Source organism: Anabrus simplex, chromosome 13, assembly GCF_040414725.1.
Source record: "Anabrus simplex isolate iqAnaSimp1 chromosome 13, ASM4041472v1, whole genome shotgun sequence".
Classification (NCBI taxonomy): Eukaryota; Metazoa; Arthropoda; class Insecta; order Orthoptera; family Tettigoniidae; genus Anabrus; species Anabrus simplex.
In genome coordinates, this window is record NC_090277.1 from 29,869,560 (window position 1) to 30,013,738 (window position 144,179).

Consider the following 144,179-nt stretch of genomic DNA (forward strand, 5'->3'; position numbering starts at 1 on the left):
ACTGATGTTAGCGATGCAGGACGGCTGATGGCAGCTGTCAGAAAAGCACGTAGCTTTGTTTACCAATTCAAATCTCGCGCTAGTGAGGTTAAGTTGGCAGCACTGAGGTTACGCCCATTCAACATAGCAGCAGTAAGGTTGGCGATGCGTTGTTGTCGATGCTAGCTGTCAAAAAGCACGTGGCTTTGTTTACCAATTCAAATCTCGCACCAAAATACAAATTTCCCGCGGGAGGAGGAAAAGGCCCCTGAGAAGGCCCCCCAGGTGGTGGCGGTGGAGGAGGCCCCTGGGAGCCGGCGTTGGCGGTGGCCACCGAACCATCCATTATATCTACTTGTATGGCCATCAGTATTCACCACTTCTTTATTAACTAAATTTCTTATCTTACTTGCTCCGGATTACGTTGTACCAGATTTTAACCCACTTCATACTACCACCATCCCTCAATTTTCCGTATTAGTGTCAACTATTAATTTTAACGAACTCGAGTCGGCCCTGCATACGAATAATGACTCTTCCCCTCGGCCCCGATTACATCCCTATGTAATGATTCGGCGCTTTCCACTACGTGCCAAACAGGAGCTTTTGGCTTTGTAAAATCATATTTTGCAAACTACACTCACTCCTCCTCACGGAACGAATTTTTCATACTTTCCATTCTCAAACATCGTCACCTTGCTACTGATCCTTGTATCTTTCATGGAATCGTTTTGGGATCGTGCCTTCGGAAATCATTTTTAAAAATCCTTTTACAGCGATTTACGTGGGCGTTTGAGTGTTATGATCTAATACTGAAAAATCAATACACGTTTTTAAAGGCCGTAGTGCTCATGACGCTGTAAACAATCTTATTACTGATATTTTATTAGCCAAATACCGTAAGCATAGTACCCTCGCGTTCGTTTTAGATATAAAAGGAGCTTATGATTCGGTTCCTCTTAACCTCCTTTGCAACACCCTTGCACTAAATGGTCTACCGGTTTTTTACGTACTTTGCGAAACCTAATGGTGCATCGTACCCTTATCCTTAAATCAGCTCAATAGTCCATTCCTTCTCGTCAAACAGCACATGGGCTTCCCCAGGGCGACATTCTAAGTAGCTTACCATTTGCACTCTACTTGAGCGATTTTGAGCAATTAGTTACTCGTTCGGATCGCCTCCTTGCTTTTGAGGAAGGTTTCGTACTTTATTATTCCCATGAAGACGTTGATAGGTGCCGAGATCACCTACCCCACCTCATGGGTACCTTACTCACGTGGCTTCACCCACATGGCCTATAACTATCTATTCCAGAATGTTCTGCCATGATGTTTACTCATAAACGTCGTTATAATGCAGATCCGATTGCTTTTTCTACGTACGAAATGCCCCTTTGTACCCATCACAAATATCTCGGAGCAATTTTGGATCATAAATTGACTTGGAAACAGCATATCTTCCGACTTTGTACAAAAGCTGACGTTCATATTAAAGTCTTATAAACGGCAACTCGTCGGAATTGGGGCGCTTATCCAGTCACTGCCAAGTTGTTTTATATGGCCACCATTCGCTCGTACATGGACTACTGTGCGCACGTTATGGATACCGCACCTTTGGCTACCGTAACCCACCTCAACACAATTCAATTTACGGCTCTGCGAATTTGCTTCGGAGCTCTTACAACCACGCCTACCAATGCTCTTCTTCTCGAGACTGGCGAAACTGAGTTATTAATCTGATGACATTTACTTGCAACCAAATATTTTAAAAAAAAGATTTGCCATAGCGAATCATTCGTTGATCCCAAAACTGCAATTACTATATGAATACTATCAACTCCCTACTACTCGACGATGTCGTAAGCCGGCGTTATATTTTGCTTATCAAACCCTCCATACTTCTTGCGATTCGATATTGAGAAGTATCCCTGCCCCTCCTTATTCATTTTCTTTGCTAGTCTATATTTCCTTTCTTGTATCATCATACCAACCGCAACCCGCTTTCATTGGCCTGCCTCCGGTCACCCGGCTATTGAACCGTCCGTGAAGAAAATTCGCATATCTCTCGGTGACCAAGGCATAGATATGTTTATGGATGGCTCTAAAAATCTCGATGGGGTTGGAGCAGCTTTCTTTATAGCTAATACACAAGTAGCTAAACAATATAATTACCGAATGATTTCTCTATTTATTCCGCAGAACTGTTTGCAATATGACAAGCCCTTCTTTATATCCGGCAACATACAATTCATCAAGCTACGATCTATACAGACCTCTTAGTGCGCTACAATCGCTCTCCTCTCGTCCTTTCTCATTCTTGTCTTGTCTTGTCTACATTATTTAATGGGCTTCGCTTGAGAGCGGTATACCCAGTCACGTAATCGAACAAAGAAACCAAAGTATGGAGGAGGTGGACAAATAGCGTCAAAAGTGTAACAAGAGTGGGAAATTAAGGAATGAAACAACACGACTACACAGGAAAAACACAAGGACACAAGGGGACTAAACTTCACGCCAAAGCGACCGATACTTGGCGACATTCTACTAATCACAAACAGACCGGGTCAACACCGAGGGGACAAAGAAAGGTATCGAAACTACTAGACCGGGTGGGAGAGAGAAAAGAAATGGATAAGGTAACTACGGTTAGATATCGAGAATCAAACACGTCTATATTGTGGTACCGCGAAATTGGGAATGAATAGTATATGAGGTAGATAGACAACCATTATCAGAGGGAATACGTGTTATTTGGTTACATTACTACCGGCATTCCTGGTAGACCTATTCTGTGAAGCAATAGAAGATTCGAGGTTGCGTAAAAGAGCCACAGCGTCCTCCTGTAGAGTAAGAAGCCTTTTTGACCATGTGGCATCGTGCTCAGCTGCCTTAGCATACGCCCCAAGTTTATCGGAAATAGCTGGAATGAATTTCGAAACCGGGTTCGAAGCCCGGGATGTTTCTGGCTTTACGATCGCAGGCGACACAGCCTGCTGGGAAGGAGAGGGAGCGCTCGTCCCGGATACAGAGGCAGTGGAAGAAATGGCAGTCGTAGCCGAGGGAGGTATTTTGAGGAGTTCCCGATATCCCTGGACATCATACCCTGGGGACCTATCCAGACTCGGAGTGGGGGATGAGACAACCGCCGTAAATTTACGTTTTCTGGGCTGCTGATGCTGTAGAACCGGCGCAGATTTCTGGAGTGGAGGAAATTGTTGTAGGGTCAAAAGGGGGCTGAATCTATTGGACACTGGGGTAAAAAAGGACTCGGAGGATAAAGGAGAAACTTCCAAAGCCTGCTGTTTTTTCATAGCCTGTTGTCGTTTATGTTCTGGGCATTGTAGAGATCCCACAGAATGCTCCCCGGAACAATTGAGACAAAGTCTGGTAGGATTCTTACATACTGTAGTTTCATGATCTTGTGCGCAATTGGCACAGCGAGGAAGTTGAGCCCTACAGTTTTTTCTGGTATGGCCATATCGTTGGCATCGCCGACAGATAGTCGGTTGAAAGACAAACGGGTCGACCTGGGTTCGAACCCGATAAATGGAGACGAAGGCAGGTAAAGTCTGGCTACGAAATGTGAGTTTAATGGTGCCAGTTGGAATATAACTGACCCGGCCATCCTGAACGGAGCGGCGGTTCATTCTCTGAGCTCCAACGATAGGGGCGGTCGATTCAGCAACCTGACAAATATCCTCTACGGACAAATCTTTATCAACCCCTCGAATAACTCCGATCTTATACAGTGACGCTGAAGGAATAAACGCTTTAAGTTTTTTTTCCTTTAAGATAGGATTGGTGAGAAAGTTATTAGCTTTTGTGCTTGTCTGAAACTCAATTTGGATCCTATGGCGACCTCACCGAGCAATTTGAGTAACACCTGAAAATTGACGGTCATAAAAAAGTTTTCCCAAAGCCATGGGATGTATACTGCCCAATTTCTTACTTACATCAATAGCCTCCACAAATACTAGATAGGGGCCTTTATGGGTAGCATCGTATGTCTGCGTTTCAGGTTTAAGAGCATACACATCAACCTTAGTAGAGGAAGCACGGTTACGATCCGATGGGGTTGGGTCATTTAACACAAGTGTATTGTCCATAGAGTACTCACGAGTATCAACTTCTACAGACTCCTCCTCCATACTCTGACCCCCACTCGACTCCGCCATGATGTGGGGAGTGAGTTAGAATTTAATACATGTAATACAAAACCTCGTACCGCTCCCAAGGAAGCTAAGTAAGACGAAACACTGAACACCCGAACCTACTCGCACCACACGGAGTAATATACTAGCACCGATAGTCACACGTCCACTCTCCAACGTGCACCACAGGCAACTGCTTTCTCATTCAACTGGTACCGATATAATGTTAAACACCTCCTCTTTACTCTCCACCAATCAGGTGTCTCCCTCACATTGGTCTGGGTCCTCAGTCATATCGGTATATAAGGTAATGAACAAGCAGACTTTTTTGCCAAACAAGCTACTCGCTTAGCAACACCTGACTTCGAATGACTCTGGTCGCTACTCTGGCAGAAACACCTCATCACATATATCTACTCCCAGAATTTTTTTTCGGCCGGGCAGCCTTCACCTTTAATCGCAGCTCAGCCGACCGCAACAAAGCATAAACAGGCAGACGCCTCGTTGGCTGTCGCCTCCCCCATCCACCATGCCCTACGTATTCATCCCAGGAATAGACCTTACAATCTCAGAAAGTGACATTTACCAAGAGCTCAATGCAGCAGACCCTCAGGTGGTTAATGTATTCTGACCAGACGATTACCGCACCAGGATGCCTACAGCGCACATCATAATACAAACCAGTGGAGAAGAAGCAGAGCGCCGCCTGTTCACCTCCGGAGCAACATTCCGAGGCAAGAACTATTCTGTGATACCACCTCCCCAATCAATACTGAACCAGCTACAGAAAGATCCTGGCCTCATACCCCTCCTCCATGAGCCCCCACCCCCGACAACAACAACCACTACCACCACCACAATTACTACCTCTCCCTGCAATCTGGCATCAACCGTGATCACTACCAGCGTAACCTGCCACCCCTCCCCAGTCATGTCATCATCTCCCCGAATCCCACGTCACGCTCACCCCTGCAACCCCCCATCACTCCGCAGGAACTACCTCCGCCATCGCCGTCAGTCAACACTTCGAACATTCTAACATCGATCCAACAGTCACCATCGCCCCAGCCCAGGCCCAGCTGCGTGCTACGTGGAATCTCTCCGAATATCGCCGAGCCGGAAATACTCCACGAACTCCGAACTGCAGGCATCCCAGCACAACGGGCCATAAGGATACGCAACAACCACGGACCCACTTACATGGTCCGACTACAGCTGCCATCCGAACTACACGTCCAGCAACTCATCAGCTCAGGAGCTCAAGTATTTGGCCAACATCATAGAGTAGAACCTTCCTATTCCCCGCCCAACCGCCGTACCCCTGACCACGCACACCCCCGTACCCGACCACCTCCCACTCCAATCCCAGCATATCCAACAGTCTACCTCACCCCTCCCAACATAGCATACATCACCCCGCGACATTCCACACCTGACCTTCGCATCCTCATCATCTCTCTCCAACAATGCACAACTACTCTCCACCTCCTAACCTCATACCTAATTCCAGGCATATCAACCCATCTATGCTAGAGTAACTGCACCTACCCATCCCCGCTCCATTTCAGCAACATATAACCCTCCTAATCTATATGAATGTAAAATAGCTTTAAGATAACATCAATGTAAACACTCAAACTATGATATAATAAAGCACCTCGCCATCTCTCCTACACATTCACATCCTTTACCCACCTCCTTCTTCCGTCACATCTCCCCAACCTGCCCGCATCTCTTGGCCAGAGAGAGGGCGACACCCTCTAGGTGGCCCGCCCCACCCCTTCAGGGTGGGGAATGAAAGCATTTGATAGATAGATAGACTTCGAATATCCGTTCCTCCCCCGGATTACTATCCTGGCTCGTATACCCGCCGTCACATCAGCAATACTATTCTTTTACGTTTCAACCATGCGGTAACACTCCAATACAAATACAGATTTCGTCCTACCAACCTACCTACATGTATAAGCGGCGCACGAGAGGGGGATGCCAATCACTTATTTCAATGCCCTTCATATGCTTCTGCTCGCCTACTTTTTTACGTCGTCTCATAAGTTTAGTCTCCACTTCAAACCAGTGTCTCCTCTTTACAACACAATCCCACTCCAGCCGTAAGTACGGTTATTAATAAATTCCTGGATGATGCTAAGATTGTTTTATAAGCTTTAGTGTTCTGTTCTCGGTCCTAGGTCATATGCTCCTACTTTCACTGGTGTTTTTGTCTTTCACTATTCCATCCTTTCCTGAAGGTGAGTTGTGTTCTTTTGAATATGAGATTAGATACGTGCGGAGCGACGTTTTGTTTGTGAACATTTTGCGTGTGTCCGCCTACTTCAAGATTAGTGAGTGTGTGAAATAAACATGCCAATTACTTTTCCCCTAGAGAGGAAGAAGACTTATGACTTTTATCCATGTAGGGCCTACAGCAGTTAGCTGGAGATAAGTGAATCATATCGGGAGTGTGTGTATACAGTCGAGGAACAACACACTGGTTATGAAGGTTTTTAGGAGCCGTATACCCTATATCTGGTTTACTTTCGAAGTGGTTGGCTTGTTGTTATTTAATATCCTAGTTAATTTTTTATCTATTGTGCATCTCAGACATATTGCGGCAGCTTGTGCAGGTTTTTTCTGTGGATTGTCCTGTTTCTTTTAAGATTTTCTTCATCAGGTAATTGCAGTTTCTAACGTTTTACACTGTGTTCAAATCTTTGAACATACTGCTAATAAAGTTGGAGTCTCAGTCTTCTACATCTTCATAAGGAACTTAGGATCTTACGGTACGTGATAGCAAGTAAGGTAAGCTCTATTGTTCTGTTCGTATTTAAACACAAAAGAACAGCGGCAGATAATTCTGTTTTTCAGCCGAATGTAGGCTGTACTTCGCCACATATTACTGTACTAACCCTTCGTAAATTTGACTACTCCAATTTATAATTGTTATATTTTGTACGTAACAGCTTACATTTAGAGTTCCTATAGTGTCGTAAACTTAACATGAATCAAAACACATAGATATTAAGTCATTTTATGTGATTTCTTAATATAGAAAACTTGACACACAAAACTATTAAATGAACGTGTTAAAGCAAGAAAATAAATGAAATTAATATAAATGTAAAAAAGGCATGAAGACACATTATGCGTTCAGCTGCAAGATTTTATCTGTAGTTCTAATTTGTATACATGCCTCTGAAAATACATCTTTTATACAACCCGGGCATGCACTGGAAAACAATATATAGCCTAAGATACTATAAATATTCACTACAGTAATGAATTTACTTTCAAGTTCTTTCTTCTCCTTGTTTCTCTCAGACGCGAACAACACACTTTTACTATAGCTTAGCTTTCATCAACAGAGGTAGCTTAACACAAGACATGGCTCGATGTTCGGCACACATTGCTTTATGACAATGACTGCAATAAGATGTCGTCCTCCTCTTCGATGAAGGGCAGAGGTGACAGGTCTTCTTCTTTCCCTGTACTCGTGGAGTCTGGACAAGATTTTCATGGATCATTTGGCACAATGATCGTTGCAGTGATGGATTGTTTAGATGGCTCCTCATGTGCGGGGCGACAAGATCATCACTCAGGGACTTCATGAACTCTTTCCGACTGACTGGTTTTCCCTTTCTTGTGAGTGTATTCAATCGATAGATGATGTATGCGTTCACAAAAGCAATGTTCATCATACTGAAAAAATACAAAGTGGCCAACGTTTCATCTTTTGGCTGCTTGTAATTGTGCGACACATTTGGTCATGGTGTCTACAGCACATTTCGTGTAGTTATACATATGAATCATTTTCGGCTTTTTTTGTTCGTGGGTCTAGCTCTATTGTTTCATGAGTAGTTGATAACAAACAAACAACTTTGTTTTGTTTGGCTTTATAGGAAACTAACACGTTTTCTTTGTCAAAGCAGTATATGGAAGAACCCACTTGTCTGGGACGTGTATTGAGCAACTCTTGAGGAATTTCCCATTTGTTTTGACGTTGTTTTAACAGTTGTCAGATCGTATGGTGCCTTTAGTAGATCATCTGCCAGCTTAACAGTAGAGAACCAATTGTCTGTTGTAACGTTCCTATAGCTACCGTGGATAGGACTCGTCAGATCTTTCACTTAATAATCCCCTGTGTTGGTATTCTTTCCCAAGTAAGGGATTTCATTCGTCATGTAGTTCGTGCTTACGTCGCATACCATCACAATCTTCAAACCGTATTTGGCTGGTTTGTTAGGTATAAACATATGGAATTTGCACTTGCCTCTAAAACCTAGGAATTGCTCATCTACCGTTACGAATACACCTGGCGCGTACTTAGTTCGGCAGTTTTGAACAAAATTGTCCTACAGTTCTCTCACTGCTTCAAATTTATCTGTTTCCCTCCTTTCCTCACGTGTTTCTTTGTTGTCAAAACGTAGACAGCTCATAGCGAACTGAAATCTCTCAGCACTCATTGTTGATTTTCATTTCGTGCCACAGAGTGTAATGTTGAATAGTTCTCTCACACTAAGATCATTGTTCTTCATTACAGCTGTGAGTGCAAGAAGTCCCAAGAGAGCATGCATTTGAACTTTACTGGTGTGAGATGTAAACTTTTTATCCTTGTAGTGAATTCTTACTGGATCCATTTGTTCGTTAGTATGAAGTACGATTTTGGCGATCATTTCTTCGTCGAAAAAAGCTCAAGGCATTCCCTTGGAGTAGTTGCATCTCTAGCATTATTTGCAGGTACACACTTGAAGAACGAAACTTTATTTTTGGCAGGAAAACGAACAGAACGACATTTTGGTTTTGTTGACCAAGGGTGACTATTTCTTCCTCTAACGATTCGTTTCTTGATAAATATTATATTGCGATCAAAATCAGAATAATCCGGTTCATCTTATTCAGAGGAATCAGATGTAATTGGGATCTGTTGAGTGCCTGAAGATGTAAACAGATGAAATGATGTACCGCTAACGCCAAATGCGTTTCCTCTTTCTGGACTTAGATGCCCATTCTCATCTTCATAATTGAAACATTCCTTACTATCACTGGTATCATGAACACTATCATCTTGCACAAAGTCCTCTTCTTCAGTCTCTTTCTCCGATTCGTATAATAATCGGTTTATTTCGTCTTCCAATTATTTTCTATGGTATTCTGGTAGCCATTTGATCTTCAGATTGCTCTCCTGCAGTGCGCTATTATAACAGACAAAGGGTAGATAGTGACTTAAAACTATACGTGTATACTTAAGAAACGGTAAGGGACTGTTTAAATCGTTATAATAACGTACGCACCTTTAAATCAGTTGAAAACAGAGTTGTTGTGTGAACCCAAGAATTCACACTTTCACTAACCGTTCGTCAGTATGACTACACCCGCCCAATTATTACAAGAATGAGCAAAGATATCAACAAACGCACATGCCACAGTCAATAACTGCTCGAAAAAAATTTGCCACACAAAATGGCGGCAGGCACGCTGGCGCGGAAGGCAATAAACTATACGTTTCTGCTACCTACCGTCGTAAAATATATGAAGGGTTAGTGTTCTAGGGTTAAATATTACCTAGCTGCCATTCTCAGTGATAATGCATGCATGTTTGTTTTAATATGGTACCAGATTGATTGTGAATGGCATGCTTATGCGCAGTAGTATACGTGCTGTTCGAGCAGAAATTCAGAACTGGTTCTGAACTGTGAGTCCTGAATTCATGCTGTTCTAACTACATTCAGGACCATTTTGTAGCCAAGTAGCCAGCAGTTCTCATTCAATACAAGGGACTGCGTGTTCTATACATGCACGTTTAATTCGACGCGTACGTGGTGCAACAACAAAGTATTATCTGCGCACCTTTTCTGGATAGATTTACACCCTAGTGCTGAATTGGTCGACCTCGGCAATCTTCGAGATACGTACTGGCAACCTTTGAAACACAAACTGTGAATCGCTTATGCATCGCTGTGCGACATCTGGCGTACACTTTACGTACTAGTACTGTTGTTATTTACACAGGAAAGCCAAACTATAGAATTCACTCTAGGAATAAGATTCGCATCGAGAAATGTTATATAATGTTATATAATGTGTGTGTGACATAGTTGTTGGCTTAAGATAACAAAGGTTTAGCAAAATTTATATCGATCGATCATATTATCGATTCAATTCAGATTTCATTTCCATTCAGTTGGCAGTACTACTGAAACCGGAATTGCTCCCTCCTTACTCCTCAAACCCGTACACAATTATCTTACGGGCTTATTGTATTAAGTTTATGAATTTGTGCTTTAATGGTCACGGCGAGAGAATCGATCTATTGTGTTCAGTTTTATAATCAATTATTTCAAGTTTATCTATCGATAAAAAGCACGCAGATAATACTTCACATTGGAATGGTGATGTCCTCTATCATCCATTAAATGTTTTGTAACAATACGTAGATGGCGTTGATACAGTTCACATTTGCCATTTAATAATTCCAACAAACCATTATTAACAATCAGTTCTGGAAGCATTCTGCTTTGTGTATGCTCATTAAAATAATTTTAATAGAGTACATAGCCAGTTCAAACTGTTTGTTGTAACAAAATACTTTGCAGCCAGTTTTGGAACTGTTTGTTGTAACAAAATACTTTGCAGCCAGTTTGAAAATGTTTATTGTAACAAAGTAGTTTATAGCCAGTTTGGATCGGATTGTTTTAATGAAGGAGCTCATAACCAGTTCGGAACAGTTTGTTGTAACAAAATAGTTCATAGCCAGTTTGGAACTGTTTATTGTAACAAAGTAATTAATAGCCAGTTTGGATTGGTGTGTTTTAATAAAGGAGCTTATAACCAGTTTGAATCTCTCTGTTATAACAAAGGAGTCCATAGCCAATTGAAAACTATTTGTTTTAATGAAGGAGCTCATAGTGACAAACATAACTTATAGTATGTATTGAAACATAATCAGTAAAGATTGTAAATTTTGGTAAAAATTGCCAATGGGTACCTGCCTATCCTTTATCAAATAATTGTTTCATCAATAAGGAATCTGGCTAAACTGCTACTGAATTCAACATAGCTCTTAAAGGGGCTGCTAGCCCAGGTGAGGTATGTGCATTGAGAGAAGAACTATGCCTATATCTGTGTAAGAAACGGGCTTATTAAAATACGTAAGGCACAGGGCTTAGAAACAATTGCTATTAACATCCAGGATGATTTACATAATTTATAAATGTGATGAAAACTGCCGGGCTCTTCATTTAAAACAAAACTGGATGAACTACATCAGAACATTCCTAGTAGTGACTTTCAAAATTATATTGTAACTGAATCACCACTGGACTCTCATGTAAATACAGTACAGTATGTACATAGCCAATAGACTTAGTGGATGAACAGGGTGGGGAGGTTTTGTCTTTACATTGGTTAAATGCAGATCATTTGCCATTCAGGTTGTGCTAGAAAATGAATAGTTTTGAAGTTTTGGTTGTAAAATATTTTTACAAATGTCTTTACATCGCACAAACACAGATGTGACTTATGGTAATGGTGGGATACGAAAAGGGCTGGGAGTGGGAAGTAAGCGGCCTGGCAGCCCTAAAGACAGTTTTCCGTGCTTTTCCATTTTCACACCAGGCGAATGCTGGGACTGTTTGTTACTCAAGGCCATTGTCACTTCCCTCCTACTCCTAGCCATAACACCATAAGTGTCCATGTGGTGTAAAACAAATTATTAAACAAAGATAAGTTGTAGTATAGAGGACAAAATTTAATTAATAAATTAGAGTGCATTTAGAGTGTAGCGCAGGATAGGGTTGTATGGGGGGATACATCAAACCAGTCATTATTCCCCCATTGCAGTGGGCGATATGCAAGTTGCATACTCACAGGCTTTTCACAAGGTGTGTGCAAATCAATCCCAATCTGTGAATGTGTGATGTTCTTTCAGTGAAAAATGTTTACCCTTGAGGTTCAGTTTCCAGGTAAAAATGGAGGTCCAGTGGCTATGAGCACAATATCAATAGTCATCTAGAAATACAGGCTTGACTGACAAAAAAAACTGTGTTTTTTGCTCATGTTTCAGTGCAAGGTCTGTGGAAGTAATCTACATCCCAAAACTATCTAAACCTTCACGCGCTATTTAAAATGGACTTCGAAGTAAAGATCAAAGAGGAACCAGTCTCCTTTGAGGAAACATCAAATTCTTCATGCGTAAGTATCATTCCAGATAACTTTATAGAAATTGCACGTAAAGCCTTAGCACTCGTCTGAGTTTGACTGGTTACATAACTCTACTTTTATCAGTTGTTCAGGTGATATATGTGTATCTTGCTGTCTCTTCTTAAGGCACACACATGTATATGTTGGGCCCTTTCGACCAGAGCAATTGTGGTGATGAGCCTCTTCCAACACCTGCCACAGCTAGCTGAGAATGAACATAACTTTCCACCACGTAGATTCTCTTCTCAGGGTGTTGGACTGTCCGATGATTCCTCGTACAGGGCTGGTATTGGGGTGTCATGAATTAACTACAGGGTCAAGCAAACTACTAAATAATGTAACTCTAAGACTGAATAAAATTAAATTAAGCAAACTTTATTAATCAAAGCAAATAAAAATGAAGTTGAATTTAAATAAAATTGCTAATGAAAGAAAATTAAATTGAAGTTAAATAAAAGTGAAATTAAATAAAGTAGCAGAAAATTCTAACATAATAACATGACATTAACATAAATCACAATCAGAAAGTCAAGATAAACAGTTAACAAACAACAGCATCCTCTGACTGAATTCCAAAAGAATTTATGACTCAAGACTAACTAAAATTACATAATGTTGTTAAGAGTGAAACTATAAATTTTATTTGTCACAGCATTATTAATTAATGACTCCAAACAGTCAAATATTATACTCACACAATATGAAACACAACTATGAACACGCTTTTTCATTAATTTCACTTCAGTTCAATGGAGTCTTACACATCTATTGATTATTCAGTGGATGCATATTGCGTCATGGCTGTCTTAACATTTACCATAAATGAAATATTAAAAACACAATTATCAGCCATGATAATATTAAATATTATTCCCCTGTGGACTTATCGGACCAATACTAACAAAATTAACAAAATAATTATATGCAGTGGGTCAGTAGTCAACTTAGCCTCCTCTCCTATTTAGAATTATTATCATTTGCTGCAGCTTACATAAACACACCCATTCATTTACACTGCATTATACATCATTGACACTATACCTCTAATAAGTAAAGTTGGCGTCTGACACCTAGGTTTAGCAGGAAGAGCATTACATGTGCCATTTCATATTTTTTCCACATTCCAGCATTCCTTTCTCTTACCCCTCACTTCCAGCTCACTTGTTCCCTCATTCATTCTGACCGCTGTGATCTGTTGTAGACTACCTGGCCCGTCGGTGTTGTCACTCTTTTGATCACTCTTAACTGTGGCATACAAACTGTGAGGGAGTTCCTTACTGAAGGACTGGTACAGGAAGACATCCTTCAAGTAACTGGCGAAACTGGGATTCTTACGAATCATATGTGAAAACTCATTAAATTACTTATATTTACCATATGAGACTGATGTGTTTGTATTGTCTAACCGGCACCACCCTCTAGGACCCCGGTAACATCCTAGCGGTGATGAGGTCAATAACCTTACCCACCAGCTGAGGGAAAAAAGGAAGAGAAAAAAAATAGAGAGAGAGAGAGAAGGAGAGAGGAAGGGAGATAGAGAGAGACTGGTGAGAAGGTTGCTATTGTGTCCGCCCCAAATGGGTAGATTAAGCGAACACAAGAGAGAACAAGGGGGAAGGTGGAACAACAAGTCACAGTACGTCAAAAAATTCAAGGGTAAAAACAACACCAGCAAACCACATGATACTAAAATTACCCAAAAGGAAGAAAAGAGAGACACTTACCCAAAACGTGAAGGAAAAGCGACTTAAGGTCCGAGGACACCCAAACAAAGAAATATTTGCAGCGCTGCACCAAATGTGGTAAATGAAAACCAACTTTTAAGTGATATGAAAGAAGACTTTAATAGACATTTAAATGAAAGGTAACATTTCAAAAGATAATATCTGGAGTGGACCTAGGTTCATTATTAAGTCAGATAATACCTTGAACCATATTGTTTAAAAGAAAGTAAATACTCGATTAACAATAATTGCATTAACTTGCAAGAAATTAATATGATTAGTAAATAAATACCCAATGAGGCAACTTTAAATAAGAAAATGCAGACTTCATTTAACAAATAATAAAGGAACTAAATCGTAAAAATCAACAAGAAAAGAAAACAACAGTGACCTCCATACCTCAAACAAGATAATTAAATATTGATTTAAATGTGATCGATCACGCGTTTAAGAGAAAAACAAATACCATGCTTAGTAAACAAACGTAGTTCCATGACCTTTAGGCCGGTTGCCTTTTAACTTTACCACAATTCGTTACAATTTCTACCAAGGGCAATTTCCAAGGGCACACGAAAATAAAGGTAGAAGTTACACTTTTCGCCCAACCAAAGAACGGGACGAAACGACAAAGAGGTAGGCCGAAATAAATCACATTATATGAAAAGAAAAGCCAACGATACCAGGCAACAAAAATATATTCATCCCAGCAGCACACACGAACCAACAACAATGCCCGTTAAAAACAAAAGCCCACAACAATTCCCCAAACACACGTTGCCATAGTAACGGACAAGCCAAGCACCGACTACAAATGAGAAATAAAACCAACGGTTTTAAATTAAAAATAAAACAGAGATCCCAGAAACAATGCAAAAAGATCAAAAAAGAGAAAAAAAATCCCAGAAGGCAAGGAACCCGAAGGAAAGCTAACCCCGCTACCTTGGAAACTGCGCCTTGGTTCACACCTTATGGTACAATCAAGTGCAAAAAAATTTTTACTGAATTTTAAGATAAACATACTAATTTTTTCCACCGTGCGAACAGCATTCTAAAATGATTAATCGCCGAAACCGTTTCCTATGGTTCATAGACGCACACGATATCCAGCACAAATTTCGAAAAGGAAGTCTTAATCCAAATATTATTATTATTATCATTACAGTTATCTTGAAGTACGCCGAAACACATAAATCTTCTTGCTTCCCCAGAATTACTTTAATCCAAAACAGTTACATACCTTTAAGTCCAGAAAAATTGAGAAGTTCAAACCTTGGCCATTGTTATTGAAGACCGGCAACGACGAGGCCGTGAACTAAAGTTGTTCACCAAGGATCCTGGAGGATTATCGTAGCAAAAACATAGTCCAATGAAACAGTAGGAGGCCAGCAACTAATGGAATAAGGGATAATCCCTCTTAAGTTGGATTTCACGGGGGTTTCAGCACAACCACCCGCCGCATAGCGGAACACACACATTCACGTCCATCCATGGCGGCTACAGGACGCCGACTCGCTCGGAAGTAGTTGCTAGGAGTCAACAGTAGACTCGCCTCACCACTCGCGCACGCACGCGCAGTAGGCGCGGACCAATACTCCGTTCAACAGCGCGCGGCATATCATAACAAAGGGGATATTGGCGAAAGCCGATTGACATAGAATTTCCAAATGGCAACACACATGCGAGGTCGAAAAGGTTATGGGGGGGTCTCAAACTACTTAATACTGTCTCAGTCCTCCCGCCCCGAAAGACGACAAATCTGAAGCATAACACGATGATGATGTGGTGGTCACATATATACTAAATTTGGGCGAAGTAGTCCAACAGGAAACGACCACTAAGATTAACTAATTTTAGTTAGGAGTTCACATGACCAGGTTAATAATCCAAGACACAGTTCCATATCACATAGTTTTTAGAAATAATTGACGGGGTGCGATCAACATCAGTGTCCAGAAACGTTAACCGAGCACTCGGAGTTCACCAGAGTAATGTTTGTCATCAAATAGAGAGCACAATGACCAGAGTTCACCAAATATTCAGGTTCACCCAATACACATTGGTTCAATGCATCACACAATGATATAGTTTTTGACACATTAACAAGTTCACCTTTGAGGTTTGGCAACTCTCACACTAATCACAGATATACTGACAAAAATCAAACGAAAACCACATGATTATTAGTCCACGCATCCAGGTTATTTTCTCAAGCACGGTGGTAAATTAATTTTAATGCACGAATACCTTTACAAGTCTCCTTTGATATTAAGGAAATGCATGATCTCGTGTTGCAAAAAGATGACAACAGGGGAATGAAACGCACCGGAAAACCCGAATGGGGGGCGAAACCACAAGAAGAGGGAGGAAAAAAAAACCAGACCAGGAAATTTAAAGTAAGTGAGTATTCAGTTACAGGATCCATAGATCCGCCAATTAACTTTACATTAAACTAGTTACCAACAAACTAGCTGAAGCCCAGAGCTTTCCACTTGGTCCGATATAGCGCCGAAGGAAAAGAAGGGTCCATTCAACGACAATTAAGAAATCAAAGGGAAACTACATAAAATATACCCTGTTACTCTGCCACGAAGGACACTTAGCCATGACACGTAGAGAAAGAATTGACAAGAACACATAGAAACATAGGGTACAATCCAACACATAATACCAACTAGGACAAAGACAGATATCCCGAAGGATCATGAACATAACGGAAGGGAAAGCAGTAATATTCCTCAAGCACAAATCACCCACAAGAAAAATATATAAATAAAGGTACAGGACCACTCCAACGAATAGTCGTCCTTGGAACATATGGTTTAGAATAGCAAGGGTTAAACTAAGAGGACACATGAATGACCTATCAAATTACACTTTAGATATTGGAATGACACACACACAACCACAGAGTGGTGAACTCGTCAATCGGTCCAAGGGTCAAGAACGAGGGGTTGAGCAAAATACAAACCACACTGGGATCGGCAACTTATTCTAGTTCACCAACAAAACACAGGTGAGGACTCAAGCATAGAAAACTAATTTTTGAACAGACCAACGGAAAACCATCAGAGAGAAGGGACGCAGAAACCACTCGAGTTACAGAGAGGTAGGACAGCCAACAGTAGCATCGATGGGCAAACAGGAGACTCCTATAGGTTACCAGATGGAAAAATCGCGATCAGTCAGTCATCCATAACGGCCACATCAAAGTACAACTACAAGAGAAATGCACAGGGCAACGTGGTACAGAATAGTAGCCACAAACCTAATTCTGCGTGAGGAAGAACAAGTCGAAAATCCCAGAGCCAACAGATAACTAAGAATTGCCCACCCGAAGGTGTACTTCCTCGGAGTAGTGGATACCAAACCAACAGCCAAATCTACCGTGACACAGAGGTAAATTAAAGGACAAATCACATCCCAACCAAGGTGTCTTGACAGCAAACAACGTAATCCCAAACACGATTACCTACATAATGACAAGCTAGCAACACGGGTTATTCATAGAGAGATAAAGGATAACTATCCTCAACGCGTGTTCACAGACCACAACCAAACAGCACAATACAAAGCAGAAATTACGACAGCAAACCCGGTACAGATTAAGGACTAGGTCCATCCCACAGAAGCACAAAAGGAGAAATATCCTCAGGAAGGAAGTCCGACCGTACCACCAAAAACTCCACACGCCAACCGGTAGATAAGGAAAATTACACTACGTTGCTAACGGTCCACAATTCAAAATAATCCTAACAGCTTACAACAACATTACCAAGTTACAACACCGGAGATACAACCATAATGCTGGCAGGAGTGCACCAACCGAACGCCCACAGAAAAAAAAAGGAGACAGATTTTCTACATAACCCCAAAACGACCCCCAAAATCAAAAGGTTAGGAAGATAGATTCAGCCCAAAAACCCATTACAGGAAAAATAATATAAATGGTTCAGGCATAGGAAACCACTTTTAGAACAGCCGCGAAGAGTGCCCAAAAGGAGGAGTGTCAGATCACTCAATCATGGATGAATACAAACATCAGTATCCGGAAAAGAAACACCTTTAAGACACGCGGTCCATGCAGAAGGCAAGCAGGGGACATTTCCGACACCAATAGATCGAAACACACCACAATCAGAAATCGTACAATACTAAAATGGCACAAATAGCAACCCAATCTTGACTAAGCACCACGCATCTTCAGACACGCGCACACAATGAAAGGATGACAAAATGGTAAACACTCAGGCACCAGACACACTCCCGTACATTCCATCCCAAGCACACCATAGCTCAGCAATGATTAAGTCACAAGATGATTGAAGGGTTCAGCGGAAGGAATCCGATGCGGAGCCACAGAAGAAATAAGTCTTTGAAATTACATACTAAAAGCCTAGAGAAAACAGAGGGACAACCAAAGCGCAAATTAAGTTAGATGTCATTAGATTTCCCTAATGGAACTTCGGTAGCGCACCACATAAGCATAAGGTTAGATAACGAGGATATCTATTCCAAGGTATTAATACCACCATCACAAGACAATTAAGGAAAGACAATTTCTAACTACAAGGATCCACACCTAGAAACGTAACATACAAGGAGTACTAAATTAGAGTCACCAACACGAGGCACAGAAAGGACCAGATTGGCTCGCTCGCCATCCCACAGTATGTGTGCTAAATTCACTAACGATACAGGTCAGTTACCAAAGGTGCATCCATCCAGCGGAAGATGCGGTACAATTTGCCAGATCAACCAGGTTTAATTTGAGAAACATGAACGCGCCTAATTCGTTTTGCTACAGGGTCACTTACCAAAATTGAAACGGGAGACAAGAACTCCAACACAGTGCACGGGCCTTGGTACCTAGGGGCAAGTTTTGCCGAAAACTTATTCACAGCCTTACTCATCGGGTAGCACTTAACATACACGAGATCACCAACATTAAATTTTGACGGTTTCCTACCTTTATCGTACTGCCTTTTGACCTTTTCGTATGACACAGCTAGATTCCTTTTTGCTTCATTCCAGATCTTTTGAACATCAATAGGCCTAGATAGGTCTGGGAGAAGATCCTCAATACATAGCAGGTTAGACATAGGAGAGTACGGAGTATAGCCAAACATTAAAGACATAGGCGTCTTACCATGGGACTCATGAGTAGCGGAATTAAAAGCATGAGCCAACCAATGCAGACAGGAGTCCCATTTGGACTGGTTGTCATGATGATACGCTATCAACGCAGAATTTAAGTTCCGATTCAACCTCTCTGCATAAGAAGGATTTGGATAGTATGGAATAGTGGTGACATGTGAAATGCCCAACTCAAACAGATACCTTTTGAAGGAGTTACTGGTGAAAGAACTAGCATTGTCAGATACTAAGAACTTAGGTGGACCAAATGATGCAAAAATGGAATTAAGACAGGAGATAGAAGTACGTGAATTAGTGGACCTGGTGGGAAAGATCCAACAGAACCGGGAGAAGGCATCTATACAGACAAAAATGTGGGTGTTTCCCAAGGAAGATCGGGGGAGGGGTCCTACGAAATCTATGAACAGTCGTTCCATGGGGCGCGAAGCTTGTGATGAAGACAATAATCCCACCCGATTATTCAAATTAGGTTTGCTGATGGCGCAAGATTTACAAGATTTGACCATGTTCCTGATATCACTATCCATTTTCTTCCAAACAAAGAATTGCCTGATTTTCAAACGAGTTTTGAAATTTCCTAGATGACCGCCAAGGGGTGAACAGTGGTAATACTTGAAAATGACAGGTACCAGAACTTTAGGAACGACAATTTTGGAATTATGGTCCTTGCGACCCTTACAACAGAGAACACCCTTAGATAAGGAGTAAGGTTTTACTTCAATCCCGCTACTGATCATGTCAATGATCCTTTTCAGATCCGGATCAGTTTTTTGATGATCTCCAATTTGTTGATACAGCAATGGGGAATCGGTGAGGATGGCACTAACTCCAACCGTATTGACAGCAAGCTCATCGACACATGGGTTGGCTTCCACACAAGGATTACCTTCAAACATCCTGCTCAAGCCATCGGCAATGACGTTCTCAGACCCACGAATGTGGCGAACATTGAAATTAAAGGATGAGATCCGTAATGCCCATCTAGTTATCCTACCGGTCCTTTTGGGTCGGTTCAACACCCAAGAAAGAGCCTGATTATCGGTCTCCAGATCAAAGTTGACGTGTTCAATGAAAGATCGAAATTTCTCCAGAGCAAACAGCACAGCTAGACACTCTAGTTCATAAATGGAGTACTTAGACTCCAGATCATTGAGGACCCTGGATACGTAGGCCACGGGCCTACGCCCATCTTCATGTTCTTGTAACAGAACGCCAGCAATAGCACGCCCGGAGGCATCAGTTTGGACAATGAAACGTTTCTCGAAATCAGGAATAGCTAACAAAGGTGCATTAGTCTGTGCGACCTTCAATGAATTGAAAGCTTCCTCCTGGGCTTTACCCCAAGTGAATTTTACATTCTTTCTCCTAAGGTCGTTCAACGGGGCAGCCACTTCAGCAAAGTTAGGGATGAATTTTCTAAAGAAATTGACCATACCAATGAATCGAGCAACGCCCTTGACGTCTTTGGGAGGTGAAAAATCCCTAATGGCTTGAGTTCTGGAATGATCTATGGAAACGCCCTCAGAAGAAACTACATGTCCCAAGAAAGACATGCTGGGTCTGGCGAAAGCTACCTTTGATAACTTCACTGTAAGGCCGGCTTTCCTTAACCGTAGCAATACTTCCCTAACGTGCACCATATGTTCCTCGAAGGTATTCGAATAAATTACTAAATCGTCCAGGTAATTAAAGACATAGCTGAACTTAATGTCAGAGAGAATGGAATTTAACAACCTCGACAACACGGCCGCTCCACAGCTGAGCCCGAACGGAAGTCTGAGGAACTCATACAAGTTCCAGTCGGTGATGAAAGCAGTGAGGGGAATTGATCTCTTCGATAAAGGCACTTGGTAATAAGCCTGGTTCAAATCCAGGACAGTGAAAAATTTCGCACCTGAGAACCATCCAAAACAAGTATGAAGGTCGGGTAGAGGAATGGATTGGAGTACAATCTTACTATTTAGGGCCCTATAGTCAATCACAGCACGATAACCACCAGAAGGTTTGGGTACCAAGAACACAGGGGACGCATACGGGGAAGTCGAAGGTCTGATCCCTCCGTCTCTCTCCATTTGCTCAATGATTTTCTTTAGTTCCAACATACGGGGTGGGGAAAGGCGATAAGGAGGGGATCGAACAGGCTGCAGGTCAGACAACTCAATGTCATACTCGAGTACGTCGGTCAAGCCTAACTTGCTAGTGAACACATCGGGAAATTCCTTGCAAAGATCACGAACTTGCCGTGCTTCGGCATCTCCTAAATGATTCAGGTCAAGCCGATCAATGTCACTAGACTCATCTGACTCAGGATAACCCGCACACAAAACTTTAGGCATTTTCAAGGGAACGTTAATCAATTCAAATTTCAGGTCAGGAGAAAATTTAAAAAAGAAATTTCGACACTGAGGATCCAAAACAACACCGGCCCAAGATAGAAAATTGGTACCCAGAATAATGTTACATGATAAATTGGATGTCACCAAGCACTTGATCTTCCAAGTGAAATTCCCAATCCTCAACTTGACCTTCACAGTCCCCAAAATATTTAAAAACTGACAATTAGCCGAAACGCATCTTAGATTAGTGGGTTTTATTTCCGGAAGTTTACACGAGGATTTCTTTTGACAATACCAGGCATAATTCATCAAGCATACTACGCTTCCAGTATCAAGAAGGGCATCTACGGCTTTCATTGTTGACCTCGACAAATGTGCACGTGCCAGAGGAGGGGGCATGAGCAGAAATACTATTGCACCTTGGGGGACACACCGTTCTTTTACGAGATTCAGGGTTTACAAACTTAGTATTGGCAGACCTTGCCCTTTCCCTTTCTAGTCATTGAGTACCATTTCTGTTTACCAAGGGGCAATTTCTTTTAACATGCTGCCTAGAGCCACAGGAATAGCAAGCGCCTGGACCACGTCTAACGTCAGGGCAGGAATTTCTTAGATGATTTCGGGACCCACAGTTGTAACATTTACGGGCATTCACTACTTTAGGTGTTGACGGAAGGACGGGACAATTGGTAGTAGTAGGGGGAGGGAAATTCACAGGTCTGGAGGCATCCCCATGTTTGACATCTTCAGCAAAGGAACAAGCCTCTTCCAATTCTTGAAAGGTAGTAGGGCAACGGGTTCAGGAAAGATAGGAGCGGTACGCAGGAGATATTCCTTTTAAAATTCTAGAGACCATTTCACATTCTGGCACAGAAATTCTAAAAACCTTGCAAAAGAATCGCAGATCCAGCACATAAGTTAGCAAGTTCTCATGCAGGAACTGGGTCCGGAAACAGTGTTGGGGCACAAGACTTTGGAGAGCAAGAGAGGGAATAAATTTGGAAAGGACAAGTTCATGAAAGGTGCTAATCGATAAATTTTTAGAGATAGCTTCAGAAATTTCTCTCTTTAGAATCCCTTCACAATGAGGGAAGAGGGCGCGGAAAATCCCCAAATCATCGACTGAGTACACATTACCAGTCTCGGTCAACTCCACCAGAAACCGTAAGAATCGAATACACTCATCGATAGAATTTACAGAAAAGGACTTCACTCCCCGAAAAACTTCCTTTAAACAGTTAGGCGATGACGTCGAATTTAGCTTAGAGACTAAGGTTTCCAGTAAAGGAGCAGTCACACAACACTGACCTTGGGCATGGGTCGAGGACGCAATTTGGTGGGAAGTGACGCTCAGGGTAGGTACAGTAGGGTTAAGTGCAGTAGAAATAGAACAATTCTCCATATCTCTGTTAATTAACAGCAAATCTAAATCAGAGGTGATGCCAGAAACCACCGTTAACAATCTAGCACATTCTGACACAAAAACAGAATCAGGCTTAATAGATAATATATCCTAAATTCGGCCCGAGTAGTGGTCAGCTCTGGCCCTCAGCCGGTTTACTTGGGCTTTGGACGGAGGCAATTCAATAAATTCTTCACGAATAATGTTAATTTCGTTAAGATTGTCACAGATTAGGTTAAGGTACTCACCCACTCGACTCCTGTCAATAGAAAATACATTAATGGGGACCTGGGAGTTGGCTGATAGCAAGGCAGCGCACTCAGCGACAGTACGGTCAGGTTCAAGGCCACGAATGGATAACTCGTACTCCAGTTCGGCACGACGCAGGAAAGAGGGGTTCGTAACGGCACGCGCCATGGTAGCAAACATGGAACAAAATAATTTAAAAAAATTACACAAGATCCTTGCACTCCCTTTCACAATAGTTATTGACAATAACACTTTTAGCTTCTTAATTTTTGATTTCCGTCCACCTACATTCGCCACAGCACTGCACCAAGCAAGGGTAGGAGGGGAGGAAAGTTAGGCTGCACAAGGCAGAAACAACTGAGATTAGGCAGCAGAGCAACAACAACAACAACAACAACAGGTCTGCTACCACTCAAATCAGGTTCAGAACAACAGTGGAACAACAAACAACCACCGCTCTGATACCACTCTAACCGGCACCACCCTCTAGGACCCCGGTAACATCCTAGCGGTGATGAGGTCAATAACCTTACCCACCAGCTGAGGGAAAAAAGGAAGAGAAAAAAAAGAGAGAGAGAAGGAGAGAGGAAGGGAGATAGAGAGAGACTGGTGAGAAGGTTGCTATTGTGTCCGCCCCAAATGGGTAGATTAAGCGAACACAAGAGAGAACAAGGCGGAAGGTGGAACAACAAGTCACAGTACGTCAAAAAATTCAAGGGTAAAAACAACACCAGCAAACCACATGATACTAAAATTACCCAAAAGGAAGAAAAGAGAGACACTTACCCAAAACGTGAAGGAAAAGCGACTTAAGGTCCGAGGACACCCAAACAAAGAAATAGTTGCAGCGCTGCACCAAATGTGGTAAATGAAAACCAACTTTTAAGTGATATGAAAGAAAACTTTAATAGACATTTAAATGAAAGGTAACATTTCAAAAGATAATATCTGGAGTGGACCTAGGTTCATTATTAAGTCAGATAATACCTTGAACCATATTGTTTAAAAGAAAGTAAATACTCGATTAACAATAATTGCATTAACTTGCAAGAAATTAATATGATTAGTAAATAAATACCCAATGAGGCAACTTTAAATAAGAAAATGCAGACTTCATTTAACAAATAATAAAGGAACTAAATCGTAAAAATCAACAAGAAAAAAACAACAGTGACCTCCATACCTCAAACAAGATAATTAAATATTGATTTAAATGTGATCAATCACGCGTTTAAGAGAAAAACAAATACCATGCTTAGTAAACAAACGTAGTTCCATGACCTTTAGGCCGGTTGCCTTTTAACTTTACCACAATTCGTTCCAATTTCTACCAAGGGCAGTTTCCAAGGGCACACGAAAATAAAGGTAGAAGTTACACTTTTCGCCCAACCAAAGAACGGGACGAAACGACAAAGAGGTAGGCCGAAATAAATCACATTATATGAAAAGAAAAGCCAACGATACCAGGCAACAAAAATATATTCATCCCAGCAGCACACACGAACCAACAACAATGCCCGTTAAAAACAAAAGCCCACAACAATTCCCCAAACACACGTTGCCATAGTAACGGACAAGCCAAGCACCGACTACAAATGAGAAATAAAACCAACGGTTTTAAATTAAAAATAAAACAGAGATCCCAGAAACAATGCAAAAAGATCAAAAAGGAGAAAAAAATCCCAGAAGGCAAGGAACCCGAAGGAAAGCTAACCCCACTACCTTGGAAACTGCGCCTTGGTTCACACCTTATGGTACAATCAAGTGCAAAAAAAATTTTTACTGAATTTTAAGATAAACATACTAAATTTTTCCACCGTGCGAACAGCATTCTAAAATGATTAATCGCCGAAACCGTTTCCTATGGTTCATAGACGCACACGATATCCAGCACAAATTTCGAAAAGGAAGTCTTAATCCAAATATTATTATTATTATCATTACAGTTATCTTGAAGTACGCCGAAACACATAAATCTTCTTGCTTCCCCAGAATTACTTTAATCCAAAACAGTTACATACCTTTAAGTCCAGAAAAATTGAGAAGTTCAAACCTTGGCCATTGTTATTGAAGACCGGCAACCACGAGGCCGTGAACTAAAGTTGTTCACCAAGGATCCTGGAGGATTATCGTAGCAAAAACATAGTCCAATGAAACAGTAGGAGGCCAGCAACTAATGGAATAAGGGATAATCCCTCTTAAGTTGGATTTCACGGGGGTTTCAGCACAACCACCCGCCGCATAGCGGAACACACACATTCACGTCCATCCATGGCGGCTACAGGACGCCGACTCGCTCGGAAGTAGTTGCTAGGAGTCAACAGTAGACTCGCCTCACCACTCGCGCACGCACGCGCAGTAGGCGCGGACCAATACTCCGTTCAACAGCGCGCGGCATATCATAACAAAGGGGATATTGGCGAAAGCCGATTGACATAGAATTTCCAAATGGCAACACACATGCCAGGTCGAAAAGGTTATGGGGGGGGGGTCTCAAACTACTTAATACTGTCTCAATTGGAACTGACAGAGAATAAAGAGGACTCAAATAAACCTTTTATTTAGAGTTACCAGATGGTTGTGGGTGTAAAGATAGTTAAATGAGTTTTATGAATTAGGACAAAAGGTAGGAGTATAAAAACCATTGAATTTTACACTTTCCAAATTCAAAACAAAGGATTTTGCTGTAACACTTAACTTCTTTGACACAGTGCTACCCTTCTTCAAGCAATTGTAGCTCACCTCATACTTAACAGTTAACTTACACTTTCTTATACAAAAGTGGACAATATTAATATAAAATTAATGCTTACGTAATGCTGAAGCTGTTCAAATATTCATACTGAGATGTTAAGTAAGCAGCTGCTGAAAATATAATTAGCCTACTTTCCTCTATCTGTATGTATGTCTACCCCTCAGTCTCGTTTCTTGATACCGGGTCGGGATGAGATGAGATTAATTTATTCAGCATGTTTCTATGCCCGGATGCCCTTCCTGGCACCAACCTCAGTTGAGGAGCTAATGGAGACAAAATGTGTTATGGTGAATGAAATTGGGTAAGGGGTGCGAGGACTCAGCTCTGGCCTGCGGATATGAATTGTACCAGCATTTGCCTGCAAGTGAAAATATTAAACCACAGAAAACTATTCTGAGAACAGCCGATGGTGGGATTCGAACTCACGCGTTTCCCATATGCAGAGCTTGGCTCCATAGCCATAGCACATTACAACATGCGGCCATTCGGCCTACTTACACCTATATAAAAAAAATTATAATTTTTGTCCGTACGCTTGGATTAGATGTACAAGTTTCCAGAACTTAATGTTAAGAAAATGATTAGATTAAAATAAGTTGAAAAAATGATAATTGTGTAATGATAGCACAAAAAGATTATATTGCTTTGGAAAATAGTGTGTTTGAATCCCATTGTCGGTAGCCCTGAAGATGGTTTTCCTTGGTTTCCTATTTTCACAACAAGGAAATGCTGGGGCTGTACCTTAATTAAGCCACGGCTGTTTCCTTCCCACTCCAAGCCCGTTCCTATCCCATTGTCGCCATAAGACCAATCTGTGTTGCTGCAATGTAAATCCAGCAGTAAAATAAACCCATGTCACCAAACATCCCTGACTTTTCCATAAATTTCTGTAAGAGTATCCATTACATAAAGCTTAAGTCTTGCCTTTCTTCGTCTAATTGACCTGCATGTCAAAAGTAAGCATGCAGAAAGCACAACAACAAAAGCTATGTCTATTTAGTATTAAAAACTTCATTTTTTGTCCGTATTGACTCAAGATTTTACAATGCTTAGTAAAGCTAAAGGTTCCACCTATTCAATACGTTATCGTAATGGTCTATTTAGAACATTACATATTTATTGAACTTATCATAAAACACATCTTTGGGACCGGTTTCGGCAATCCACTATGCCATCATCAGCCATTGAGTTTTTTATAGCAAGGAACATTCAAAATTTAAAAATATGCAATAGCAAGTCCTATTCTTACATGAAAAACATTAGAAATATAGCTAAATAGCATAGGCCCATTGTACTATACAAATAACATGTCTTTTTTGAAAAATACAATATTATTTAGTGCATCTAAAATTATTTTTTGTATAATTGGCAAAGTCTATGATTTGGTGTAGCTTATGTACAATAGAATCATGTAAAATTGATAAAAGAATCTACTTTTGCCATTTTAACCACAGTTTTAAAACAACAAGTCGTATTTTACATGGAAAATATTAAAACTTGGCTAGTTAGTATTAATCTTTTTTTTTAATACAAGTAATATGTCTTGTTAAAAAATATAGTATTATTTGTGCGTCTAGGTGCTTAAAAAGACTATGGTTTTGATATAGTTGATACACAGGAAATTTTCTATAAAATTGATGAATGTTTCTATAAAAACCTCTGTCATTTTTTTAAACACAGTTTCTTAGTTCCTCATAATATGCGACTTGTATTGTTTTAGATAATAAATACAGGTTCTTCTTCCTTAACACTTATTGACACAACAGTCTGTTTGACTATGTAAGGAGTAGCAGATTCTGATGTGTTTTTTTCCTTGTTTGAGTATTTGAATCTTGCTTCTAGTATTTTCCAATGCAAATAACTGTGTGGCTGAGGCCGAAACTATGGTTAAGATCTTGAATATTATTTTATGTGCCAGATGGAAATGGGCCGTAAATAGTGTTAATCTCGAACCAGTACGGACCTCAGGTTGAATGTAACAGCGTGCAGGGAGAGTGAGGAACAACTGTTGGATGTCAAACGCCAACCAGCCGGCTATGTCAACGATGGATGTCTTCAGCTGGAATAATTACAGTATGTTAAAAAGTATAGACGAATATTGTCTCAAAAAATGTTTAAGAGAGAGGGTACGGGTTGGGAGAAAACTTATCACTTAGTTGTCCCCTTGCTGCATTGATGTTGGAAAACCCTGACAGGCTGCTGATAATTTGACAGTGATCGCAAATAGAATGCCACTCACACTGAACTGCATTTGACAAGATATGACTCAGAAGTGAAGTGAGAGATTTGGCAACTCCCAGCAAGACGAGCTGGCCAGAAGATTTATCTCCATGGCGACCGCAGTCACCCCACTCTCGTTTCCATGGCAACCATACCCCCACTCCCTCTATCCCGCCACGGCAGGCAGTAAACGGACCTCCCTCTAAGAAATATCAGACACCAACTTTCGTTATTAGGGGTATAGCAAATATGTTTCACACTCATACCTAAGTGTGGGGCGTTTACTTTTATATACACATGACCAGTCGGTTTGTTGACCTGACCTTAAGTTTATTATTTCACTAAGTTCATTGTGACATTTAAATTACATAGGTTCTGTGTTATCGTTCTAGGGAGTAAAGTTAAAGCTGCCATTATTTCTGACTGAGACTAACTGGCTGTCCATTCTACCTTACTCTATCATCTGTTTGAATATAAAACTACAAGAAAAATGAATATTTACAACATGATAATCCAACACTAACAACGTAGTGTTCCAGAAATAGGACATGACTCAAAACACCTCAATTTATCTACAATCTATTATTTACAAAACTTAATATTCACGACCTTCCAAGCTTATTTCAATAATCATCAAACCCTTGATTTAAATTGTTACCAGTGACGCAAATGTCTGCAAAAATGTATGATAATTTACATCCCGTAGTTTACTCACGATTGTTATTAAAGACGAACAATTCGTGTAAAGAGTTTTAATGTTTACCAAATCAATTATTTTTACTCGTGAGTTACCACGGTTAATCACAAGCAAACATCCATTTTGAGCATACAGTGTTTCTCTACAGTTATAATATTCAGTGTTGCAACATTTATCAATTTTAGTTACCATTGTCGGCAATCAGTTCACATTACAAAGCATCATCTATCTTATCATTTGTCATCAGATGTTTTTACCCTTTCATAAGCAACACTTAGATGATATTCATCGCTACCTCACTTATAAGCTGATCTCATATGGGTCCGTTATATTCAATTTTTTTTCTTACTATCCCTGTTCATCGTTTGCATCTTTAATATTTATTCATCTCATATATCATCATAGATTTGCTTCTATCCATAGAGCTATTAATATTCTTCCTTATTCGTCCTTTACCCTAGAAGACTATTTTACTCATTCGTCATGACGCATATGTGTGCAGCCGTCTTTGGCTCACTTCTATTTTCAATTATAATAACTTCAGTAGTCCTTTACATTAAAAACAAAATTTACTTCTCACATTTTCAGGGATATCATACATTCAACACTTATCAGCTTCTCTAGCTTTCAGTCGGACCTGTATCTAATTTATTTCTGTATTTTGCGAGTTAACAATGATTCATTGACACAGCCTCTATCATGGCCATCTATCCGCACATGAAATGTGAAATGTCGTATGGCTTTTAGTGCCGGGATATCCCAGAACGGGTTCGGCTCGCCAGGTGCAGGTCTTTCTATTTACTCCCGTAGGCGACCTGCCCCATCGTGATGAGGATGAAATTATGATGAAGACAACACATACACCCAGCCCCCGTGCCATTGGAATTAACCAATTATGGTTAAAATGCCTGACCCAGCCGGGAATCAAACCCGGGACCCTTTGAACTGAAGGCCAGTATGCTGACTGTTCAGCCAACGAGTATCTATCAGCACATATGATTGCCTTTACAATGATACACTATTCGTCAACTAAAATTTACGTGTACTGCTTTAATTTAATCCAATTTAAATTCCGAACAGTCATTATTATTATTGTCATAGTTTAAGTTCAACAACTGCATTACACTGCGTTATTTGACAATCAACACGCTATCTTATCTCCACTTACCCATGTTTGAAAAATACAGTAGAATAATCATTATTATTCTATGAAACTGATTATGCTTTGAAGTGGCCTCGAAACTATGATCACGATTAATATAGTAAAATACACACCTTTTCACAAGACCCGAATATATTGACAAACCAATATTCGATGCTAACTTTCATTATTATTGTTATTATTATTATTATTATTATTATTATTATTATTATTATTATTATTATTATTATTATTCATCTGAACGTGGCGTTAGATTTCTGTAGCCTCAAATTTTCATTGATTATTATTTATAAACACCCACTTTTCATTCGAATTAGGATGATCTGACAAAACAATTATTTGTTGTTTATACTCTGAATCCCCTGAAAACCATGTGACCTTGCCGCGGTGGAGAGGCTTGCGTGTCCCAATGAAGCAGATAGCCGAGCCGCAGGTGCAATCATATCGGATGGGTATCTGTTGAGAGACCAGACTAAGGAATGGTTCATCAAAAGGGGAGTAGCAGCCTTTCGGAAGTTGCATGGGCGGCAGTCTGGATGATTGACTGATATGGCCTTGTAATAATACTCAACATGGCTTAGCTGTGTTGATACCACTACACGGCTGAAAGCGATGGTAAGCTACAGCCGTAACTAACTCCCGAGGACATGCAGCTCTCTCTGTATGAATGATGTACTGATGATGGCTTCCTCCTGGGTAAAATATTCCGGAGGTAAACTAGTCCCCCATTCAGATCTCCGGGTGGGGACTACACGAGAGGGGACGATCATCAGGAAGCTGGATACTGACATTCTGCGAGTCGGGGCATGGAATGTTAGAAATTTGAATCGTTGTGGTAGATTAGAGAATCTGAAAATGGAGATGGATAGACTAAAGGTAGATGTAGTTCGTATAAGTGAAGTACGTTGGCAGGAAGAACAGGATTTTTGGTCAGGTGACTACCGACTTATCAACACAAAATCAAACAGGAAATGCAGGGGTTGGTTTAATAATGAATAAGAAAATAGGGCAGAGGGTAAGCTACAATGACCAGCATAGTGGAAGAATTATTGTCGTCAAGATAGACACCAAACCAGTGCCCAGCACAATAGTGCAGGTCTATATGCCTACTAGTTCAGCGGATGATGATGAAATCGAAAGGACATATGAAGAGATAGAAAATTTAATACAGTGTGTGAAAGGTGATGGGAGACTGGTATACAGTGGTAGGCCAAGGAAGAAAAGGTAATACAGTAGGAGAATTCGGATTGGGACGAAGCAACGAAAGAGAAAGTTGGCTGGTTGAATTCTGCACTGATCATAATTTAGTCCTTGACAATACTTGGTTCAAACACCAAAAGCAACGGCTTTATACATGGACTAGACATGGAGACACTGGAAGGTATCAAATAGACTTCATTATGATTAGGCAGAGATTCAGAAACCAGGTGTTGGATTGCAAAACTTTTCCAGGAGCAGACGTGGACTCTGACCACAACTTGTTGGTCATGAAATGCCATCTGAAGCTAAAGAAATTGAAGAAAGGAAAGAATGCAAAAAGATGGGATCTAGACAAGTTGAAAGAAAAGAGTGTGAGGGATTGTTTCAAGGAACATGTTGCAAAAGGACTAAATGAAAAGGTTGAAGGAAACACAATAGAGGAAGAGTGGAGAGTCATGGAAAATGAAGTCAGCAGGGCTGCTGAAGAAATGTTAGGAAGGAAGAAAAGATCAACTAAGAATTAGTGGATAACTCAGGAGATATTAGACCTGATTGATGAACGTCGAAATTACAAGAATGCTAGAAATGAAGAGGGCAGAAAAGAATACAGGTGATTAAAGAATGAAGTGGATAGAAAGTGCAAGGTAGCTGAGGAAGACTGGCCGAAGGAGGAGTGTAAGGATGTCGAAGGTTGTATGGTCTTAGGAAAGATAGATGCTGCATACAGGAAAATCAAGGAAACTTTTGGAGAAAGGAAATCTAGGTGTATGAATAGTAAGAGCACAGATGGAAAGCCACTTCTAGGGAAAGAAGACAAAACAGAAGGATGCCAGGAACATATCCAACAGTTGTATCAAGGTAAAGATGTAGATAATGTGGTTCTGGAACAAGAAGAGGGCATTGATGCTGATGAAATGGGAGACCCAATTTTAAGGTCAAAGTTTGATAGAGCTGTGAGTGACCTCAATAGGAACAAGGCACCTGGAATTGATGACATTCCCTCTGAATTACTGACTGCCTTAGGAGAAACCAGCATGGCAAGGTTATTCCATTTAGTGTGTAAGATGTACGAGACAGGAGAAGTCCCATCTGATTTTTGGCAGAATGTAGTTATACCTATTCCCAAGAAAGCCGGTGCTGACTGGTGTGAAAACTATTGCACCATTAGTTTAGTAACTCAAGCCTGCAAAATTTTAACACATATTGTTTACAGAAGAATGGAAAAACAAGTTGAAGCTGAGTTGGGAGAAGATCAATTTGGCTTCAGAAGAAATGTAGGAACACGTGAAGCAATCCTGACTTTACGTCTGACCTTAGAGGATAGAATCAAGAACGAAACGCCCACGTACATGGCATTTGTAGATCTAGTTAAGGTATTCGATAATGTTGATTTGACCAAGCTATTTAAGATTCTGAAGGTGATTGGGATCAGATACCGAGAATGAAGAATAATCTACAATCAGTATAAAGTCAGTCTGCAGTGATAAGAATCGAGGGCTTTGAAAAAGAAGCAGCAATACAGAAAGGAGTGGGGCTGGGCTGCAGTAACGATGGAAGAAGTAAGGAGGACATAAAATGCAGATTAGCACAAGCAAGGAAGAGCTTTCTTAAGAAAAGGAATTTGCTCACTTCAAACATTGATATAGGAATTAGAAAGTTGTTTTTAAAGACTTTCGTGTGGAGCGTGGCATTGTATGGAAGTGAAACATGGACGATAACTAGCTCAGAAAGAAAGAGAATAGAATCTTTTGAAATGTGGTTTTACAGAAGAATGCTGAAGGTGAGATGGATAGATCGAATAACAAATGAAGAGATACTGAATCGAATTGGCGAGAGGAGATCGATTTGGCTAAATTTGACGAGAAGAAGAGATAGAATGATAGGACACATCTTAAGACATCCAGGATTTGTTCAGTTAGTTTTTGAAGGAAGTGTAGGTGGTAAGAACGGTAGGGGTAGACCAAGGTATGAATATGACATGCAGATTGGAGCAAATGTAGGATGCTGTAGTTACATAGAAATAAAAAGATTAGCACAGAATAGGGTGGCATGGAGGGCTGCATCAAATCAGTCTATGGACTGATGACTCAAACAATTATTGTTATTATTAATATGTTTATTAGGGTGGTAACTCGACAGTAAACAAAATCAAATATTACGATTCAGACATATGTAAGTAACTAATTCCATGTTTGTTCTGTATTGAAATAACTATAAGTAAGATTCTATTAGAATAAAATTTATTGTAGCCACCTATTAAATACAATTCACCATTTGTGGTGATTAAATTCTAAGTGATTTGTACACACTGCATAGGTATGTGTTTCGCCTTGTTTTTGGTGTCTTCAGCCTATTGCCAGTCTTAAGGTCAAGACCCATGTCTTATCTGAGTTAAACATTTGGAACCAATATATACAAATATGACCTTATCCTAAGAATTTTCCAATTTCTTTTACAAACAAAGGGGGGGCCTTACTTACTTACTTACTTACTTTCCAACAAGCTGGTTTGTGCTTCTCAACTTCATCAGGAGGGTGGGCATCAGCACTCAATGAAGGGCCACCTTCACATTTCTTCAGTCTTGATGCAGGAAATGTAGGATTAGAGGAAAAGCAGATGAATACAAGGAAAGGGAAGAAACATAAGATAAAGATAAAATATAGTTGGTTAAAAGTAAGGAATTCAAGAAAGCATTCAAGAAGTAAGCACTTGTTAAACAGGGTCATCCAGAAGTTGTGTACTTATTTCAGTATGTTGTCATCCATACCACCTGGTGCGGACTTTTATAGTACCTCTACCTCATATATCGCAAGACTGTTTCCATCTGTGTAGCTCAAGTTGTTACTTGATATTACTTTTTGTGATCTATTGTTGTTCATCCTGGGTTGATTGACTCAGTTTCGATCCTGGCCCAGTCCAGTGGTATTTGAAGGCGCCAGCCTCGTGCCAGTAGATTTGCTACATCTTTTAATTTTTTATTTTGATGCATTGACCTGTTTTCTCAATACATCTATCTCTGGCAACCATCTAGGAGCAAGACATTTCCTTGGCAGTAAGGGCAGAAAACAGGCATAGTTAATTTTTCAACTTCACGGTAAGAAGATATCACTGATTTATCATGTTTTTCCTTCATTTATTAGTTCTGCACAGTGTCATCCTTTATGCTGAAGTATTATTTTGCACTTCCCGAGCACTACAGGCTATGTTACCCCTTACTGCTTCTGTGTGTGAACAGCATATTTAGAGGTAGCATAAGCAGAACAAGTAAAACAGAGCTCATCAAAACATAAAAAATTCATCACCACATGATAAGCATAAAAAACAAGAAAACTCACAAGTACAAGGAACATCATTTAACAAACCTACCTTTTGAAGGCATCCCAACTCAAAGATACCCAACTGAAGTAATGCTGAAGACAGGCCCATTCCCTGGAGAACAATAAAGTGGGTGTAAATGAGAATACAAAATGAATTGTAATATGTTTTGTACCCTTGCCTGAATGGAAGATATGAGAACACCCATTACCATTAACAATGGATTTTATAAATTAAAACAACTTGAATAGTGCAATTGAAATGGTAAAACATTATTAATGATACGTTGGTAAGTAGGATGAAAGTAATGAATTTCCTTTAAATTAAAAGCTGCCTCTGTGGATCAGCGGTAGAGTGTCGGCCTCTGGATCCCAAGATAGCTGGTTCAAACACGGCAGAGGTAGTCGCATTTTTGAAGGGCTGAAAAAAGTCCATTCGATACTCCATGTCGTACAATGTCGACATGTAGAAGATCTCTGGTGACACATTTGGTGTTTACCCGACAAAATTCATTAAATCTCAGCCATAGACGCCCAAGAGAGTTTCGGTTTACTCGCTCTGCCATCTACTCGGGGCCTAGAGTAAAACGGAACGTCGAAATTGACGAGCAGACAGCCAGATGGCGTCAAATTGAAATGTCTGCACACGTAGCTGAGGCCATACGATTATTATTATTATTATTATTATTATTATTATTTTAAATTAAAATAATGATTAGGGATCCCTTAATAAAATATAGTTTAAGGCAGTTGAATTTAAACATAATTCACAACTCACGGTTAGAATGATGAATATTAAAATGTAGAATCCTTAATAAGTTCCCAAGTCATTGAAACCAAGAATAAGGCTGAAATATATAATATAAATACTGTCATTTAGAATAAAAGTAATTATAATTGAATAATATCACCAAGAGAAGCTCACAAAAATCTAAATAAATCGATGTGCACCATCACAGGCATATCACTTCCAATCAACAATATATCCATTGAAAGAGCTTCTGTGCGTTCTTGACAACCATACTTCAATATTTTCAATTATATTCAATATATTTACTGTATTCAATAAAGCTACAAATACCAATGTAATAAAGTGCAAGGTGAACGAAAATCTCACTGAACGGCAAGGATGACAACAACGCACCGCAAACGAAAGTAACAAACCTTCACCAACATGCAACAGTGATGTAGAAGATAAGAAACTTGCAAAACAATTGTGCAGTGTGACAAAATCAAGAATTAAGGAATTCCCTCGCCACCCACTGGTGTAAGGTTAATAAAAAGTTGCCTTGATACGAATATAAGTAACCCATTAAACATGAAATCAGAAAATAAAAGAAGGAAACAATGAGAATAATGACAAAAAAACAAGTAACTCAAAAATAGCATGTGGCATACAATTACACATATGGTTTTGTAATCCCAAACATTCCTTGAAGAAATATTAGAAACTAGCTAATGTACCCATGCTTTGCTACAATATTCTACTTATTGTACATATTTCTATGTAAATTACTATACACGCAGTGATAAATGTTATATTAAATTGTGCGTCCCTTACCGCTATTCGAGAAACAAAACGCATAGGATCCCGTACATGGTTTCCAATGTAAGGTAGCTGTTGGGGAGTTTTGATATTGGCAGGCCACATTTCCTACCACCATTCAAAACAGAGTTCAAGAGTTTGCACCATAATGGTAAACTCACAAGTCAGTTGCCATTAACAATAGAGATGGGGAGTTTTCAGTATAAAGACAGACCACTTTTCCTAATGCTAGTCAAAATCGAGTTGGAGAAATTTTAAAATATCGGGAATAGAACCAGCTTTTGGATGGTTAGACCATGTGCGTTTGCAGAGTTTTGCCCAGGTGTGCTATTTGGGCTCATCAGTTGAATTGGCATGCCCCTGAAGACTCTGCTTAGCAGTGGCAGACAAAATGCATGGTCCTGCCATGTTAGCAAATAGGAATTGCTAACCCGATAAATGTATGTATGTTCAGTCCATCAGCGATGCCGCTGGTGGGATCCTCAACAGCTCTGCCATCAGCTGTCTTAGATGGCCTAGGCATCACTGAAGAGGCATACGAGGGAAATGAGGAGTGAGGTAGTTTCCCGTTGCTTTCCTCACCGAGCCAGAGTTGCTATTACATATCAGTCTGCCAAGCCCACTGAAATGCATATACCAACCGACTCCATGAGCAACATTTTCACACCATTCATAGCAGGGACTGGCTGTATAAGGATTGGCATTACTATCATCGCTCATACCTCAGTCACTTTCATATTGTCAAAGCCAAGGATAAGACAGAGACAGATCTATGAAAGTAACAAAATTGCTCTAGCCTACACCATAAGACACAGTGCACTGTAAACACTAGGTCCTGCCAGCATATGCGGAACCTGCTAAAGGGGAAGTGAAATTCTCCATTTTCAAAAATATGTACACCCCGTGGAGATGTAATTCCAAAAATGGCTCTCAATGCCGCAGATCTTAAAATATTGGAAACAGATCCAGCTTTTGGGTGGTTAGGCTGGCTGTGTTTGGAGAGTTTCGCCCAGACGTGCCATTTTGTCTTATCAGTTTGATTGGCACGCCCCTCGAAAATTCTGCTTAACAGTGGCAGATCAACTGCATGGTCCCACAGTGTTAGTAGATAGGGATTGCTAACCTGCTAAAGGAGAAGTGAATTCTCTGTTTTCAAAAAAAGTACCGTTCCACTAACAGTCAGTTCCTGGCAGTGCATGTGGGATGTTTTTAATAAAAGCCCTGTCCCTGTGATTTGATCTCCATGGAAGACTAGAGGCTGTGTGGCTGTGAAAAAGATATTTCTCACTTCATTGGTCAATAAACTATGACCCTGATGATGATGATGACGATGATGATGATGATGATAATAATAATATTATATATTTCCAGTTCATTTTATTTTTAGTAAAAATTCAGTGGGAGTAATTTTTGGCTCATTTTCATATAAGGACTTCTCTTGCAGTGTGAAATGGACCAGAGAATAGAGATCAAGGAGGAAACTTTCTGTCTTGAAGGCACGGCAAGTCCATTCTACATAAGTATAGCGATTGGAATTTAATTTATATTGAAAACATTTTCAGAGTTGTAAGTTACAAGGTATTTAATCTGGAATAATGTTCGGTGCATAACAAGAGGCTTTAACTCTCCAACTTTTAAAAGGTACTTTGTCAAGGTGTTTCATTTTTTTCTAATTTCATAGCATGACATATCTGGGTGGAAGTCTATGATGTGTGATGTTTATTGTAGCTGTCAATGGCCATCAATGAGTGGTGATGGCATGTAGGATATCATCCATTCTAATTAAATTAGTGGATAGTTGTTGACACTGGGACCTTGTGTGCATTATTTTTCCTAGGGATAGTTTAATGATTGGTTACATAACACTAATAATTTTCAATGTAAATTAACTGAGCAGGCCATATTATTTAGAGAATGAGCACCTTCATCTTACCTACAGAACCCTCTTAAGATCAAGTGAGTTTGAGAAATCAGTATCTGAAATTTAGTGGTGATTTGGCATCCTATCATTGCTATGGACTTTTTCTTCATTTGGTAAAACTGCTATAGTGACATTTAGGTTACTGTTAATTACAAAATCAGTCATTGTGTCTGGTCAGGTCATTTTTGCCTACAGTCATGAGTCGATTTAGTCCATCATTGCAGTATTAATAATTCTATATTATCCTCTTTGGCACCGACAGATTTATATTGATGTGTGTATGGGTAGTTTGCTAATTATTGATTTTTAGTCATGCAGGGACATTTTTGTTGTGATTTTTTTTCAAATTTTTAGTTGTTTTTGAACAATTTCTCATGTTTTGTTCCCTCTGCTTCCATTTAATTTATATTACCTTTTTTATTGATATCAATAATATCTTTGTGAATTTGTTTACTTCCTGATTTTAAAGTCATTTCTTATGTCAGAGCTACATTAACCTTCCTATGAACCATTCTGTTGAGTATTGTGAATTATATTCTTTAAAAACAAGGATAACATCTTGGAAGCCACTGAAAAACAATGTTAAGAGAGAGCTATGTGAGTGTGATGGATTATTATTTATACTCCTCTACTTGAACAAGTGCTCAGGATGGCACGGCTTGTTAGCAATGCTGACAGCACTCCTGGATGGAGCAGTTTGTGAAATTACTCTCCTTGCAATTTAAGTACCCAGTAGTGGTACTTAAAGAATGCTTTAAAATTGTCCACCCAACAAAAAAATGATGCAACCTAGAAGGAGATGTGAACTCCAGCTGGTCCTCAGTACTGACTCCAATCCAGCGGCTGAGAGTTACTCATCCAGGTAGCAATACAACTTCTATTCTTCAATAAAATGGAGTCCCAACCTGTTGGAAATTCGAAATTACCAGAATTATATCTACAACAGCAATGCTTCAAGGTATAACATGACTGTTGCAATACTCTTAAGGCTTCCTACACCTTTGCTTTTGAGTTTGCACAGATAGATAAATCTCCAGGATTACTATTCTTATTCCCTGTTGAACCCTTGAACTTACCGTTCCATCGTCGGTTGTCTGTCTCGGGTACTTCGGTGGAACAATATTGATTCTTAGATCTAGGGTCGTGTAGGATTCTTTTCAGTCACTTCATTGACAGTGTTCAGAGGCGAGCACAACTACTTCAAATGAGGAACAAAATTGTACTTACTGAACATTTGTTCAGTGCAATCATGATAATCATGTTTTAATGAATTCGAAAAAATCAGTTATATTTGTCGCAACATGTTATAACGCAGTCACAATCCATAACGTGAATGGTGAAAGGATCTAGACATTATTTACATTAGTGTCTTTCAACATGTGAAAATGCAATGCAAGGTTTTTGGACAGCAAAACCAGAAAAAGAATAGAAACCCTGAAAATCGGGCAACATTGACCCACACGATCCGTGTAAAAAATCTGGCCTTCAACAAGTAGAATTCCAGATTTGCATTTAATTAAGGTTATCCACCAGTCGACTATCCTCTTGGATACCGTAACATCCCCCGAACGGATCGTTGATCGAATCAAATTAAATATCATTTGCTTTGAATAGGTTGGGAAATATTATTTGAAAGCATGGTTTTTATTACAAGTAAACGGCAATTATCACAATCTGAAATAAAATTCTACCGTGTGTTGTCATCTAAGGACACCCTTAAGTTATAGATGAGTCCCAATACTGAAACATGCAACATCCCAAATAGATGTTCAGAATGAACCAACACCGGGCGAGTTGGTCGTGCGCGTAGAGGCGCGCGGCTGTGAGCTTGCATCCGGGAGACAGGTGGGTTCGAATCCCACTGTCGGCAGCCCTGAAGATGGTTTTCCGTGGTTTCCCATTTTCACGCCAGGCAAATGCTGGGGCTGTACCTTAATTAAGGCCACGGCCGCTTCCTTCCAACTCCTAGACCTATCCTATCCCATCGTCGCCATAAGACCCATCTGTGTCGGCGCGACGTAAAGCCCCTAGCAAAAAAAAAAAGAATGAACCAACAACACTTGATCTGAGGGATCTTATGTTACATCATTCTGAAGGAACAAAACTGCGAAATGCAGGGCAATGTTGATTCACTACCATTTAGAAGAAACACTAAACACTGAAGTTAAATGAAAGTGATAAATCACTGGAGAAGTCTTCTTATTAAACCAACTTTCAGGTTATGAACTCTTTGAGTACCAAGGGATGATTTTTTTATTCCTCTGTGAACTCGCCAAAAGTGCCAGGAATGATATATCATCCCTCATGTAGATTTGTTTAGAGACCGCCGTAGTTCTCTCTTTTCCATTAGATGGTAGCACATATCAGTATATTCTTAACAAGGACTGTGTGTAGTCCCCAAATTTACCACTAGGAGTTGGATGAAATTATTTGTTTTCGTGCGACGAATATTTAAAAACGTGAAGGTCGTGTCCGCACATTTTGTGCACATGTCGACAGGACGACCTATTTACACAGGGCGATGATCTGATTACATCCATTGTTTGGAGAATGACGATGATTATGTCGAGTTAGAAAGTGAACTGGACTTCATAGCAGTATTGAAAACACTTCTAGTGAGGTTGTAGTCAGTGAGAGTGATTCTGAAAACTATTTATTAAGTAGAACACCACCAATTACCATGGTTAGAGATAATGAGGAATGTAATGAAGATTTCCACAGTAATATTTGTATTAACAATATCACACATTGCCAATATTCAGGTGAAGTACCCCTGATGGTGATTTACTATACCAACCATTTACCCCTTTCCTCAAGCTACCAAAACATGGCCCTCTTCGTGATGCTGAACCTATAGCTTATATTTTGATTTTATGACATATTACCACTCCAAATAACATAATTTTATCCGAAACAACAGTCAAGAGGCTGTACTACATGAAATATGAACAGTTAATGTCTCATACTTATTTTTAGAATCACATATTTGCCTTAAAATATCGATTTTCATTAATTCGATATTACGTTTTTAAATTCGTGATTTATTGTAATTATAAATATAAATGTATTAAAGTATAAAGTGCAATTAACTCAAAGGAACATTCCTTTTGTATAATAGAAAAAAGTTTCACTGAGATTGGGTATAAATTGAGAGAGTGATGAATTTTTTCTAGAGAGTTGCAAAACGGACAAAAGGTTGGTGGCACTCTGTACTACTACCTAACAAATGCGCACGGCACTGACAGTGTGAAACCATTACGTTGTTAAATTCGTTAAAGATACAAGTCCACTGTTCAAAATGAACAGCATGAAATCTTTCCAATTCTACATAACCACAACTACAATTACAAATCTGTCTACCTACACTTGTCCCCTTAAACTAAACTATAAGTGATCGGTAGATCAACGTCTCACCTAAGTAATGTGAATAACGGAAAATAAAAATAAAATATTATAACAGCTGACGAATGAATCGGCTTTCGTAGTTATGAATCAACTGTCAACACACTGCACTGCCGTAACATACTATACACTCGAACAGTAAATCTCAAAGTAAAGGAAAAGAAACAATGTCAAATGGAAAACGAAAGTTCATCGAACATGAACACACGCGGCTAATTAGTAGGGACCAGTCTCCATTAGCCAGATTTTCATGTGGGACAACGCTTACATTTAAGCCACTATTAATGCGATGCTTTTATGGGAGCACCTTCCATCTATTAAAGGTTATGCTGAATCATGGCCTAAATAGTACCTGTTAATATCTTCTGAACCTGTATCTATCACTCCAGACACTACCATCGTTCAGTTCGATTTGTAAAAATGCCTAACCTATGACTTGGCTATGTACAAACAGTGCCCTGATCCTATCGTAGACCAACAATACAGTGTCTACACACCTGTAACAATAATTATATACATGCAGCATCCCAAACCTATCGTTGAGCCAACACTAAAGTATATATACATCACTGACACTGTAGGGCGAAATCGTTAATTTAAAACGACGTCTGGATATTTAAATTTAATTCTCCTTGAAATTCAAACACATGAAGTAAAATCCGCAATTTTACAACCATATCTTTTAAACTCCAAGAACAGTAGCTGAGTGTACAAATGTAAATGGGACTTAAATACGAGAGTTGATGAATTGACCAACAAGCAAGATACGAATGTTCATGTACACGAAATGTTTTTTATATATTGTATTTTATCCTGTATATATATATATATATATAAGTTAGTTTAAGTGAAGATATGTTTTATACACTAATTTTAGGACCTCAACATAATATTTTAGACATACAGTTGCAACATTGTACAAACTGACATATATGCCAATTCACGATAAGACATGCCCCATTTGTATGTGACTAAATGCACATCATCATATAACATTCCTTTGACAATGCAATTTAATCAAAGCTTCATCATATAAAATGTATTCATGGTTCAGCTGAAGATGACCTTGTATATGGTATCGAAACCGGTCCTGTAGCTTAATATAAGCAATCAAAAAACAAGTATTGATTGGTGGAAATTCTTTCCTGTTTTTAATTGTTTAATACTGTAGTAGAAATCAATATCTTCTTGATAACTCCACATAATCCAGTAAATCTAGTATTCCCATGCAGACATTGTCTTGCAAAAAACTTGAAGGTGAATGTTGGTTGAGATCTTCAGGCTTCTCAGGCAAGCAGGTAAGGGGACTGGAATGAACCACTGGTTCACACTTGCACAGTAGTGTCGTCATCTCTTCTTAGCACAGTGAAGCTCTCCTGAGGACACATCTCAGAATTATTTTTGCTACCCGAATCAGACGTTGACACCAACCACCCCACCAGCCTGCTGTGGGAGGATTAATCATCCACTGTATTCGATGCTTTGTGTGCTCTCTTTCTGTGTGGTTTTAGTCAACAGTTCGCAACACATTATCTGTACCGGTGAATTGTTCCATTGTCATTGTAGACAGCTTTCGGTCTTCCTCATCGAGCGATGAGCCGTCGAACAGTGAGTAAAAATGCATACCTTAAGAAACTGCTGACCTGTTCCAAGTTGCCTGCTCTATTCATGGCAAATGTAAAGGGGACATTCCACCCTTCTCCTCCTGCTATCAGTATCAAGGGTCCAGCAAGGTCTACACTTGTCTCCTCAAATGCCACAGCATCTTATATTCTGTTTTCCGATAGAGTTCCAGGATTAGCATCAGGCTTCTTATCTTCCTGCTGTTTACATCTCACACATATTGACAGCATGGCCTGGCTGCTCCTTCCTCCTCGTATAACCGAATATCTTTCCCGCAAAGGCAACAGTAACATGCGAGTGCCAACGTGTAACATTCTAACATGTTCCTCATGAATCAGAAGTTGCACCAGTCAATATTTACTCGGTAGTACCCCTGGGCATCTGAAGTTCTCACTATCTTTTCATTCAGTGATCATTGTTTGTACTCACAAATTTCCTTCACAGTCTTTGAATGTGCAAAGTGACTTCCAGCTAGAAATCCCTTCTCCCCCAGAAACATCTTCTTGAACTAATCAAATGAGTAACCTTCCTGATGCCTTTATATCATCCATGGTTTTCTCTCCCACAAGTGTTTCATTCTTGTTCCTTTTGTTAATAGTAAACTGAAACATCCAGGTAACCATTGTGGCAATTCTGATACATACATACATACATACATACATACCTACATACATACATACATACATACATACATACATATGCAACCCGACAAAGATAAAAACAGGAATGATAATAAAAACCCATAAATATAACCAAATGAGCACAAAAAGCAAAATACTTACCATCGAGCAGCAGCAGCATCAACAAAACCAGCGTAAAGGGCACAGAACGTAAGGAAAAAGGGCTGGATCGAACTAGCTACTTGAGGTGTTGCCAGGTCAACATTACTAACTACTAAATGAAAGCAAGATTAATGTTTAAATAACTTGAACTTTACTTAAAAATTAGGAAAAATTTAAGCAGAATCGATGAATGAAAACTGAAGAACAAATAATAAATTTGTAAATAACCTGTTTGAATTATAGATAAAAATTAATATTTAAAGCAAAATATATTATGAGTGCGCACTCGGATAACAACATAAAATAATTTTATGTAGTAATAAATGAGTAAATGGAAGAAAGAAAAATGTAATAATTCAATTCATTAAAATAGGAGACAAATGTCTATTTTTAAGATAATTAAAATCATGAAAACAAACTCAGATTACAAACTACAGCTTGCATTAGAATCAATAAAAGACAAATGTCAAAACGGATCCGTGCTTTAGGAAATTAATACACCAGTGACCAGTGTTTTTGTAAGCAGGTGTACTACAATAAATCTCACTAAACTGAAATTTGTTTCCAGACCCAATACACAAGGATTTCAATCATCCCAGAAACACGGAGTCACACAGAATATTAAAGGCAACGATAGCCAACCAAATATTCCACACATAAATAATTGAAAGAACACAAGACAATATAGCACGAACCCCAGGAAAAAGATATGTCTCACATAATTTACAAATTACGAAGGGAAACGCAATTAAAATTCCACAGAAAACGAACAATGGTACACACGAAGCGTGCAGCTTGCCAAAGCCAAGCCACATCCCACTTAAAATGACAATAGGCAAAGCCCACACAAAATTAGTGTACCGGAGATAGGATAAAAATATGACGCGCAATAATGAAAGAAAGAAGGAATGAAAACACAGACGTGAATAATCTGAGGAGGGCAAAAGTATCACCAAGAAATGGGGGAAACAAATTCCAGTTTCCTATAACCAGGATATTACAATAATCATGTATAATATTTTAAATTTAACATTCCCTCCAACCAAAATATTAATGGATGATTTAAACGCCAGTTATTCAATTTTAATTTTTAGGAGGCTCTGGAAAACGGTAATGGCCGAATAAGACCGGAAATAAACCATCCCATTAAGTAATTAGACAATGATCCATTACGAAAACAATACTAGCACATAACGTCTTTCAAAACATTGATAACAGAGCAAAGGAACACCGCAAATATGAACCAAGATAAGTAGAAAGAAATCCACCAACAAAATTAATGATAATAATAATTTTAGGAAACAAAACAGTATCATAACGATAATCACAGTTAAATAAAGGGATGGAATAATTGGCCTTTCACCCGCGCATTTACCACGTTGCAGAATTACTCCATGATAATAATTTGGATATAGAACTTTACCAAATCATGTTAAGTTACATTTTAATATTTAGCAGATACAATTTGTGACGAGAATTTATGATACCCTCATTTGTTGGACATATGTATTTGGGTGTGGGGACCTTATCTGCCATTCTCGGCCATTGTTTGCATTCCCGTTAAATTATATCCAAAGATTATTTATATGGAGATGTAATTTTCCCTGAATTTTTGCCCTTATTATGCTCCGTAGAGCTGGTACTGGTTGAAGTAATGTAATTTCCATGGCTTATCAGTTGTTCCCTACTGTCCTGATTGTAATTGTTAGTTGTCGTATAGTTGTTGGCCTCGGTAATGGCTGCATGGTAATCTCTTGCAGACACACTTTGAGATCTCCCCACCATCAATTATTATGCATGCAAAGTCCCCAGTTATTGCCATTGCTTGCTTCTTATTCTGGGTCGATTATCCATGTGATTGCTGCATTATGGTTACGGGGATTATATTTTCTGTAATTTTTCTGCCTCTTCGTTACCTATTTTCCTAATCTTTATGTTCTGGGTTACCTGATTTCTGTAGATGGTTTGTCATTATGTATACTGCAAGGTCCACCTAGTAATATATTTTTCAATTGTTACCTCCCTGTACCCCTGGTCCTTTATCTTCTCTGTTCATTGTCTGGGGATCCTTCTGGTATCGGTACTGTCCTGTGAAATTATGTAATGTGTGGAAGAATGCTAGTATTTCATGTAAATGAATGTGTAAACTATAATGGTCTTCGGCCTATTAATTTGTTGAGTCTATTGAATTTTACTTAACTTGCTGGGACTAAAACTACTGTAACTTGCCACTGGATTCCATGAGCCACTTTAAATATGCAAAATTATTTTTTCTGATCTGTCTGGGTTAGTCTCGATACTAGTATGTTGAAGTCTTGAAATATTTCAGTTGAGTTATTTTCCCTTTTTCTTAACTAGTACATTTTATTCAAAGGTTGGATGGGTAATACTATGACTCATAAATTAGTTATTAAAAAAACTGTGTATGTTTGCTTGCTAGCCAACAAACAATGTAAAATAACTAAATTATTTTGGTAATTTTTCAAATGCCGATACAAACTAATGGTCTGGTGTAATGACGTTAACCGTGGTACTTGTATGTCTAACTCGGGTGAAAATTTTGAACTATTATCTCTGGTAAATTCGGGCATGTGGGAGTTGCGTAATCTCTCAAGACATACTGGAATATTCAAAAGTGTCCTGGAAAGCTAGTTGGAAAAATTTTATGGTCTCTAACATGTGTGGTTGAACCATATTGGTTCATTGTGGTCTATAAATATGCACCTGGTCCGTCGCTTTTGCTTGTGTGTGTGGTGTTTCAGTTTTAATCGCGCGGCATTACACCCATGCATCTGCTGAACGGAGAACTAGTTTGTTGAACACCTATAGTTGCTTACTACGCTATGTGCTGGTGTGATTGAACTACGTTATGTACTGTCAACATGTGTGGTGTGTGGTGTGACACTGGTCCCGTTGTATCTCTTGGGTCACACTTAACGTGTTTATCTACTGGTATATGGTGAAGTTCTGCTATCCTTCAACCAAGTAAGACCTTTCCATGTTTACTGTACTTGATGTGTTGGACTATCATCTTCTGTAATCAACGTGTGAAGATTTATTTTGGACATTGAAATTGTACCATATTATATTGTATAACTACGTCTTGACCCTACGCCTTCCCATGTTTTGGCTTTCGGAGGGGAGTTATCTGTGACGAGAATTTACGATACCCTCATTGTTGGACATATGTATTTGGGTGTGGGGACCTTGTCTGCCATTCTCGGCCATTGTTTGCAGTCCCGTTAAATTATGTGCCTGAACTGTGACTATTTAAAATGAATTTTAAATTCATTGTTATGTCGGTAGCTTCTAAATTCTGATTCGTCCAATAAACTTGTTGAAGTGCCGCGCATCCTGTCTACTGTTTTAAACTGCGCGATACGGAGCTTGCTCGGCTGCAAGCCAGTCTGTGACCAGCTGAGCGCCATGATGGGTGCGTCTGGAGGAGTTGTTGTGTATATGATTCGACTGAAAGTTGGCGGAATGGAGTCCGATAAACCAGGCTAATAGCCTCGTTAATTTAGGCAATTGCCTTAGTTGTAGCGCAATAATGTTGTAGTTTGTTTCATATTTACAGTTCTTTAATATTAGTGTGACCGAACTATCTGAAGGAAGGTTCTTCATTGCAATATGGCCTAGAACGTAAGCTATTGGATTACCGTATATAAAATTGGACACCCAAAAATGTAAGTACAAGTATCATCTTCTGTTTCGAAACTCTTCTACTGCCAGATTATTTGGAAAAGAAGAATGTGTGTGACATTAATTTTGTGAAGTATTTCAGCAACACTGTTTGAATCGTATCAAGCCAACCTAGTACCGGTAATTTAAAATTACGCCTACCTTTTCATGGACATGTCGACCACCGTTTATTTATGAAATTAAGCTGGAATTTCTTCTGTATTGGACATTTTAATGATATAAATTGAACCTTCAGAATATTAAAATGTAACCTCACGAGATTTTTGTAATATTCTAAATTGCAAATTATTATGATGGAGTAATTCTGGAACATGGTATATGCGTGGGTGATAGGCCTATTATTCCATTACTTTAATTTAACTGAGATTATCATTGTGCTGCCTTTTTCTGTTTCTTAAAGTTATTATTATTATTATTAATTTTGTTGGTGGATTTCTTTCTACTTGTCTTGGTTCATATTTGTGATATCCGTTGGACTGTTGACAATGTTTTGAAAGACGTTATGTACTATTATTGTTTTCGTAATGGCTCATTGTTTAATTACTTAATGGGATGGTTTATTTCTGGACTTATTCGGGCATTACCATTTTCCAGGGCCTCCTAAAATTAAAATTGTATAACCGGCATTTAAATCCTCCATTAATATTATGGTTGGAGAAAATGTTAAATTTAAAATAATATACATAATTATTATAATATCCTGGTTATAAGGAACTGGAATCTGTTTCCCCATTTCTTAATGATACTTCTGCCCTCCTCAGGTTATTTGTGTCCGTGCGTTCTTTCCTCCTTTCTTTCATTATTGCGTGTCATATTTTTATCTTATCTCCGGTGCGCTAATTTTCTGTGGGCCTTGCCTATTGTCTTTTTAATTGGGATTTTGGCTTCGGTTTTTGGGAAGCTGCATGCTTCGTGTGTACCATTGTTCGTTTTCTGTGGTATGTTAAGTGTTTGCCTTCGTAATTTGTAAATTATTTGTGTTTTTTTTCCTGGGGTTCGTGCTATTTTATCTTGTGTTCTTTTCATTATTTTCGTGTGGAAATTTAGGTCGGCTATCGTGCCTTAAATATTGAGTGTATTTCCGTGTTTCTGGATGATTGAAATCCTTGTGTACTAGTTCTGGAAACAAATTCCAGTTTAGTGAGATTAATTGTAATATACCTATTTACAAAGAAAAGCTGGCCAGTTGTGAGCTTAATGTTTAATGCACGGATCCATTTTAACATTTGTCATTGAGTGATTCTGATGCGATCTGCAGACTTCGCTTATTTCTTGGTACTGTACAAGTTACTTTAGTATGTAATCTGAGTGTGTTTTCATGATTCTAATTATTTTTCTTTAAAAAAAAGAATTAATAAGAACTTTTCCTTTTTGGAGTAGAAGTTCTATGATTTATTTTATTACAGCATAAGATTAATTTTTCATTGTTATCTGAGTGTACACTCACGATTTTAATTATCTTAAAAATAGACATTGCCTCCTATGTTAATGAATTCAATTATTATAATTTTTCTCTTCCTTCCATTTACTCATTTATTACTACATAAACATTATTTTACATTGTTATCCGAGTGCGCATTCATAATGTATTTTGCTTTAAATATTAATTTTTATCTATAATTCAAAGAGGTTATTTACTAATTTATGATTTGTTCTTCAGTTTTCATTCATCAATTCTGTTTAAATTTTTTCCTAATCTTAAGTAAAGTTCAAGTAATTTAAACATTTATCCTCCTTTCATTTAGTAGTTAGTAATGTTGACCTGGTGACACCTCAAGTAGGTAGTTTGATCCAGCCCTTTTCCTTATATTCTGTGCCCTCCACGCTGGTTTTGTTAATGCTGCTGCTGCTCGATGGTGTTTTGCTTCTTGTGCTCATTGAATGATAGTTATGGGTTTTTATTATCATTTCTGTTTTCGTCTTTGTCGGGTTGCATAATTTATATCATTAAAATGTCCGATGAAGAAGAAATTCCAGCTTAATTTAATGAATAAACGGCAGTCGACATGTCCATAAACTATAGGCCTAATTTCAATTGCAGTAGTGGAGTAGACACGAAATAATATTAACAGCATTGCCAAAACCCTTTTTTATATATATAATAGATGTCACAGATAGCTTGATACACACATTCTTCTTCTCCAAATAATCTGGAAGCAGAACAGTTTTGAAACAATTAAGAAGATACTTGTACTTACATCCTTGGGTGTCCAGTTTAATATACGGTAATCCAGTAGATTACGCTCTAGCCCATTTTGCAATGAAGAACCCTCCTTCAGATAGTTCGGTCATACTAATATTAAAGAACTGTAAATATGAAACACACTACAACATTATTGCGCTCAACTAAGGCAAATGCCTTAATTAACGAGGCTATTAGCCTGGTTTATCAGACTCCTCTCCAACAACTTTCAATCGCATTTTGTACACAACTCCTCCAAACCCTTCCATCATGGCGATCTGCCGGGGACAGACTGGCGTGCAGGCCAGTCAAGCCGTGCAACACTCAGTTGAAGAGAGATTGCGCATGCTGAAGTCAAAGATTTGATTACTGAACCTATGAGGAAAATCAAAGTTATTGATGTAATAATGACAAAATATGCATTTTAAATAGGCATAGTTCAGGCACATAAATTAACGGCAATTCAAACAATGACCGAGAACTGCAGATAAGGTCTCCACACACAAATACATATGTCCTACAAATGAGGGTATCGTAAATTCTCGTCACAACATACATACATACATACATACATACATACATACATACATACATACTGTACCAGGAAAAGTTGTGGGCAAAGGGCATGAGTAGGACCTCAGGGAGTGGAACTTGGTTTTGGAGCCGATACAGAGAAGGATAGTCTCGCAGAGCGAATAATAGATGGTAAATAATTTTTTTAAACAATTTATTAATTCTTCACCCTGCGGTATGATTACTGACTCAAAATTTGCATTGAAATTAAATGTCGAAAATAGTCTTCTTGAAAAAAAAATGGCATAGATATCATTGGTTTCAAAGTCTTTCATATGTGAGAATTTCCACCTAAAGTCTTTTTAAACCTAAGCACACTTTTATAATTGTAAATGGATATGAGAAATTATTAAAAGTTTCAGTTCTCAGTTCGTCAACTTTGATATATAGCACACTTGAAAAGCCTACAGTCTTTCTACGAGAAATGAAACTGAAATTAAATTAATCACTTCTGAGAAATTATACGAATTGTTCACACGCGACACTGAAGTTTTCACTGTTCAAAATAAATGAAAAAGTTTAGTCAGTTTGTTACTCACTTATGACAAGAACTGTTGCTACAAAATGTCGAAGGATGGACCGCTGGAATGTTCCATGTAGAATCAGGATCGGCGATGTTGACGTTCCCGATGAGGTGATGACGGCTGGAACTGGATCAGGTAGAATTGTAGCTTGTTCGGGTGATTTTCGCACACGAAAATTCACTTAGTGTGAGTAGTTATCACTGACACTGTTGAACACTATTTATGGCGTATGAAGAATCACAGTCCTTCCTGTACGAAATACTATTTACAGTCGTTATTGAAACGTTCATAAACACACAGTTCACACTTGAAAAAAAAGCAAGTCGATAAGCACAGTCTTTGAATACAGTCATTAAGTTATTAGGGATTATTTTCTGCTAATCCTGTTATTATAATGTTATATTAACTCAGAAAAGTTCTTACTTTTTCACTCAAATTACTACTGTGAGTCTTATATTGATGTGACGTGAATGAAGAAATATAGTTCGATACTCGAGGAGAAATGAGTTCTGATAATTCTAAATGTTAGGTTCTGTAGAAGTTCAATGTTATTTGAAATTACCTAAGTCCACACGTAATGACATGTTCTGTGAAAAAAGTTAATACTTGTACTTTAATAATTTCACTCGTGTTACATTCTTAAATGTCTTTAGGATTATATTGTAATCGCGATGCGATGTACTAACTGCAGTGCGACGTCCTTTAATAATTCTATCGGCGATATAATTTCGCGTTCCGGAAATACAACGGAAAGTACTTCTACCGTGACTGCGCCAACATACTGTACGCGGGCCGGTCTCTCCGCTGTCTCACTCACACAGCTGTCAGCTTGTCCTCGTACTGGTTTGCTGCTTGTCTGGCCTTGACATATATAGATACCAGCGCAGGGAGGGGTGGCAGCTCTCTCGGCCATGTGACCAGGATTACGTAATTTTCGTTGAGACTTTAAATTATCATAACTCAACAACCATTTGATGAATTAAGTTGAAATTTACAGGGATTAACTTTTATGACGTCCGCTATAATTCAGCGTTTGTCCCGTTGAAATTGGTTAAGGCGTTAAAAAGCTGTTAAAAGAAAAATTCTTTCGAGAAATATCTCTCGGGGAGGTGAGCTTCGAGCGACAGGTGACGTCACTTGACTCCGCCTAGCGCACTCGTAGGGTCTGGCACATATTGGAACATTCTTTACATGGATGTTTGTACGTCGGTCGGATCTTTAATGCTGGAAATAACATTTCTTTCAATTAATATGGACCAGGACCTAGGCCTTCCTGGTACATCTTCCCCTTGGTTGGACGAAAAGAAAATACGCAGGATTTTCTTTTCCAGGCTTTACTCTTCCTGTGGTACATATTGTTTTAAATTGGCTGAGTTATAAATACCTTCAAAAGTGCCGTCCAATCGTACAATTTCATAAGCCCCTCAATACAGTGCGGATACGGTAAGGACCTACGAATAGTGGACAGAACTTAGCGTAAATCCTTCTCTCAGGGTTGGAAGTAGCTGGTCTCCGTATTAAAATAAGGTCTCCAGGATTCAATGGTCTTCTGAACTTCCTATTACGCTGGCGTCGTTCTCTGATGGCGGCTGCATGTCTTAACCTGGTCAGCGCGTCGTTGATCTTGACTTGCTGCGGCACAATAGCATTTGGTAGGGCTGGTAAAATTCTGTCCCAAGGTCGCTCTGGTTTTGACCCGTGATGTAGGCTGAGAGGAATGTCATTAGTAGATTCATGCACAATGGAGTTCATAATTTTTTGCATTACTGGTAAGACCTCGATCCACTTCCAGTGATGTTCACTACAATAAATTCGACAGAATTTAGCAAGTTCTCTCATTATTCTTTCAGCAGGGTTAGCTTCCGGATGCCTAATAGAATTCATGATATGTCGAATGTTGAGTTCTTCCAAAGCCTGTTGGAATTCTACGGAAGTGAATTGCGTTCCGTGATCCGTTAGTAGGTATTCAGGCTTTCCCATCTCAGGGATGATGTTCCTTTTCAGCCTCCTTAAGATGTTACCGGCGTTAGCTTTCTGGATAGGCAATAACATAGTATATTTGGAAAAGACATCCACAACTACAATGACATGTCTGTTCCCCCTGGTCGCCTTTGGCAAAGGGCCGTACAGATCGATTGCCATTATTTCTCCGGGCTTTTCCGGGATCAGCGGTTTGGGAAATTCCTTGAGGAGATAATTATTCGGCTTGATCCGCTGGCATAAATCACAGGACCGTAAAATTCTCCTAATGTCTCGCCTAAGGTATTCCCATGTAAACCTTTCCTTAATAAGATTGAGAACTTTATCCGTACCAGCATGACCTGAAATTGAGTGACAATGCCATATGATAGCCTTCCTGATTTTAACAGGTGCATAAATCCTGCATTGCGTCTTGGCTAAGTCAATGTATTTCATAAGAAACCCATCCCGTAAACAGAAGTTTGAAGAAAGTCGTTGGAGACGTGGGAATTCATCATCATCGGCGGGAATCGAACCTGATAAAAATCGAATTAATTCCCTACAATTGGTGTCTCTTCGTTGCATCTGGGCAAGGTAACGAAGTTTGCGAAGACATTCTTCGTCATCGTCAGTCATGATGTTAACCTCGTGAACTTCAATAACTTCAGCAGGGTTACGGCTGAGGGCATCTGCTAATGCATTCTTCCGGCCAGGCCTATGTATTACTGTGAGGTCAAACTGTTGAATAAAAAGAGCCCATCGGGAAACTCTCTCATTTGTCATGTCAGATGACAGTATGAATGTCAGAGCTTTGTGGTCTGTGTAAATCGTAATGGGATAGCCGTAGATGATTTTCTTCCAATACTGGAGAGAAAAAACAGCAGCCAAAGCTTCGAGTTCAGTTATGGTATAAGACTTTTCGTGAGGTCGTAGTTTTCTACTTAGAAACGAGATGAAAAGTCTGTAATCGGGATTTTCAGGTCTAGTTTGATACAGCACTGCGCCTATTCCTACAGAGCTGGCATCACACTCTATGAAGAATGGAAGAGAAAAATCCGGATAAACTAGTTTAACAGAGTTTTTCAACATGTCCTTGGTGGCAAGGAAAGCTCGTTCACATTCTTCAGTCCACTTCCATCTATTATTCTTAAGTAGTAGTTGCTGAAGAGGAGCTACCGTCTCAGTGTAGTCTGGACAGTGTTGAGAAAAGAACTGACAAAGTCCTAGGAACTGTCTCACATTTCTAATGCGCTGAGGTCTAGGAAAGTCAATGATACTCTTAATCTTTGCAGGGTTGGGTTGAATTCCATCACCACTAATTACATGTCCTAAGAATAATACTGATGTTTGGAAAAGTTGACTTTTCTGGACATTTATCTTGAAATTCTTCTTCTCCAATTCCTGCAGGACCAGATTGACATCTCTCACATGCTCTTCGAAAGTTCTCGAGACAATCAAAATGTCGTCAACATAAATCGTAGTTATGTCCTTTACATCATCTGATAAGTGTTTTTCCAAGGCTCTGATCAAAACAGCTCCCGAGTTCTTAATTCCAAAGGGCATTTTGTTAAAAACATAGGTCCTATTTTCAAATAAGAAGCCTGTGAATAGCCTACTTTCAGCATCCAATTTTATATGATAGTATGAAGAAGTTCCGTCAAGGCAACTAAAGAAATTCATGCCGTGGAATCTTCTGATAATATCCTTAAGTAATGGAGGACGGTCATATTCTAAGGTCAGTCGGTCATTTAGGACCCTTGCGTCGAGGCAAATTCTAATACTGCCGTTAGGCTTACGTACTATGGCCAATGGATTCAAGTACTTAGTTACGCAAGGCGAAATTATCCCATCATCTGTCATTTTATGAATTAAGTTACGAACTTCTTCTAGATATTTCTCGGGTACGGGATATGGTTTCTTCTGATAAGGAGACAAGTCATTTACATCAAGATGATATTCATAGTCAGCTATCTCTCCAGGCTTGTCATCGAATACACATGCAAATTTCTGTAGAACGTCATTTTTAGCCTCCAATTTTAATTTAATTTCCGGGTCTTCAACCACACTGGCTATTGACATTATATAGTCCGGACCTATAATGGAGTTCTCATTAAATATGGACTCTGCATCGTCCTCACTTTGGTCACCCTTTCTACTTTCCGCTACGGCTGGCGCAACCTCACTTACAGCGGGCTTAATAATGTCACCACCGGCTCCTTCGAAACGGGCTCCATTTTCTTGAACTTCCAGGTCACTTCGTCCTACCAGCTGTAGTCCTACGGAATTATTCTTGAATCTTACGAGGTTGGCATCATAGTCAATGGTTCCTTTGTATTTGATCATAAAATCTGATCCAAGTATTAAGTTGAAGTTAAGACGTGATACTACCAAAAATATGTGTTCGAATATCTGACTGTTAATTTCAAACTCTAAAAATGCCTGGGATTTACACTTAACAATCTTATCAGGAACTATCCCTCTTACTTTAATTTGAGCTGCAGGTAATAATAAAACATTGTTCTGATCTTTAAGCGAGTCTACAAGCTTATCAGAAATTAAAGAAGCTTGCGCTCCAGAATCGATGAGCGTAATCACCTGTAGGTTGCCTGTGCGTACTGTTATGACAGGTAATGAACGTGTAATAATTGGCCTTAGTGTTTGTGCGTCTTCGAATAGTAATTCGGAATCGTCAATATGCCAGTAATTGATAACAGCAGTACAATAATTTGACATTTCGTCCTCATCGTGTTCTGTAGTCAATCTCCCTATTGCGAGATCGGCGTTTTTTTTATAGCGCCTGTTAGTTCAGGATCAGGTGATCTTTGTTCTCTTGGTCCGAATTGACGTTGGTATTCCAGGGATGTAGCTCCAGGCTCATCAGGATTACGGTTTCTCTCCCTGATGTATTCCCGTGTGTCCTTCCATCTACTTTCAAGTTCTCGTCGTCTGGCCTCACGATTTCCTTCAGGAGTGCTTTCGCGCTGTCTCCATGAATTCCTAGGTTGGTAAGGGTGTCTATCCTGATTCCTCTGACGTCTAAAATTCCGGAATCTGGTTGGGTTGGTAGGGCTTAATCTGCCTTCTTCACGTGTCCTGGGTTCCTCTCTCTCCGGCGGTTTTATTTCTGCAGAGTTCGTATTTATTTCTCGACTCCTGTTAGTTTTCGGACTAGATTGGGTATTAGCCGTATCTAACCTACGCAAAGTAGCGTCAAAATGCTCCAATGTTTTAATGTTGGCAGCGACTAGTATCTCTTGAACATGAGGCGGATATTGAAGTGTCAAGATCTGAATAAGTTCAATATCTGGCAAAGGTGGATCTAAAAACTGGAGCTTCTTTAATTGCATTAGACAGTAATCTGAATATCGGGAAGTATTGACTGAAGTATTGTATTTACTAGAGTAGAGTTGCATCTTGACAAGGTGCTGTCTTTCTGAATCCCAAAAGCGTTTAAGAAGTGCCTTTTTAAAGTCGTCATAGTTTTTAAAGTTGCTCTTAAAAGCTATGAACCATGATAAGGCTCGTCCTTCTAGAAGTTTGGATACTACTCTAAGTTTCCTATCGTCATCTACCCTATTCTCCTCCAGGTAATCATCGACATTTAACAAAAATTCTCGAGCAGTGTACTCATCACGTCCTGAAAATTTGACTGGTTTGTCATCTGGTACTTTAATAAGGGTTGTGGTGCTGTGTACTTCCCTCGACGAACCAGGAATTGTGACGTCAGTTGTATGTTCTTTAAGTTTAATTTGGTTCATTTCTTCAGATAAGTTTTTAATTTTAGAATTAATTGAAGTGTCTAAATTTTTTATTTCATTTCTCAAGTCAGTTTTAATGACTTGTACGTCTTTACAGAAAGCAGCTATCTGGGTATGCGTACTGTCTAGCTGTCCTGTAATACGCTTGTCGAGTTCTCCTTGTGTGCTCTTAATTAATCCTATCTCGCTTCGTAATTTACCCACGTCGCTCTTTAATGCATCTCGCAAGGTTTCCTGTACCTGAGCTAGCTTTGCTTGGGTTTGTGAGATGTTACCATGGGATTCTTGGAATTCAGTCCGTAAATCTTTAAGTTCAGTGGAAAATGCTTGAACGGAAGGAAGAACATTTCTAAGATCTTTGTCTAAAGACTTGACGACCTCTGTCTTTATTTCTTCCTTAATAGACTCTAAGTTTTCAACAAACTGATCCCGCATATTTTTCAATGTGGCTTCGACTTGTGCACTAGAATCAGTAAGTTTCTTTTCGAGGCGAGTTCCAGCTTCACGGAATCGTTGCTCGATAAGGGCACTAGATTCAGTGAGTCTTTTGTTAATGACTTTATCCGCTTAAGCAAACTTAGTGTCCAAGGTCCTGTCAATTTTAGAAGTTAAGTCTTCAACCTGACTATTCGACTCAGTTAACTGCGCTTGAAGTTGAGTATTCTGCGTCTGTAGTTGAGTATTTTGTGCCTGTAGTTGAGAATTAGAGTCAACTATTTGTGACTGTAGTGCGGTTATTTGTGTGTTTATTTGAGCCTGCATTTGGTTATTAGACTCTACCATTTGCGTATTAATTCGATCTATTTGCGTGTTCATTTGAGCCTGCATTTGTGTTATCTGGTTATTAGACCTATCAATCTTAGCATTCTGATCATTAATGCTAAGCCTGAGAGCTTCGATTGCTGCAAATAAGTTATCCATATTTCCGGAATATTCGAATAAGTCAAATACAACAAGTTCTCTGCAGTCGAATCCTGTGCTCAAAATATAATGACTTGAATCGAACCCTGAATGTTGCGATTATTACAAGTGCATCATTTATTATTATAGCACGGCTTCAAATCGAGCCTTTGAATTTGCGACGTCATCTATTATTATAGTACGGCTCCAAAATCGTGCCCTTGAAGTTGCGGCGCCATCTATTATTATACTATCCTCTGTGTACCAGGAAAAGTTGTGGGCAAAGGGCATGAGTAGGACCTCAGGGAGTGGAACTTGGTTTTGGAGCCGATACAGAGAAGGATAGTCTCGCAGAGCGAATAATAGATGGTAAATAATTTTTTTTAAACAATTTATTAATTCTTCACCCTGCGGTATGATTACTGACTCAAAATTTGCATTGAAATTAAATGTCGAAAATAGTCTTCTTGAAAAAAAATGGCATAGATATCATTGGTTTCAAAGTCTTTCATATGTGAGAATTTCCACCTAAAGTCTTTTTAAACCTAAGCACACTTTTATAATTGTAAATGGATATGAGAAATTATTAAAAGTTTCAGTTCTCAGTTCGTCAACTTTGATATATAGCACACTTGAAAAGCCTACAGTCTTTCTACGAGAAATGAAACTGAAATTAAATTAATCACTTCTGAGAAATTATACGAATTGTTCACACGCGACACTGAAGTTTTCACTGTTCAAAATAAATGAAAAAGTTTAGTCAGTTTGTTACTCACTTATGACAAGAACTGTTGCTACAAAATGTCGAAGGATGGACCGCTGGAATGTTCCATGTAGAATCAGGATCGGCGATGTTGACGTTCCCGATGAGGTGATGACGGCTGGAACTGGATCAGGTAGAATTGTAGCTTGTTCGGGTGATTTTCGCACACGAAAATTCACTTAGTGTGAGTAGTTATCACTGACACTGTTGAACACTATTTATGGCGTATGAAGAATCACAGTCCTTCCTGTACGAAATACTATTTACAGTCGTTATTGAAACGTTCATAAACACACAGTTCACACTTGAAAAAAAAGCAAGTCGATAAGCACAGTCTTTGAATACAGTCATTAAGTTATTAGGGATTATTTTCTGCTAATCCTGTTATTATAATGTTATATTAACTCAGAAAAGTTCTTACTTTTTCACTCAAATTACTACTGTGAGTCTTATATTGATGTGACGTGAATGAAGAAATATAGTTCGATACTCGAGGAGAAATGAGTTCTGATAATTCTAAATGTTAGGTTCTGTAGAAGTTCAATGTTATTTGAAATTACCTAAGTCCACACGTAATGACATGTTCTGTGAAAAAAGTTAATACTTGTACTTTAATAATTTCACTCGTGTTACATTCTTAAATGTCTTTAGGATTATATTGTAATCGCGATGCGATGTACTAACTGCAGTGCGACGTCCTTTAATAATTCTATCGGCGATATAATTTCGCGTTCCGGAAATACAACGGAAAGTACTTCTACCGTGACTGCGCCAACATACTGTACGCGGGCCGGTCTCTCCGCTGTCTCACTCACACAGCTGTCAGCTTGTCCTCGTACTGGTTTGCTGCTTGTCTGGCCTTGACATATATAGATACCAGCGCAGGGAGGGGTGGCAGCTCTCTCGGCCATGTGACCAGGATTACGTAATTTTCGTTGAGACTTTAAATTATCATAACTCAACAACCATTTGATGAATTAAGTTGAAATTTACAGGGATTAACTTTTATGACGTCCGCTATAATTCAGCGTTTGTCCCGTTGAAATTGGTTAAGGCGTTAAAAAGCTGTTAAAAGAAAAATTCTTTCGAGAAATATCTCTCGGGGAGGTGAGCTTCGAGCGACAGGTGACGTCACTTGACTCCGCCTAGTGCACTCGTAGGGTCTGGCACATACTGGAACATTCTTTACATGGATGTTCGTACGTCGGTCGGATCTTTAATGCTGGAAATAACATTTCTTTCAATTAATATGGACCAGGACCTAGGCCTTCCTGGTACAATACATACATACATACATACATTATCATTAAAGGCTGGTATGTCTTTCAGCATTCAGTCTGCAAGCCTCTGTGAATTTACTAAACGTCGCCAAAATCCTCTGTTTGCAACTAGTGCTGTGGCCTCATTTAGTTCTATACCTCTTATCTTTAAATCGTTCGAAACTGAGTCTAACCATCATCGTCTTGGTCTCCCTCTACTTCTCTTACCCTACATTACAGAGTCCATTATTCTCCTAAGTAACCTATCCTCCTCCATTCACCTCACATGACCCCACCACCGAAGTCGGTTTATGCGTACAGCTTAATCCATTGAATTCATTCCTAAATTAGCCTTTATCTCATCATTCCAATGACTCACCTGCCGTTGTTCCCACCTATTTGTACCAGCAATCATTCTCACTACTTTCATGTCTTTTACTTCTAACTTATTAATAGGATATCCTGAGTCCACCCAGCATTTGCTCCCGTAAAGCAAAGTTGGTCTGAATACAGACCGATATAAAGATAGTTTCATCTGGGAGCTGATTTCCTTCTTACAGAATACTGTTGATCGCAAATGCGAGCTCACTGTATTAGCTTTACGACAACTTGATTCAATCTCACGTACTATATTACCATCCTGGGAGAACACACAACCTAAATACATGAAATTATCGACCTGTTCTAGCTTTGTAGCATCAATCTGACATTCAATTTTGTTGAATTTCTTACCTACTGACATCAATTTAGTCTTCGAAAGGCTAATTTTCATACCATACTCGTTGCACCTATTTTCAAGTTCGAAGATATTAGACTGCAGTTTTTCAGCACAATCTGCCATTAACCAAGTCGTCAGCAAAGGCCAGACTGCTTACTACATTTCCACCTAACTGAATCCCTCCCTGCCATTTTATACCTTTCAGCAGATGATCCATGTAAACTACGAACAGCAAAGGTGAAGGATTACAGCCTTGTCTAACCCCTGTAAGTACCCTGAACCGAGAACTCATTCTACCATCAATTCTCACTGAAGCCTAATTGTCAACATATATGCCTTTGATTGATTTTAATAATCTACCTTTAATTCCGTAGTCCCACAGTATGGCGAATATCTTTTCCCTCGGTACCCTGTGGTATGCTTTCTCTAGATCTGCGAAACATAAACACAACTGCCTATTCCTCTCGTAGCATTTTTCAATTGCCTGGCGCATTCTGGAAATCTGATCCTGACAGCCTCTCTGTGGTCTGAAACCACACTGGTTTTCATCCAATTTCCTCTCAACCACTGATCGCACCCTCCCTTCCAAGATGCCAATGAATACTTTGCCTGGTATACTAATCAATGAGATACTTCGATAGTTGTTGCAATCCTTCCGGTTCCCTTGTCTATAGATAGGTGCAATTACTGCTTTTGTCCAATCTGAAGGTACCTTACCAACACTCCATGCTAATCTTACTACTCTATGAAGCCATTTCATCCCTACCTTCCCAATATACTTCACCATTTCAGGTCTACTTCATCTATCCCCGCTGCTTTATGACAATGGACTTTATTTACCATCCTTTCCACTTCCTCAAGCGTAAATTCATGAACATCATTTTCCTCCTCCCCATGAGCTTGGCTGTTCACAACACCAGCAGGAAGATTTCCTTCTACGTTGAGAAAATGTTCAAAATATTCCTTCCACCACTCCAGTGATTCCCGGGGATCCATTACGAGTTTACCTGAGTTATTGAAAACACTGTCCATTTCCTCTTTCCCTCCCTTTCTAAGATTCTTTATATCTGTCCAGAAAGGTTTCCCTGCTGCTTGATGTAGCCTTTCCAGATTATCACCAAAATCTTTCCATGACTTCTTTTTGGATTCAGCAACTATTTGTTTTGCTCTGTTTTGTTCATCTACCTACAAATCCCTGTCTGCCGCGGCCCTTGTTTGGAGCCATTTCTGAAAAGCCTTCTTTTTACATTTACAAGCTGCTCTCACTTCATCATTCCACCAAAATGTTCGCCTTTTCCCATCTTAACACACAGTTGCTCCTAGGCATTCCCTTGCTGTTTCTACTACAGCATCCCTGTATGCTACCCATTCTCTTTCTATATCCTGAACCTGCTTACTGTCTACTGTTCGAATCTTCTCGCTGATCATATCCATGTACTTCTGTCTAATTTCCTTGTCCTGGAGATTTTCTACCCTTATTCATTTGCAGATAGATTTCACTTTCTCTACCCTAGGCCTAGGGATACTTAGTTCACTACAGATCAGATAGTGGTCTGTATCATCGAAATATCCCCTCAGAACTCATACATTCCTAACAGATTTCCTGAATTCGAAGTTGGTTAAGATATAGTCTATTATGGATCTGGTACCCCTAGCCTCCGATGTGTAGTGGTGAATAGCCTTATGCGTGAAGAATGTATTCATAACTGCTAAACCCATACTGGCACAGAAGTCCAGCTTTCATATCTTCCGCACATTTACAAGTTACCCTTTTGCATCCTTCAGTTCTATTTCCAACTCACGCACTGAAATCTACCATTAGCACTATTCTCTCCTTGCTGTTGACCCTGACCACGATGTCACACAATGCTTCGTAAAACTTATCAACTTCGTCCTCATCTGCATCCTCACCTGGTGAATACACTGTGACAGTTCTCATCGTAATTCCTCCAACTCCCAAATCTACCAACATCATTCGCTCATTTATGTGGCTAACAGAAACTATGTTGCGTGCAATGGTATTCCTGATAAAGAGCCCTACCCCAGACTCTGCCCTTGCCTTTCTAACACCCGTCAAGTACACTATCTCTTCCTCGTTATCTTCCCTTACCCGAATATCACTTACTCTTCATACATTTAGATGCATCCTCTTTGCTCACTCAGCCAGTTCTACTTTTTTCTTCCATAAGCCCCATTTATATTGATAGCTCCCCATCGAATTCCATTTCGCTCGCCAAGTTGTTTCCAAGGAGTCCCTCGCCTGTCAAATGGAAGTGGGACTCCGTTACTCCCATAGGTCCGAGGCTTGCTTAAAATGTTCTAAGCTCGGTAAATTCCTGAAGCAGGATGCTGGCCTACTTACTCATAGTCCAAGTGAGGATCTCTCCTCTAACGGGTTATGGACCACCGGCGGGTTGCATAGTCCTAGCCGCCTGAACACAAGGAGGGCCATGCCTCAGAATATGTCCGCCCCAGACGAGGCTGCATAAGTCACAGTTTCCTTATTTCTTTCACGATTGATTTCCTCTTCTTGCACTGCACCTTCACCGCAAGGTCACTTTTCTTCTCCCAGGTTTAACAGGGCAGGACCTGAGACAGTATTACGGATTTAAAACTCCCTTCCCAAGGAACGGTTTAGTTCTGGCATATTCGCTGTAGAAAACTGTGTCACATCTTCATTCTCAACTTGGCTCTTCTCCTATTTTTAAGGTCATCACATTTCTTAAGCAATTAATTTATTCCCTGGGACTTGCTCTCGATACTTAACTCTTATTCTACTATGTGCTGCCATCTGCTATGGTGTGGTCAAAACGTGACCTCGCTTCCAACCAATCAGGGAGCTCCTCGCCATCATGATGATCTGCTCTCTTCCAGCGGGAGCAACCTGCCATTAGCTGGCCATACACGGACAGATTCTTTGGCAGGCCTCGCCTTTGGGGCCAGATCCGAGAGACCGCCTGCCAGGCGTGACCTTCAGAGACCCGGCCCGCTGCTCGCCATCAACTGTGACACCAAGCCTGTCGTGTTGTGCAACATAATCTGTCAACATTCCAGACCCTCTCGTTAATGGCATGATCCCATTGTTCTCAGCAGGCCAAGCCTCATCCGCTGGCCTTTCAAACTAGTTTGAAATCCTTGCCGGTCGGGTCTGCCGTACTTAGAACTGTGCGATGGACATCGAAGCAGACGGTGTCCAGAGGGGGAAAAAATGCTGTTGCGGCTGTTGGAATGTGCATTTTGCTATATGTTAAATCATGCAAACAAAGAAATCGATCGAAGTGGATGAAATCATGGATAGGAGAGCGAGACAGCTTTAGTCACATGAGCCTGATACAACACATGAAAGAAAATGAATGGGACGATTACAAGAATTACTTGCGAATGGACCACAGCGATTATGATATGATGTTAGGTAAGGATGTACCGGGCGAGTTAGCCGTGCGGTCAGTGGCACGCGGCTGTGAGCTTGCATCCGAGAGATAGTGGGTTCGAATCCCACTGTCGGCAGCCTTGAATATGGTTTTCCGTGGTTTCCCATTTTCTCACCAGGCAAATACTGGGACTGTACCTTAATTAAGGCCACGACCACTTCCTTTGAACTCCTACGCCTTTCCTATCCCATCGTCGTTATAAGACCTATCTGTGTCGGTGCGGCGTAAGCCACTAGTAAAAAATGACTTATTTTGCGTAGCTCTTACTGGAGAACAGTCTAGTTGAAAGCTTATTTACTGTGGATATTGTAGCTTCTAAGCTGAAGGAGGAAAGGTGGATACTGAAGAACGCTTGATTGCGACACCTCATGTTTTAATTGTCAGAGACACAGCCGCTCTTTGTACATTTCAATAAATTTCCCTAGCCAGTGCCTTTGTCCACTCCATGCTTTCCTTACAGAAGGCTTGATCTGTGAGGCGAGGTCTTTCCGTTGAGGTGCTGACAACAGATCTAGTCTGTAGCGGATAACGCCTCAAACTGACCTTGCTCACTAACGAGCAGCCCTAGCCTGTCGGTATGCGTCACAAGAGACCTCGCCTGTCAGAATTCCTTTCCGTGTATGGCCGGCTATTAAGAGTGAGAATTGCTTGACCATGGTGGAGGAAGGACATGTTACTTACTCTCTCCGCCTTCTGGCCTTAGCACACATTATGGATCCGACATAATATATTAGTGCAATGGCATTCTGCCATCCTTAAAGGATTTATTTATTTTATTTGAAGACCGTCCTCCTTTTCTGCAGTAAATGTAATATTTGATGATATTATCATTACATGAGTATGGAGCAACTGACGCTTTGTTTTTTCTACAAGCCTGATGCTGCAACTGTAAGTTTCTTCTTCATTTGAATTGAACCTTGTCTTCGAAGACTGGAATGATATTTTGGAAAACATGCGCTCTTGTAGAACTTTGGTGTGTTTAAGACTTTTGAAATTGCCGTAATCTTAACTCTTGGTTCAAAAATTAAAAGGGCGGTAGCTGTTCATGTTTTCGGGTGTCCTCTGTAGAAATTTATATATATATATATATGATGTATATATCCTAAGTGATCTGGATACGTGTTGTATGAAGGGGTATTACATTTCATCTAATTTGGGGAATTATGGAAAGTATTATTAGTGTGGACTTTTGAGAGATAAGCTGTATCCCCTCTAAATGTACTTCAAAGGAACTCCACCTGTTGGGTAGGTTTAAGGACCATGTGCGTTTTCTCCACAGTATCAGAAATTAAATTTTAATTTTAATTTTATTCCTGCTTTTCCTTTTATTTTATCTTATCATGTCATTAATTACCTTATATTATTGTTTCTTTTTCTCTTCAATGGACAGTATGTTTTTTTCCTATGAAGTTGTTCTACATTGGGTATCAAGATTAAATTATTTTAACCTTCTTAAGAAAATTTTGTTGTTCTTTCTTTCACTCATTTAATGTGCTCTGGTATTCAGTACAGTGGTTTATTTAATTATCCATGGTTTGTTGTGACACTTCTCCACTTGTTAAGGTAAGTTTTTCCTGCTCTCTTGTTGTTTGTGTGGAGTGTATAGTGTCTGATTGTGCTTCCACTTGTTACTCACGAACTGGGGCAGTAGTGTAACTGCTAGTTCGTATTTTGGGCTGACCGTTACGGTAGTAGTTGTGGGATTTAACTATGTAACCTCCTCAACACTTGGATTCCCCTGAAACTCATCCACGTTGCAACCTCGTCATGGCAAATCAGCTGGATTATGTCTTCCTCGTAAATGGGAGAGAGTCAATATTTCTTTCACTCTGAATCGTACAAAGACACTCTTCTTTATCCATATCAATGCAGTGTCCAAAAATAGCATTGCACACCAAAAAGCTTGAGACTGTCTTTTACAGTGGTTAACATTCAAGCACCAATACAGCAGGAAGGTAATTCTAGATGGTTTCTCTTAAATGGTGCTACCGTCCGTTTTGTGAATATTACCTGCAGACTGATTTCATCGGGATGCTTGCTTCCTAACAGTACAATTGCAGCATAAGCATATTTACTGAAGTTAATGAGGCTTCCTTACAGTCAGCCATGATAAATCATCTCGATATAGGCATTGTTTGTTGCACTTTATGAAGATATCTTTTGTGTCTTGTAGTACCTCTGTGTCCCAACTTATTCTCTGTTCCCAACTGTCTTGCAACAGAACCTTCAGCATCAGAGTCTCAGGACAGGAGAAACCATTGGGGAAAAAGACACTCTGACACGTAGAATACCTCGTCTCATTACAGGCTCACTGAGCACGATAGCTGCAGTCGCTTAAGTGTGGCCAGTATCCAGTATTCGGGAGATAGTGGGTTCGAACCCCACTGTCGGTAGCCCTGAAGATGTTTTTCCGTGGTTTCCCATTTTCGCACCAGGCAAATGCCGGGGCTGTAACTTGATTAAGGCCATGGCCGCTTCCTTCCCAGTCCTAGCCCTTTCCTGCCCCATCATTCCCATAAGACCTATCTGTGTCAGTGCGACTTAAAGCCAATAGCATTACAGGCTCATAATGTATATTGAAATTTTTCGTTACAAGACCTAGCAGCCCCAGTAGTGGAGAGACTGAGTTTTTTTGTGTCTGAAAAAAGAATGCTAGTTTCCCATCCACTCGGTGATGACGAAATTCCTTGTAGCTCGTATGAGTATGATCTTCCCACCACAGAAATCGATCAACCCTCTTTACTGACACTTGTAGGAATGCCTTCCTTATGTCCGAGATCACACCCTCTGGCCTCTGTCTAAGCCTGAACAGAACAGAGGGAATAAGTTTGATTAAGTTCGGAGTTTGTTGATACAGTCATTCAGTGACAACTCCCTCTTCCTTGTACTGGATGCATCAAATATGGGTCTAATTTGCACTGTCCTTAAATACACCCCAATTTGGTAGAATGTAGCCTTTACCTCTAGCCCCTTCATGATATCTCTCATCAACAATACCATCTGTAGCCCATTCTTGCAGTACAGCATTATTATTTGTAAGCCCTATTGTTTCTGAACTCTTGTCTCAAGAGGACAATGATATTGGTGAACTTACTCTTAAGGAAGTGGAAAGGATGATAAAAAAACTCCATTGTCATCATGCAGCAGAAATAGATGAAATTGGACCAGAAATGATGAAGTACAGTGTGAAGGAAGGGTTGAAGTGGGTGCATAAGGTAAGATTGCCATGGGGTATTAATAAGGTACCTTCAGATTGGATGAAAGCTCTAACTTGCACCTACCTGTAAACAAGCAAAGAGGAAGGATAGCAACAATTATTGAAGTATCTCAATGATGAGTGTACTGGGCAAGGTATTCACTGGTGTCTTGGAAGGGAGGGTGACATTGGTGGTAGATAGGAAGTTGGATGAAAAGTGGTGTGGATTCAGACCACAAAGGGGCTATCAGTTTCAGATTTTTAAATCTTCGTTGTTCGTAGTTTACATGGATCGTCTGCTAAAAGGTAAGAAGTGGCAGGGAGGGATTCAGTAAGATTAAAATTTGTAAGCAATCTGGCATATGCTGACAACTATATCTTAATGGCAGATTTTGCCAAAATCCTGCTGTCTACTCTCTTGGAACTTGAAAATAGGTGCCTTGAGTATGGTAGGAAAATTAGTGTTTCTAAGACTAAATTGATGTCAGTAGGTAAGAGATCCAAGAGAATTGTGTCAGATTGCAGATACAAAGTTGGAACAGGTAGACAATTTCAAATATTTAGGATGTGTGTACTCGCAGGCTGGTAATATAGTAAGTAAACATGAATCAAGCTAATGCACTGAGCTCACTGTTGCAATCAAGATTATTCTATAAAAAAGAAGTCTGCTCTCAGACAAAGCTATCTTCACATTTGTGTGTTTGCAGACCAACTTTACTTTACAGGAGTGAAAGCTGGGTTGATGCAGGACATCTTATTCACAAGTTAGAAGTAAGAGACATGAATGTAGTGAGAATGATTGCTGGTAAAAACAGGTAGGAACAAAACAGGTTTTTTTTCAAAGGTACTGTTTTATTGAACCATGATCTAGTAAGGATAATTCCGCAAGAAATTGATTTTAACAAACAGCAGGAAGGTAATTGATATGATAAGAGAAAGGCTAAATTAGGATTGAACTCAATCGATACAGCTGTATGCATGAAGCGAATCCGTGATTGGGGTCATGCAATGTGAATGGAGCAGGATAGGTTACCTAGCAGAATGATGGAGTCAGTCATAGGGGGTAAGAGGAGTGCAGGGAGACAAGGGCGATGGTGATTAGATGCAATTTCTTATGATATAAAATAAAAAGTATAGAACTAGTTGCAAATAGGGTTTGTTGTGGTGATAAATAAACTCACAGAGGCTTGCAGACTGAACACGAAAGGAATAACAGTCTATAATAAGATGTATGTGTTTGTGTATTCCTTTAACAGGACATTTCTTAATGTTCTCATAGATAACAATTGCATTAGCGCAGTGTCCGTGTTTGCTCCTGTTGGCAGCATGGCCTGAAGTTATCCAGAAGATTCCTCTATTATTTATGCAGTACAAAATACTAAATGCATTCTTATATACAATCATCTGTTCATTGCCTTTATTACATGATATACAAAAATGCTATGTGATTTCAGTTTTTGTTCACTTTGAGATCACATCCCTGGTGGTGATTTATCATCAGTTAGCCCAATTATTGAAATGTCTTGCTATTAGAAAGAGCATCAAGCAAAATTTTTCAAGCAAAAATCCTTCTCATCTTAATTTAGCCATCCATAATAATAATAATAATAATAATAATAATAATAATAATAATAATAATAATAATAATAATAATAATAATAATAATAAGGAAGACAACCAAACAGATCACACGCTTCGACAATGATAAACTTCGGCAAAGGGTCGAGGAGTTCCAGGAGAAGGCTAGACCAAATGACTGTGACTTTAACAGTGCCAAAAGTCTCCTTGTTGAGGCCGCCAAAGACGTTGCAGAAATCAAGAGAAGCAAAAAGCATGCCTGGTGGAATGGTACCTGCGAATCAGTCCTCCAAGAAAGACCCAATGCATGGAAACAGTACTACTCTACGAAATCAGAAAATGATTGGGAAATGTACAAAACCCAACGTGCCCAAGCAGCTAGGGTGTTCAGAACTGAGAAACGTAAATACGAAAAATCTCTCATTGAAAAGGTAGAAAAAAACTTTAGGAAGAATGAAAGCAGAGAGTACTACAGAGCCTTCAAACGCAAACTCACTGGCTATAAACCACCGTCTCTATGCTTTGAGCAAAAGGATGGCACACTGGCAATGTCAAATGAAGAAAATTGCAGCATTCTGGCAGACTACTTCAAGAATTTACTTAATTGCTCTAAACCACAAAGCCCCATTGAGACCAAGGAACCCTTACTCAGGTACCCAGATCACAGACCACCCGACAGAGCTGAAATCAAGCGCCACATTGCCCGTCTCAAAAATAGCAAAGTGCCGGGAGAAGACTCAGAAGTAGCAGAACTATGGAAATATGCCCCAAAGGAATCACTTGATATCTTGCAAAAGCAAATAGAAGAAATTTGGAACAAGGAGACCCTACCCGAAGATTGGAAAATAGCTTTGATCCATCCATTACACAAAAAAGGCAGCATGAAGAACATCAACAACTACAGAGGAATATCTTTGCTACCCGTGACACAAAATTCTATCACTTGCCATCCTGGAGCGTTTGGAAGCACAAGTCGAACATCAAATAGGTGAATACCAAGGAGGGTTCAGAAAAGGTCGCTCAACAGCCGAACAAATCCAAAATCTCAAAACGATCATCAGATATTGTACACTAAGGTCCAAGCAGTATGTGTCTGTCTTTGTGGACTTTAAGAAAGCGTACGACTCCATTGACTGGGAAGTCCTCCTAAACATCTTGAATGAAATTGGAGTTGATTTGAAACAGCTGGCAATAATTAGAGCCGCCCTGACCAATACAAAATCCAAGGTGAAGTTCCACGGATGTCTCTCGCATTCGTTTGACATCAAAACAGGAGTCCGACAAGGTGATGGGCTATCCCCAATACTCTTCAACTGTGTTCTTGAAAAGATCATCAGAACCTGGCGGGTGAGATTACAGGATACCAACTACAGTCCATTGAGAATAGGAACCAAATCCAAGGGGATCGCAACAGACTGCTTAGCATTTGCCGATGATATTGCTGTTCTCTCAAACGACATAGAAACCGCTAGAGCTCAAGTTGAAATTTTAAAAGAAATTGCCGAACAATCTGGTTTGCAGATATCGTTTGAGAAAACAAAGGAGCACTTCAGCAGCGAGTAAGCAAACTGGAAATAGCCTACCAAACATCCCGCACAATCTACAACAAAAAATGCCTTTCCCAAAACACCAAGATACGTCACTATGAAACAGTTCTGAAGCCAGTAGTTCTATATGCAGCTGAAACCCTGTCTCTAAATGCCAACAAAGGACTCCTTGAAGAACTGGAGAAAAAAGAACGCAAAATTGTGAGAGGAATCTTGGGATCAAAGTACAGAAATGGAATCTATCAAAAGAGATTCAACGAGGAAGTCTACAGCAAAATAGAGAAAATTACCGACACAATCAGATAAAGACGGGCACGATTTTACGGTCATCTGAAAAGAATGGATGGAAGAAAGTTAACTAAAGGTATCTTTCACCTTTTTGATTCAAACCCCGAAACCACAATTCCCTGGTTTAGAAATACCAAAGAAGACCTGCAAATGCTACATATCTCAGCTGAAGACGCCCTTAACAGAGATCTCTTCCGCAAGAAAATATTGACGAACGGGCTAAACCGAGACAAGCAACCGAAGAGAAGACACGGTGCCGCTTGGGCAGAGGAGTGTAAGCAGGCCCACTCACAAAGAATGAGGGAAATTTGTGCTTTAAAGAAGGCGAAGTTCAGTGTCAAATGCAACAAGACTTAACGTGGTCCTTGATGGCCCCAGCGAATTATATATAACAATAATAATAATAATAATAATAATAATAATAACAACAACAACTGTTTTTTGAGCTGTCACCTATAAGAAAATAGGAATGTCTAAGACTCTATTAATTCCTCATATTCAGTACAAGAAGAGAATTGCATAAGTTCCGTGTCCGTGTTTTCCCCTGCTGGCAGCATGGCCTCAAGGAATCAGTGAAGTTACCTGGAATTTTGTATTGAAGAGGAGGAAGTATTTAAGTTTTAGAAGTACTGTCAATACGGATATGAAGCTGGTATTATATAACACTGTGAAAGACACAAATACTGCAGATATTTAATTGAATTAGTAGTACATTTTACCACACTGCTTGCAATATAATCAGCGTATTCACTATATAAAGAAAGGACTTCATAATTGGTGATATAACCTTGTTCAAGTCTCATAAAATCAATTTCTTTATGAATTATCTGCACAAGATCATGGTTCAGTAAAACTGTACCTTTCAAACAAATATATTAGAACTACAAGATGACCAATCAGACACTTCCTGTGTGCGGCTTTGAATTGAGCAGCATTTTATTTCCTTCTCTATACCTCACACATGAAAATAATAATTCCAGATGATCCTGGCTTAACCTCCATATGAGGAGGTTTTTTAAGTTTAGAATCCTCTCCCCAGACATATGTTTCTGTAAAACCTTGCACATTTAGCAATTTAGAAATGATACCATTCATTGCAGTTATTTTCTTAGAGTTAGGGATGAACTATGAATTAGCATAATATTGTTAAGATAATAATATTTTGGCCTTGTTGGAATATCTGTTTGCAGCCTTGGTTCACTCACCCATAGGATGGCATGAATTTATTAAATCAAATGCAAGATTTAGGAAGATTGCAACTTAGTGGTACTTTCATAATCATAAATCATTTCATCACCCAGCTTAGTGGTACTTTCACAATCAGAAATCATTTCATCACCCAGATCTCTGCAAAATTTAAGGGTATTAGCGACAGAATTACTGAAGTTTTATGCAATGGGAAAACATATATCTTTGCCTCACCCAATCTAAATTCTTTCTCCTTAATCTATAACCAGTGTGCAGGCCTTTCACTTCCTGTAATAATGCGAAGTTCTTCCAGGTATTTCACCTCAGTAATATTTTCTTGGTCTGGAGCACTACCATCTACGAGAACCTGCTTTTCTGCTAGGGAATTCATAGCAAATTTTTTATTGTGAGCAGCATCAAGGTAAGTTAATGTCTTTTGCTCAAATTCTGCTGGGTGAGGAAAAGGACACAGGGAGTTCAGCCCAACAAACTTCATTCTTAAGACTATTAGTCCCAATCCCTTCATAACTGATGACTAAATGATTTTTTTGTACAGTCTCTCCATTCACTGGTATTTTTGAGGTCCTATTCAGTTATGCCACCATAAATTCTAATGCTTCCTTGGCCACATCATACTCACCAGTGTCTAAATATCCCTGACCTAAGTTAACATAGACACAAAGCTGTTTATTGCCCTGCACCAAGTCCTTCTTAACAGCTGTTTCATTAAGCATCTAAGATCTGAGGATTGATTGTGAAATAGCCCTAACTTTTTTTAAAATTTCTTCTCAAAACTCTGCTCTGTAAAACCTGGACTGCCATCAATAGATGTTGCCCACTGACAAGGATTTTGAAGATGTGGTGGTGTGAAAATTTCCTGAGGTAACAATAGGGATACTGGGGATATTGATGTATGGTTGGCCTGAAGCCTGACAAAGTGTAGGATCACCTCTTGGAAATAGCTACCTGGTACATTGAGACCCAAATCATTATGTTTCTTGTGAAGACCTTCAGTGATTTCTTGCTGATGGAAGACTTTCCTCCTGTTCCTCTTCGTATGCTTTGCCATGATGTCAGCCATTTTATTTTCCTGGTAGCCTGCACCAATTGCTGCATTTATTTCTTAGGGAGGAGACAAAAGCTGTAGTTTTGGTCATAGGTTTGGTGATTTAAAAGGTAAAATTAAAACAATTTTAAAATAATGTCATCCAGATCAATACAGTTTTAACTTTCATAATAAATATTAGCAGAAAATAGTTAGGAAAATATCATTTAAAACTGGTTAGTAGTCCCTGCTTTATATACATTAATTTTAACAAGTTGCCTCTGGTGGGTTTTTTGGTTATGTTTTATTGGCAGTGAGCATGCTATTTCCTTTGTTTGCAAATATGAGGGAAAATGAAATGCTAAGATCCATGCTTGGCAGTAATAGCCTCTGGTCATTTGATACATGTACTGATCATCAAAGTGTGCAGAGCCATTGTTGAGTTCTTTAAAAAGGAAATCAGAAACATGATCAAATAAATAATAACTGTGTCTGACAGTGCTTCCTCTGTTTACACATTAAAATGGGTTAAATTTCCAACAGGAATTACTAAAGCAGCATCAGTTATAATTCAGTAACTGTTAAAACAAAATGTATCCTGATATACACTAATCTTTGCAGCCATATGCTGAACATAGGGCTGGCATTCTTGTGACAACAATCTGTCCTTTTCCTTCTCAATACATGTCAAGTCCAGTCACAATGCACAATATATCTGTATTGAGCAAGTGGCCATGTAGTTGGGGTCACATATCTGTGAGCTTGTATTCAGAAAATAGTGGGTCGAACCCAGTGTGGAAGCCCTGAAGATGGTTTTCCGTGGCTTCCTGTTTTCATGCCAGGCAAATGCTCTGGCTGTACCTTAATTAAGGCCATGGTCACTTCCTTTCCACTCCTAGGCCTTATCCATCGCATCATTGCCAAAAGACTTATCTGTGTCAGTGCAACATTAAGCATATCCCTGTCAGCTGGCCATATGTACTCATACCTTCACAAGCAGCACTGATGTCAGGCATACAGGCCCTGTGTGATATTGTAGATAACCTATAGGAATAATTGTTTGTATGGTTCATGTTGTTTAGAGCTTATGTCCTTGATGACTTCCTTTCCAGATTTCATTTGAGGTGGCCTTCCCTAATCCATCTTTGATGAGATACTGTGTGCTCAATGCCTGTTGTCTTCTGGATAGGCCCAGAACAAGTTTGTCACTTGTATTTTGGGTCTCAGTCCCATCCGTTACTCTTACGATAAGAAAGTGACTGAGATATGAGCTGTATGTGTAACACCATTCCTAATACAGCCAGATCCTATAGGAAAAGGTGTGATATTGATGTTCATATAGGTGATCTATGTGTACAGTTCATTGAACATGAGGGACTGGTGTGTAACAGCACTGTCTGCCTGGAAGATGAAAGCAATGGAAAACTATCTTACTCTTCATTTCCTTAGTTTGCCTCATCGGTGACACCCAGCTATCTATGGCAGCTGATGGTAGAGCTGTTGCGGATCCTCCCTGCCTTCAGGCTGAGCACTTCATATACAGGAGAGAATATGGAACATACATATTTCCTGCTGAGTTGTATTTGCCAGTACAAAATGTGAATGATTACAGTGATAAATTGTCAACTTCTAAATATTTCAGAATTGGTTTGTTTATAATGAGCAGATTATTTGTATGCATGTCTGTATATTTTCTGATCATTTGGTGTAATTTTAGAAGGTTTTATATTATATAATTGTTCTACTCTTCAAGAATATCTCTGAGCATTCAAACGGGACATTCCTTCACTCCTAAAAGTCTCTTAGTTGTCATGCTTTTATGAACACTCGACATAGAAATTATCTGACAAATGTAATGAAGATTTGAAACTGAAACTGTCTCATTGACTAGCAAATGATGAATTGTTAATCCCACTCATATATAACTACATTTCAAGATGTGTCTGAAAAATTTGCCTAATATATTAACTTTTCCACAGGACAACTACAATATTATATCAGAAGAAATGCATTTGAAAGAAGAACCGAAATCAGAGTTGGCAGAGGCAAGAGAGACACAGGTGAACACATTTGAGGTAATCTAATATTTTAATGGCATTTTTCTGATAGTGGAAATTGTAACAAACTGCTGAGTAGACTTCACTGAGCAACTCCTCATTTTAAGGCAGACATTTTGAAGTTCCTGGGAAAGATGTATAGGCCTAGTGAGATTTCCAATATTTTGAAATGATTTTCATATTTTCTTCATATAGTTCAAAATTATATGCTAGGTAATATATAGCACCTATTATTGTTCAAAGTCCCTCCACTGCATGGCTTCTGGTTGCTGGTTTCATCACTCTATCTGATTTCTTCAAAATATTGATCCAAGATGTCCATCTTCTTATAAATCCTCCTTTGCCTAAACTTTTTCCTCAAAATAATACTTGTAACAGACTGTCCTGTTTAGAAGTCCTCATAATGTGATACACGTATTTCAGCTTCTTGAGTTTGTCTTGCCAAGCTGAGGTCAACAGCTCATTGTGTGGGGCATCCCACTGTCAGCAGCCCTGAAGATGGTTTTTGTAGTTTCCCATTTTCATATGAGTAACATGCTGGGGCTGTTCCTTTATTAAGGCCATGGCTGCTTCCTTTCTACTCCTAGCCCTTTCCTATACTTTGGTTGGCATAAGACCTATCTCTGTTGTTGCGACATGAAAATAACCCTCAGGAATTAGACAATTTGCCATTACTAACTACGTCTTGGAAGTTTGGATTCTCTTTTCTGTGGGTAATAAAATTTATAGAACTGTACAGTATTTAGTAAGGTGGATAGGACACAGCACTTAGTTTCTCTCTTTATGAGCTTCATTCTGAGATCATTTCAAGATAGTTGTTGCCACATGCTAATGAAGATGGACTCTGCTTTCTCTATACAGTGTTTGATATTAGCGGAATGGTCCTATGTTACTCCCTAGATATACCATTTTTTTAAACCTGTCCGCCTGTATGCTGTACATCAGAAAGATTTCAGGTGGTGTAGGTTTCTTTTTTACATTGCTTTTGTTGTTTTGAGGATGAGTCACAATCTTTGTGTACGGCTTGTGCAAATTGTAGAGAACACTCTTTCAAGTGCAGGACAGTGGAAGGTGACAAGGACTAGGTTCGAGCATACATGGGAGGGTATATGTGAGGATATTGTACAAGGCATGCCATATGAAACATACAATCTTATTGTAAATTGTAGTATTCCTGCTAAGAAAATTTCCCAAATCCTTCCAATAATTACACATATGAATGCACAATACACATAACTAAGTATGTTAATGACTTGGTAGAAGACTATGGATCATTCACTGTCACTATTGCTAGGAATAGTCTCTTAGAGACTGCTCCTGCCACTGTTTCAACATATTCTGTATCATTGTTCATTTCACTTCCACTGGCAGGGTCTGTTATTTTAGTATCACTTTCTCTTGCAGTTTCAGTATTGCTCCCATCACTGACATGATTTCTGTCCATTTCACTTCCCATGTTTTGGTTTACCATGGTTTACCTTCACTTGAAATTACTGATTTTCAAATTTATTTAGTGCTAATAAATTTTTCTTACAGTCCTTTTTTATTAATAGAAGCAATTTGTTTACATTAAATCATTGTAATTCTTCAATTCTGAACATCTCATTATATTCCTAAATGCCATTCTTGACACTTACCCATATCAGCTTAATGGGATTTATTTCTGGGTGATATGGAGAAAGGTGTAATACGGTATGAGCTTGTTTAGCTTAAATACAGTTTATTGTATAATTGCTTTGGACTGGCTTGTTCATCTTGATTAATGAATATAACCAGGTTCTCAGCATGTCTTCTTGGAAAGGAATTGCAGTCTCTGTTAACCAGGGCACAATTTCTCACTAGTTATTGTTTTAGTCATCAGTCCAATGACTGATTTGTTGCTGCCTTTCATGTGACCCTATCCTGTGGTATCCCTTTCATTTCTAGATAACTATTACATCCTACATCTGCTCTGATCTGCTTGTCATAGTCATATCTTGGTCTACCCCTACTGTTCTTACTGTCTACACCTCCCTCAAAAAACAAACTGAACAAGTCCTGGGTGTCTTAAGATATGCCTCTTCTTGTCAAATTTAGCCAAATTAATCTCTCACCTGTTTATTTCCGTATTTCTTATTTCATATTTGATCTACCCAACTCACCTTCAGCATTCATCTTTAACACTATATTTCAGTAATTGGTTTATGAATGTTTGAAAGGAGCGAATTTGTTTTCTGAAGAAAGGCCTTCCTTGCTTGTGCTAGCTTGCAGTCTCGCAATTTATGTCCTCGTTAACTCTGCTGTCGTTAGTTTATTTACTACCCAAGTAACAATATTCACCTACTACCTTTAGAAGTTCATTTCCTAATCTAATATTTCCTACGTCAGATGACTTCATTCCGGTGCACTCCATTACTTTTGTTTTGGATTCATTTATTTTCATCTTGTGCTCTTTCCCCAAGACTCTGTCTATACCATTCAGCAATTTCTCCATATCTTCTGCAGACTGACATAAAATATCATCAGCAAACTTCAGAGTTTCGATTTCCTCTCCTTTGATTGTGATACCCTTTCCAAATTCCTCTTTGATTATCTTTACTGCCTCTTTCTTCTATATGAACATTCTGAAGGAGGGGAAATCTGCAGTCCTGCCTCACTTCCTTATGGAATACTGATGCTTTCTCAAAGTCTTCAATTTTTATTGCATCAGACTGATTTTGGTGCAGATTGTAAATAATTATTTCTCGGTATCTGATAATGAAAGCCTTTGGTTGTTCTACAAACTGTTCGAAACCTTAAACTATAATACAAAAGTCAAAAGTCCCTTATATACTTTAACACCTAAGTTATTAAAAATAATCAATCCAGATCAGAACAAAGTCCCACGAATATTTAGATCCTTTTAATCAAAAACTCCCCTTAACTCACCGAATACTATGTTTGTACTTGTCCCTCCAAACAATTCCCCTCCCACATTAATATCGACATGCAGTGCTCTGCCTACCTCTGCTTCCCCTCGGCATTCCCCTCCTCCTCTATCACATCGATACAACGAGAGGAGTAGGAACTCCAGACAGACCAATTCTGCTAATACATTAAGATAGACATAGACATGAGTAAGTACCCGTTTTATATAATACATAATTCTTGGGCATTAACATACGATTAAAACATACACGTCATACAGGTTTTTTTTTGGTTTCATTAAAGTATAAACACATTCTTTTCCTCAGTGTTGTATATCTTTTAAAGGTACTACATTTTCATGTGACAGTCAAATACTCTGATATACTCGTCTCAAAAGCAGCTTCAACCAGCATACCAATGTCTTTGTGCATTGGTTATATTACAATAATTTTTAGATCAATCAACTTAGTAAGATAATTTAAAACATTTGCCTTTCCACCTGGACAATATTTTTTTGCGTTGTTTCTCGAAAAATTAACAAAATCCGTCCTCTATGTTTCAACAATTTTAGTCTATTGAAGACTTGTGTTGACAACTGCCCCAAGCAAGTGTATGCTCAAATTTTCTTACAAAGAGGATCCACTTCAGTATCAGACAGGCCGGGCTGAGTGGCTCAGACGGTTAAGGCGCTGGCCTTCTGACCCCAACTTGGCAGGTTCGATCCTGGCTCAGTCCGGTGGTATTTGAAGGTGCTCAAATACGTCAGCCTCGTGTCAGTAGATTTACTGGCACGTAAAAGACCTCCTGCGGGACTAAATTCCGGCACCTCGGCGTCTCCGAAAACCGTAAAAGAGTAGTTAGTGGGACGTAAAACAAATAACATTATTATTATTAGTATCAGACAGGTGCCGTTTTTAGAATTTTATATGACACAAATTTTCTTTTGGACAAAGATTTTAAATTTGTTTACAATGATTTTAACATGTGTTGTATATATTATGTCTCAACATCATATTTTGTAACTACTATTCCTTAGAGTTATTACCTTAAGAAATCATAGTTCAATTTTTATAAATTATAAATGTCAATGTGCCCTAAACAGTGCTTGTTTTAGGATTAAATATGGCTGATGATGCCCAATAAAAGATGGGCAAAACATGTCCCCTTAAAATTTGGAATTTCTATGTTTATTTAACCACATTACATGGAATAGGCGGGGTAATAAATATACTCTTTTTGTGAACTAAGTGAAATCGCTGTTTTCTATACGGAACAAAAATTAGAGTCATGGTTTGTAATTGTTCTGTTGTATCACCATCACTACTCTTTCTTACCTAGTTTTCCTTTCTCCAAAAGCTTCCTTGATTTTCCTGCATGCAGTTTCTATCTTTCCTAGGAACATAAGGCCTTGAGCATCCTTGCACTTCTCTTTCAGCCATTCTTCCAAAGATGGTTTTCTGTAGTTTCCCAATTTTAAACCAGGAAAATTCTGAAACTATACTCTAATTAACACATTGGAACATGACTAATAAAAACTCTACTTTTGAAAATTATGCTTTAATTTTGTTTGGTGAGGATTGGTAAAAAGTGGCATATTTTCAAAGCTATATACATCACAGGTCAATGCCTAACTGTACATTAGCTCTTTCTTAGTGTTCATTAGTGAATCATTGTGTGATATTTTTAGAATCAGCTCCTCAGATGGAGTGGAACACAACATTTTTCACATAGCCACCTCACTTTGGACCTTATTTTATGACCTTTGCAAACTTTGCAGAGTCAAGTAAGATGTTTCTTCCTTTCTGTGGGAGGAAGACGCACTGGAAAATGTCCCCATACATTTGCCTGAAGCCGCAGGTGGCTGTCTTGATTAGGTGTTCTCCCTTTTTGTTGTCCTAGGTGAGAGAGTAACCGTCTGCAATAATTGCTTGGCAATTGCTGTAAGAAATTCTGTGTTATGCAGCTGCCTGCTAGTAACCTTCATGAACACAACGTATGAATTGAAGATGGCCATATCCAATGAACACAGCATTATCTTTTTCTAACCCTTGATAGTTTATCGCATTACGGGGAAAGATGCAAGGACTTGGCCTTGATGATATACTGCACTCATTTTCCAGTTGTATCTTCCAATACCCAGTTTTTCACCACTTCCTCTCCTCCACCTTGTTTTCTTTGAATTTTCAAATCAAAGTCCAAGTCCTTATCAGCAGTTGAATGTAAATGCACATTCTTTCTGTCTTTCCATTTATGGTGAGAACATTATTAGCTTTCGTCAGTTGTACTGTACAGAGCTCTGGAGGCCCGTTCTTCCTGTTAGAGCATACGGAACCCTCAGCATGAGTTCCATTCTCCAACAAGGTGCAAAATTGTTCAGGGGAAACATACCAGTCATCATGATATAATATATGACCTTGGTTCAAGTTTGCTTCCATTATTTACAACACTGCTGCCTTTGTTGCTAGAATAACACCCTGTTTGCCTTGTCTGGTATAAATTTTGAACTGGGAACAGTGTCCAGAAGCATATTCACAGAGTTTATAAATTTTAATAACAAACCTGGCTTTTTTGGAAGGATTTTATTGCACAAATGGGAGCCTAACTAAAAATTTCATAACACTGTCGTCAATACCAGTATCTGTGTCAAGGTTGTAGATATTCTGAATCTTTGTTTGCAAATATGAAATAACTGGTCTAATATTTCTTAGACAGTCATATGGATCTGTAAACATGTCATCAGGGAAGTGCAGAAATTGTGAAATTTGACAGAGTAGTTCAAATATCATAGTCTCTGAAAATATTTTACTTTCTGAAACTTCATGTTAGACCAGCACAACTTGAGTTTAGGGTTTCTTACCCGACTCATGAGAATCATCAGCAAAAGTACACTTTTATTTCATTAACCATGCAAGGATACCATTTACTATCACCTTTCAGATATTTCCTCATCAAATTATTCGCCTGGAAAGCAGCATAGTCATTGGTTCCTATTGCAATCATTCCCCAGATCTTGTCCCCAAGGAATTCTGAACACACATCTAATACACATTCTTCTCAAAACAACGGCACTGAGACCAGAAAGACCAGTGAATGGAATTGTTTTGGGTGTATTGGAAAAGGTTGTCCAATTCCATGTTGATGATCCATCTCGTTAAAGCAGTCACACCACCGCAGTCTTCGTTTACATTGTCCATGCAGTTGCCATCACTAGAATCATTTTCCCCAACACTATCATTATTAATGTAAGAAACAACACTGTCTTCTGAAGAAAAATCATTCTCATTATCTTTCTCTAACTATTAAAGTTCCAACAGTCTTATCTCCCATACTTCAGTTCACCTTCATTTTCTAGAGCTAATTAAACATCATTTTTGTTTTCATACACGTGTGGCCTACTTAATCTTCATATGACAGTCCATTTAAAATATTTTATGGATATATCTGGAGAATCACCTCTTTCAAGCATGTTTATTCTCATGAAGTTAATATAGATTGTTGTTTAAATCTTTTTTGATGTGAACAAATGGGGTTGCCTTTCCGGTATAAAATTTTACATTAAAGTCAGTGTAATCCTACAAATGCTATGTGGCATATCCATAGATGCAGCCGATCGCAAAGAGAATCATCTGAAAAGAGTTGAGCCTTGAGATTTTCCAGGTGGTGTTAGCCATGTGCTTTGGATCTTGGATTTCTTTTTCCAACATTTGCTACACAAGACAAGTGGATTTTACTCTTTTTTGTTGGTTGTTAATTTCAAAATATATGACATTAGTTATGATGCTTCAAATTTCATTAGTAAGGTATAGATTGATGAATTAATTTGAATATTGTTCTATTGATGAAATACTCAATGACATTGAACTAAATTGAATCTTTTCACCTTTGTTAGCACAGTGGAAAGTTCACTTCAAATTGTGAGGTTTCTCTCTTTCAAGAAACCCGAGAGATAACATTAATCTAACATTGCATACAAAGTCAAGTGTAGACACCATAAGTTGAATGATTATTTTTAAAAATGTTAGGCTCTTCTGCTCATGTGTATGAAACATATTAGGTAGTTTTAAACTCTCTGAACAGAGAATGGCTCTTCAGTGCTAATGCGCATTACTTTGCCAAGAGACCGCTGCTCAGCCTGATGACCTGCAGTTTATAAGTCAATGTGTGATGAGCCCAGCAGAATTTCTTGGCCATTTTTATTGCCTTTTTAGACTAAGTACTCTTCCTCTGTATCATTTAACATCTTCTTTGTTCTCATATAGCATGACTGGACCAGCAACTAGCCGTCAGATTCTAGTAATATTCTGTGACTTGTCCAAAAACAAATTCTGGGGCTATCAGGAATATGGTGTACTTGCTATCCATAGAAAACATGGCCAGCATTGTCCCTTAAAATCTGAAAGTAAATGTTGTAAATCTATATTGATAAAGTCTTCCGATTGTCTAGATTCAATAAAAAAGTCCAACAACTGACTATTTGTTGTACAAACATGAACGTGGTAGGCTAGAATTTGTCCTTTCTCAGGTTAAGATCCAATGTATGTCTGTTTGACAATCAGAGTCATCTGTGGGAACACAAGAAACAAACAAGTGACCAGTCATTTAAGAACACATAACAGGATGAACACAATGACAGGCAGTTGTAGGAAGCTGTTGAAAAATTGCAGAGATTATTGTTGTCCTTCCAGTATTTCTTTTTCTTTTGCTCCCTCCTTCAGTTCCGTCTTCTTTATCCTTTCATGAGTTCCTTTCCTTGTTCCTGTTCTTCATATAATTTTGACTTGACACTTGTTTGTTTGTTTCCTTTTCACATTCAGATAATAAATTTATATTTTTATTGTGCAGCTATGCAGTTTATTTTGTCAGGTATGTCATGTCTATTTATGAACTTTTACTTTAGTTATCTGCTTACTCTACATTTCTTACTTTGTTTTGCATATTTGTTCCTTACAGCCCTCCACCAATATTAAGGATGAAATATGTGTTGATGAACACACCGTAGGTCAGTTGGTCGCTTGTTTCAAAGAAGAAGACAGGTAAGTACTCTTTAGTTTAATTAGATTTTACACCCCTAATATTCGACAAAATGGAATTTGCTATTTATATGTTCAGCAGCTCAGACAAGAGGTAGTGTGAAGATCTCAATATCCCAATATCTTGGGTTCAAGGTGAGCTCAGTTCAATCCAGATCATTCTCAAATTCTGTCTCCTCTGCTTCACTCATGGCCTGAACTTATTGGTTTGATCATGGCTAATGAGAAAATTCCACAAAATTAAAATAAACCAGCCTGTATAATCTAGTGATCAGCAGGCCACCTAGTTGGCACCACTCGGTATCTGACCCAGTGCAATGATTATTAATATTACCAGCCCAGTGTATTTCTCCATATTGTAATACATGTTTCTGGGGTGTCTGGTTGACCATGACCTTGCTGTTTTCCATTCTTGCAACATGACCAGTCCAGGGAATCAACCTGCTGTGAATTAGGCACTTGATTCTGTCTCCATTCATACCTCTGTACGTCTTTGCATTCTTCTGTTGAAACCCCAATTTTTTCATTAGCGACTCTTCACAAATACCTTCTTTCTGTGACATTGATATATTTACTGTCGCCTTCAGTGGCTTGTTAAGTTTCAAAGCCATTAATTATAATGGCTCTTATGATGGCATAGTAGATTTTTATCTTGGTGTTGTTAGGTACATATGTCTTAATATTGTTTTAGATGGAAGAATAGCATCAGATACCTGCCTGGAATCTTTCTTCTATTTCAAGGCCTGATTATTTGTAGTTGGACGACCATGTTCTGATGTACTCAATTTGCTTTTCATACTCAGAATTTAATCTGACCTTTGAAAATTTGATCTTGGGATCCAGTGGTTCAAAATCCAGCAATGATCCTCAGAGGCTGGTGTGTTATATTCCATCACCTGTATTTTGTTTATTCTTCTTCACCTCTGCCACCTTATTATGAACCCTGCTCCATCTAATTTGGAGATATTTAATGGTCTAAATGTCAAGACTTTGTTGTTCTCAAACATTTAACTTGGCCTCCTGTTGCTCTTTCACGATCTTTTTTTCTTACATCTGACCCTGTAATTATTAGCTGATTTCTGCACAATCGGGCAATGTATAATAGAAATGCAAAACACTACACACTCACTCATCAAAATATTCTAAGAACTACTGTATCAAATCAATAAAACTGAAATATGGTCTTGAGTAACAGGTAAGCAACCTATTTGAGAAATGCATCCTGGTAGGTTTAAATTAAGTGAATAAACAAAAACCAAAGTAGGGGTTGATTCAGAGTGGGACATTGGCCTCGGCATCCTCAGTGTTCAGGCAGGTGGAAAATATGTTCTGGAATAGGAATGTTGACAACACTGCCACTTGTCTGGCTCTGTTGGATGAAAGTGAAGGAATGAAATGTTTGGTTTTGCAAGAATGGTATTCTCGAATATTTTAATCTGCAGCGCATCACAACAAAATAACCAGAAAATAGTTCAGTATGGTGGGAAGCAGCTCCGTAGTGATATGAGTTCTCCAAGTTTGTGTCATGTTTTTAATGGTATTAAGTGTAATAACATCTGCAAAAATAATATCAAAGCACTCCTTGACAAACAGAGAATTGTATACAGATTTAGAAATTAATAAGTGCTTATTAGTAGTATCTAAATCTGAGATAATTCTTGAGCGTGGTGTAGAATTGAAGGTCTACCGTCCACCACAGGAATGGGTATCGGACGTCTGGGGGGTTAGAGGGTTGCTGGAGGGAGCAAAGTTGTCAAACCACCCATAGCATTTCCCCACCTTGTGATGTGTTCAGTTGCTCTTAGTAGAGATGTGGAATTGAACCCAGGACCAAACTCAGAAGTCTAATTCAAATGCCTGTGCAACATGTATAATTCTAAACATCATGTAAATTGGGTATTTGTGATGTGTACTCACCAGTCCAGAGGACATGTATAATGATTAAGACATCTCTACTGTAGAAAATTAACTCGAAGGTGCAGACATGGTCATGTTGGAAATGTAGTTCTGCTCAATCTCAATATCCTTTTTTAAACATGACTTCAAACAGTGCAAATAGTGATGTTAGCAACTCAGAATATTGGATTGCACATAACAGGACAGTTACTGTGTTTTGATTTAATCCTGCAGCCTGAAATATGTGAAGCATAAACAGGCAGTTCTGGCCACTGTTGCTGCTTTAGACCCACCAATTGTGTGCGTTAGTGAATCCTGGCAAAATTTTCAAATCTATGACATAGAAGTGGTACCTCAGTCATACACAGTATTCAGGAAACTCAGCAGGAGGAAAACTTATTGCCATGAAACCCAAATTCAACCTTGTGTGCTCTGACCATAAAAATGTGAGTAATGGAGGTCGATCTCAGGGTCACAGATCTGAGTGACCACAGAGTCACTCACTTGTTGATTTTAACTTTTTGAACGTATAGATTTGAATTTTAGAGACTTCTAATTACATACCATAATGTTTTTATTATTATTTTTTATTGTAAATGCTATTTGTTCAGGGCCTTGACCCATTGATTTTTTGCTCCTACTGGCATCACATTGTATGAACCTACATGTAATTGGAATGGCAGTAGTGTGGAATGTTGTATGTTAGGAAAGGAAGATTAAGGACGTCATAAATATGCAGTCCCCAGGCAAGGGATATTAATCATTACAATTAAAATCCCCTGACATGGCCAGGAAACGAACCCGGGGCTGCCTGGTGACAGGTGGATCTGTTGCTCCCTACACCGCGGGGCTGGACTACCATAACATTTACATCACTTTGGGAATAAAGGTTTGTGTTCAGAACTTTAAAAAATGTGTTTTAAGATAACTACCAAGTCTGTGTAGATTATCTTAGACTGATTAGCTCAAGGAGCTGAGTGGTGGCTATTCGCATGTTGAAAATTTCACTGCCGTCAGTCTAAAGGGCTGATCTAATGATCAATGGGCAGAGTTGATATTAAAACTTAGCAGCATTTCATGTCTGTGTGACTAACTTGGGCTGAGTAGCTCAGGTGGCAGAGCACTAGCTTTTTGAGTCTTGATATACTGGATGACCATCAGCTTGAAAGGCTGATCTAAGAATGATAGAAGTGAACTTAAAAACTTATAGCATATCAAGTTTATATAGACTAAATTAGGCTGAGAAGATGTCATCTAATTCTAAATATGGTACAAACACCCATCCATCTCTCAAGTTTGGTAAACTCCCTGGGTGAGGGGTAAGACTGTTGGAAACTGCGTGGTCATCAGCAATGAGCAGTTGCTAATGAGCAAGGGTCAATTAAGCATGACTCAATGAGCAGGGTCTAATAAGCAATTGCAAATGATCAGGGGGCAATTGAACAATGGATTCTTAACAGTTACTAATGAGTGCGGGCTAATGAGCAGTGACTGAATAGTGTGGCTTAACCCGTAGAGTGGGGCTCGCTTCAGGTGACGCGGCTGGAGCGAGCCCGATGGTGGGCGCGCGTCATGTGAAGCGCGGAAAGTTTTAATTGTTTATCTCCGTTACGAAACAAGCGGTAGGTTTGAAACTTTCTCCGTATGTTCCGAGAGGTGCTGCCATCTGACAGAATTTTTTTCACCTTCGTGTATCTAAGCAGTTCTCGTCTAGGAATCCCCTTATTATCTGCTACATAGTTGCGTAGCGCAAGAACAACCTATGTGGCGGTTGGCGAGAAGCTCAGTCAGTGTGCCGCGGGGAGCGTAGTATTTCGTGTCTCGGTGTGAATGTTTTCAGCTCTCATAAGCTGTTTTGTTGGTATACACATTTATCTTGTGATTTATTGTTTTAATTCTACATGTAGCGTTTCATATTTGTAGTCAACATGTCCAAAAGAATTGTAGATCTTCCGAGTGATGATATACGGGATATTCTCGAGCTCAGTGAGGAAGATAGTTGCAGTGATTCTAGTTTAGATAGTAATGGTGAAACTATCCCGCTATTAGATGCTCCAAGCACGAGTGCTTCCGTCGGAGTAGGCCTGTTGCCTAGATGCCGTGGACAGGTGTCGAGTTCGAGCTCCGATCAGAGTAGCGAGTCAGAAAGTGAGAGCGATTTGCCTCTTACTCCGCCTAGTGACTGGGATGTAAGGGGATGTAGGAGAGCCCGATTTCCAGCTACATATCAAAGTGGAATTCAGGGCGAACTTTTAAATAAAAAAGAACCAGACGAAATATTTGAGCATTTCATTGACGATGAACTGTGCGAACTTATTGCAGAGCAAACTAATCTGTACGCTCAGCAGTCAATACAAGCTAGTATAGGAACAGCTAAGATGAAAAGGAGAAGCAGGGAGAGGGATTGGGTTCCTACTAACAAGGAAGAAATAAAACTTGTATTTGGGATCTTTCTTCTTCAGGGTATAATTCAAAAGCCGAAGCTATCTCATTATTTTTCACATAATAGATTGTTTGCTACGCCCGTGTTTTACGAGACCATGTCCGAGAAATGTTTTTTTCCTTCTACTGAAATTTTTACATTTCTCAGATAATGAGGCTTACGATCGGCAAGTATCCCCAAAACTCTACAAAGTGAAGCCAGTTCTAGATATTCTTGTATCAAAATTTAAAATGTCCTATTTACCAGATGATCGTCTATCAATTGACGAAAGTTTACTCCTTTGGAAAGGTCGCTTGGGGTGGAAAATGTATATTCCGAAGAAGAAAGCTCGTTTCGGGATGGAATCTTTTAAATTGTGTGAAGCTAAAACAGGATATGTGTGGAATATCCTGTGGTACACAGGCAAGGAAACTGAGCTAGTAAATGAGGTTTGTGGGGTAAATATTTCTCAGTATACCAAGCCCTCGAAAGTAGTGTTTGCTCTAGCCGAACCTCTTCTAAATAAGGGATATCTCATAGCTCTAGACAATTATTACAGTAGCCCGGAACTCTTCGATCAGCTCAATGAGTTTCAGACAGGCGCTGTCGGTACTGTAAAATCTAACAGAAAAAATCTTCCGAAGGACGTCATGGGAAAAAAGCTGAAAAAAGGGGAGGTGGCTTTTGCCTATAAAAACAAACTCATGGCCTTGAAGTGGAAAGACAAGAGAGAAGTCTGCATGCTGAGTAGTATTCATGACGCGGAAATGCGCACTGTTCTAAACAAGAAAGGAGAAACCAAAGAGAAGCCGGTCGTATGTATTGAGTACAATGACTCAATGGGAGGGGTGGACTTATCGGACCAATGTATCGTGCCATACAGTATGGCGAGGAAAAGAATGAAGAAATATTACCACAAGATTTTTAGACACCTACTGGATATAACAGTGTTCAATGCTTTTGTGATATACAAGAAACACGGCGGTAAATTCACTCAGCTGGAGTTTCGTATTCAAATTGTGCAGAAACTATTTCAGAAGTATGCGAACGCTACCCCTAACGCAGCCTTGCCAATTCGATCAGTGAGACCCGCACCCGTTGATTTGTCAACTCGATTCTCGGGAAGGCATTTTCCAGATTTCAATCCAGCCTCGAAATCAAGACTGCACGCAAATAAGAGATGCGTTGTTTGCGTGGCAAAAGGCCAGCGGCGGGACACTCAGTATTGTTGTGCAGTATGCAATGTCACTTTGTGCCCCTCTCCTTGCTTCAGGCTATACCATACAGTTGAAGTATGAGCATTGCAAATATGCCAGCGAGTCTCAGGTTCCATACTCTGGGAATCTGAGAAGATCGTAGTCTACACTCGGTGACCGCTGTACATTCTGCATGCCGGCAACTATCAGTCACCATCCTGAAATAGTTCTTTTCAATTTTCTCTCCAGTCATTTGTTATAGCTATTGAGTGTAAATAGTGTTGAACAGTGTAGTGTAATTTTGTGTAATGTGGTGACAAAATTGTGATGAATGAACTCATGGATTACTCGCTGCCCTCTTCAATGGCAAGTTATAGGCCTACGTGGTGAGTACATTCTTCTATTTTATTTCAGGAAAATGTGATATTTGAGTGAATGTGTCTGTATTATTTGGAGTATATGATACTTTTTTTGTTTGTGGGTTACGTATTTCAACGTTGAATTAATGTAAGCAACACAAATAATACTCCGAATCGAAGTAAATATGAAATGGCACATATGCAATTTTTGCACTGACACTGGATGAATTGAAAAATCGTTTTAATTGTAAATAATAGCGCAATTTACACCGCAACGTATAATTTTATGCTAATTTTAACATAATATAATATTTAGGCGGGTGTAGGTTTGCAAAAACTATTTCTTTTTTTAAAGAAAAAATTTACTGAAAATGATTCCCCACTATGCAAGAAGTCCTCGTGTATGACCTCCCCACTTAACGGGTTAATGAGGTGAGCATTTTTTTTTTTTACATTTAAACAACTATTTTCTTACAACTCAGTTAAGTTTGTGTTCATGAATATCTGTTTCGATATAATTGTGCAAAACTGAAAACTGAAGTTCGGCCAAAAAGATTAGAAATGTTATGTTTTACATCTTTAGTTATGCCCTACTTCTAGAATCTGTGCTTCATACATTGTGTAATGACAATCTTGATTGGCTTTTATCTGTTACAAGTATTCTACGAGTAGGTTGGGATCCTATATCTACATATGGTAACAGAGGCTTGTTGTTAACATTTCAGACTACGTGCAAACAGTTGATATGTAGAAAACTGTATTTAACCTGCTTTGTTGGAAAAAGGCTTTGAGACCTTCTCGGTCATCTTTTTTATCACCTTCTTCATTTTGTACCTCATCCGGCTGCTCTCCTTCTTTAGATGTTTGCACTGTGATAGAACATTTAGTAGGCTTAGACAATGAAATAAAATTAAAAATGTGGTGGTAAATACCAATCAGATCTTCTTTTTCTTCCTCTTGAGATGTGAGCATAGAAACATAACTTGTTGTAAATAGAGACACTGAAGTAGAGATGGAAATATTTTGTAAAAGTTTACTACTCATGAATAAATTATTATCTGCTAGTGTATATTTGAGCTCTTTAAACTTCTTTGTGGATGAAACTACACTACAGGTTTCTTCATCATGTTTGCTGTTGGAAGTGTTCTTGAACAGACTTACAGTGTTCGCACCAAGAAATTGTACTATTACGAGATCTTATCACACTCTTGTTGTATCCCCAGAGGAACGCTCTTCCACAATCTTTGTAAATATAACCCGGGGTGGGTTGTTTCATGGATATTTTCCTCATGACAGAGAGAAGCAAAGAGAGATGAACCTATCTTTTTAATTTAATAGTTATTTCATTCTCCCCACTACGGGAGTGAGCCATCAGTCTAACAAATGGACTCTTTGGCCAATTACATTTACAGATATTTGTTTTAGTTATGGTTGTGTGCTAAATTCACACGTTTTGTGGAAGTAAATTAAAAAAATATTTTCTTCTGCTTTTGTAAAACATGCTGTCAGAAATAAAAATAGTTTTCTTGTTAAAATATTGAATCACTACAAATATAATAACAGAACAGGAAACATTGTTTTTCTCGAAGTAAAACAGTGTTAATTAAATATATTCATTTTATCTTTTTACTTAGATACATCTATATATATAAAATAAGAGTTTTGTCTGTACATTGCTCAGAATTTAAAAAGAATGGTATTTCTATATCAGTCGTGTCCACAGTAAGAAGGATATGCAGTTTTTTTAATTTTCCATAATGTCTGTCTGTCTGTCTGTCTGTCTGTCTGTCTGTCTGTCTGTCTGTCTGTCTGTCTGTCTGTCTGTCTGTCTGTCTGTCTGTCTGTCTGTCTGTCTGTCCGTCTGTCTGTCTGTCTGTCTGTCTGTCTGTCTGTCTGTCTGTCTGTCTGTCTGTCTGTCTGTCTGTCTGTCTGTCTGTCTGTCTGTCTGTCTGTCTGTCTGTCTGTCTGTCTTGCTGAAGGGAATTGAATGAAAATCGGTATGCAATGTCGGTAAATAAGTCGCTGCAATCTACGCCCAAAACAATTTTATTCACGCTGAATGAAATGGAAGTTTGGGGAAGGCCTAAAATTTAATTCACAAATATTTATGTTATTAGTGGTTATATCTTAATGAAAACCGGTATGCGATGGTCGCTATAAAGTAAGCCATAGGTAATTGTACTCTCGCTGAGTGACATGGTAGTTTAGGGGATGGCCTAACATTTAATTCTCGAAAATTTCTGATATTAATGGTCGTATATTAACGAAATTGGTAGGCAAAGCCGGGGAAAAAGTCGCTACAACCTAGGCCGTAAATAATTGTATTTACGCTGAGAAAAATTGTAGTTTAGGGGAAGGCCTAAAATGTAATGCTCAAATATTTATTAGTGATCCTTTCTTAATGAAAATCGGTATGCAAATCGCTATAATCTGTGACAAAACATTTTATTCATGCTGAGTAAAATGGTAGTTTAGGGGAAATGAAAAATTAAATTTTTAAATGTTATTAGTGGTCATTCACAATTAAGTATTTATTATTTTCCACCTAGTCGATACAATGATTGCTTAAGGCAATTTAATTGTTAAAAGTGGTACATGTTTCGTATTTTATCAACATCTTCAGCCACATAACACTGTTTAGATGAAAAATATATAAAATTGACAAAGCAATGCTTAAGAGGAAGTGTCCTTAAAATTAACATAAGATTGACAACATTAAAAACAAACAAAAACTCAAGAGAAAATATATAAATTATTACTACAATTGAAAGCAGTTGTCAAGGAAACACTTGTACAATATTCCATAGAGAATATGTCCTAAATTAATATTCTTTTCTTAATAATTCGTGAAAAAGGGTCAAATTATAAATTATACAGTTTATAAGTAATTGTTGAAATGAAGAAAACCAGATATCACAATGTGGTTCTTATTATTAATCTTCTTCTTCTTCATGTGCCATGTCCTCGCAGAACGTTGGCGATCAGTAGCATGATCTGTTGTTTGTTCATAGCTGTTCTGAACAGAGTGAGCTTTGTCACCCCAAACCACTGGCTCAAGTTGCCGAGCCATGATGTCCTACTTCTCGCCGGACCACGTTTTCCATTAATTTTCCCTTGGAGTATTACTTGCAGAAGGTGGTATTTAGAGTTCCGCATCATATGACCAAAGTATTCTAGTTTCCTTCTCTTGATGGTAGTGAGAATTTCTGGTTCTTTATTCATACGGTGCAAAACGTCTATATTGGTCATTTTAGCTGTCCAAGGTATCTTAAGCATCCTTCGGTACGTCCACATTTCAAATGCTTGCAATCTCTTGCACATGGTCTCAGTTAGTGTCCATGCTTCAACGCCGTACAACAGAATGCTGAAAACGTAGCACCGGAGTAGTCGTGTCCGTAGTGAAATGGAAAGGTCACGGCTTGTCAAAAGTTTCCTAAGTCTCTGAAAAGAAGTTCTGGCCTGCTCAATTCTGTATCGGATCTCGTGAGTAAGGTCCCAGTCATCATTGATGTGACATCCCAGGTATTGAAATGTTGCCACTCTCGCGATCTGTTCCTTTGCTGTTGTGAGATTACCTCGAATGCCATCTTCATTCCTACTTAAAACCATCCACTTGGTCTTCTTTACATTAAGCTTCAAGCCCATTGCGCTGCTGGCTTCAGTGACAGCATTAAGTAGTTCCTGTAGATCCTGGAGATTGGTTGCAAGTAGCACAGTGTCATCGGCGTACCTGATGTTATTTATGATGATACCATTAACCACAATTCCTTGAGTCTTTCCGTAAAGAGCATCTCGAAAAATCTTTTATGAATAGATGTTGAAAAGCATGGGGGAAAGAATACAGCCTTGGCGAACTCCTTTCATAATTGAGACTTCTTCCGAGACACAACCATCAACTCTTATGCCAGCACACTGGTTCCAGTAGAGATTACCAATAATACGAATGTCCCGTCCATCAAGTCCTAATTCCCGAAGAATGTTCATAAGTTCATCATGGCGGACTGTATCGAAAGTCTTTTCGTAATCGATGAAACAAGCAAAAACATCGACATTGACATCTCGGCACCGTTGGACTAATACCTGCAGACTGAATAATGCCTCTCTAGTACCAAAACCATGTCTGAAGCCAAACTGCGAGGTTCCGATGTTCTCCTCACATTTATGATAAATTCTCGCATGCAACAATTTTTGGAATACTTTCAGAACGTGGCTCATCAAACTAATTGTTCTATATTCATTGCAGAATTTTGCATTGGCTCTCTTAGGCAATATTACGAAAGTCGATTTGAGCCAGTCTCGAGGAATGGTTCCACTGCGGTGGATAATGTTGAATAGGTCAACTAATAATGAAAGGGATTTTTCTTTCTCTAGGAGTTTCAGTATCTCGGCATACATCTCATCAGGGCCTGGAGCCTTCCCATTCTTCGCTGTTCTTATGGCATATTCTACTTCTGCACGTGTGATTTCCACACCATCGTCTGCCCAAACACCATGATCCACATTTCTGCGATCCAAGAAGAGATTTTGTACATATTCCATCCATTCCTTAAGTTTCTCTTCTGTGTTCGCTAAGATGTCACCATTCTTATTAAAGAGGACTCCACTACCCTTCCTGTTATATGCACCGGTTACTTGTTTCACTTTCTTGTACATGTTAAAAAAATCATGTTTGGAATTTATTAATTCTATTTCGTTGCATTCCTCAGAGAGTTGTTGTTCTTTTGCATTCCTTATTCTTTGTCGTATTAAATTCTGCGAACTTTTGTACTTTACAGGATCTTTGTTTTTAAAAGACCTTCTCTGGTCCATCAGTTTCAGGATTTCTTCTGTCATCCATGGCTTGTTTTTCCTTCTTCCAGCATTCATTAATTTTACTTGACTTACGTCGTTAATTGCACATTTGATGTGATTCCAAGTGCCTTCAACATCATTTATATTAACGCTGTTTTGAACTTCCGCAAGTTTTACACGTAGAGCTGACTGAACTTCATCCTTCAGTCCTTGATCTTGAAGCTTCTGAATCTCAATCCGACTAAAACTGCCCTTTAAATGACATTTCTTCAGCCTGAGATTCATGGAAGCAAACAGCAGGCTATGGTCTGAGTTGATATCAGCACCTGGATATGTTTTCACACATTTGATGGAATTTCTGAACCGCTTGTTAATTGTGATGTAATCAATCTGGTTCCTAATACTGTTGTCAGCATTAGAGGTCCACGTATAGAGGCGACGTGGAGGTAGCTGAAAATACGTGTTTGCTATAATAAGGCTCTGCTCTTGGCACATCTGGACCAGTCGATCACCTCGAGTATTGCTTGTTCCTAATCCGTAGTCACCGACTACATCAGCCCGTCGACCATGGCCAACTTTAGCATTGAAATCGCCCATCACAATGTTTATCTCAGATGGTTTGGTATATGAGAGGGCTGCTTCGATTTTCGTGTAAAAATCTTCGACATCAACGTCTGACGCATCACATGTTGGAGCATATACTTGGATGATATTCACTAAAATTGGTCGTGCATTAAGCTGTAGTAAACATACCCTATCTGATACTGGAATAAAATTTTTCACAGACTTACTGATATCTCTATGTACAATGAAACCCACACCATTAAGATGGCGAGGATCGTCATTACCAGAATAGTATACTTGATAACCACTGACCACACTCTTTCCTGAATGAGGCCAACGCATTTCGCTAATGCCAAGAACGTCGATCTTGAGTCTCTCCATCTCTCTGATGGCGTTATGAGTCTTTCCACTTTGAAACAAGCTGCGAACATTCCACGTTGCTATCCTTCTCCTGACTGGCCTGGAGATTCTTAGCACCCCCTGCCCACTGAAGGGCTGCCGGGGACTGGGGGCCTTGGTTTCATGTTTTCCTGTCATGCTAAAGATTTTCCTGGGGATTAAATACGAGGTGGTTTCCCGTTGCCTTCCTCGCGCAGTTTTGAGACCGCTTACACCACTATGGTTACGCTCCCAAATGTGTGTCACATCACCGTATCAGCCGGTACCTTGGCTGACGCCAACGTGCACTAATGGCGAAGCTGCTGCCCTCCGTCATTATGGATTCCAGTGGCATTTCCTCCACTGAGGGCCATATCCCTCCCTAAAGGTCGGGTTATTTCCCGCCGCCCAACATTCGGCGTTGAGACACTAGCTGTACGGTCTACTCCATATATCATAACAGATTCTGTGGTCTAGGTAACACCGGATATGTAGTGTGAAGTTCCTATATGAATCGTGGTTTCTATGGCAATTATGCTGAATCGGACAAGATGGCTGACACTTAGGGCAAGAGACTATAGATAGATTTAATAAATTGCCGTTCTATCTAGTGTTATCTATGGAATGATTGTGGGAAATCCAATATGGCTGTCACTTAGGGCGTAAAACTTTCACAAATATAACCCTAATAACAGCAAATAGAGATCGTAAAACTACTAAATAACACCAATACTAGGTCAGCACATCAAAATAAGCAGATGAAAATATAACTAATTCCTAGTTGTCAATTCTTATTAAGCCTGCTTTCTTTTGGAACAGTAACTCCTGTCATTCTTTCACAGTCTTGTGTCTGGTGTAATATTGATGATGCGTTCTTCCTTGCTCTTGCACCTGAGGAGGTGGAGGAGCGGGGTATATAGGTGTGTCAAGAACCTCCTTGCTGCCATGAAACATGTACCACTTTTAACAATTAAATTGCCTAAAGCAATCATTGTATCGACTAGGTGGAAAATAATAAATACTTAATTGTGAATCCATTGAAGTGCGATACGGACCATGAAACTGATTTTATGTAATTAGTGGTCATATCGATAATTACTGCATAACTAGGGCTATATAGTATTAAATGTCCGATCATTTATGTCTTATGCATTCTTACTGTACCAACTACGATCAAAGAGATATTTATGAATTTGGATTTTTGTTACAAAGTCCATATCAACGCCAAGTCACGAGAAAATGGGTAAACAGAATTTAATGAAAATCGGTATGTAAAGTCGGAAAATAAGGAACTACAGTCTACACTATAAATAAAATATAGAAAGCTCATAAATTGATCAACAATAACATTACATTGAACATTGTTTTTGTGATGTGATTTATGTCTTCTGTTGCCACTCACTGCTGCGTACCGAGTATTTTTTATTTTCCTTATGTCACACCAACAGAGATAGGTCTTATGGCGATGATGGGGTAGGAAATGGCTAAGAGTGTGAAGGAAGCAGCCTTGGTCTTAATTAAGGTACAGTCCCAGCATTTACCTGGTGTGAAAATGGGAAACCACGGAATACCATCTTCAGGGCTGCCGACAGTGGGGTTCGAATCCACTATCTGCTGGATGCAAGCTGACAGCTGCGTACCCCAACCACATGGCCAATTCGCCCTGTCGTACTGTGTGCAACAGTCTGCCTGAATATTGGCGAGAAGTAGCTGGGGAGTTAGATAACTTTTTTCTTTAGCATCATAGCATTCGAGCTATTCAATCCCTACTCTGAGGCACTGATTTAATTAGCTATGTGCATATTTAACGGAATAATGACAGAGGAGTTTTCACAGCTGTCTGCGGTCTGCTTATTCCAGCTCTGCAACTTTGGACTGTAAGATCGGCACCGTAGTACTGTTCGTTACAGGTAAGAAAATGCGCAGTTTTTCATTTGATCGCGTATATTATATGATAACATTGCTCTTAATCGCTACTTTCCTAAGGACGTTTTTGTAAAGACCTATGTTGACTTCAGTTAGGAAAACCACAAAGTCAATCTTTCTGAGAATCCCGTAGCAAAGCACGGGTACATCAGCTAGTTTATATATATATTTTAAATTTAAGTATACAATCGATGACATAACATCATTAACCAATTCCTCACCATGTGAATAAGCCAAGTTGTCTCAATTCCCGAGGAAGAGAAAAATAACTAGAAGAACCTCGGGCAGAGATGTGTGATCAGTATTTGTCCATAATTCCATTTTGAGTTTAAATGTATCTATTGTCTGAATCGGAAGTGGTGCTTGGTAGGAGGTGTAATTTGTATGGCATTTAATCCCCAGGTTTGACCTATCAGCCAGGGCAGGAGGGGAATCCTGTGGGATGCCTTTTTCAAAATTTGGTCCAAATGTACATTCCATTGAAAACTATTTTGAAACATTATGCCTAGGTATGTAAGTGTGGTCATTACAGCTAGCGTTGATTACTTATGATTAGGAAAAAAAAAATTTTTGCTTAAATTAATTTTGGTTTGTCAGAGATTGAGCCATTGTTCGAGTTTGTTTAAATTGGTTTGAAGACAGGATTGCAAGGATCAGTTATTGGATTCTACAGCCACAGGACATACAAAAGTGGTGACAGTGGGACACCTAGTGGTACTCCTGCTATAATTGGAAAGTTGTAGGTAAATATGTTATGGATACTGATTTTGGCTAGGAAATGGGGGTTTGTCATTGGAACTGGAAGGTGATGGAGTTTATATATCAGTCCGTTGAAAGGCATTCTCAACATCAAGACTGGTAAGGGCTGCACATATTTTTGTAGGTAAATATTTTGTGATGGATACAGAAAAATAAATAATAATAATAATAATAATAATAATAATAATAATAATAATAATAATAATAATAATAATAATAATAACGGTATGGCCTTAGCTACCATGTGCAGACATTTCAATTTGACGCCATCTGGCTGTCTGCTTGTGAATTTCGACATTCTGTTTCACTGTAGGCCCACTAGATGACAGAACGGGTAAACCGAAACTCTTTTGGGCGTCTATGGCTGAGATTTAATGAATGATGGATACAGAGATATGAAAGACACGGTTATTTATGGAGTGCTGAGGATAGAAACTGGCGTGTTACTGTGGTATGAGATGGAGGGAGTAGAGATAGGTGTATATACAGTGAGCTATGATGATTTCAAAGATTTTAGAACACTGTTGGAAGACTTATGGGACAATATGAATTTAATTGGGATGGTAGTTTTTTGGGTTTTCAAAATAACAAAATTTTGGCATGTACCCGATTTGGGTGGAAGAGAGGGGAAGAATTATGGTGTATACTTTATTTCAGAGTTGTAGGAAGGGATATGGAGCTTCTTTTATGTATCGGTGAGAAATTTGATCTAGTCCAGGGGCAGTGTTCTTTGTAGTCCTGAGTGTGTTTTTTATATCTTAGACTGTAATAGGAGCATTTAGGTGATGTTGAGAGTCAAGAGCTTGAGGGGATTCAGAGGTAGGGCAAATAGGATTTTGTGTGATACCCGAATATTCTGATATTGCATTGTGGGCAGGATGGCAGATATGGGATCGAAAGATGGTGAGAAAATTACTTTATAATGATCTGCAAAAATGTCAGTCTTTGTTTTATTATCACTGAGTGAAGGTTTGTTGTGTATTATTAGATAATACTGGTAGGATTGCGTTTTATTTGTCAGTTTTTTAACTTGGTCCGGTATTTGCGAGCGTCGGTGGTGTTGGGAAATTCAGTGCAAGTATTTGCACATGCTTTTCTTTTAATAGCCTTCTTGATGAATGATCAAGCATCTCTAACAGTATTTCCTAATATTTGGGTCATAGGTTAGAAGGTATGCCTTCTGTTTATGGGAATATTTTAATATTTGGAATGCTTAGGGTGGCAGGGGAGGTTTGGGAGGATTGGAGGTGTGGTGAGGAATATGGAGTCGGTTGACAATAGTTAGTGGGAAAACTAATTTCTTAACTTTATCTTGTAATTCGTGCTGTGAAGTAGGTGGCTCAGCATTGCATATTATGTCTAATATTGTTGGTCTGTATGCTACCCAATAGGCTCATGTATACCGTGTGACTGTTGGGGGATGTTGGTTATGTTGCTATGGATTTGTTAGTTCATTTTTGATGTTTAGTAGGACAGGGACATGGTCATTTCCCATTGAAGGTAGAATGGTAATATTACAGTTCATTGCTAGGTTTGGGCTGAGGATCAGACATTCAGGGCTCGTATTTTTATAGGGCGGTTTGGAGAAAGGGAAGGGTAAGTCAACATCATGTAATAGTTGATCGTAAATAGTTTCTTGTTGTTGCTGTTGTTGTGTTTATGATGTAATTTTAAAATCTATGATCATGATGTAACTACTGTATTTATGATTCTACAAATATCTCAGCTAGGGAATAGCCAAGAGGTATACAAATTGTTGCTAAAGCTATTATTTTCTTTCCATTTGTGATTTATATTTTTATGTTTTCAGATAGATATTCATTTAGGATTGATAATGTTGTTGTGGAGGGATGGATTTATGAATACTAATTGCTACTCCGTGACATCTGTTGGGGCAGCGGTCACTTGACCCTTAAAGAACACACGTTATTATAATAAACTTTCATTTACTAAAACAGTGAACTAGGATCAAAGACAAATAATGCACAGTGCTTTCACAACCCAGAGAACTTTCTGTCGGAGTGAGTCTGGAAGATCAATCACGCCGCTTGCTGGATCTGATACAGAACATCAGGATATTGGAATGGGAGAATATTCTGGAGCTCCATAGTGATGATTTTCAGAATGTTCTCAGTAGATGGATGAGAAGAGTGGAAGGGGAGGTTGGTGTAGGGATGTCGGTGTGATAAGTAACACTTTTTCTGGCTGAGTGGGAGAAGGTTGATATGTACCCTTGCACTTAACTGAGAAGGTGGATGATCTTCACTGCAAGTGTTGTGTATGAGTGATCCCTTTTTCGTGCAAGCACTTGAGTTGTGTTGACCACTACAAATCACACATATATTTTGAAGAAAGTAATATTAGGGTGATCATACAATTGGCAGTAATCGCAGTGTCTGCGCTGTTGTCAAGATGACCATGAGGCCGTATTGCCATATTCCGGTAGAGAATACGCATCAGCGAGGTGTGTCCATTAGAATTCCGGATCTGAATGGTCCGGAATATTTGATGTCCTTGTTTCTGAAGATGGCCAGCAATAACATCGTCCATGTGGCTGCTATCAACCTTGTGCCACCACTGACTAGGAGGAGACTGGACTCAAAGGCGCCGCATTGTTGAGCCAGGTTCTGTGCTGCGGCATGTGTCCAAAATGCGCCAGTCTTATTTTGTTGACTAGTACTGCGTAATAATTTCTAGAAGTTATGATGGTATGGCCATCTTTGCTGTCCCGATTTTCTAGGCGATAATCTCTTGTGGTATTGGGCAGAAGCTTGGTGATAATATTGTAGATTGGAAATGAGTGTTTGATATCCAGATTCTGATTTCTCATCTTCAGTATTCAGAATGGGGCAAGAAGACCAGTGTTTGTTGCTGTGCCACTACGTTGTTGTACTTTTCTGAGCAATGTGGCTTTTTTTGGTGCCTCTACTTAGCTCCTGATATTTAATAGCGTAAATACCAATGAGTAGTTCGCAGCTGGTAAATGGAACTGTGCTACCATATCACTCTGATGTGGAGATTGAGAGGTGTGTGTGTGTGTGTTCTGCCAGGCAATGCAAGTGGGATTTATTCCTCTGGAGCAACAGCAAGCTACATGCAGTGATATGGGCTTGGGGAGTCACTGTCTTCCAGGCTCCTGGCCTGCTTCTCTGCATTCTTCTCTATCACAATTTGTTGTCCTCATGGTGGTGGTGGTATAGAATTTCCAGACACCATGGAAGAAGCTTTTCCTGCAGGTGTTATATTTCTAACTGATGGTGCTCTCTGTTGTTTCTGTTGAAGTTGTTATGTCACAGTTCATATTTGCCTTGCCATACTACTCAATATCATAGGATATGAACTTCATGATTTTGATCCGTATTAAATTGAGTTCACAATAATAATTAAACTTATGTTTTAATGGTCCACCTTTTCAATACTATATAGTCTATACACATTGCATAATATAGCATTGATAAGGTGGACCATTCAAACATAAGTTTGATTATGATAGTGATACTACTCAATAGTAGCCTGTGTGGCTCAGGCGGTAGCACCGCTGGATTCCGTGGTTCAAATCCTGGTCACTCTATGTGAGATTTGTGCTGCATAAAGTGGAGGCAGGACAGGTTTTCTCTGGGTACTCCGGTTTTCCCTGTCATCTTTCATTCCAGCAACACTCTCGAATGTCATTTCATGTCATTCATCTGTCAGTCATTAATCATTGCCTCACAGGAGTGTGACAGGCCTCGGCAGCCATCACAATTTCTATCCTCGCCACAAGATGGGAGCTTCATTCATTCCTTCCCTGACCCGGTCAATGACTGGAAAACAGGTTGTAGGTTTTCATTCTTACTATTCAGTAGTCAAATCTCGTGATGAACCAATTCTTTGTCAAAAGATTATATGAATACCAGTTAGCTAAGTGAATACATGTGTTAACACATTTTTCTGTTACAGAATTTGTAGTTTTTGGGGGTTCAAATCTCTCTGTCTCAAAACTCAGAGATTCAGGATTTAATTCTTAATGGTGGTGGTGAGGAAGGCATTTATTTTAATCTGAATGGATGAAGTATAAATTTTAACAGCAATTCATTTGGGTCTATTTGATAAAGGTGTAATCTTGTCTGTCTGTCTCTTAAGAGGTCCGAGAGATATATATGCGGTTCACTAAACTTTGTAACAGAAATGAGTACTGAGTACTCCATAAGAAGGAGATCAAGTTCTACTAAGTCTTTGAGGAGAAGCAGTTTCACACTACAGGGACATTATGTTAAGCAGCTTGGTATGAAAATGTGAAACCAGTTTAAAACTATCTTCTGAGCAGCGGATTCGAATTTACCATCTCTTGAGTGGATGTTCTTTAGAACCTATAAATCATGTAGCAAACTCGCTCTGTCAAGAAGGAAACCATGTGTACTCTGGGATGCAAACAGGCTGATGCAGAATTGAGCATTGGGACACCAAATTAAGTTGTATGTTTTATCCTAAAGTTATTTCTAATCTTACCCTGCATAGAGAAGTTATTAAAGCATTGTCAATTAGATCCACTGATTGTTTTGAATTCATGCTAATTTGTCATCATAATTCACTTTAGATTATTTTCAATGAATACGTGTTGAAGTTTCATTTTGTTGCTTCCCGTACCAATAGGGTCTGGTTACCTAGCGGGTAGGCTCCTTTAATTATCATTGATCTAGTTGGTGATCATGTTTAGTCCCACTATGTGTGGAACGCCATCGGTCTGCATTGCTTGTGAATAGTACCCTAATGTGGGGAACACCATAGGTCTGTGTTACATGTGAGTGGTGCCATTATGTGTGCCATGCCATTTGTCTATATTATCTATGATTAATACCTTCATGCGACATGCCATGAGTGTGATACCTGTGATTAGTACCAGCATAGGAGGATGGCCATGGCTCTGCTTTACCAGTAATTAATACTATTACAAGGGGCAGTGACATGGATTTTGGACCCTTTTGGACAACATGCATTATATCTGAAAATAAGGCATTGTGAATAGGATGTACTGATTGTTTTGGATTCACGGTCATTTTGTCATTCATTTAGATTTTACTTCACAATACCAACAAGAGCACCTCCTTTAATTGTAAGTGTTGCAAACTTGATAATCATTGCAATCCTGATTTACAAAGTTCGAACAAACAAAAAGCAAACATTATTGCCGCAAGTTTGTGAGGGAAATAACCATTGGTCTCTATGTTTTTGCTTTTCATGTATCTAAACAGTGTAAGTGACACAACTGCCCCTGGTACAATGGACAACCTTACTAGTTGGTAATGACCAAACAATTCCTAATTTTGACATAAATGTTAGAATTTCTGCAAGTGTGTCACCCACTCTAATATTTAGTTAAGCATGGCTTGTTTAGCAGAAAAGAACAGTTTGGGAGAGATTGTACTACTTAAAGATTTTTTTGGAATGGGGGAGTCACTTATCCGTACTGTCTTGAAGTCTTGTCACGAAGCTTGACATTTGTACTAAGATTTTTTGCTGCCTGTATTTGGTATAGGCAATACTGGAAGGTCCATATGCAACCTTGATTCTTTTTCTATTGCGTCAGATTATACATTTAAGTTGAACCGTGCAGTCGTGAATATAACCACAAGCCAACGTCCTGCACAGGAAATTGAATGCTCCAGTTGATATATTGCTCAGATTGTCATTTTAAGTGTTAGTATATTTAAGCATTATTCTGCTATTTATATCATGCGAATAACTTCAGTCTACTATGAAATTTTGTCTTCTAATACCTTCCATAAGAAAGGTTATCCCACCTTGGTAGACTTCCAAATTTGCTTGGTGATTGTCAGGCACCATTCCTGAGTTTTGTGTTAAGAATAACGCCAAGGTTCGGTGTGCCAGGCTTATAAATCTTGATCCTCTTTACACAAAATTCCAAAGGTTTTGGAAGCTTGAAGAACTCCATGAACCATTTCTTACTCCTGAAGAAAGGGCATGTGGACATTTTCTTGAATAATGATCAAATGGATAATTTCTGGCGGTTTTGTTGGCAAATTTCTTATTCGTCCTGAAGTGTCACCAGTAGCTCAGTCTAAGCATAATGATGTTAAAACGCTCATACACATTGAATATAAGTTTGCTGCATTTCCACATTTGAAACAGCTATATGTAATTCTCATGGGTGAATACAGTGAAACGGGACACATGGAAATTGCACCCCTTGAGACTTCTAACTCATTAAGCTTTTATATGCCCCGTCATTGTGTGCTCAAAAATTCTAGCATGAAATCTAAGCCAAGTGTTCAGTTTGACAGATGTTGTAAACATTGAAATAGGATAGCTTTGAACTCTTTGTAAATGGTTGACCCTGAAATTGAGCCTGATTTCCTGTCTATCTTTTTATGTTTCAGAACATGTTACTCTTTCAGGGGATATTGCTAAGATATAAAAATTTGTGTTAATACATCCCAACCGCTGGGGTCTTGTGAATATTCTGCGGCATGAATCCTATGATGAAGAGATCAAGGTCTGCCACCTTACTACTGTTACAAGTTCTGCCACATTCCTTGCTCCGAAATTTCTAGTTCAACTTGCTGAGGAACGCACAGAATCTCACCCTATTTGCATCTCTTTTTTTTCGTTGACGACGTGTTGACAGGTACTAGCTCATTTGAAGTATCTGAGTAGCTTCAGGCAGAATTTTCGTCCTGGCTTTGGAGTACACATGTGTATCTCAGCAACTGAACATCAAATTGTCCAGGAGCCTTTGCCATTGTCCCTGTAGATGACAGAGAAATGTTGTCAACATGTAATATCACTAAGGTTGAAGCTATTAAAACATTAGGTATTATTTGGCATCCCTAATGTGATGAGTTTCAGTTACAAATAAACTTGAAGATTGCACATAAGGAAATCACTAAGATAAGTATTCTCAGTCATTCCTTCCCTATTGGACCCTATTGAATTGTTTGGATGTGCTGTTGTTAAGTGCAAACTTTCTATTTAGCAATTGGAAATTATGATTTGGAGTTCCATGTAACGTGATAAGAAGCAATTTTGGTACATATATTGCATTTACTTTTGGATATTTTATTTCATTTTGTTGTCTTACTCGTAAAATATATTAACCGTTTGTTTTCTAGATTCGGGAACGTTGCATTATTCACCGGAGTTCCAGAGGGTTCATGTAACAGTAGCTGCAAAATATTGAAAAACGGAAGTGAGGTAATGTGCATTTTGCCCACTCATAATGAGTGCAACCTAGACTTGATACATGACCCTGAAGTAAGCCCCAGCCATCCCATTAGACAATGGGCATTTTGTTGTAATGAATGTGGTTCTAAGTTTTCTCTTAAGTCGAATCTTCGTCGACATCTGATTACACATACAGGACAACGTCCACATTCATGTCATCAATGTAATAAGATGTTCTTTCAGAAGTATCAACTTCGGCAACACCTCCGTACGCATACTGGTGAACGTCCATATTCCTGTAAAACTTGTGGTAAGAAGTTTTCACAAAGGTCTAATCTTCGGGCGCATCTCTTTACACACACTGCTGAGCGTCCATATTTTTGTGAAACGTGCGGTTGGAAGTTTTCTCACAAGAGTCACCTTCGCGAACACATGCGCCGACATACTGGTGAGCGTCAGTTTTCTTGTAATCAATGTTATAAGAAGTTCTCTGGGAATTCCCTACTTGAACAACACGTGCTTACACATAGTGGTGAACGTCCACATTCATGTAAAACGTGTGATAAAAAGTTTTCCAATGCAATGAAACTTCGCGAGCACCAGCTTACACATGCACGTCCGCATTCCTGTGAAACATGTGGAAAGAAGTTTCCTAAGACTAGATATCTTCGCGAACACATGTCGACACATGCCAATGAGCGTCTGCTTTGTTGTGAACAATGCAGTAAGAAGTTTTATCAGAAGGTGCATCTTCGGCGTCATCTGCTTACACATACTGGAGAACGTCCTTATTCCTGTCAAACATGCGGTAAGAAGTTCACTCAAATGGGTCATCTTCGTGGACATCTGACCACACATACTCAAGAGCGCCCATTTCCTTGTCATCAATGTGATAAGAAGTTTTCTCTGAAGTTGTATCTTAAGCGTCATCTGCTCACCCATACTGGAGAACGTCCGTATTCCTGTGAAACGTGCGGTAAGAAGTGTTCTCAACTGGCAGATCTTCGCGTACATCTGAGCACACATACTCAAGAGCGTCCATTCTCCTGTCATTTGTGCGATAAGAAATTTTCTCTGAAGATGTATCTTCAGCGTCATCTGCCCACGCATACCGATGAACGTCCGTATTCCTGTGAAACATGTGGTAAGAAGTTTTCTCAACTGGGATATCTTCGCAAACACCTGCTCACACATAGTGATGATCGTCGTCATTTTTGTCAATAATTTTGTAACACCTGCTTACGTATAATGGTAGGCGCCCCTACACTTGTCTTCACTGCTAGCAAGTCGTGCCTTCTAGAACACCATCGTACGCAATCTAGTGAGCGGTAGGCACATAAACGGCAACACCTTGTTACACACACTCATGACCGTCTTCATTATTGTAAATAATGTGGTAGGGAATTTTCCCAGATCCCCTATATCCGAGATCATCTGCTTGCATATAGTGATGAGTTTACACACTGGTGTGATGACTGACGGTAGAAGTTTTCTGAGAGAGAAGTACTGCGACAACACATTCTTTGGCATAAATGCGATAATTGGTATTTTACTAAGTGAAGTTTTCGAAAACACGATATATGGTATATTGAGTTTCACCCTTGTTGAGGACGTTGTGTGTAACAGTTTCTGTCATAAGTGTGAGTGGAATATGCACTTGGTTATGTATATCGTATTTGCGTGAGAAATGACCGCTTGTTAGACACGTCCGCATCTTTGCGTTTTGGGTGTGCCAAGAAGTTTCTTTTAGAGTGCGAACTGGATATACAATATCTGACACACTGCAATATATGTGAATAACAATTTATATCAATAATAACCATTGCTACAAAATTTAAAATAATCAGATATGAATGAAATAAAATACTTAATAGCCCCAAGCTGGGCGCTATTTATAATACAATGTTAATAAGTAACCACTGCAATATGATGAAAATGAATGCAAATATGAAAAAGCACTTAATCGCCTCATGCTTGGTCGTTAAATAAAGTCTATCTGCAATAATTACTAAAATGATTGAATTAAAGTAAATTAATAAAACAATGTTCAGAAGTGTCCATAGTATGGGCTACAGAGTTCACTAGAATGGACCGCTCGAATTTTGTAAAAGCATGATACTTCTTTCTCTCCCACGGTGTGTACCTAAAGGTGCATACTGGTACATCATGAGGCATATGTAACCTTCTGAAAACGACTAAGTAGGTAGGGATTGCACTTAGGTTCATAAATAACTCCACTGATTCTAAAATAATCAAATATTCTGAACAATATCCGTTCATGGCACCTAATCACCACACCAAGATATACATAAAAAACGCCCACAAAAATCGCTGGAAGACTCCATTTTTACACAATAATAGGCAACAAAAACTGTGGGAAACCAAAAGTGAGGACCAAGCCTCCATTTGCAGTCAGTCCGATGAATGGAGCATATATATATGTAGATAAGTACCCTTCACTGGCTATGTGTATGAACACAATTTGCATAATCTCATTATTGGCACTTGTTATATCACACAGGTTTTGTACCTATAAAATACTGTGTTCACTGACTCCAACATGTGGTTTAAAGATACATCACTCGAGAAACACACACTTGCTTTTCCAGAACATGAATTACGGAAAGTCTGAAATACAGCAATCCAATAGCTCTCACCAACACATAATACCAAGCCGCCACAAGTGTTACAGTACCAAGTGCGTAAGCACTCCCCAGTTGTAGGTTATTACCACACTTAACAAACACAATAAGACCAGGTTCCACAAAAGTTACATTTCCTCTCCTCCGCTATTTGTAGTCAAATATTATCCACCAAAATTTGAACTCTTGTCCAGTATGAAGCCCAGTCTCGTACTCATCACGCTGTTTGAACATGTAACGTACCGAAAATCGATCACAAAGACGACGAAACAACTGTCCACAAGACCGCAAAAACTCATTGCGATTGCCAGTACTACCACAAGAGAGACAAGAGGCCATCCCAATGTGAAATCATGCCAACCACTTAGGGTAGGCTTCGATGAAATTACAAGACAGGACTGGGAAGCGATGTAATCTGGGCAGAACCAAAGGTCAAAAAGAACCTCAACAGAGGGTGGATCCAGGGGAATACGATAGAGCAATTCATGTGAAATACCATCAAATACTAAATTGTTTTAACCACATGAAAATTTAATATACTAGAATATTTAAAAAATGAGAGTAACACCCATAAATAGTTCATAAAATGAAACAATATAAAATTAAAAACAATAAGAAGAAATCAAATCATACATTGGAACAATATTAAATCACAAACCGTTTAATTTTTTAAAAGAATATTTTGCAGCGAACTGCAGTTCTCTCTTGGTAAGACAAAACCTTTTTAAATCAATTGCTATAATGATTATTATGGGTTGAGAGCTCCCAATTAACCTTTTTTAAAAGAGCGGGGTACCACTTTTTGGTAGACAAAGTTTTTCTACTAGAAAATTGAGTGCATTGAAAATCACACCATGTAAAAGTCACACAAGAAATAATATTAAGAAGATAAACCAGAAGGGAAGAAGACACATCCCAACCAACAAATTCAAAATATTACAAGTGGTAGGATGCGAAGTAGGAAACTAGAAAATTTACAAGTAGGCAACATGTCAAAACGCGACATATTCACACAAAAAGTAATTATTTTCACAAAATCACATCGCACGTTAAACCGAAGAAATGTCGTAATGATCACATTCCTTAAATCGCATCGCAACTTAATATGAGGTACAAGAAACCACAGTCATCCTCAATCATGTCTTGAATGACCACCACACCACAAGCGTCTGATCCACAACGTTACTCGAGGGACAGTGAGCTCGTAACGGTGACGCAATGCTTATCAAATTATGTTATATAAATATCCATCAACTTGACATAACAATGACATAACCATTGTGAGATGGAAGAACAATAGCAAGAATTAAGGTTACAAGAAACAGAATAAAACTATAATGTTAAGAAATGAGAAACTCCAGAGGGGAGGTTATTTATTTATTTATTTATTTAATATCCATAAACAATACAGGAACCCTATTTTACCATAGGTATATTAGGGTTATAGTTTAAAATTACAACAAAGGGATGTTCTTATTAATTTAGTTTACAAAAAAATGTGTTAATGAATGTGAGAAACTGCACATAACAACATTGTCTCTTGAGTACTGAACCATGCTTATCGCATGTTCCACGATTTGACATTTAATTATGTAAATAGCTTCCTTCAGTTTTGTGTGTCAGTCTAATGACGTCCAGTAGGGAGCAGCACACGCTATGTTTTTATCTGTGAGGTCGTTCGTTTTGCTGAGCGATAATTTTTACTCTGTGGAGTTCTTCTGCTGTTCTATGTGGGGCAGATACTAACAATGGCTGCCGCTATGTTTGGTGTGGCCTTTTTATGCTTTAAATATTCATTTAATGTGTTCAAGCCTGGACCTTTCACGCTAACTGCTATTCGATTTTACCATTGATAATCACAGGTACGCGATAGTTGGTTTATATTTAAATTTGGTGACGATTTATTCCCGTATGTTACGGTCGATGGCATACAACTTTCCGCTCCGTCATACGATGTGCTTTGAATGAATGTATTTGTGGTCTTGTTGTGATAATTGAAAAAGGGTCTCTGTGGTTATGATTTGGTGCACTGCGTGCTTTAATACTGCGTGATCCTCGTGATGTGCCCCTTGTCTCGACCGCAGGAGATACCAATCCAGGTTGTACAAGGCGCAACATGCCAGTGATGTGAATAAAGTAATGTCCAGTTCTGACCTTATGTGTAATTGCACGTCGCACGCAAACATTTGAGTACGTGAGACCCACTGATAATGACCGTGGAGTCATGATTTATGGTTTGTATTTGACTACGAAATCTGAGCGGCCGTTCGTGTTTTATTTTCCCGATACCCTCATTGTGTGTGCGTGAATGTGGTATGCATGTGAGTTCGAATGTGTGGGAGAGGAAAGGTTGATATGCCGATTGACCTGTTGTATTTGTCTTTCAAATTCTGCGCCTTGTTTGGTTTTCAGCGCAGAGTTATATTTATTTATTATTCATGGCTGATGCTCAGCTTGAGTACCCGCCATGTTGGTTTCATATTTGCGCATGGGCGTACCTATTGTATTCTTTGGGTCTTGTCTTGGCTTTGATTGGTCCATGGAGGCTGTGCTCAGTCTCATCTGTCGTTATTCTTATCTGCCTTTTGTTCTTCGGCACTGCTTATTGTTATGCGAACGTTTCGCATTGTTAGGTGCCTGATGTGATGTATGGTGGAGTGCCTTGGATATTTGAATCTTGGTAAAACGGGCGACCTGGTTGAATAGTTTATGATGAAAGGAAGCTGCTGGTATTGTAATAGCGATGTGTCGAGGAGCAGTGAGCATTTTAAATTACGTATCAATATTTTTGAAGAGTATTAGTGAGTTTTCACGCCATGTTTCAACTATGTGAAAAAGAGCAAGGTATGTCCATCAGTATTACGATTAATTTCCCTATTTATTTTGTGTGATTTTCTTTTCTTGGTTTAATTTTTTTTCTCTCACATTTATTTAATAAATCCCCTGGTTTAAACCATTTCTTCTTTTATTTCAAATAGATGTAGTCTTGCCCTTGTTGCCTGATTACAAGGGGGGTTTTCAGCTCAGGGTTATGTATGTGCCTTGCCCAGTCGACACGATCCGGGCCTCAAATATTGTTCCCCATGAATATTTCACTAAGGTATTGCTTGGATCGCTGATTTATGTAGTGATAGATGGGGAGGGTGTGGCTCAGTACATTATACAGTGGTTTCGAAAATTCCAGATTACAATTATTCAGCTGACCTTGCAAAAAATATCTTCCCATTTCAAACACTGGACACTCAAATATCAAATGATGCACTGTCTGAACTGATTCACTAAAGCATAAGTAGCCGTCTGTACTATCAAGTTTAAGGTCTTCCAAATACAATTTAAATTTTCCATGACCAGCTAAAAATTGAGTTAAAACAAAGTTCGGAACCAATGCTTCACATAATAGTCGATTTTGAACTTCCGGAAAAAATATTTCTCGTGTAACAGATTCTTTTAAACTACATGTCCATAAAATATTCCAGTGATGTAAAATATGTTGCCTGATTTGTCTTTGAACATAGGATTGGAGATTTATCATATGCAATAACCAAGAGAGACGTAGCAGCTGATGTATTTTTCATTACCAGTAGACCCAGTGTGACCTCTAATCCAAGATGTACAAATGTGCTAATACTCCTGAGCTATTGTTCTGATATTGACAGCTATTGGATTTAAGTCATATTTATCGTTTACTGAGTTCAATGCAGCTTGTGAATCACTGAAGATTCGTGCTCTTTTGTTGTTAGTTTTGCACCATTGCAACGCGCACTTTAAGGCCCAAAGTTCTACCTGAAAATTGAGCAGTTGGGAGAAAGTTTACACTGAGCTGCAAATATTTCAGCATCGTTCTCATAGACTACAAATGCACAGCCAACACTGTCAATTCCATCAGAACTAGGTATGCGGGAGCCATCAGTGTATATGATACAGTCATGTGTGTTATAGCAATCTTTACGCATAAGTTTCTTGAATTGACGTGGATGAGCAGATTCCAAAAAGTGACACTTATGCTCTAAAATAATGTTCAAAATTGGCGAAGGTGATACTCTCTTTTTCTTCAGTAACGACAGCTCGGCTTTGCCAATTCCTGTTAAAAACAGCGGCTCTATTCCAGCAATTACAAGTGTTGCATGAGTAGATGAAGTGCGATATGCACGAGAAATTCTTAGAGCAAACCCTCTATGAATTTTCAACAGCTTATCCTGAGCCCATCCCTTTTCCAGTGTACTACGGAAAGCGGACACACACTACAGTATTAAAGGTACAAATGCTGTATGATACATTATTCGTAAAACCTCAGAGTTAAGTCCCCAAGAAAGTCTGCAAGCAATCGTAAGTCCTTGTAAAAGTGTGCTTGATTTCAATTTTAATCTATTTAGATGTGCCCTGAAAGTCAACTGTTTATCAAGCACAACACCTAAATATAGAAGTTGATCATCTAGTGTTATTCTGTGATTGTTCATAACAATTTTGGGTCTTTTAACTTTCCTTCTTGAGACAAACATGGCTTTAGTTTTTGAAGGATTGAATTGAAGTTTGTTTAGAGAGCACCACTGAGATACGGTGCGTGAAGCTGAATTTGCTAGGTACATTATCAGATTCAACTAGAAGGAGGGCATCATCTGCATAAGCAATAATATTACACCCTGTTGGAAGAGGTAATTGTAGAAGTTCGTCATATAAGATGTTCCAAAAACCAGGGCTGCATTCTGATCCTTGCGGGCATCCCTTGCTAATACTTCGTTCGGAGTTCGTGGTTCCAATCCGAAGTTTCGCTTTTCGATTATTGAATGAAGCTTGTATAAATGTATTCAAATTCTTAGGGCATATTTTCTCTTTCAACTGAGATAAAATTTTAGGCCACCAGGCATTATCAAAAGCACCTGTTATATCCAGAGATATCAATATAGCTACCTTCTTAATTTTGAAGATGTTTTTGATCCAATCAACCACATACAGAACCTCATATTCAGTGGATTTTTTAGGTGTGAAACCATATTGCTTTTGGCTTAAGTGACCATGATTATACATGTGATACATAACTCGATCAAATATAAGTTTCTCGAGAATTTTCCCTAGTACTGGAAGGAGGCAAATAGGTCTGAATGATTTAACTGTGCCTAATATTAAGGAACTATCTTTGGGAATTATCTTAACTATTGCAAGTTTGCAGGAAGTAGGAAAGAAATGTAGAGCGAGACATCTGTTAAATAGAACAACAAATATTTGTGGGAAGCATACGTGAATGTTCTTAATTATATTAGCAGGTATGCCATCCCATCCAGGAACTTTCTTATCATCTTGTGAAAGGATTATTCGTTCTACCTCCTGGTCCGAGAACGGTAAGTCATCTACAGTATCAGGCGGAATTTGAGAAAATACCCTAATCTCTTCTTGTAAATCTGTGTCATCAACTTCATCAGCAAAAAATCCGTTCATTAAAACCTCAGCGGTATCTCGAAATCCATTTTTAAGTCTCAATTGTAGTAAGATTATTATTAAAATTATCTGGCCTCCTGGATAAGTTACAAATGAGTCCCCAGGGATTATTTTTGGTAGGAATCGAACAAAATTCTTTCCACCTTTCTTGTTTCCTTTTTGACATCATTTCTTTCGTATTTCCCTTTAGCGGTAAAATATATTTCTTCATACCTCTGACTTAGCAGCGGACAACGACTACATTTAAATCTTCTATAACAGGCAAGAACACGTTTCCTCATAAGATCAAGTTCAGAATTCCATCAGAAGTTTTTACAAGATTTCTGAGATTGTTTAGGTAAATTAGTTTCAGCTAGATTAATTATATCATTATTTAATTTGTTAACAGCTTGATCTAGTTCGTCCGCTGTACTACAGAGTTCTATGTCTCTCATTACTGTCTGCAATTTTTTTAGAAGACAGACGGAAATAATTCCATTTAATATTCTTTGTCTTATAGATACGAGTTATGTAATTGTTGGCTTGTATTGTAAGTATTTCTGCTGTAGGTTTTAGAGATATCATTAATAAAGCGTGATCAGACAGCATTGGTGTATCACTGACTTTCCAGTTATAAATAAATGAAAGAAGCGCGGGACTACAAACACTAACATCTAAAAAGCTCTGAGAATTACAACGTATATAAGTTGGTTTATTGCCGTTGTTTAAGATAGTCAAATTATGAGAGCTGCAGAAATCATAAAATAGTCTTCCTCGAGTATCCTTAACAGGACTACCCCAGAAACTATGCTTGGAGTTAATATCGCCAGTTATGAGTAGTGGTTTCCCTCTCAGGTCTTCACAGATACGTTCCAAGAAATTAATATCCATATTCATATCTCGTGTAGAGTGAAAGTACAGATTGCATATATAAAGCTCCCTCTATTAAACGTTGTGCACACTACTACTCTGTCAGCAGAACAGTATTGCCCCAACAGAATGACCGTCTTAGATTTAGTAAATATAGCCGCACGATTTCCCTCTTCAGGCGCATTATTTCTTGCAGTGTAAACATGAAAATCTAATCCAAAGCCAATGACTGAATTATTGCTAACATTCGGTTCTTGTATGCACAGAACTGTCCTCTCATTATGATCAATATTTAAAAGTAGTTCTTGAGTATGGACTAAAGACTTATGTAAATTTTGTTGATAAATGAAAAGTTCAGTCATAATTAACTTTGATTTAACGATGCTAAATATTTTCCTGTAGATCGGACAGTCTGATGACAGCAGAATGTTGAGAATCTAAAGTTTCCGAAATGTTTCTCATGACGTTTTTCTGATTTTGAAATTTACAATTCACGCATTCAGCTTTACCTTTCGGACATATGCTGACATCATGACTATCAGAACACTGGGTAGGAGGTTAGTACCCTGAATATAATATAGAAAATAAATGATTTAGCTATCAAGAAAAGATATTAATAATAATACACCTAACAAATTAAATTATGTAGAACACATCTGAGAACGACAAATTTAAGTATCAACAATGATAATAATGTGCTACTAGGCCTTAGCTGAGCCAAGAATAGTCTTTGAATATAATACTAGAACAAATACAGAGACCACATGTGCGTTTGGGTTTCAAGGCCGTCAGAGTACATACCGGATATAACCTTAAAGTTTAGATGGGAACTCTTTTAACTTTCTTCGAATAAATTCTCGACCGATGAATACCAAATTTGAAGCATTTTCACGCATTACCACAGGATATACCAACACTTCGCTTTTGCGCTGGATAGCAAATATTTCAGTCAGACATGCATGCATTCGTGCAAACTCCTTGTGTTAAGACAGTCATGGTAGACGAGATACTTTCCAAAGTATGAAGCTTACAAAATTTACCGAAGAAGAGGTCCATAATGATCCTTTTCGTCACATGTTATAAAATAGTATTACCACTCACTGTTAGTTTACAGAAAGAATTGGTATTACACAGCACTAATCAGCCATTTTAAGAGTAAATTTAAACAGCCAGATGACGTATCATGGTAGGTTCTGGTAATTATAGGCTCAACTAGGGTGGATGGTAATCATTTCCCTTAGCCATAATGGCTAGACAGATTGTCTCTTGAAGTACAGCCATCTTGGAGACGATCAGATGCCGACTCCCGGTTCACAGAGTAGGGCCAAAAGTCAACACACTTCGATAGTTGACAAATGCACAGTTGAGTCAAGGATAATAGGGTAGAAATTACTCCAAGTCGTCCAATCAAGATATTAGATGTACCACAATTAAAAAATTGCAGCCAATTGCTGTTTAGCAGTTCATGGGGCATTGATAGATGATACATTTTAAATTCCACCCATACTAACAGTTATAGATGGCAGTAGTTATAGAAATCGCCTTCAAATTATACCGCTATCTCCTCACCCTCCGAAAGAACACACCAGGGTAGGGCGATAAGCACAGTTTGAGTACATGGGTTAATATATTTAGTGACTGGCGAATCATGACAATTCACGCATATTGTTGCGACTGAATTAAAATGTCGCAGGGCAAATCTCATTGAGATGGACGTTTCTCATAGTCTTCTTGCTTTATGGTGTAATGGCAGCATCACAGAGGCAATGTCGTCGACAGAAGTAGTAGTGGCCCTGAAATGACGAATACGGTGTGGCCAGCACTATGTTCATACTGCCATTCAGATGTTGTCCTTACATAGTCGATGCGAGCTCAGACACTGGCTATCGTCACACAGCATAGTAGAAGGGTTACCTCGCTCATGTTACAGTATAGATGGTGGAGTTTTCCTTGAAACAATCGAGTCACGTGCACACGTCGCAGAAACAGTTTTTGAGAGCAGAAGCATCAGGGATAACATTGGTACGTTGCAGTGGGGAACATCCATCAGTTACAATATATGCCTGCCATACGGATACTGTTCATTAATGTCAGTTCAGCACAGACCTTTGAGAAATGAGCCTCTGAAATCACTGTGGTTCCGATATTCCCTGACACTCTTACAATGGGAATACAACGACTTATGTTACTACAATTACATGAAGTTTACAACCGTGCGTTTACGAAATATTACAACTTGAGTTAAGCTGATTAGTTTACCAAATTTTTACATAGTCTTCACCTGGCTCAAACGAAACCACTTTATTCTTCTAGCAAGAGGATCACAAACCAGCAAAGAGATAAGTGCCAAAAATTGTAAGACGGTGCAAAGAAAATTGGAACGAGGCGCCAATTTGGCCGCAAACTTGTCAATTTTCTTGCTATAAGGATAAATCTTAACAAAGACTTGATCAGCCTACGGATATACCACATGGCTTACGATCTTTATCGTATTGTTTACGCACATTCTCATATGGTACAGCTAATCTGGACTTGGCACTATCACGTACCTTGCGCATATCATGAGAGCACAAATTGACAGGAAGAATATAATCGAGTTACAATGCATTTGACAGTGGAGAATATGGTCTCTAAATCAACATCATAGTAACAGGAGATTGCATGTGGGATACATAAACAACGGATTTTAAGGCATAATACAACCAATGAAGACTGGTGTCCCACTTAGATTGATCGGAGTGATGGTATGCAATGAGTGGTGATCTTAAATTGCGATTAACACTCTCCGCAAGGGAGGGGCAAGGGTAGGAGGCGGTAGTTGTAACATGAGAGGTTGACAGGTCGAAACAGTATTTCTTAAATTCATTACACCGAAGGGCTCTAGCGTTATCCGAAACAATGAACTTACAAGATTCAAAACAAGAGAATATGGATGTCAACTTAGATATAATGGTCTGAGCGTTAGCAAGGCGAGTTGGGAAGATCCAGCTAAAACGCACACGAGAGCGAACTGGTGACCCAATTTTCACCTTGGGAACGGACCCGCGTAAACTATGTATAACCTCTCCATAGGACGTATAGCACATGGAGAAGACAGGAAACCAACACGCGTATTCAGATTAGGTTTGCTTATGGCAAAAATTTTGCAAGAATTTCACGAATTTCAACATCCATCCCCTTTAAAATGAAATAGTATCTGATCCTTTGACGGGTTTTAAATACGCCAAGGTGTCCTCCACAAACAGATTCATGGTAATATTCGAAGATAGCCGGAATGAGATCAGGTTGAGCAACAATTTTGAATTTCTTGCAACACAGAACACCATTGACAAGAGAATAGGGGTTGACGATAGTACCAGCAGAAATTTGATCAATAATACTCTCGATCTCGGGATCGTTAGCCTGAAACTTACCAATGTCCTGATACAGAACCGGAAAGTCTGTAAAATGGCATTCATAAGGACAGTTGGGCCTGAACAAAATTGAGGCAAATTTAGGAAACTTGGAGTTGAATCAGGGTTATCTTGATGAACGTCAAGCATGCGATATAAGCTATCGGCAACAACGTTTTCTGATCCTCTGATGTGCCGGACAGTGAATTTGAAAGACGAGGTCCTAATAGACCCATCGAGTCAATCTACCGGATCTACGTGGTTGACTGAGAAACCATGACAATGTCACATTTTCGGTTTCAAGCTAAAAGTGGACATGTTCGACATATATGCGAAATTAATCGAGGGCGAAAAGGACTGTATATCCCTCCAATTCAAAGATGGAATGTTTAATTTCAAGCGGTGACAAGCATCAAGAAGCATGGGCGATTACTCTACGACCGAGATCGGAGTCTTGCAATAGTACAGCGGCAACAGCTTTAGCTTAAGCATTAGTTTGAATAATAAAGATTTTGGGAAGGTGAGATATAGCCAAAACTGGAGCTTTGGACAGAGCCATTGTCAACTCATCAAGCGTTTTGTTGGGGTTCCTCCCAGATGAATTTTAGGTTCTTGTTACGAAGCAAATTTACGGGTGCAGCAATATCTGTAAATTTAGGGATGAACTTCCGGAAAACTCCAGCCATGCCAATTAATCTGCTTACACATTTTGCACCTTTGGGAGGCTTGAATTCCTCAATAGCTATTGTTTTAGAATGATTGATTGAGACACTGTTTTTTGATACAATCTGGCCTAGAAATTAGTTTTGGCTACGTGCGAAGTTAACCTTGAAAAGTTTGACAGTTAATCCAGCCTTCCTGAATCGCTCTAAAACTTCCTTAAAATGTACGAGATGATCTTCAAGGGCTTCACTCTACACAATAACGTCATTCAAATAGTGGTATACGTAGTTAAATTTAATGTCCCCCAAGATAGAATCCAAGAGTCTGGTAAGGAAAGTAGCGCCTGAGGATAAAACGAACGGCAAAATCTTTAATTCATACAAGTTCCAATCCGTACAGAAGTCTCTGAGACGCTTGCTTTCCTCGTCGAGGAGAATCTGATGATGGGCTTTATTAAAATCAAACGTGCTAAATATTAACTCCATGAAACCATGCGAAACATGAGTGTAGGTCAGGACGGGGTACAGATTGAAGTATTACCTTACTGTTCAACTGTTTGTAATCAATTACCAAACGGAAACCACCAGAGGGTTTCGGTATAGGTCCCGCAACAAGAGCTTGCCGAAACTCAAACGTGCGCAGAGACCAATATCTGTTGGCGAAGTTTAAGCTCGTTGCGGGGCTCCTGTGTGTCGCCCGAATGCTGATTACCGGGCTCATTGTTACTCAACCGCTCACTAAGAGGCACAGTGTACAGCTCTTTATCAAGCCTGTATTGAAAAGAAGCAAGAAGCGTGTGCTTGTATTATTAATATTTTATTTATATTTCGTATCTGAAAGTGAATTTGTTGTAGTATAATATTCAGTGTACGTAGCGATGTCCCCGTTTCGTTCTAAATTAGGGAGTGCTAAAACTTTACACAGTCAAACTAAAGAAGTTATTTATATGTATAAATTCATGAAAAACGAAACCCACCCAACTGGAAACTTATGTGCTATTCAAAAGAAAGTGGCCGAAACAACGGGTGTGTCGGAAAGGTCCGTGCGGAATGTAATACGAGACGCAAAGAAGATCGAAAGGGGTGAAGTGGATTCATTTTCAACGCCTGGAGAGTGAACACCGAAGTCTGACAAGAAGTGTGAATTAGACGATTTTGAGAAATGCGCGGTCATGTCCAACAATATCCTTATGCTATAGGGTAATATGTCCTGGCTCTGGTTATAACTACAAGAAGCATTACATACACGCGCTGAGATTTCACTCGAACGCCAGTCACAGTTCAGATGGCGAGACCGCCAGCGCAGACGGTTCATTAACAACTGCTTGCAGTAACGCGATTTAGCGAAGTGAGGGGGGAGGGCGTGCAGTGCTACTACCGAGCCCACCCGAACACTGCCGATGTTCTGCGCAGCTTTCTTTGGCAAGCTCTTCTTGCGGGACCTACACCAAGAATATTGGGGAAGCATATGGTAAAGTGGAGGGTCGAATAATGCCTACGCGGAGCATGTCATCAATGATACCTTTTAGAATTTTCATTTTGGGATGAGCCAAACGATATGGTGCTGGTCTAACCGGGATATTATCGCAAACATCAATTTTGTAAGTAAGTACATTGGTACAACCTAAGCGATCAGTGAATATATCTTTAAAATCGTCACATATTTCACGAATTTCACTAGCCTGGTTATCATTCAGATGTCTTAAATCTTGATCCAAGTTATCAAGATCGTCGACATCCATGATAGACATAGCGGTACATGAGTAAGTAACACGCACCGGAAAGCTAAGAGATGGGCAAAATTTAAAGTTGGGACACTTGTCTCGTAAATTCAACAGCAGCCCTACATTTTATATAATGTCCGCACCAATGATGAATGGACAAAATAGTTTCCGAACCAAAAAACTTTTAATTTTCCAAGAGAAATTAAAGAAGGGAATTTTAATTAAAATAGATCCCAGGACTTCTAACTGTTCACCATCAGAACTGACACAATTGACGACCTCGGGTTCAATGGAAAGAAGTTTACACAAACTAGACATACTTCCATACCATTCAGCATTCATCAGACATACAATGCTACCCGTGTCAATAAGTGCACCAACATGTTCGTTATTGATTTCTATAGCGGTATAATTTAAAGGGGACTGGTATTACTACTGCCATCTATAACTGTTGTATGTGTGGAATTTATAATGTATCTTTTAACTATGCCCCATGAACAGCTAAACAGCGATTGGCTGCAATTTGTTAATTGTGGTATATCTAATATCTTGACTGGACGTCGTGGAGTGAAGTCTATGGCTTTTATTCCCTGACTCCGCGGGGCGTGAGTCAATTGTCGACGTGCGTTGACCTGTGTTCCTACTCTGTGAACAGGGAGTTGGCTTCGAATCGTCTCCAAGATGGCTGTGTTTGCTGTGCCAATCCGTCTAGCCATAATGGCTAGAAGAAATGATTACCGTCCACCCTAGTTATGGGACTGAAATGGCTGTGGAGCCTCTTAGTTACATTGTGCCTGCCGTCTGACGGATTAACTTTTTTGGTTCTATGTACTCTTCATATGGGTGATTGGTGCAATGTTATTTAATTTTGTTCAAGTACTAACCGTGCGTTCAGATAGCCTTTCAATGTTGTTGGCATATGTAATAAAACTGTATCGTTTTCTCTCGATCCGTTAAACTACTTCCAGTTTTTGTATATCACATAAACGAGCTAATAAAACTTTTTCTATGTGATATTCATTTTTCTCAACCCTAAATCAGTAAAAATTGACCCACGAAGTGAAGGAAACATTCAACCGTTTTTGTTGTACAATGTATTTTACCATTTAAATCACAGAGAAAATAACTGGTTCTTAAAATTTTAATCGTTCTTATTTTCCCCCAGATTCTGCTTCCGTGTGTTGCATATCAATTGCTCAGTAGTATAGCCAGGGTCGGCCGATTGGGTTAGCGTGGCCGGGGAGGGGGGTTGTGTGGACACAAAATGCTAATAGAAATAGCGTAGCCAGGATTTCAGTTTGGTGTTTCCTTTAAGGTAGGTCTTCATTCAGAATTTTATAGCGATTGGTGTCCAAACTTCCAGAGAGTATGGGTGGTATAGAATATGTAATTAGGAATTGAGTGTCCTTGGCTCCAAATAAGAGTGGTGGACTCGTGCGGATTCCAGAGGCTAATAATAATAATATACATCATTTATAAAATGCTGGATAAGAGTACATTCGTAAAAACTCCTGGGGTTTCTGGACTCCTTGTACCCTGTTATTCCCATCCCAACATAACTGTCATATTTCATATATTCCGAATACAACTGAAATGAATGCAATAATAAATAGTTTGTGTAAAGATGCAATATTATGCTTTAGAATAAATACGGTAATTTTATTGCAATAGTGGTCATGTGATAAGCTGAAAATAAGCTATATTTTATACAAGTAATGCGGCGAAAAAAATACACACAAACAACATATATACCTGGTGGTTCACCAGCCCCTCATTTGTTTGGAGACAGGCAACCCAAATCACTCGTAAATGCTAAAGATATTTATAATTCTGTTTTACGAACACCAAATAATCTGAGGTTTCTCCTTATGGTCAATAAGGCTCTCCCGTATATGTGTTATCACTGGGAATTTATCCATGGACCTTTCAAAGGAAAAACTACCACTCGCGCAACTTTTAGTGATACATGGACACCCTAGTTTTGAATCGGTAGGCCTTGGCAACCTTCGAGATTCATATTGGTAACCTTTGAACACAAACTATGAATCGATTGTGCATCGCCGTGGGACATCTGGCGTACACTTTACGTACTGTTGTTGTTCACACAAAAAGCCTAAATATAGGTTAGGAGTGAACATGAGTGCGGAAAACCCAAGTTCATCACAGGAGTCACCTGGAACTGCAACACGGAAACGACCATCAAGGGCTATACGCATAGTGGGACGAAAAATAATAGCCCAAGTTACAAAGTGCTGTGGTTATGGAGAAAAAAGTAAACAGCTGCTCTTTCCTCTCAACAAGTCTAATCAACGCGCTGCCACGAATACTGGAAAATCTGTTGCAACTATTAATAGGTTTAAAGCATTCTCTGCCTCATAACCAGGCGATTCTACATGCACACCTGGTAAAATAGGTAGGTCTGTCTAACCAGTCTACCTAATCTGTTCTAAACAATATCATTATGGATACTAGTAGGTTGTCATGTGCAAGTGTTATATGGTGTTCTCTTTCTCGTAGGGAGAGAACGCAAGGAAAGATAGAACTGGACGATTTCGACAAACGAGTGATAAAAGACACTATCGAAAACTTCTATACCGTCCCAAAAGAGGCGCCCTGCCTTGAAGAAACTGATCCCTGTGCCGGAAAATAGAAGTTAAGTGGAAGTGGAGCCCAACGTCTCGCCGAAAAATTTGGAAAGTGTGGGTTTTGTGCGGAAGAAGGTCCCAAACAAACGTGTTTTATTGCTGGAGCGGGCAGACATAGTTAATTGGCGGGCACGTTTCCTCGTCCAAATTAAACATGCTGCGGAAGAAGGCAAGGAAGTATTTTACTTGTACGAGTACTGGATTTATAATAATGCAACAACTGAAAAATGCTGGCAGAGGGGAAAATATGTTACAGCATGGGGAAGCTCTTCGAAAAGGCCAATCATTGCAAGTGTTGCATCTAAGAAAGGGTTCGTTGGAGAAGCACAATTAATATTTGAAGCCAGAAGTACCCGAGGCGATTACCATGGACAAATGAATTCCCATAACTTTGAGAAATTGTTCGAAACATCTGTGCTCCCTAATTTACCCCTGAATTTGTGATAGTGTAGGATAATGCACCATATCATTCTCGACAGGTAGATAAAATACCATCGAGGTATGATACACGAGTGACAATGGCCCAGTGGCTAGAGGGGCCTGCCGCAGATTGGGAAGAGTATGGCAGAAATGTTGAAAAACTGGAAGAAGAATACTGGAGGCATGACCGTAGATAGCCGTAGATGAGATTATTATTAAGGGGAGTCGGAAAGCCCTATCCTGATAATGTTAATTTGACGGAAAAGATGCCCCGTTATCGCAGGAAGTATTAAGTTTAGAGCTTTGATATTTTTACTATTTTTATTTACACCCATTCCATAAGTACTTAGCCAGGCTGGAATGATTGCAGCAAACGATTGTAAAGTTATGAATTTGTTTAATAAGTTCCAAATTAACAAAAAATGTCATTATAAATGTATGTAAGTCAGAAACTATGTATGTGAAGTGCTTTTATCTGGTTCAGTGGCTGTGTCATGGCACAAGGTGACTCTCTGCAAACAATGAACTGCCTATCCAGTGTAGTTTCTGAGATAATGGGTCCAACGTGTAAAGAAAGTCATTTTTCAGAATATGATTTCAAAGTAAATCAGAATGTTCACTCACACATTTACCCACAATAGTGCCTAAAATGCAACACTATTTAATAGAAAATATTGAAATGTTTGTTATGACAGTGCCGGAAACCTCTGCGCATAACATTCAGGAATAGAACAGCGAAAACCACAGCCTTCCAGATTAAAGGGTTCCACATATTTATATTTTCCAAAACAAACATGTATAAGTTGCCCAATTTGACAATTGTGCATTGAATTTAAAATATTTCTTTAAAATGCTTCCATGTGTCGTATTAAAATAAATTATACGCCATTTTAATCAGCAGAGTCCAAATAATAGAATGAGGCAACATTTGGAAAAAGTCAGTTTTTAATTTTTTTGTTTCCGACTCCCCTTAATAGTACTTATGAGAGCAGTGAAGATTGTGAAAGTGATTTGTCTGAAAATTCATGTCAATAAAGTTGTAGCAAAATCATATCGATCATACCATCTTATTAGCAGTTCAATTGAGATTTCATTTCCATTCAGTTGGCAGTATCCCGGATACAGGCTAGCTCCCTCCTTTCTCCTCAACCCCGTACAAAGAAATATCACTAGAAGTTGCGCGGACTATACTATGCACATTTCCGCGCCAAATAATAAGGGCCATTCTGCAAACGTGATTTATTGCGCCTTGAAATAACACAGGTACCCATAATACGAGCGAATTGATAGGTTATGCCGCGTGCTCTCTAGCGTAAGGAAGTTAAATGAACACCGTAAACCTTCACTGAAGACTTTGACAGGTGTGATAACTTTCGATGTGGAATAGCCACACTTAAGCATGGCTGAATCGGTTAAGGGCAGGAGCAGGAGATGTGTGAATATTGGCAGCGTAATGGTTCGAATATAGCATAAGAACATTTTTTAGCGACAGAAGTGCTCCATTTTAGTGGGGATACAATAACAATCCATACTTTTTGCTAATAGTTTGAAGGGGTGCGCTCCGATTTAGCGTCTTTTTCCTAAGGATGGGTGTGGGAAGCATTAGGAAGGAAATCGGCCTTGGTCATTTGTTAAGGTACAGTACAGTCCTGGCGTTCGCCTGGTGGTGAAAATGGGAAACTGAAAGAACCGTTTTCAGGACGGCCAGCATGGGATTCGAATCCACAACCTACGGAATCCAACGCACACACATACCAGGTCACTCACAGCACTTATTAATTTCCTCACGATGTTTTCCTATGAAGAGTACGTTGAATTGTTGCTAATTTACGGAGAAAGTGCGGTCGAATTCAAATGTATGCAACGTGCTCCGTAATTGTAAATGTTAGACGAACTCTATATAGTGGTGAGCACTTCGAACACTTGTTACTCTGAATTTGCAGGGTACAATCCTTCCTACCTACAGACCATCACATCGTCTTCCAACCTGGTTACGAATAATCAGAAAAATCGGTCCTTTTCAGGACCAAATAACAATTAACTCTTTGAATAAAACCTACTGCCACGCGGCTTGGCTGATGCAACAGAAGTACCGCGTGCTTTAGCCTCCTTAACTAGAGCGAGCCGTAGTGCTTAGCTACCAAGTTGTAGTCCTTATAGACACTTATTGACTAAACGTAAGATATTGTTATTTGCAGTTGTGTTAATGATTTCTACCGTATTCATGAGCATTATATAAACGGTATTATCGATCTAGGGTCATAAAGGAGCAGGTACTAATGTGTTTCGGATAACTATGATATACACGTTAGTTGAATTACCTACTGTACCTCCGAAAATAATAAGGGGCTGGTGAACCACCCGGTTCAGAATGTAACGATTAAGGGTATAGATATTTTGTTAGTTGGTAAACAGAAATACATGTCACAACATGTGCTAGGTAGGATTTACCTTGTCCTATTAATTTCCATCGTAACCCTCGGATACCGAATTATTATTGTGCTTTTACGGCCACATTGGACCACTGTAGTCAATTTATGTCCGGTCTTCTATGGTGTTTTATGGTTTTTCTTTTCTGTTCTTCCAGTATTTCTTCATTCTATCCGATCTTCGTTACCGTTCTTCTTCTGAAAATACCCTTTATTTGTTTCTCTTTTATCACATTTTGGTAGGAATCTAATGTTACTATTCTTCAATTTATTTACTTTGTTTGATTTATTCTTTAAATCCTCCAGTGTTATGTCTAATTCTTTCATGTCTTCTTTTATTTCTTTTATCCAGACAGGTTGTTGTCTTTATTTCCAAAGCTTTTCCTAAATTCTGCGTAATAACCTGTCTTGAGGTGTTCTCAGCAGATGTCCACATAATGATGTTCTCTTCTTTCTTATAAAATCCGTTTTAGGTTCTATTCCCTGATATATTGCTGCATTTCGGATTATTCGCCATTCTCCTTCTTTTTGGTACTTCTTATTAATGCATGTTCTTACTATTCTTCTTTCTATTTTTAAAATTTTGTCTATGCTATTCTTTTGCTTTTGTTTAAATAATGTTTCAATTCCATAAATTGTTCAGGTTGAACTGCTGTCTTATAATGTTTCAATTTTGTATTTATTGACAAACATTTCATGTTATATGTATTTCTGGCTACGTTTTGGTCTCTGGATAATTTATTCGTTCTCTCTGCCCAAGAAATGTTTTCATTTAAATTGTATGTTATAGTTTCTCCAAGGTATTTAAACTGTTTTGCAATTCCTATTTCATTCCCACATATCAGAACACTGCTTATTAAAAGGGGATCTATTACCATTATTTTAGTTTTTTAAATGAAATTCTTAATCCTATTTCACTAGCAATAGTTCACCTTGATTTACTGTTTGTTAACGTTAAGCTTGTCATTTTAACTAATTTAGGATGTTCTCCAAAATTTCGTAATCTTTTTTAATACTGAAGGTCGGTGAATCCAATCATAAGCTTTCCTAGAGTCTACAAAAGTGATAATCATTTGTTTCTGTCTTCTTTTGTAGATGTCCATTAATAATTTTAGTGTTATGATTTGATGTGGACAACTACGCCATGGTCGAAATCCTCCCTGGTACTCCCCTAATTCTTTTTCCAGTCGACATTTGCACCGATTGTAAATTATTCTCGAGAATATTTCATAAGTACAATCAAGGACTGATAGTCCTCTATAGTTATCAGGATTTGTTCTATCTCCTTTTTTGTGTAAAGGGTGGATTACTGCAGTTATCCAATGGTCCGGTAATTTCTCATCATTCCAAATTTTAACCAAGCATTGGTGAAGTGATTCTCTAATTGATTCCACTGCATTTTTCCACAACTCGGCAAATGTTTGGTCTTCCCCACAAGATTTATAATTTTTCAGTTCTTTAATAACTTGATTAACTTCATCAAAGCTGGGTGGATCGATATTTTCTAGTGGAGTTTTAATGGGCATGTCTGTGTTTATATGAAGGACTTCTTTTGGTTTTTCACAATTCAATAATTTATTGAATGTGATTGCTAGAATTTGTATATAATTTTTATTATTATGTGCCATCCCTCCGTTCTTATCTTTTAGCATAAGTGTTGGCGGTTCATATTTTTGAAGTTGTTTACTAAGTATTTATAGTAATCCCTAGAATTGATCTTTTTTTGATCCATTTCTATTTGTTGAATAATGCTTTCTTGATGTTGTCTTTTAATATTTCTGATGGTTTTATTTGGATAATTTTTCTTTGCTTGATAAATTCTTCATACGATGTCTTTGTTTTCTGACTTTGATGATTTAACCATGCCTGATGTCTACTTTCAAGTGCTTTATCGCATACCTCATCCCACCATTGATGCTTTTTCCTTGGACTTGGCAAGGCTATTTTCTCAGCTATGTCTTTTAGTTTCGGGATGATCTCTTCAAATTTATGTTTTATCAATGTCTCGAGTTAGTTATTTATACTATTCATTGTTTATTAGTTTATAAGAATAGTTACGGCTTTGTGACGCTAATATATATATATATATATATATATATATATATATATATGTACCAGGCGCACCGTGAGCGCCTTTCTTTTTACTTATAAATGTCCCGCATACATTAATGATCAATGGGAAGTCTACTAAATGATTTTCACAGGGGCGCTACGGCCACTAGACAGATTACGTTAGAATATGAAGAGATAACTACTGGACGGTCGCTCGCAACATGTCCTTTAGTGCTACTCGTCTAATGCAAACCTTTGCATTGGTAAACCTCGTTTTTGGCCGCATAGTGCTAGGCTGGTGTATGGTACAGCAGCATTATGTTTGCTGCCTATATATCGGCAAGGGCTAGTGTGTCCAGCAACGATAAATACGCAGACATTATTTTAATCTATGGGAAATGTATTCGGAATGCTGCCGAAGCTCGCAGACGGTACGCATTAGTGTTTCCAAACAGACGTCTGCCTTCTAGACATGTATTTCACCGAACAGTATTTGTTTCGTACAAACAACACCTTCAAGAACGGAATGTCTGCACGTGTATAAATAAGTTATTAAATTTTATTTTCTGCATCTTTGGCGTATTTGCAAATGCACCCTCTTGTGGAACGTGTGCCGTTAAATGACTGCTGTTTATTTCACAACATCCGAAATACAGCACGTTGTAGCACTCCTTCGAAAAGAAGTTATTAGTTATCCCCTGCATCAATAGTGCATGAGGGACATTTGCACGGCGCTCGCAAGCCGCCTGATATAATACTTAACAACGAGCCAGAAACCAACGACAAAGAGCTGTTACCATTTCAACCCCTTTTAAGGGCCAATGACCTAAGCCAGGATTTGAACCTGTGAACTCGGACTCAGAAGGACAGCGACTCAACCAACTGAGCCACATCAAAATGAGGCGTTTGTACTGATTGTTATATATAGAGACAGTTAGTACTTTTACAACGGTTTTATGAGGAGCATTTGTTAAGACATACATTTTCCAACTGTCCTAAATGCACGAGACCGGAAGGAAGAACTAGCTGGAAACTAAAGAGCCTTGCAGGGATGTCACTTCCTTCTCTGTTTACTTTTCCAAACCAAACACCGTGTCTCAGTTGTCCCGAAGTGCCGTCGCCTACCAAGCGACCGCTGCTCAGCCCGAAGTCCAGCAGATTAAGGGGTGTCGTAAGGACAGCACGACGAATCTTCTCGGCCGTTATTCATGGCCGGGTCCGCATCTCACCGCCAGATAGCTCCTCAATTATAATCAAATAGGCTGAATGTACCTCGAACTAACCCTCAGATCCTGGCCGGGAATCGAAACTGGAGCCTTTGGTAAGAGGCAGGCACGCATTCCCTACACCGCTACTAGTAGTGTAGCAAGGGGAATTCAGAAACAGTGGGTGCTGAGTCAGCATTTTTCCACGAGGTCTTTGACCCCTGGCAATATCACTGACCCTTAGCATATATACAGACTGCCCCCTCCGGATTTTGCATAAGAGAGCAAGCCTAACCTCACGGTCGCCATCTTGGAGGGCCATAACCTCACTTTCACGACAGGATGCCCTTCCCGACGCGCATTTTGCGTAAGAGAGCAAGCCTAACCTCACAGTGTCAATCTTGGTGTGACCCAACCTCACCTTTAGGGTCATGAGCCTTTCCCGACGGCAACAGTCACCACCTTGGACGGCCTAATTTCACTTTTATGGCCAGATGACCTTCCCGACGCTACCATGAGTAGTAGGGCGACGGGGATTTCCGTGACGCCATCTTGAGTAGTAGGGCAATGGAGATTCGCGTAAGAGAGCAAACCTAACCTCATGAAGGGGCCTAACCTCACTTTTACGGCCAGTTTCTCTTCCCAACGCCATCTTGAGTAGTAGGACCATGGTGATTCGCGTATTTTGCCGACCCCATCTTGGGTATTAGGGCAATGGGGATTCGCATAATAGAGCATGCATAACGCCATTGAGGGGCCTAACTACACAGAGCCTAATTTTACGGTCATATGCCCTTCCCGGGGCCATTTTGGAGGGGCGTAACTACACCGTCGCCATCTTTGGTCTAGTTTTACAGCCAGATGCCATTCTCGTCACCATTTTGATCCTTCCACCAGAGGGGGCACATATGGCCTAACCCAGTTTTATGGCCAGTTTGCCTTCCGGACGCCATTCTGGAGGGGTCTAACTACACAATGCCCAGTTTTACGATCACATGCGCTTTCCGTCGCCATTTGAAAGGGCCTAACTACACAGAGCCAATTTTACGGTCAGATGCCCTTCCCGTCACAATTTTTGAGGGTCCCAACTAAAGCGTCGCCATCTTGCCCTAGTTTTACGATTAGATGCCCTTCTCGTCGCTATTTTTCACTGGCCTGACTACACAGAGCTCAGTTTTACGGACTGATGCCCTTCGTTCCTATCAGTCGCCATTATGGAGGGACCTAACTACACAGTCGCCATCTTGCGCCCAGTTTTACGGTCAGGTGGCCTTCCTCCTCCTCATCTGGCCTAGTCCCCCTGTTGGGGTGTAGTGACAGATCTTGGGCCCAGTTTTACGGACAGATGCCCCTTCCTCCTTACAGACACAATTATGGAGGGACCTAACTACACAGTCGCCACCTACGCCCAGTTTTGCGGTCAGATATTCTTCCTCCTCCTCATCTGGACTAGTCACCTCCTTGGAGTAGTTACAGGTCTGTGACGTAATAAGCGCGGGCGACTTAAAAATCCATTTTTAACATGCGGCGATTACCTCGACATGGTTATGCATGTTTAGACTTGTTCGTTACCAAGGTAACTCTCTAGTAAATTGGTGCCTTTATAGACGGCATAAATGTGAGTTTTTCTTTAGACTCTGATATACAGTTATAGAGGGTAGAGCGCTTAATTGCACCATGACAAGAACAATACTTGGCTCTAAAGTGAACGGCAACAAATTTGTGTTCAAGGAGGTGGCTGTGTTGGATTTCACTGTGTTTTGGGCACCAAAACTCGTCATTTTAGAATTGAGCCCACCTTCCCTTACTGTTTGCAAACAGATGAAGACCAAAAGCAGACAGAATAGATAGAAAAAGTGAGTCTGCCTTGGGAAGACAAAGGAATACGTACCTTATCGCTTCCTATCTACGATCATGAACGTTCATTTGTCAAGAGCAGGTATTGATAATTTTAAAGGTTTGTGAAAATAAGGAATGGTTGCGTGAGTATCTGCCATGAACATATGAAATTATCGTCATGCATGAATTAGGATGCCCACCATTTATAGCTCTTCACGAGGAGCATAGTGGTGAAACTATTAAACAGTCTTTACGACATGTGTGCATGCTCTTTGGTTGGTTGTGTTGCAGTGCATGCCGGGAGGTGAACAACATATGTAAATTGCAGTGTCGAAATGAAGTCAGTGTGAAAGAAACATTTGTACAGTAAAGACATCATGTCATTTCTATCTGATGCTAAGTGTAACACAATTGAAAAGGCAATCGTAAAATGGTATGCTTGCAAAAAATTTAACACTTTTAATGAAGTGGAGTTGAATGCATTACGAAAGGCATTTTTGGTCAGTGTAGCTGCGAATGCTGTAAAGAATATCTGGTACAAGGTGCCTCGTGAGTGGACTCAAGATACTGTTTTTGGAGCTTCAAACGTGTAGTTTACATCATAAACAAGTGCGTTTAACAAGGAGACCTTCAATGAGACAGTGCCGTAGATGTCAACTAATTATACTTTATCACGGACCTAAAACTAACGAGTTGTCTTCGCTTATAAACACTTATCATGGCTGCGAAAAGAGTAAGCAAGTTGTCGCAGAAAAAGGTAAAGAAATGTGCTGGGAGGGAGGTGAGGAACATGCTGGGCGTACACTCATCAACAAGGTAATTAATCTTCTTTCTTTAGAGCTTCGCCATCCTGGTTACCAGTACTGCGTCCCTTAACACGACTTGACGTCGGCTTGTCACGTGGTGTTCCTGCTATGAATATGTTAGATGCTGCCTGCAAAGAGCATTACATTGCTTATCGTCAAATCAATCCTCAACTTAGAGGTGTAGCTGATGAAAATCTGCTTCGTAAAGCTATGCAGCGTGTGTCGTCACCTAATGATTCAGTTGCTGAGATGATAGCAGCAATTGTCGTTGCCTTTGCAACGAAAGGAATACCGTTACTGGGTAGTGGCATTAAACAGTGAAGACAGTAGAAAAAATCTATGTAAGAAATGACAGAACAGATTTACTTGAAGAAAGAAAAATGTGTGTATTCTGAAATAAATAGGAATTGTGAACTACAGGTGTTGTTAAATTATTTAATATTAATCCCACCCTACAGCATGTCCTAAATTAACTAGTAGTAATAATGTTGATTTTCAAGATTAATCTTCTCTTATGACGTAGAAGAATGGAGAGGTAGAGTTTCGAGAATAACACCCCTCAAGTTTTAAAGTACATACTCTTTATTAATTCATGAATTGAAGTTGTTAAAACGAAGCCATTTGGCATACAGTTTATTTCCACAACTTCGAATAACACGTTCGATTAAATAGTGATCAGGATATTTTGCTTTCTGCAGTTCTTCTATGTGGAATCCTCCTTAAATAGGAGGTCCTGTGAGAGCGCGAAGTAAATACGTAACTGGATTAGCAAGTTAAACACCCCTGATTTGAAAAATTTCTGTGCTCCAGTTAGGGGTGTATTCCGTTGTAAAGATAGACTTGTGTTTGCTGAAGCGGACGAAATCACATTTTCAAAGCGGTGGCGGCGCGGATCAGCCGTTTTGCTTACAAGATGAATAGCATCTAAGCGTGGTGTATTCTTACTAACAACACCTGGCATTGTGCCGATAATGCGATGAGGTGTATTGTTGTAGGTAGACACGAGTCTAGGTACCAGTTCAATCCAACGATAAGAACCTTGAGCTGTAAATTCTCGCCACATCATTGTTTTGAGTATAGGATTAAAGCGTTCTACAACACTTGCCTTGAGATTGCTGTAGGTAGAGTAGTGTTGAATGCCAAGGAACTTGGGGTAAGAAGAAAAATTACGTTGCAAAATTCCTTACACTGCTCGATTTGAAGAAGCATTGGGCAGTGTTTCGATTGTTCAATAATATGTTATATGCGTCTTTGACTTGAACTGCTGTCTTAGAACACACAGGTTGTGCAAAAGCAAACTAAGAGTACACATCTATGACAGTAAGTAGATACTTATGCCCGTTATTGCTAGAGGCATATGGAATTATTTCTACTACATCTGCTTGCAAGAGATCATCTTTTCCGCGTGATAACGCGACAGTAGGTGCTACGTGCTGGTTTATATAACTCGTGTGCGATGCGGTTTGTAGATGCTTATTTTCAAAGTGCATGGTGAATGACCAAGAGAAGTTATACAATATGTCTGGACTTCAGGACTCGAATGAATTACAAGAAATTAACAGAAATCTCGTCACTGATGGCAGAGATAATTTAAATAACAGCAATACACGTGAACAACTAATACACTAGGAATTGTTGTCAAATGTCGCTAAGTGAGCAACCATTAGCTAAGTATGTCGTGTATCAGAGTGGTGATATCGTTTGTGACATGCCATGTTCACCATCGTGTTTTTTATTTCCCACTCCATGAGCTGAGTGACTGCTGGATGATAATTATCTCCCTGAGTGCTCCTGGTAACAGCTAAATCATTTCTCAACGTTGTCGGTTTTCAGTTTCCCTAGTGACAGTTGAAAGTATCTGTCATTAGTGTGCCATAGCTCAAATGAAGTGGTATGTAACTCTTCAGATATGATCAGAAATTTTAAAGAAGTTTGATGTATATATCATTTGTATAACTGAAATCTGCTTAGAGAGGATTTCTGTGCAAAGTAAATTTTACACATTTTTTACAACCATACATACATCTTAATTGTATATTGTTAAGCCTTCAGCATTCAATCGGCAAGCCCCTGTGAATTTACTAAACACACTTAGAATCCTCTATTTGTAAATATCCAACGTGCTAGAGCAACATGGATGGGGTATATGGCTGACATCATCGCTAACGGAGGCATTTTCATCAAGGGCAGCCATATTTTGAGTTGTATGAATGACGATAGATAACGTTTCTTCATTCCCACTTATCACAAGTGATTATTTCTTGTTAGCCTACCTGTTTACCTCTTGTCCCTGAGAGTTTAATTTTGTTTCCATCTGTTGTTGGTATGTGATTCACTGAAGTTTGATATTCTAGTTTCTTCTTTTATAAAGGTCCTGAAGGCTGTGTGTCACTCTCTATGTCTTGTGCTTGGGCATTGGTTTGAGTTCGAGTCAAAGGTGCACCAAGCATAGTAAGAACTGTACGTTACAGCTGTTTGTGAAGTTTTTAAAGTGTTTAATGTAGATGCCAGTCGCATTAATAATTAAAATTAGGCTAGAATTCATAAATCACATCTTTTAAGGTTACTTTTCACCTAGTAAACCCAGTACCGAGCAAGTTGTCCTTGCTGTTAAGGTCGCGCATCTGTAAGCTTGGGGGTGGTGGTGGTGGTGGTGGTGGTGGTGGTGGTGGTGGTTGCTTGAATAGGAAGCATATCTCTACACTAATCAAAGGAAAATAACGGAAGATGTCCGACGCTTAGAAAACTGATGTTGTCTGCCTTAGAGTGGCAAATGGGACGAAAGGCATGAAAATGAAAGACTCCCTTAGTATTCGCAAACCAAATACGGTCGGGGACGGAAATGAACAAGAGTTGACCAATGGAGGTCGTATAGGATGGTGAGGAGGCTCGCACAATCAATACCTGGCCTCAGCTAAGTGCCCTGCGATGGCCTACCCACGCTCCCAAGTGAAGATACCGCGGTGCACCTTTTAGTCGGCTCTTACGACAGGCAGGTGATACCGTGGTTGTTATTCTACCACCCCAACACACAAGGGGTGCTATGAGCTTGCATTCGGGAGATAGTGTGTTCGAATCGAACCACCGGCAGTCCTAAAATGGTTTCGGTGGTTTCCCACTTTCACACCAGGCTATACCTTAATTAAGGCCACGGCCGCTCCCTGAAGTGGCGTAATTCTTACTCTACGATAACAATTCTGTTATCTTGGTAGTATGATAACAGAGGATAATAGATGCTTCCTGGAAGTAAAGAGAAGAATAACATTGGCAAAACAGGCAAAACATTTTAACCAGCGCACACATGAATATAGATGTCAGAAAATCCTTTGCAAAATCATATGTATGGAGTACACTTCAGTATGGAAGTGAGAGTTGGACTCTGCGTAAATTAGAAAGGAATCGACTCGAAGCTGCTGAAATGTGGATATGGCGGAAAATGACCAGAACGAGCTGGACGGATAGAAAAACCAACGTGGAAGTCTTAAGGGAAGTTAAAGAAGAGATAAGATCCTTAAAGGAAATGGAAAACAGAAAAATAAAATGTATTGGACATGTCATCAGACACAATACTTTCATCACTAACATACTTGAAGGGAAAGTGATGGGAAAGAAAGGGAGAGGAAGACCTAGGATGAAGTATTTGGACGACATCAAGAAGAGGCTAGGTTGTAACAATTACATGGAACTGAAGCGAACAGCCAATGAAAGAAAAGAGTGGTTGCATCGACAAGGCATTAGACTTTAGAATATTGATTGATAACAATGCTGTATGCTTTCGACTGACGGTCTATAATTTTACAAATGTGCTTCAAAATGCGTACTTTCAACAATTTTCGTCATTTAAGAACCGCGTCAATCAATCAATCAATCAATCAATCAATCAATCAATCAACCAATCAATCAATCAATCAATCAATCAATCAATCAATACTGCTCTGCATTTAGGGCAGTCACCCACGTGGCAGATTCCCTACCTGTTGCTTTCCTAGACTTTTATTAAATGATTTCAAAAATTTGGAAATATATTGATCATCCCCGTTGCTAATTTATTACAATCCCTAACTCCCATTCCTATAAACGAATAGTTGCAAACATTTTCCATTTGAATTCCAACTGTATCTTCATATTGTGATCTTTTCTACTTTTAAGGACACAACTCAAATTTATTCGTCTACAAATGTCAATCCACGCCATCTCTCCGCTGACAGCTCGGAACATACCACTTAGTCGAGCAGCTCTTCTTCTTTCTCTCAATTCTTCCCAGCCCAAGCTTTACAACAATTTTGTAACGCTACTCTTTTGTTGGAAACCACCCAGAACAAATCGAGCTGCTTTTCTTTGGATTTTTTACAGTTTATGAACCAAGTAATTCTGGTGAGGGTCCCATACATTGAACCATAATCTAGTTGGTGTCTTACCGTAGCTTTATATGCCCTCTCTTATACATCCTTTCTACAACCCCTAAACACTCTCGTAACTATGTGAAGAGATATGTGCCCTTTACTTACAATCCCATTTATGTGATCACCCCAATGAGGATCTTTCCTTATATTAACACCTAGATACTTACAATGATCCTCTAAAGGAACTTTCAACCCATCAACGCAGTAATTAAAAGTGAGAGGACTTTTCCTGTTTGTGAAACTCACAACCTAACCTTTAACCCCATTTACCATCATACCATTGCCTGCTGTCCATCTCACAACATTATTGACGTCATTTTACAGATTCTCACAATCTTGTAACTTATTTGTCACTCTGTACAGAATAACATCATCTGCAAATAGCCTTATCTCTGATTCAAAGTCTTTACTCATACACTTTATATATAAGGAAACATAAAGGTCCAATAATACTGCCATGAGGAATTCCCCTATAAATTATTACAGGGTCAGATAGAGCTTCGCCTACTCTAATTCTGTGGGATCTATTTTCTCGAAATATAGCAACCCTTTCAGTCACTCTTTTGTCTAGTCAAATTGCACTCATTTTTGTCAGTAGTCTCCCATAATCCACCCTATCAAATGCTTCAGACAGGTCAATCGCGATACAGTCCATATGACATCCTGAATCCAAGATATCTGCTATAACTTGCTGGAATCCTACAAGTTGAACTTCAGTGGAATAACCATTCCTAAACCCAAACTGACTTCTATCGAACCAGTTATTACTTTCGCGCACAGGTCTAATATAATCAGAAAGGATGCCTTCCCGAAGCTTGCATGCAACGCATGTCAAACTTACTGGTTTGTAATTTTCAGCTTAATTTCTATCACCCTTTCCTTTATACACAGGGGGTACTATAGCAACTTTCTATTGATTTGGTATAGCTCCTTCATGTAAACAATAATCAAATAAGCACTCCAGATATGGTACTATACCCCAATCCATTGTCTTTGGTATATCCCCAGAAATTTTATCAATTCCAGCTGATTTTCTAGTTTTCAACTTTTGTATGTTATTGTAAATGTCATTGTATGTAAATGTTAGTACTTCTTTAGCATTAGTCTCTTCCACTATCTGGGCATTATCATTGTAACCAACAACCTTTACATACTGTGACTGAATAGTTTTGCATTTTGAAGATCCTTACATACAGACTCTCCTTGTTCATTAATGATTCCTGGAGTTTCGTTCTTGAAACCTGTTTCTGTTTTAAAATATTTATACATACCCATTCATTTTCACAAAAATTTCGACTGCCAATTATGCTTGCCATCATGGAATCTTTAGCTGCCCTATTTGCTAGATTCAATTTCTTCTTAATTTCCTTCAATATCTCTTTATTCCACAGCCATTTCTAACTCTATTTCTTTCCAGTCTGCACCTCCTTCTCAGTCACTTTATTTCTCTATTATATGAATCTAACCACCTGTCAATGTGCAAACCTGTTTTCCCATTCCTCAGCAATTGATTTAAACCCATCCCAAAGTCTGTTAACATTTTTATTTACCGTTTTACATCGATCATACTTACTTTTTAAAAACTCTCTCATGCCTGCTTTACTGCCTAATAGTCCTACTATTAAGACCTTACTTCTATCACATTTACTTTTAACTACGACATAAACGGCTTTATGATAACTAATATCATCTATTCGTTTTGTTTCTCTATAGAGTTCATCTGGTTTTACTAGCACCACGTCCAAGACGTTGTTTCCGTCACTTTCTGAATCAGCTGTCCTTCCCATATTAGCTTATTTGCCATTTGTTGGTCGTTCGCATTACCTTCCCAATTGATATTTGCTAAATTCAGATCTCCCGCTACAATCACATTCTTTTCCATGTCGTTTCACACATAAATGATTATCTTATCAAATAATTCTGAATCAGCGTCAACGCTACCCTTTCCCCGTCTGCACACTCCAAAGACATCCAGTTGCCAATTATGTTTAGAAATGAGCCTTACACATATAATTTCATGTTTGTCTTCTTTAGGTTTTTCGTAGCTTACAAATTCTTCTTTCACCAGAATTAATACTCCCCCTCCCACCACTCCTATCCTATTTCTACGATACACACTTCAATTCAGTGAGAACATTTCTGCGTCCATTATATCGTCTCTCTTCCATGATTCAACTACAACATCTCGTAAGTTTATATCTACTAAATTACTCAATTCTATTCCTTTCTTTACAATACTTCTACAGTTCAACACTGATATTTTTATGTCATCCCTACGTAACTTCCAGATCCATGTACCCTTATCACCGCTCCCTAGACCACCCCGTTTACCTGAATGTGCATCCGCATTACCCTTACAAATAAATTTCCTAACTTAAATGTACCACTGCAATTTAAGTTAAGGATATCTGAACGCAGATCCCTATTTCCTACCCACCCATTAGGATCTAGAAGTATCCCACATAGTCTCATTTAAATCCCCAATCACCCCCCGGTCAGTATCCCTCCTACGCAGTATTCCACTGATACCAATCTCTGCTTCCTTAAACTTGACCCGTACTGCAATTACAAAGACCCACACATCACCAACTATGTTGGTACTTATACCAGCTTGCCTTACGCTGTTGGTACCAATGTGAAACACTGCCACCTTCTCCTTGCCCCCTATTCTCTTCTACTTTCCTCAACATCTGACTCAACCTAATTCCTGGATAACACTCTACCCTGGTTTCCTTTCCTCCACATGTATAACAATAGAATCCTCCATGACCAGGGCCTCAACCCTACCCACCTCATTTGATCTCTTCCCCTCCCAGTCAACCCCATTTTTACTGACACCTGCAGGATCTACTTCCTCCTCCCTTTCCCCCATGACCCTGTTCCACCTGTCTTTTCCCGTCTTCTCTTCTACGTTTCCCTTTCCTACCGTTTCCCTTCCTGCTACTTCCACATATCTCAGCAACAATTCCCTGTTCCCCATCTTCCCTCTGTTGTTCTACCTGCAGTGACTCGTACCGATTTATCACAGACACCTGTCCTGAATTCTGATCCTAAATATAGAGCCCTCATTCTGCAACCTCTTTCCCCTTAGAACATTAGACCACCTGTCTGCTACAATTCCCCCTTTCCTTCCCATCCCACTTTTCAACCTACTGTATCCGGTACATTGTTTGAGGGAGGCCTACCTTCCTTCCTGTCTTCTCAGAGAATCATAAATATCTCCCTCAAACTCTCCAACTCCTCCTTAATACACCTCAAAGCCTCGCCACACCCACAGTTCCTACACTTGCACTCCTTATCCACTTTGTACAGAAAATGATGAGTAAAGAAAAATAAAATAACTTATTATGTGCAAAAAAATGAAAGAAAAGAAATATTTTCTAGGGTAGAGCACAAAGATCACACGAAAATAAGGTAATTAATATACTGCTACACTACAATACTACTTATTCGTACTCTATTTTTAACCTACAACACCCTAACAGGATAAAAACCGCCGTTAATTACTGAATACCGACTTTCTACGGATACCTCTTCTATACTACAGAAACATTTTACAGTAATAGAATAAGCACGCTAATATCTAATAAGACATTACTCGTATGCTACTGTACAGTGAACTACTTTCAGACGTATCCTAGTTACAATGTCTTAGGTTTCTACTAACACAAAGAGGAATGAAATTTGCAAGAACAAATCAAAGAATACCAGCAAAGCAAAACGCTTAGAGAGAGAGTACTATGCTCTAAAAGATACACACACGTGCCGGGATCTTAGACTACAAATTATCGGATTAAAGTAATCAGCTGATTTTTGTATTTGATTGCACCACTACCATGTGTATGTACTCTTTGATCTCGTCGGAATGTAGCAACAATCCTCAACAATCCAAAAGCTGTTGAGTACCGTAATTAGCAAGTGAAATACCATGTATTCTCTTTAACTTCTTTTTAAATCGAAGTCTACTGGCGTATCGTGATAGTTTGAACGTCCCTTTGATTCAGCGGGAAAGCGCTTCCGCCTCTCTGTGTTATTCTAGCTCGTTGCAACTAGCTCTGTGGCGTTGTTTGGTTCTATACCTCTTCTCTTTAAATTATTGGAAACTGTCTCCTTCTTGGTCTCCTCCTACTTCCGTTACCCTTCACGACCAAGTCAATTATTCTCCTAGGTAACCTATCCACCACAATTCGCCTCACATAACCCCACCACTGAAGCTGCCATAAGCGCGCAGCTTCATCCATAAGAGTTCATTTTTACCTTAGACTTTTCTCCTTTCTCTGAGTACCTTCCTGTGTTCCCACCTATTTGTATCAGCGATCATTCACGCTGATTTCATGTCCAGTATTTTTACTTTGAATTCACCCAGCTTCCACTCCCGTACAACAAAGGTTGCCTGAAAACAGGCAGACATAAGGATAGTTTCTTGCGTGAGTTGATTTTTCTCCTTGGAGAATACTGCTGATTGCAACTGCGAGCTCACTACATAAGCTTTGCTGCACTTTGATTCTATCTCAAAATGTGTGACGTAATATCACCTAGCAACAGTTCCCTTGCAGTTGCGCAGGCCATGGATCTCTATGCCATGTACCTCCATCAATACTTAACATCACAGCCCACGCGTTTGCTAGGTTACCACAAACTATTTTTGACTCGGTACTACACTCTTGCTTTATCACAGCAAATGTAGTTTCATAGAACTCATTAGTTGCACAAGAGGTGCTGTTCAACGTGTATGCATGGGAAAACTGTCCAAATTTAGTCTGGGAGCCATTCTCAGCAAAAAAGCACTTTGTTTGTGTATACGCTTTGGATATTTGAGAACTTGGCAATTGTTATTTTGTCATGTTATAGAACGATGGAAATATTAAAGATTTTTTCAGAGTCTGTTTGGTTAAGCTCAGCTGATTATGACAATTTTTAAAATATACACACTCTCAAACCGCAAAGTTTTAAATTGTCTGAGTTATGACCTTCATAACTGTCAGATAGTAATAAGTCCTTAAACATTACATGGCTCAGCCTGTTATTGCCTGCAGTTTTCACACAAATTTTAAACTCTCATGTTTCAGTTGTGTAGGATGTTAGATCGTTACCTGTGATATTATTTACAGGAGTAAGTAATACAATTTGCTTAAATGAACGAAATAAAAAGGCACTGGAAATGCCACAAAAGGCTTTTGCTGCTGATATATAATACAAGCAAACCCGTTGAGCTCACCAACATTGTCGACTGAACTCCGCCTGACATACCCAAACTTCCCATTAACTAAGCCACATTTTTCACTTCTACCTAGTACAATTAATGGTTGACTTAAGAAAAGGCAAGTTTTCATGAGGATTGTCAAAAGCTACGTTCAATGAGAAGTATACTCGTTGAAATATTCTGGGTATGATTTTGCTTGCAAACTACGACAACTACTGTCTGACTCCAAAATTATTTTAAAAATTTACACAGCATCATGAGAACTGCATAGTTTCGTAATAGATAGAGCTAAGTCCTGCATATAAGAGTATTTTTGAGAGTTTTACCGCAAAGATACGGTATATAGATTCTTAACATTAATTAGAAATTACAAATTGATCAGTACTTTCATTAATAAACATCTAACATACAAGAGTGGATTGAGTTTTATGTCAAGTACAGCTTTTCAGTCTGTCGAACACACGAGTTCAATATAAATATCACACTACGACATAAAACACATTATTAAACAAAGAATGAAATGTTTCGTGTTTTAGTGCTTGTAAGTGTTTGCAACATTCTCCTCATCCTGCCTAGCAGGCCTTATTTTGAACGTGCGTTTAATAATAATAATAATAATAATAATAATAATAATAATAATAATAATAATAATAATAATAATAATAATAATAATAATATATAATAATAATATAATATAATAATAATATAATATAATAATACTACACTATGGTCAACACGACAAAATTCTAAAATTTATACTGCCAGCGATGACGAGGTTTAATTATTTTTAAGTTTTATACTTACAATAATTTTTCTCTTTTAGAACTCTACAAAAATCAATACCGCTCGCAAATATTGTGGTGCACCTAACTTCACGTTATGTCAGCACCAAAAGGATATAACAGGACAGAGACGAAAGTCTGTAATAAATTTCGGCTCAAAGACAGATGGCACCTTGTAATGCGCATTGTGTGCAATACCTTACTATTATTATCAACAGATAGCGCAGAGAAGTGACATCCGCCGTAGTGGCGCACATCCGGTTATGGTCACCACAATACGTCCCTCCCTCCACCTTCTATCCTATTCCTCCCCCTCCTTCACCACACCCCCTCACCTACTACGACGATTATAATGCAGTTGTACTATTTCCATTCCCAAAACATTACGATTCATATGCTATTATTTTCAAGCTGCTATGTCCTAAATAATGATAATGATGTGATGCCCCTAGTTCGTACGGTATACTATGTTATTGAGAGCATAACCTCATACAACAAAGTAGTTTACCTTGAAATGAATGAATGACACATTACCAGAAAGCTGATATTAAACAAATATTAAATTCCTTCAAAAGCAACACAGCAGAGCAAAACATACGCAAAATATGGGTATCACATCCGTATCTAAGTACCACATTAAAATTAAAATAACAGAATTAAGTGCACTGAGACAGGAAATATATATAAACACATTAATAAAACTATTCAGCTTCAGCCCCTGAGCTGTACTCAAAGAGGAAATACAGGATTTCTGGAGGACTGGCCAAGATATATTTCTAATAAACAAGCACAAGGACAAAGATTTACAGCGCAGGTATATGGGCCCTTGGAATTCAAACAACACAAATACTGTAGCATCATGAGAACTATCGCTTAAAATCGATATTAGTTCGAATAATGTAAATAGATTGGGTAAAGTCGGATTCAATGCAATCCAGCAGTGTTATCTTCATATTACTTGATGTTATACGACTTATTCTTTGTCATAAGGGCCCACTGACTGAGGTTAGACATGAAATACTTCGCTTCGAGGCATACGGCCTTTAATTACAAAAATCACCCTTTTCATGCCCACTTGCCTGCCATCTACAGAACGTTCCTACATTTATCTACCCGTTGTGAATGACCTCCACCGCCATCTAAAATTTCATACTGGAACTACCTGAAGCTAGCTACAGTTTGGAACCATAAGTTGGATTAGAATTCGCCAGCACACTGCTAAACACAGTGACAGTGTAGGAAGCAAGAGTCGTTACTCGTAATTTTTAGATTTCAGTGAAAATTCACAGTTCGTGAATTACCCCTATCACTCCTTGTGAATACTGCAGAGAGATTTGGATTCAAATCCAGGCTTTAGGCACGCAATCTAGTGGTTAGAAATTATATACAACCACCTCTCCTACCATGCTGGGCAACATACTGAATGCGTGACCTGCAGCCACTCTCTGTACATGTCAGGCCTTACTACAGGAAGTGGGTGGAAAATGATATGCTGCTGCCGAATCACTACGACATTGGCACCCATTCCACAAATCTGAGAACTGTCGTGCATGGTCTGATGAACGTAGCAAGGGAGAATACGTACTAAAATAGTCATCAGTTTCCTTTCTCACTGCTAATCGATCATATTCTTACGTTGCTATATAATGAAATGTTTAATTAAATCTTGAGTTACTACACAGACAACACCACTTCGGTAGAGACGGTTCTCTCACGTCGCAGAACATCTGAAGTGTTTTATGCAGTGTCAAGTTCATTCTAGATATATTCAGTATATCATGACGAAAACTGTGTAAGCCTTGCAGACCACGCATTTCCGACCCGTGATCTAGACCAAGAAGCAAATAAATCAAGAGAAGGAAATTGGAACAAGCCTACCAAATGACCAAGTACACCTGTAATAAGAAGAATCTCTCCAACAAAAATAAATTCAGGCATTATAAAACGGTAATTAAAGCAGGCTATCCCTATGCTACAGAGTGTATGTTCTCGATGAAATCATCAGGAATAGAAGAGCTGGAGGAAAAGGTAAGAAGGAATCTAGGAAAAATCTGGGGCCAATCAAGGAATGAAAATGGTTAGTACAGACACAGAAAGAATGAAGCACCTGTAGAAAAATAAAGAAACTGAAAGAATCTCTGAAGTGATCAGGAAGAAAGGAGATAATTTCTTCCGTCACATGAGGGTGGACAATAACAAACTCACGAAACATACTTTTAATCATGTTTACAAGAGTAAGAATGGCTATCAGTGGATGTAAAGTCTAAAGAGAGCGGATATGATAGAGGCAGTAATTGGTCTGAATTACAGTTATCTGAGAAACGTCTTGCTCATTTACAATTACTTTACAGAACACTGCTGACACGGTGCTGTAAGAATACCAAAGGTGGCACGGAAATTATTATTTTTAGCATAGAGGGACAAAGGAAGATTCGAAATTATCTTCAGCTCTCACATGTCTGGTTGGCTGAATGCTCTGTGTAGTCATCTTCGGTCGATAGGGCCCCGGATTCTCTTCCTGGCCGGATCGGATATTTTAAACCATTAATGGTTAATGGTTAATGGTTAATGGTTAATACAACTCACACAAAAACACGCAGTTTACCATACAGTAGCCTCATTACATTATTATTTTATTTACTCGTAGCCTTTCAAATAATTTGCCATTTAGGTTACAGAAAAAATAACTAGTTCTTAAAGTTCTCACCCGTTTCTTCTTCCGTGCGGTGTATATCAATTACTCAGTAGCGTATCCGGGACCGACCTATGTTGTTGGAGTTATGGTTACAAAATGCTGATAGAACATAATGCGGTCAGGTGCGTATTGATTGCGATACGGCCCCGCTCAAATGAAACTGATATGAATGTAATTACAGCAGGCAGAAGCAATGCAATATATTGTCAAGTTATCTAAACGACGGGATTAATCGTTATCGTAAGATAATTTTGTAAATGCTTTATAGCTTGTATTTTACTGCCTGCGTCATTTAAGGGAAGTCGTAAAGGTCCAAATCATCGAAGTTTGAGATTTTCTCTTTTGTTAACAGTTTATTAACGCGTGAATCATTCTGTGTAATGTGGCGTTTGTTTCATTGAAATGTTCGAATGTTCACTATTTATTTAATATATTGGTGCACTTCTATTTCAAGACACCTATTGGGCAATGTATTACTGATTTACACATAAATCTGAGGGAGAATTCACTCTAGACGGCTGTGGCTTGGCGAGTCTTGAAGAGAAATATCTCGTTTTATTATTTGGTCACCCTGAATGAGCTGCAACCGCGCGATGCAGTGTTGTTTTGGCGGAGGATTTTAAAGTTTCTATTCTGTAGTAGGCGAGCTTTACCGAAACATTTACTTTAAATGCAATTTACACAAAATCAGTTTTTCCGACACAAATGCTCCCTTTTCTCAAAAACTACTAAGTGCACTTCGATGAAATGATTATGATAGTGTTCTGGTAGCACGGATCTGCTTTGGTTGACATTTCTTGAATACTTCATATTTTATAAAGGATACCTGCAAAAAATTAAAAACGGAGACTGTTTTTAAAATGTCATAATTTTTTTCGCAGCACATATTTTAAAGCTATTATAGATCAGTGTATGCAAAAGACACGAGTTAACATCATTTAAAAAGCATATTTCTACATTCAGTGGCTTCTGAGAAAATAGTTGATTTATTCAGCTACTTTAACATTAACGGCTAAGCTGCCAATTTAGATGTCCGTACGTAACTTTGATTGGTTTCACTTTTCAGTAAATCGATATCTCGGTTATAAGAATTTATTCCAGTATCAAAATAAATAAAAAAAGAACGAAATTAAATCAAATACTGTTCGA

The 144,179-nt window shown here is 39.1% G+C and overlaps 1 protein-coding gene across 1 annotated transcript; it reads left to right on the plus strand.

Annotated features, from left to right (window-relative positions):
* The first annotated feature begins 6,830 nt into the window (after positions 1-6,830).
* On the plus strand, positions 6,831-104,133 carry LOC137502866 (uncharacterized). Its single transcript, XM_068230023.1, has 6 exons — positions 6,831-6,929; positions 12,190-12,317; positions 74,404-74,499; positions 82,318-82,400; positions 103,798-103,991; positions 104,093-104,133. The coding sequence occupies exons 2-6, from the start codon at positions 12,252-12,254 to the stop codon at positions 104,131-104,133; spliced, it is 480 nt and encodes a 159-aa protein (XP_068086124.1). The 5' UTR covers positions 6,831-6,929; positions 12,190-12,251.
* The last annotated feature ends 40,046 nt before the right edge of the window (positions 104,134-144,179 follow it).

Excerpts from the sequence above, each read along its gene's own strand:
- LOC137502866 (XM_068230023.1), top strand. The coding sequence starts at position 12,252 with ATGGACTTCGAAGTAAAGATCAAAGAGGAACCAGTCTCCTTTGAGGAA. Across the intron at positions 82,401-103,797 it reads TGTTTCAAAGAAGAAGACAG|ATTCGGGAACGTTGCATTAT; the intron begins GTAAGTACTCTT and ends TTTGTTTTCTAG. Across the intron at positions 103,992-104,092 it reads ATTTTGTTGTAATGAATGTG|AAGTATCAACTTCGGCAACA; the intron begins GTTCTAAGTTTT and ends ATGTTCTTTCAG.